This window comes from Arachis hypogaea, chromosome 19 (genome assembly GCF_003086295.3).
Source record: "Arachis hypogaea cultivar Tifrunner chromosome 19, arahy.Tifrunner.gnm2.J5K5, whole genome shotgun sequence".
NCBI classification, from domain to species: Eukaryota; Viridiplantae; Streptophyta; class Magnoliopsida; order Fabales; family Fabaceae; genus Arachis; species Arachis hypogaea.
The window spans coordinates 156,351,743-156,484,828 of NC_092054.1; the positions used below are offsets into that span (position 1 = coordinate 156,351,743).

The following is a 133,086-nucleotide window of genomic DNA, read 5'->3' on the forward strand; positions in this document are numbered from 1 at the left end:
ATGGTCCTAATAATTCAATTTTAATATTTAGAATGATTGGAGTAGAAATTTTATGCTATTCATCACAAAGACGCAAACACATATAAAATGAAGATATATTTAGTGGTCCACAATACCTTGAGCCTTGTCCTGTCCCTTTGATAATGGAAAGAGTAGTTAAATCGGGTCTTGAAACTCCACTGTGCCCTCCAAACCAAGAACCTGATGATCAGAGATTTGAACAATGTTGTTGCCTTAGAGAAGACATTGTTGAGGAAGCTAAGAAGCAACTATGGCTAGCAGGGCCTCTTATTGCAGTTAGTTTGCTTCAATTCAGCTTACAAATGATATCTATAATGTTTGTTGGCCATCTTGGCAACTTGTTTCTTTCTGGTGCTTCCTTGGGTTTCTCCTTTGCTTCTTGCACTGGTTACAGTGTTTTGGTATGTTTGTTCTCTCCATTTTTAACCTCTTTAACTTTGGATTGTATTACCTAGATTATTTTTTTATTAGTTTAATGTTAATTGTATTAACCAATTTTTTTAGTGTTTTCGTTCATATTTTAAATTTTTAAAATGAGAAGAACCAATTTTTCTCCCTTTCTCAACTTTCACTCTTTCTCCTAGTTCATCAAACTATTAACATTACAGCTTGAATAACTTAGGACATGAGATTTTCTTCAGATTGGTTGAATATTATCATATATTTAAGAAGGCCTATAGACTTGTCTTCAAATTTTGCAGACTTTCTTGATTGAACTTGTTTAGTAACTTTATCAACTGTGCCACTTTTATAACTTTAAAGTTAGGAATGGGGAGTGCATTGGAGACACTATGTGGGCAAGCATATGGAGCCAAGAAGTATCACATGCTAGGAATCCACACACAAAGGGCAATGGTTGTTCTTCTATCTCTGAGTATTCCATTATCACTAATCTGGTTTTACACAAGCAACCTTCTTATTGTAATGGGACAAGACCATGAGATATCGGCTGTGGCCGGAACATATAATCGCTGGATGATCCCTGGCCTTTTTGCTTATGCCATCCTTCAATGCCTCAACAGATTTCTGCAGACTCAAAACAATGTTTTCCCAATGCTTATAACCTCTGGAATCACAACTTTGGTGCATGCAGCATTTTGTTGGCTTTTTGTGTATGAATTTGACTTAGGTAGCAAAGGCGCAGCATTGGCCATCAGCTTGTCTTATTGGGTTAATGTGTTCCTATTGGTGATTTACATAAACTGTTCTAGAGCTTGTGCATCAACTTGGAATGGTGTTTCCAAAGAGGCCTTGAATGACATTCTCAGCTTTATAAAACTAGGAGTTGCTTCAGCAGTTATGATATGGTAATTTCATATATGCTTTTCCCAATATAACTATTAAGTCTTATCAAGTTCTAAGGAAAAAAAAAAAGATTGTTATAGAATATGTATCTTAGTACAAAGAACAATTCGCTAATTAGAAGGAACAATTTCAAGTATTTTCAATTGTGCTATGCAGAATAATTGAAGAGGATAAGAGATTGGTAAAGAGACAGCATAGTGATAGTGAGTGAACTTCAGTTCATGGCAAAAACTTGGCTCTTATATAGTTATATGACTTTAGGGTGCTTACTAACACACCCCATCTTCAGGTTATATGATTTTAGTTTCTGAATTTTCTTATTTCAATTCCCTATCTGTTTTTCCAACAGCTTCGAATACTGGTCGTTTGAGATGGTTGTGCTTCTCTCAGGTCTTCTGCCAAACCCACAACTAGAGACATCTGTTTTATCAATAAGGTAAATCCTTAACTAGCTTCTTTTACATATTATTTTTATGGGATATAATCCTTACTTTCTTTTTTTTTTTCTTTTGGCAGCCTTAATACATGTTGGATGGTTTATCAGATATCTGTTGGTCTTGGTGGTGCCATAAGGTTCTTAGTACTCCAATTTTGTTACTTTGTTCCATGGAATTGAATTATATTAACTTTGTTGTTTGTTATGACTTGAAGCACCCGTGTTTCAAATGAACTGGGTGCTGGGAATGCACGAGGCGCGCTCTTGGCTCTTCATGTCATGATTGCAACCGCCATATTAGAGGGTACAACAATAGCATTGATCACCATTTTGGTGAGGAATGTTTGGGGAAAGCTCTACAGCAATGAAGATCAAGTTATAAGATATGTTTCCAAGATGATGCCTCTACTTGCACTCTCTGACTTCCTGGATGGCTTCCAGTGTGTTCTTTCAGGTTTTAGTCAATTCTTCAATACTAGGAGTGTTTATGGGGCGGGTGAAACCAGGTTTGATGTGACCCATATCCGGCCCGAAATATATGCCGGGGTAAAAAACCGGGTGAAAATATCCAAATTTCCAAGACTCCAACCATTATTTGATATCGTAAAATTCACTTAGAAAAATATAACGAGAACCAGCACTTTCCTAAAATTAAAGCATAACCACAATCAATACTAATATTGTCTAATAACACCAAATATTTAAATCAATACAAATAATACAATATTATACATTAGTCTAAAGTCTTGTGCATTTTAAACATAAAACATTAATTTATAGTCTTATAATGACTAATAACACAAAATATTAAGGTTTACAATACTTAAATTCCACATAAGAATAGCCATCATCCATCACTAATAACACAAAATATTAATTGTATACGATGACTGAGACACCGGGCCGAGTTCGGGTGGCTCGAGCCATGGCCCGAACCCGACCCGAAATAATGACAGAATCTATTTTTGAGACCCTTATCCGGCCCTAAACCCAGTGAAATCACACCAAATTAGCCCCTAAAAGGTTCGGGGCCGAGCCGGGCCATGAACACCCCTATTCAATACAACGATACCAATAATATTACTCGTGGAAACTCATGTGCAGTTAATTTCATGTAAAGTTGATAGCTGAGAGCCAAACTTAATGACTCTCAGCTATGAGCTTCATATAAAGTTAACTGCAGTTACCAATATTGCTAGTTCCTTTGAATATAAAGTTTGATTTGGCTACTTCTTGTAGGAGCTGCTAGAGGGTGTGGTTGGCAAAATCTATGTGCATCTATAAACCTTGGTGCTTACTATGTTGTGGGAATTCCTTCTGCTATCTTATTTGCATTTGTGTTTCATATGGGAGGGATGGTGAGTCTCTTTCTCACAAAATTTTTCTAATGGTTAAAGGTTCTTTGTGGTGAGCGATGCAAACTGAAATTGGAAATTGGAATTGTCAGGGACTTTGGATAGGAATCATTTGTGGACTTTCTGTTCAGGGGATAGCACTAGTTACAGTAAATGTATGCACAGATTGGGATAGAGAGGTAACTATATGTTGTATGCTTCTTCAATCATTTCAATTGGTTCAAATAAATTGAATAATGCTTTGTTTGATGCATTTTGTATTCTTTAAAATTCTTGCAGGCAAGGAAAACAGTTCACATAACTCAGGAAACTACTAACATGGTTATAGAACCGTAGATTCATGACAATATGTTGTTTCAAGAATCAGACATGCATGCTGCAAATTAGTGATGATCAAATTCTACTACTCTTCTTTTGATTTTTTTGTACTACATATGATGTACAGTAATAATGAATGATCAACAAGAACTATATTCAAGTACTGGTACAAGGGGAAAAAAAGAGGGTATATATTTATATGATCGAGCCATTTTTTATTTCTCCTTATTTGGAAAGAAAAAGTATTTTAATTAATAAGTATACTATCAAAATCGTATTATACTTGGTTTGGTGAAACTTTACGAGGAGGTGCTCAAAAACATCTTATTTTATATTTGGTAAATTAAAAAGCTTGTATGTTTGTGCTTACAATTTTTAAAAGTTATGAGTACTTTTAAAAACATTTAAGAAAGCCTTTTAAAGTTAGCATGTACTTATTCAAAATTAAAAAGTCTAATGTAATCTTATACATTAACTATTATCTAAATTTTAAAAGCTATTATAGTATTTTTAAATTTGAAAAGCTATCTTAAAAGCATCTAGGCTGAGTATGTTTAAAAAGACAGGAACACAGAGACATAAAATCATGTTTGACAGAGGAGACATGGAGAGAGACATTGTGTCAGTGTATTTTGTGTGACAGAAGGACACAGAGACACTAACAAGGAATACAACTTATTTTTTATTTTTTCTTTTATTATTTTTGTTAATTTTTCATAATTATATTTTTCATTATTATTTTTTTCGTTTCAAATTTTTTGAATGAAAAAAAATGAGAATAAATTGGATTTTTATAATTTATTCTAGTTTATTTTCAAACTGAATACACGAACACAAAATTTTGTGTTTCTGTCCTTTATATCTTGTTTTCGGTATCTTGTCTTATCCTGTTCTCATAAACAAATGCAGTCCTAATATCTATTATAGTTACCAAACATACTTATTGTTGTTTGTGTTTAATAAAAGTCATTTTTAATTTAATTTACTAAATATATATTCTACAATTTTTAAAAAGCCAGCTTTTAGAAATTAATTTTCATAAACTACTTTAAAAAAAAAACTTTACCAAACTAAAACTTAATTCTTGAAGAAGCTAACAAAAATACTTTTTACTTTTGATAATGATAAAAATATTCTCAAAATATTATAAGACGCAACAAAAAAAATTAAAAAATAATATTTTTATTTTATAAGTGACAAATAATTTTTGTATTTAAAAAATTATTTATGCATTTGATTAAATTTAGTAGAAATATTTGAATAATTATTTAAAAATACATACAAGATCTCTAAAATTTTTTACTTTTAAAAATATTCTTGATCATTAATAAAAAAATTATAAAAAAATATACTTAGTGTAGATTAAGAAATTTTAAGTATAAAATATTTTTTTTCTAATCATATCAAGAAAAAAATAATATCAAAATTTAATATCTAACATATTTTTAAAAAGGAAAAAGTATAGATAGACAATGAGAATACTAAACATTGTGAACAATGAATATGTTGAATGTTCAATTTAATAGATATGTAGATTATTATGTTCATTATTTTTAATGAATGGTTATTCTTTTTGATTCGGTCATGCATAGTTAATAATAGGTGGATGTTCAATTCATTAGATATGCGGATGATTATCCTAATATTAGGGTTTAGAAAATAATTTGATAATGGAATGTTTTTTTACTGTATTAAGCCCATTTTTAGAGTCTATTCATTACAAAAATAATTGTCTACCTATCAAAATTCTTTTAAAAATATATATTTAATATTACATATTTTTATTGAGTTTTAAAATATTTTGAAAACCTATTTTTGTTAGCAGCGATTTTGATAGTTGATCTTTATTCTGTAATTAATGAATGAATTAATAAATAGATGGTTACAAATTGTCGTCCATTGGCCTTAGGAAAGTAAGAAAAACTTGCGGCCATTTTCGTGGAGAAAACGAGGATAGAAGAGTAAGAAAAAAGTGACACTGCCACGTCACTAAAACCATGTCAAAGTCAAAGTACAATGCTCGAACGACATATTCGCGTGGAGAAGAACGAACCACACCCACACAACCTAGTGAACCTACAGCTAGTAGAAACACCCAACGACGTCGTCGCTGTCCACGTGGCCATAGGGGCAAAATTGCAAAAAAGAAAAAACAAGTGCGGGGCAAAAGCGCAATATTCGGATTCTTCAGCGTAAGCTTAGCCTCAGTGACCGAATGTGCATATAGTGGCACTCCCTTGGCACTTCACAAACCCTAGCCCTCTTCATTCTCTCTCTTCTCTCTCTATCTTCTCTCTCTGAAGATGGCTTCACGAAGGATTGTTTCCTCTCTGATTCGATCTTCACTTCGCCGCGGATCTCAATCCAACCCTTCCATTGCCGCATCGGCTTCCAGGCTCGCCTCCCGAAGCCGCGGCGGTGCATCTCCCGCTGGATATATCCTCAACCGCGTTGCCGAGTATGCCACCTCGGCCGCCGCCGCCGCCGCTCCCTCACCACAGCCTCCCGCAAAGAAGGAATCCGGTGGTGGAGGTAAGATCACCGATGAGTTCACTGGTAAGGGTGCGATCGGTCAAGTGTGCCAGGTCATCGGTGCCGTCGTCGATGTGAGATTCGAGGAGGGTTTGCCTCCCATCCTGACTGCGCTCGAGGTGCTAGATCATTCTTCCAGACTGGTGCTGGAGGTGGCTCAGCATTTGGGTGAGGGTGTTGTCAGAACCATTGCTATGGATGGTACTGAAGGTGTTGTCAGAGGGTGGCGCGTGCTTAACACCGGATCCCCTATCACCGTAAATACTCAATCGCTTTAGACTTCCATTTGTTTGCGGTTGAAATTTTTGTTGCGCTTTTTGTTTAATTTGATTTGATTCGCTGAAATCTGAGCTGCTTGGTGTGTCGGTGTGCAGATTTGAATGTCTGATTTCGATAAATGATACCGTTTCTGTATAGGTTTTGTGGGTTGTGTATACTGTGGATCTGAGACTCTGATTCTGTGTGTAAAGATTTATTTCTGGCTGCTTAAAATTAGTGAATAGGCGGAACCAAAGTTTGTTTTTTAGGTTGATAGGTGTTGTGAAATTCATGAATTTGATTTGTCAAAATATACTTGTACAGTTATCTAATCTGATTATTAAGCCATATATGGGACATTGTTTGTTTCTCTTCTTTTTAGTTCAGCTGGTCCGGTCCCTTTCTATGCACCTTCTGATCTTTCATATTTGTTGATCTTTTCAATGACTTTTATTAATCCTATTTACTGACATCTTATACCGCCGCCTGCCTTTCAGGTTCCTGTTGGCAGGGCAACCCTTGGACGTATTATCAATGTCATTGGAGAGCCTATTGATGAGAAGGGTGATCTAAGTAAGAACATAATAAAGCCTTTCCACACCTTATTGGTAGAGAAAATCTTTTATCCATTGTTTCCTTGGGATGTTTACAACTGATGGTTCTTTTGTGAACAATTGTAGAAACTGAGCATTACTTGCCCATTCACAGAGAAGCTCCTGCTTTTGTTGAGCAAGCCACTGAGCAACAGATTCTTGTCACAGGAATCAAGGTATTCTTTTCATGCATTTCTTTCTTACCTTAGAGGAAGGACGCCATCACTGCATTTTTCTCTTTATTTGTGATTATGTGTAGTATCATTTCCATCACATCCTAGTATTCTCTACCAGCTACTGATTTTGCATGAAATTTTCCTTATAGGTTGTCGATCTGCTTGCACCATACCAAAGAGGAGGAAAGATTGGGTTGTTTGGTGGTGCTGGTGTGGGTAAAACTGTGCTCATTATGGAGCTCATTAACAACGTTGCCAAGGCTCATGGTGAGCATATACTTCATTGTTCGTAAGATATTGTTGTACATCTCTATACCATGTGCTGACTTTTTCCATTTGTTAGGTGGTTTCTCTGTGTTTGCCGGTGTTGGAGAAAGAACCCGTGAGGGTAATGACTTGTACAGAGAAATGATTGAGAGTGGTGTCATCAAGCTAGGTGACAAGCAGGTATGAGGATGTGTTTTGTGAATCATATTCGATATTCATCCTGATATATTCAAATTTTAAATTTGTTAACTATGGCTGTTTCATGAAAATTCAGAGTGAAAGCAAATGTGCTCTTGTGTACGGTCAAATGAATGAGCCCCCGGGTGCTCGTGCCCGTGTTGGTCTTACTGGGCTTACTGTTGCTGAGCACTTCCGTGATGCTGAAGGGCAAGATGTGCTCCTCTTTGTTGACAACATTTTCCGCTTTACTCAGGTACGGATCTCTGGACAGCATACGTAAAATATCTTTTTCTTATTTTAAGTTTGTAGTTTGTCTTGTTTATTTTCAACTTACATTGTGGTATATTATGCAGGCTAACTCAGAGGTGTCTGCTTTGCTTGGACGTATCCCATCTGCTGTGGGTTACCAACCAACCTTGGCCACTGATCTTGGAGGTCTTCAAGAGCGTATTACAACCACCAAGAAGGGTTCAATTACCTCTGTCCAAGCTATTTATGTGCCTGCTGATGACTTGACAGATCCTGCTCCTGCTACCACCTTTGCTCACTTGGATGCTACAACAGTGTTATCACGACAGGTTTGATGGATCACTTGAAGTAGTACCTATTGCACTGATGGCCTTTGTTATCATTAACTAATCATTGGATTTTGTTGATATATAGATCTCCGAGCTGGGTATCTATCCCGCCGTGGACCCCTTGGATTCCACATCTCGTATGCTTTCCCCACTTATCTTGGGTCAGGATCACTACGAAACTGCTCGTGGTGTCCAGAAGGTTCTTCAAAACTACAAGAATCTTCAAGATATTATTGCTATTTTGGGAATGGACGAGCTCAGTGAAGATGATAAATTGACTGTTGCCCGTGCCCGTAAGATTCAAAGATTCTTGAGCCAGCCTTTCCATGTTGCAGAAGTATTCACGGGTGCCCCAGGCAAATATGTTGAGTTGAAGGAGAGCATTAACAGCTTCCAGGTACTTATTTCTTTTCCTCCTCCCCCTTGTTTTACTGTTACATGAACTATTATCCTATTTTGCTGGCTGCATTTTCCTTATGGTCCAATAAGGCACTAACTTGTTTTTGATGTGTAATTTACAGGGTGTGTTGGATGGCAAATACGATGACCTGCCAGAGCAGTCATTTTACATGGTTGGCGGTATTGAAGAGGTCATTGCAAAGGCAGAGAAGATTGCTAAGGAATCAGCGTCTTAGTCACACATATCCCTTTTTCTAAATTGCCTAAATTTTAATAATTAGGAACTTCTCATTGGCGATGCCAAACGACAGTTTTCCATTTTTTTTGAGTATGAAAAGATGTGTCAGGTTATTCCTTCGTTCCATTTTGATGTTGTTGCCGAGTGTGGGATGAACCAAGGCCTCAGGCCAACTGCGCCCCCTTTCTTTTCACTTGTGTCATTTAAATAAGGGGAAGAGGCAAGAGGTGTACATTTTTTACTTTTCCTGGTTTAGAACGATGACGAATGCATCACTATTTAAACTTTAAACTTATTCCAGGTGCTTCCTATTTTTTAGTTCCTTGCAAAAATTTTTATGCGCATTGTCAACTTTCTGTATTCTTTTTGTCAACAAGATGAGAAGCTGTTGTAGTTGCTTCAAACAGTTTATTTTGTCGTTAATAACCTTTACTGGCCGTGTTCCTGGGTTTAGTTTGAATCCGCGTAGTTCAAAGGAAATTTTTGTTATCAACCAGTTATATTTATTGAATCAGCTAATGTAATTGATTTTCCTGCCATTATTCACGAATTCATATCATGGCGCTGGCCTTGTAATTTATGACGAATAATGCAAATGAAGTGAACTTGACAATATAAATATATAATGAAAGTGCATTTGTTTTAGTTATTTATTTGTATTTCCTATATGGTCAAGTTTTTGCGTGAAGTTATTGATAAAAAATAACAAGATACAATAACTGAAGAAAAGCTGCTGCTCTTTTTTTTTTTTTTTAAGTTAAAACTTAAAAGTTGATTTTCGTTAAAAATTAGGGAGGAATGCAGGTGGGATTCTGCTCTTTTTGGATCAGAAGTTGGATTAGACTCAGCCCCAAGATCTTTAAGCCTGCCTCGTACTGAAAGGAAAAAGTGGCCCTCAAAACTTGTGTCTTAAGCAACAGACGCTTGCAGCAAAGTTGATTGTTTCATGACTCGGTGCAGATTTTGACAACCATGTTGTTGCCCTAAGAACTAAGAAGGTTCTTAAGAATTGTTCGTGGACTCCAACATTACATTCCCACTCCTTATGATACTAAGAGTGCCCATCCAATATGAACCACAACTCCCTCTATCCCAACTCAATGTACAATCACTCTGTATTTACTATACGTGCATTAGAAATCTCAATCTTGTTGGTTAAACAGTCAATACAAGGTATGGAACTTCTAATGGAGGCGAGAGCTATTCCAATGAAAGTTGGATCTAGTGAACTAGTTGCATGATGCATTGGCTGGTCAAACTTGCTTATGAAAGAGTTGTGTGAAATTTTGATAAACAAGGAGTATTTTCTATGAACTCTTTTGTGCAGGTATTGCAGGCGGAAATTATTCCGAAGGATATAACAAGTTACAGTTTTACCAGGATAATTTGGAAATGTCTAGTTCTAGCAAGAGTTGAACTGTTTGTCTGGTTCGTATTGACTGGTAGGGTCAATACGAAAGAGAGACGGAGTCGGTTTGGGGTTATTAATCAGGAAGATGTTGTATGCGTGTTATGTAACAAAGGTGAATATGGTCACCACTTGTTTCTTGGTGGTGCTTTTGCTTGGCAGGTTTGGTGTGATTGGTTATCATTTGTTGGAAGGCAATGGTCGTGCTCAGGAACGTTGAAGGAACATTTTTTAAGTTGGCTGAGATATCAATAGCAATGAAAGGAGGAGTGCAAGAGGTGGATGGTGTGTTTTTGTGCGATTATTTGGAACACCTGGTTAGAAAGGAATAGAAGGATTTTTCAGAATAAAGAAAAAGAAATCGACGAGATTATCCATATATCCTATATGAACTATAAGGAGTGGTTAGGTATAGATCATTTTTATTGTTAATGGCAATGTCGGAGATGACAAGAGAATAAATATTAATGTTCTTTGCGTTGATTAGTTTTTTCTTTATTGTTTTATGATGGTCCTAATTGTTGTCTTCTTACGCTTCACTTGTTGTGTTAAGCTTCTTTCTTTCCCAAAAAAAAAAAAAAAGTTGTGTCAACTTTATTAATCCTACCATATGACCTTGACCAAGTACAACAGCTCATGCAGTTTATTACACCATAATAATCTACTTAATTAGTGACAGAACGGTACCATGCATATTGAATGGAACGTGGTTCTTGCTAAAAAGTGATGGAGATGAATAATTCTGTGTCTATTGTTTACCCTGTAATTCTAGCATGAGTTGTAGTGGTTTGGTGGAATAGGAGGAGAACCAAACAGCAAAAGCGTACAACCTCCCACACCACTTTCATTATTCTTCCACTTTCCTTAATTCTAAACTCTCTCTGTGTAAAGTAAATCGATGGAATAAGCCTACCCAAACCTTTTCTTTATACAATGTAGATGTTATCCGAAGAACTATATAATATTATATATTTCTTACACTCTCCGATTTGTCTATTTTTTGGATGCTTTCCAACCATGATCATTGATCAAGTCGTGCTCTCCATTTCTCGTTGACAACAGATATATTTATTCTTCATATCTTCATTTAAAATGATATCTGTTTTTATCATATAATTTTACGCTGACTAGGCCGCGTAATTATATTCTCAACATTTATACTTGGAAAATCTTAAACATAAAAGATATTACGTGAACAAGTTATTTTTATAAGAGTAAATGTCTTCCCTAACCATTTGTCTGATGGATTTTTCACCTCCTAAAAAATCTAAACACTCAAATCGGTCCTTATCTATTTTGATATATATATATACACACGTTCCAGTCCTTGGTTAAGGACCGAAAATGATATTTACTCAAACTAGATAGGAAATAGAACGTACATATATTAAAATAAATAGGGATCGATTTGGGTGTTTAGATTTCTTAAGACATTTACTTAAACTATTAAATCTGCTTGAATAGACTTGATTATCAAAATAATTTGACCACGTAATATTACCCTTACAAATAACTTGCTCTTCTAAGATAGGAGGTGATAACCGATAAAAGTTATAACACTCCAAATATATAGTTCTGTTGTGATAAGATTATTACGTGGATGGCCATTCATTGTGAACGGTTTACATTTTCTAAAGTGAATGGCATTAAAGAGGTTTTTGAAAAAGCATACATGAAACCTCTATAAATAGTGAAATGTAGTTTCACTTTTGTACACAGCAACAATCAATAAAACAATAAACAAATGCAATTCTCTCTCTCTTTACTTTTAATAATTCTTTCTATCTTTACATATATATACATATTACAACATATATATATATATATATATATATATATATATATATATATATATATCATTATTGAGCTAATTATATTAATGCTAGAGTCTTCTATTTACATATTTTTATATTTACATCTTCCTTATTTATTTAATTATTTTACAACACGTTATCAGTACGAGATTCTGATCAAATTTTTAGGAAGACTCCAGGTAACAAATTTTCATTATGTCGAAACTCTCTCATCTTGAATATAATGCTTTTGATATATCTGGAAATAATTATTTATCATGGATACTAGATGCTAGAATTCATTTTGATTTAATGGATCTTGAAGATACCATTAAGGTTGAAAATAATACATCCCAGAAGGATAAAGCCAAAGCCATATTTTTTTTTTCGTCGTCATCTTGACGAATTATTAAAAAATGAATATCCCACATTAAAAGATCTTGCAGATCTGTGGAAAGACTTTGAAGAAAGGTACAATCATGTGATACTTCCTCAAACCCGATATGTTAGGGAAAACTTTCTTGACCTTCCATGTCTCGAATGTGCTCCTGCAGCAGCAGTATCGAGAAAAAAAAAGAATTTAAAAATATTCTGAGTTAATTTCTTGCCTTCTTGTTGCTGAACGCAACAATGAGTTGCTTTTGAAAAATCATGAAGCGTGCCCAGCTGGCGCCGCCCCATTTTCTAAAGTAAATACGGCAAATTACCCCAGAAGAGGTAAATGGCAAGGTTTTAATAACAACAAAAATTATGGAAGGAAAAGGAATTATATTCAAAAGAAAGGATCTCACTAGAAGTGGGATAAAGAAAGAAATATCGGGTAGAATAAATCAACAGAGGATAAGTGTTTCCGTTGTGGTGGAAATGGCCATTGGTCATGTACCTGTCGTACTCCAAGGCACCTAGTCGATCTTTACCAAACATCTTTGAAAAAGGACGACAAGGGAAAAGAGTCGAATTTTGTTTCAAATGATGCTGAAAATTCTACCACTCATTATGATGTATCTGATTTCTTTGAGGATCGTGAAGGAAATATTGGTCATTTGATCAATGATGGAATAGTTTAATGTGTGAGATTGTTAAGCATTCATGTAAATAAATAATGTAAAGAACTTATTGTTAAGTTTTATGTATTTAAGTTTCAAATATAATGTATATAAATAATGAAATATTAATGTTTATGAATTTTGAAATCATTAAATATGTCATGTTTTAAAATAAAATTTTAGTATATGACATTATTTTTATGTACAGTATTTCTTAGAAAAATAATTCCGATCAAGTATTCAATTTAACTGTGCATACTACTCATTTTATTATTATTTGTCTTTGAAGAGAATGGCAAGGATATGTAACGAAGATGTATGCCTTGCGGATAGTGTAAGTTTGCACACTATTATCAAAAGTGATATATATTTTACCCATCTTGTGCCAAAAGAAGAATGTGTTAATACTATTATTGGCTCAGGCAATGTGATTGAAGGCTCCGGAAGAGCTATAATTTTGTTTCCCGGAGGAACAAAATTTATAATAAATAATGCACTGTTGTCTACCAAGTCTCGAAGAAACTTGTTGAGTTTTAAAGATATTCGCCGAAATGGATATCATATTGAGACTATGAATGAGGGAAGTCATGAGTACTTATGTATCACAACTCATGATTCAAATAAGAAAGTTATATTAGAAAAATTACCCTCACTTTCATCTGGGTTGTATTATACCAAGATTAGTGCAATTGAATCACATGCCACTGTAAACCAGAAGTTTACTAGCCCAAATGAATTCATAACTTGGCATGATAGATTGGGTCATCCGGAAACAACCATGATGAGGAGAATTATTGAAAACTCTCATGGACATTCACTAAAGAACCAGAAGATTCTTAAATCTAGTGAATTTTGTTGTGCTGCATGTTCTCAAGGGAAGTTAATTTTAAAGCCATCACCAGTAAAGATTGGATTTGAGTCCCCTCAATTCCTAGAAAGGATTCAATGTGATATATGTGGACCTGTTCATCCACCATGTGGATCTTTTAGATATTTTATGGTCCTGATAGACGCATCTTCGAGATGGTCACATGTGTGCTTATTATCTTCTCGCAACCTGGCGTTTGCGAGATTACTGGCTCAAATTATTCGATTAAAAGCACAATTTCCAGAAAATCCAATCAAAGCAATTCGTCTTGATAATGCTGGTGAATTTACTTCCAAAGCTTTTGATGCTTATTGTATGGCTAATGGAATAAGTGTTGAACATCCAGTAGCTTATGTTCACACACAAAATCAGTTAGCAGAATCACTTATTAAGCACCTCCAATTAATTGCTAGACCCTTGCTTATGAGAACAAATCTCCCAACCTCGGTTTGGGGGCATGCAGTTTTACATGCCGCAGCACTTATTCGTTTGAGGCCAACGAGTTACCATCAGTTCTCTCCTATGCAATTAGCTTTTGGCCATCAGCCAAATGTTTCCCATTTAAGAATATTTGGGTGTGTGATATATGTTCCTATTGCACCACCTAATCGCACCAAAATGGGACCCCAAAGAAAATTGGGGATATATGTTGGATATGATTCTCCCTCTATAGTGAGGTATCTTGAGATACAAACAGGACATGTATTTAAAGTCCGGTTTGCGGATTGTCACTTTGATGAATCAAAATTTCCAACATTAGGGGGAGAGAATAAGCTTCCTGAAAATGAACTTAATTGGAATGCATCATCGTTGATGCATTTAGATCCTCGGTCAGGGCAATGTGAACTAGAAGTTCAAAAGATTATACATTTGCAAAGAATACCAAATGAATTGCCTGATGCATTTTCTAATACAAAGAGGATAACCAAATCTTATATACCAGCGGAAAATGCCCCAATTCGAATTGATGTCCCAGTAGGACAAGTAGCCACTGAAGCAAATTCACGCCAGAAGCGTGGCAGGGCAGAAAATGCCCCAATTCGAATTGATGTCCCAGTAGGACAAATAGCCACGGAAGCAAATACACGCCAGAAGCGTGGCAGGCCTGTCGGTTCCAAAGATAAAAATCCTCGAAAGAGAAAAGAGGTAAATACGATTCCTATTGAAAAAGACATAGTAAAGACACCTGCAGTTGTCCAAAATTCTGACATAGTGTTAACGCCAGAAGACGTTCAGGTACCTGAAAATTGTGAAAATGATGAGATCTCAATAAATTATGTCTTTACAGGAGAGAAATGGGACCGAAATAAGACAATTGTCAATGAAATATTTGCATATAATGTGGCATTAAATATCATGCATGAGAGTAAGGATCTTGAGCCAAGATCAGTTGAAGAATGTCGACAAAAGAATGATTGGCTAAAATGGAAAGAAGCCATGAAGGCTGAATTAGACTCACTTGCAAAACGTGAAGTCTTTGGACCTGTAGTCCGTACACCTGAAGATGTAAAACCTGTTGGATACTGATGGGTATTTGTGAGAAAACGAAATGAGAAAAATGAAGTTGTGTGCTATAAAGCCCGACTTGTGGCACAAGGTTTCTCACAAAGGCCTGGTATAGATTATGAAGAAACGTATTCCCCTATAGTGGATGCGATAACATTGCGTTATTTGATCAGTTTATCTGCATATCATAAACTGCATATGCATTTAATGGATGTGGTAACAACCTATTTATACGGCTCATTAGATCGAGATATCTATATGAAAGTCCCTGAAGGACTAAAGATATCTAAACCATCCAGTGAATATTCGCAAGGGTTATACTCAGTCAAATTGCAAAGATCTTTATATGGTCTGAAACAATCTGGACGAATGTGGTATAATCGTACCACATTCGTCTTACTGAGTATCTGGTCAAAAACGGATTCAAGAATGATGATATCTGCCCATGTATTTTCATAAAGAAAACTACATCTGGGTTCATTATAATTGCTGTGTACGTTGATGATTTAAATATTATTGGGACTCCTGAAGAGATTCCAACAATTATAAAAACTCTAAAAGAAGAGTTTGAGATGAAAGATCTTGGAAAGACTAAGTTTTGTCTCGGCCTGCAGATCGAGCATATAAAAAGTAGGATCTTTATTCATCAAACAACATACACAGAAAAGATATTAAAAAGATTTTATATGGATAAGTCACATTCATTAAGTACCCAAATGATCGTAAGATCTTTGGATGTGGAAAATGATCAATTCCGTCCTAAAGAAGAGAATGAAGATATCCTTGGTCCTGAAGTACCATATCTTAGTGCCATTGGAGCGCTAATGTATCTTGCTAATAACACGCGGCCTGACATATCATTCGCGGTGAATTTACTAGCAAGATATAGTTCCTCTCCAACCAGAAGACATTGGAGTGGAATCAAGCAAATCTTTCGATATCTTCATGGAACGGTTGATATGAGATTGTTTTATCCCTATGGATCCAAGTCACAACTAGTTGGCTATGCAGATGTCGGATACTTGTCTGATCCACATAAAGGGAGATCTCAAACAGGATACTTGTTCACATATGGTGGAACAGCTATATCATGGAGGTCCACGAAACAGACGATTGCTGCAACATCCTCTAATCATGCCGAAATACTAGCAATTCATGAAGCAAGTCACGAGTGTTTTTGGCTAAGGAGTTTGATCCAATATATCATGTCATCATGTGGACTGATTGATCATAAGATAGCTCCAACTGTCTTGTTTGAAGATAATACAGCATGCATTGCTCAGCTTAAAGGCGGATATATCAAAGGTGATAGAACAAAGCATATTTCTCCCAAATTCTTCTTCATTCATGATCTCCAAAATCAAGGGACAATTGATATTCAACAGATCCGCTCAAGCGATAATCTGGCAGATTTATTCACAATGTCACTCCCAAAATCTTCCTTTGAAAGATTGGTACATGAGATTGGGATGCGCCGATTTCGAGACATTAAATGATGTCGACAAGAGGGGGAGACTGTACTCTTTTTCCCTTGGTCAAGTTTTTTCCCATTGGGTTTTTCTTGACAAGGTTTTTAATGAGGCAGTCTCTATCACAAAGGTTTTTGTACTCTTTTTCCTTCACTAAGGTTTTTTCCCACTGGGTTTTTCTTTAGTAAGGTTTTAACGAGGCATAATTCTGAATGGTCATCCAAGGGGGAGTTTTGTGATAAGATTATTACGTGGATGGCCATTCATTGTGGGCGGTTCACATTCTCAAAAGTGAATGGCATTAAAGAGGCTTTTGAAAAAGCATACATGAAACCTCTATAAATAGTGAAATGTAGTTTCACTTTCGTACACAGCAACAATCAATAAAACAATAAACAAATGCAATTCTCTCTCTCTTTACTTTTAATACTTCTTTCTATCTTTACATATATATACATATTACAACATATAATATTAATGTATATATATAAATCATTATTGAGCTAATTATATTAATGCTAGAGTCTTCTATTTACATATTTTTATATTTATATTTTTCTTATTTATTTAATTGTTTTACAACAAGTTCATGTTTTTACTTGTAAAGATATTTAATTTTTTTTAAGTAAATAAATAAAAATACACTTAAAAAATTCTGGGTTGGACAAAATTACATACCAAAAATTTATAAATATTAAAATACACTCAAAAAATAAATTTTAATGGACAAAAGTGTCATATCATTAGTAAGGATTTGATATTTACGAAATTTTTATGTATATTTTTTTTTCATTGAAAATAATTTTTTAGGTATACTTTGATAATTACAAAGTTTTATGTATATTTTTTTCATTCTAAAGTTTTTTATGTATATATTTTTTTTTCATACCATATGAACTTGACCAGTAAAACAGGTCATACTAATTATTACACGATAATAATCTACTTAATTAGTACTACTATTAAACTTATATCCTCTTTGAATATCCGATTAGAAATATTGAAATAACTTGTACTCTTGTAGGATAAGTGGTGATAAATCTCTAAATATATAGTTTATGAATACGGTTGTATATGATTTGGTTAATCCAAAAATCAAATTTATTATTTTTTGGTTAATAAAAAATTTAATCATAGTTAATTAATTAAATTAATTTTATATGATAAAATTAGTTATTAACTGGTTAAAAAATTTTAAAATTAGTTTTTAACCAATTATTAAAAAAAAATTGGTTTTTGAAAAAAAAAACGGTTTTAAAAGAAATACTGATTAAAAAAAAAGGATCATTTTTTTAAATTGAATTTTTAATCTAAAAAATTGAAATTAGAATTTTTTTTTAAATTTGATTTTAATTAACCGATTAAAAATTAAAAAAAATATGAATATAATTTTTAAAATTATTTTATTAAATTGATTAACCAAAATATGGTTATAATTTTTAACCGACTAACCACATTTTGATTTTTTAATATACACTCCTTTTCACGGGTGTAGGTAACACTCAAGTCTCGGATTATTTATTAAGCTACTATTCTTATTCAAACTATTGAATTCATTAACTCACTATGCTGCAAAGTGGGAAGAGTCAAAAGTAGAAATAACCGAGTCTTGTATACTGAAACTCTAATTCTTACCAAGGAAAGCCAAATGATATCAACATTGATAGTGTAATTAATGAAAACATATATATTTATATACTATGTTTTGTATACATTAAAATCAGTTACCAATATAAAATATATGTTGAAATACAAATACACATTGAAAATGAATTAAATCATCTATATATTTATACATAAATACAGTAATGACTAATTTTAATATACGAATAACATTTTGATATCAATACACGTACATCCTAAAATAGCATAAACAAAGCAAAGTACTAATTCTCTGCTCCAATATTACAGAAAGCTATATATAGTGAGGCTCTGAGTGATTATTATTGTCATGGATGATGGTTAGGGCCACCTTTTGGTGCTGGAGGTGGACTCTTTGGGATATCATGAAAGCGTCCAAGGGGTCTGTTAACACATTAAAAAGCATTTCTCTTTGTTAATTAGTATATGCTATATTATATATATGGTTCTGCATAGAAAATAACTAATTAATTAGATGGGTAAATTACATACACGGCTTGAGTGGCTTGGATGAAGAGAAAAATTTGAAAGCAAAGACATACAAGAATTCGCAACAGCTTCTTCACATCCATATCCCTCAGACCTCGATCAGTGAAGTGAAATGCAAGGAGATTATAGTTTCTTGCTGTCGAAGAATTATGTTATTTGCTGCCTAGAGATTAAGGCATGATGCATTCTTTATATATATTTTTGTTAATAACAAATTCAGTTATTCTTCATTTAAAATGCTATCTGTTTTTATCACAAGCTAAAGTCTTAGTCCGCATAAATTTGAAATGTTCAACGCAATATATTTGTTAAGACTGCTTCAATGGACCAAGAATTGTCGATTACTACTGAATTTCCTATTTATTAATTAAGCTATTAGTGATTATTAGTCTCCAAAAGTCAGAAATAATATAATATCCACAACTTAATTGGTCCTAAAATCACTCACTCATATAAAAGACACTATCATATTTTTATATCTCAAACTCACTAACACTCATAAAGCAAAGGAGAGAATTTCAAAACATACTCATTTCATTATGGAACACACAAAATACACAAGACATATGTGCCTTTACATAGGCAATGCTTCCTACTAAAATAATAATTTATGAATCACAAATCAATTTTGTAATGACCACTATTTTATGAGTTGGCTTCATGAATCTTCTTTCAACTTGCATTCGTGTTGTTTCTATAATCTTCTAATTTCAATTCAATTTGATTTTGAATTTCTTCAATGTTGTAGAATGTTGTAGTTGTGCTATTTTCTTGTATGTTCTTAGAAAATCTTCAAGCTTCCAATATTAGCTTCTAGCAATATCTAGCCAATTGATGATTATTATATTCAACTCAAATTTTGCTTCTTCAATTCTTTAACCATGCTTCATGAAAATTCTAATCCATGCAAGTTGATAGATAGCACAAGAAGTTTGTAGAATCTTGGTGATGAACCATGAACTTGTAACCACTTTGAATTCAAATTGAATTTTGCCTTTGACTTTTCTAAACTTTTGTTACTTCCATACCTCTTGATTTAATTTTCTAACAGTTGTGAGCATGAAAACTGCGGAAATCCACAAGATATTATTAAGATATTGGGTTAATACTCAAATTCGTCCCTTAAAGATCACGCGATTTTCATTTTTGTTCTCGAATGATTTTTTTAATTAAATTACTCCCTGAAAGATAAAATGTAAGTCAAATTAGTCCTTCTGTCAGAAAGTGCCACGTGGCACGCCACGTGGTAGGTCAGCAAAATGTAATAATATAAGAAAAATATTTTAGAATAGAAAAGAATAAGAGAGATTTTGAGAAGAATTAAAGGAGAGAGATAATTTTATAAAGAAAAAATCTAAGAAGAAAAGATACGATTACTAATGTTTTGTTTGTCAATTACATTTCTATTAAAATTAGTAGTATCAAAAAATATTTCAAAAATAATATTATGAAGAAAAAATAAAAAAAATTATATAAGGACTAGTTTGACTAATTTTTAAAATTTGAGGGATGAAAATGACTTACGTCTGGATTTTCAAGGACTATTGTGACTATTAAAATTTTTTTTACATGTCAAGTGCCACGTGGCACTTTCTAACAAAAGAACTAATTTAACTTACATTTTATCTTTCAGGGACTAATTTGATTAAAAAAATCATTCGAGGACGAAAATAAAGATCGCGTGATCTTTAAGGGACGAATTTAAGTATTAACCCCTTAAGATGTCTGGATATTTGTAAAACTTTGTTCATTTTTTTTTTGTAATATTTTTTATTTTGTATTTAATAAATAAAAATATATTTTTGTTTGTTACTTTTTAAAATTAGAGGTGATTTTATATTTAAATATGAGATTTTTAAAATTAGTTTTTTATAAAAATAAAAAAATTAATATAACATCATATATTAATAAATATCCAAATTTATCATTATATTTATATTTATTATAGTCTATTCAAATTTTAAAAATAATTTTACTAAACACAATTATTATTATGATTCACGCTTATTAAAAATTAATTTTAATTTTATTTATCAAATATATATACTATCATTTTTAAAATCTAACTTTAATAAACTATTTCAAAAATAAATTTTGATATAAAATTGGAAAGCTTGACACGTGGCAGTGATCTTAGCCTGAAGGATTGAAAGAAGAGAATGAAGAGCAAAAAGAGGAAGTAGGCGCAACTAAACATATGCACCTCCGGCGCCGCCTGATCCGAGACACCGAACACCACTTTCCCACTTATAACAAAAACACAAACACATGATGTCATTCTCTCTCTTACACTCCCCACATTCCCTAAACCTTAACCTACACCCCCATGCGCACTTTAGCCAACCCTCTCCCTTTCCTATGTCCATCTTACGCCGCCTCACCCTAACCCTACGCCCTCGCCTCCACCACAATCGCCATCGCCGCACCGCCACCACATGCGCCGCTGTCCGCCAGGACACCACCCTCTGGACCCCGGCTCCGCTCTCTGAGGTGGAACCCGCCGCCGAGTCCCTCTTCCACATCGCCGTTGACATCTCCGCCACGCCCGATCTCGTGGAGTCACACACACGCGCCGGTCAGTACCTTCAGCTACGTGTTCCCGACGCGCCCAAGCCCGTGTTCCTTGCCATCGCATCGCCGCCGAAGCTGGCATCTGCGCGTGGCGCGTTCGAGTTCTTGGTGAAGAGCGTGAAGGGGTCCACTGCGGAGGCGCTGTGCGCGTTGAAGAGAGGGGATGTGGTGGAGCTGAGCTCGGTCATGGGAAATGGGTTTGACATCAGCCGGATCGACCCGCCGGAGAAATTCGGCACTGTCATCGTCTTTGCCACCGGTTCCGGAATTAGGTCACCAATTTTGGCATTTTGATTTGCCACTGTTAAAGATGTTTTCTTCTTCTCTCAAATTATGTTGGTCTTCAGTTATTCCAATTTTTGATTTGGTGGTGGTGGTGGAATTTCACTTCATTGTTGTTTATTTCGACTAGAAATGGCTTGTGGAGGAGGAAAGAAAATGATAAATTGATAATCTTGTCCAATGAACTTAACTTGAAGATTGAGATCAATAAAGTGCATCTTCAAATCAATGAAGTGCAGTTCAATTGTAACTTGCTAAATTAGATTAATAAGTCTTGGAAGTTTTGCCTTCTAGAAAGGCAGGCGGTTTCGAAATTTGGTGCACCATGTTTGGTCTCAATGTGATTGATAGAACATAGTTCAGATTACTAGACTTGTAGGGTGATTGGAGAACTCACATGTTCTTTAGTCTGTTTTAACGTTTGCTTTGCTCTTCTTGTTTGAGAGTATTGTCCTAATATCCTTTTCTATTGTGTGATGAATATCTATTAACAACAAACCAATGTTCTATTAATCCTATATTTTTCCCTTACACTCTGATTATGTTTACTTCCTCGTGAACAGCCCAATTCGATCGCTTGTCGAGTCAGGATTTGGCGCTGCTCAAAGGTCTGATGTAAGGCTATATTATGGGGCAAGAAACCTTCAGAGAATGGCTTATCAGGTTACTTGAGTTGTTTGTTGGTTTAAAGAAGCAAACCTTGGACTTTCAGTTAGAACTTGTTATAATAACAATCATACTATTTTGTATTACAGGATAGATTTAAGGAATGGGAATCTTCTGGTGTGAAGATTGTGCCTGTGTTATCTCAACCAGATGATAGTTGGAGTGGGGAGAGAGGCTATGTACAGGTAAGTTGTGCTGGTATTAGATTAGATTTTCACATGATTGACCTTCACGGTAAAATTAAAAAGGATTATGTGTTTTTGTCTTTTTGACACATGATTCACCTTCACAGGAGGCATTTAAAAAAGTGAAGCAAATATCAAACCCTTTATCAACTGGTGCAGTACTTTGTGGCCAGAAAGAGATGACTGAGGTGCGTACTCTAGTAGTATTTGGGTTACTGGTTTCATTATTCATGATGTTAAGATCATTTTGTTGTTTCTTTTTTTTTTTCTCTCTGCAATACACTAATGCATGATTCTCTCAAAATTGATGTGTCTATTGCAGGAAGTGACATCTATTCTCGTTGCGGATGGAGTCTCAGGTGAGAAGATATTGAAGAACTTTTGAGCAAAAAAGAACTTAGGCATTGTTGTGTATCAAATTTTGAAAATATATACTGTCTGTATGATTATTTATTCATTGTTGTTGCTGAGGGTCAAGTAAATCTCAGCCCAGCTTAGACTGTAATTCTATAAAAGAATAAACAATTTTGGAATTGAGCCAATATGGAATTTCCAGCTCTTGATCGCTTCTTAAATAGTTAAGTTGGAACATAGGTGGTATAACCTTACCACAGTTATTCAAGTTTGACCACAAATTGTTTTTACACTTAGATTAAGCGTAAAAAATTAATTCATTTTACACAAGGCGTTTTCATTTTCCTTCAAACCCAAAATCAAAATTAACAGACTTCGGGATATCCTAAAAGGTAGAGTGCAAATGGGAAACAAACGCGAAGCTGTACTACATTTCATGAAGTTATGATACAACTTTAGATTAGTCTCCTGATTAGTTTACTAGTTCGATTAAATAAATATTAAAAGTTTATATTCTATTTTGTGCATGTAATAATTCATTGACTAATGATAAATTTTAAAATAGAGTTTATTTTTCAGTTAACAATCCTAAAATAAAATTTTAATCTTCAAATTGAAACATACTGTGAAGTAAAAAAAAGCCTGTTTTAATCAGATAATCAGTTAACAAACAGATTTCCTGTTTGATTGAGGATGGTATTTGACGGATTAACAAATAGATATTAGTCATAAATCAGGATTAGCAAGAGAAAGAGAACAATAAAAATCCCACCAAAGTGCCTTAGGGGATAACATTAAAATGTAAGCTGCTTCCAGGTGAATCAAATAAAAGATCAATGTAGTACAACAAACCAATATCCCTATGGAATTTCCATGTTCAGTTTTAGTCAACAATATAACATCAACCCATGATAATGAAATTGTTTTAACTCGAAATGGAATGATGGATAGTCACCGCCTAAAAAAATAACAACATCGATGCCTAAATCAAACAATTTGATCATCGTTATTCTCAATCATAGCTCCGCTTCCACGATCAGCACCATCCTTTTCATCAGTTTCAGTTTGCTCTAAACCCTCTTCATGGTCTCCATTTACTTTTGGCGAGCGCTGATGGGAATGATTTTTCTCCTCATCTGAGTAGTGCTGATGTTTGTCATGTGAGTGATGGGGTTGGTGGTTGGGCTTCTTGTGTCTTGATCTTTTTCTTTCTACTTCAGAATCTTCGTCTGAGTACTTCCCCAGTGACCTGCTTCTTCGCCCATGGCTGGGATCATCAGAATCGGATGATCTCAACTCCACATTATGCGATCGCTTGTGATGTTTATGGTTCCTTTTGTGGCTTCTCTTACGATGAGCATCATCACTTGATGAGTCAGATTCACCAGGTTCTGATCGTCGGTGTCGTCTGTGATGCTTTCCATGACCTCTTCTACGAACTGGACTGTCTTCTTCATCAGTAGAGAAGTCTGATTCACTATGTTTTGAATGGCGATGCCTTTTGTGATGCCTTTTCCTCTTGCTAATTTCATCAGCAGAAGAATCAGAATCACTTGAATCTGATTTTGATCGTTGACGTTTTAGCTTCTTGTGATTCTTCTTTCTTCTCCTCTCCTCGTCAGAGATGCTCTCAGATTCATCACTACTAAAATCACTAGATTCTGAGGACCGTCTCTTAGCCCTGCGCTTGGAGCTTTTGTCTTTCCTTTTCTCATGGTCAGAGTCATGATGAGAATGCTTCCTGTGCTTCCTATGAGATCTTTTACTGGTCTTCTTACCCTCATCATCAGTGTCATAATCACTGTCACTGTCGGATCCTGATCTTTTCTTATGTTTTGCAGCCTTCAGCCTCCTCTCTTTAGCTTCAGCTTCAGCCTTGGCCTTCGCAGCAGCTTCCAGCTTCTGCTCCCACTTCAAAGGAGCTTCCTTTCTCTCCATAATTTTCTTCTTCTTCTCCTCAACCAGCTGGATGAATCGCTTGGTGTCCATTTATATATAAAACCCAACTCAAAAACTGCATTTTGGTAAAATGATGACCGGAAGTGCATCTCACAGAAGAGAAAAATCAAAGTTAGTTATAGAACCAAATCAAGTCAATAATTTGAATAGAATGAAAAAGGACAAACACCCTATGATACAAAACATTACAATCCTCAGATTAGTATCCAGTCAAAATCTACTGAACATTTGTTCTGTTATAAAAAAAGATATGCAGAAATCGCAAGACCAACTCAACAAAGCAACAATAGCAACAGCGTGCCACATCTTTATACCTATCATATGGAAAAAATAAAATGGATGCCGAAAACTTTGGGAATAATAACAATAATAAAATCATCACATCTTACCTAGTATGCATTATTCTCCCTTACCCACTTAGAAACACGTACCCAGAAATACAGATGCTCATGGATGTGGGGCAAGGCTAAGATTCAATGGCGTAAACAAAATTACATAGGAAAAAGTTCGCTGGAGAAAACTATAAACTATTTTCTGCACTGGGAAGAATTACTGAGGAGATTCATAGAAATTGAAATGATATCAAATAGAGAATCTAAATCTTGTACATGTCTTTGCTCATATCCCTATCCCTATCATCAAACGAATCAAACAATTCAACAGTTCAAAGACAGTAACTCATTAATACTCTCCCTTTCCTTTTCTTACCTTATGTGTGGAAGAAGCAAAATCCAGCTAGCAACAATCAAACCCCAAATTCAGCAATAAGCAATTACGCTCTATCTGCATCAAATCAAAAGATATGCCTATCGTTGAAATGCAAATCCCAACAATTTAAAACCAGACACAACAAACCCTAAATAAAATTATACCAAGAGGAAAGAAAAGTACCAAGAGAACCCTAAATGATATGATGCCAATAAAGCCCTAATTAAACCGATCGCGAAAAAATACCCTATATAAATTGGTAGCAAGAAACCCTAATAGAGAGAGGATCGTAAAAGAAATGAAATGGAAGAGGAAAGGAATCAGTACCTAAGCAAAGAAGCGAATCGGGGAGGAGTGGTTAGGGTTGGGGTAGGAGTTGCCGCAGCGAAGAGGGTTGCTCCGCTCCTTCAAGAAAGAGGATCGACGAATAGATGGGATGCTATGCTGCGTGCCTTTGCCTGCACTCTATTTATACCCTACTGTAATACCTTAATACATTAATTAATTATTTAATAGTGATTATCCTTCTTTCTCTTTTCTTGAACCGAACCGGGTTCTCTCTACGCGTATTAGATTAGTTATTAATTATTAACCGTGTCCGTGTGTGCTAGTCGGAGTGAGTGACAAGGTTCCTATAATTTTGTGTCATGATGATTTTAGTTAAAATTTTTCAGATAATTTGTGAACACTAAAAATTAATTATTAAATTGGTTCATATATAATGGTATATATTTATACATATTAGTTCTAATATGTTTTAACTAAACAATTAGCTACAAGAGTAATTATACTTTTATACCAATTTTGTTAGTAAGTGAATTAGTTTGTCCTTTAAATATTTATCCTAAAAGTTTTCATATAAAAAAATTACAGCATTTAAATAAGAATCTTTATATCAAATTGATTATTTGATATCATACGCGTGACATATTGACGAAAAATTCGTGTTTAAAATATTTGTATTTAATCGATTTTTGCCTGTAGATTTATGTAATAGAAATAAATATAGAAAGTAATATATAAATTTATTTTACAAGAAAAATAAGAGAAAGAAAACTGAGCTCATAACATAACTTAACAACTAAGGACAGCAGAGATTTAACCAAACGGTAGAGAGAGAGAAACATCTACTCTACACCCAAATCCCAAACCCAAACCAGTCGCATTTCTCTCTTTCCCGATGGCCGCGACGCCGTCGTCCTCCGCCGCGGGAGCCACCAACATCATGCTCGCAATTTTCGAGAAGAAGACTAATTCCGTCGACCTGTACCGCCCTCTACGCAACTACATCGCATTCAACTACTCCGAGCGTGAGGCCCAGAACCTCGAAGACGATCTCCAAACCCTAAAGCAGCAACGCGCTGACATCGAGCGCCACTCCGATCCCTCCCTCCCTTCCCGCCGGGACCTTCTCCAGTCCTACTTCAGAGCCCTCTGCCTCGTTGAGACCCGATTCCCAATCTCCCCCGACCCGGCGCACGTCAACGCCCTCACCTTCGTCTGGTTCGACGCCTTCAAGCCCAAGCAGAAGTCTTCCCAGCAGAACATCCATCTCGAGAAGGCCTCCGTACTCTTCAATTTGGGAGCAGTGTACAGCCAAATTGGGCTTTCGTATGATCGCAACACCGTGGACGGCCGTCGCCAGGCCTCACATGCGTTTATAGCAGCCGCGGGGGCGTTTGCTTATTTGAGGGATAATGCGTCCATGAAAGCCTCCATTGGAGGATCCGCCACCGTGGACATCTCGGGGGAGTGCGCTGGGATGCTTGAGAAGCTGATGCTAGCTCAGGCTCAAGAGTGCGTCTTTGAGAACAGTATCGCCAAAGGAAGCACGCCAGGTGTTTGTTCCAAGATCTCTAGGCAGGTCGGTTCAGTTTTTGGTTTTGCTGTTTTTGCTTTGATTGAACTTCTGAAATTCTAATTGATTTTGTTTTAGGAATATAAGCTGATGAAGCTAATTAATTGAACTTGTAATTGGATGCTGTAGGTTGGGCTGTATTATGAGGAAGCTTTAGCTGCATTGAATGTTGCACCTTTAAACACACATTTTGATAAATCGTGGATAGCGCATGTCCAGCTGAAATCGGCTTTGTTCTATGCTGAAGCTTGCTTTAGGTATGGACTGGAGCTACATGAAAAAGAAGAAATAGCAGAGGAGATTGCACGACTCAGGAGTGCCATTAACGTGCTAACTGAGGCGAAGAGAAATTCAAAGGGTGCTGCAGCACAGATTCTCGATGCAATTGGCAAGTTAGAGGCCAATATTAACCGAAACTTGGAAAGGGCTGTCAAGGAGAACGACAGGGTTTACCTCATGAGAGTTCCTTCTCCCAGTTCCCTACCACCTCTTGCAGCATTTTCTATGGTGAAGCCAATGGCAATGAGTGAGGTGCTGGATGCAAGCAAAGAGAAGATGTTTGCTAGCCTTGTACCTGACAGTAGTACAAAGGCCCTCTCCAGGTATACTGAAATGGTAGATGACATTATAAGAATGCAGGCTGAGAAGCTACAGCAAGCTAGTGAGCTAACACGAGTTAGGCTCAAGGAAATGGAACTTCCGGATTCTATTCTTGCTTTGGAAGGAAATTTTACTCTTCCAACAAGTCTCAAAGAAGATGTGGAGGCTGTGCAGATCAGTGGGGGACCTGCTGGCTTGGAAGCAGAGTTACAGCAACTGAGGGACCTAAGGAGGGTGAATCAAGAATTATTGGTCCAGACTGAGGAGCTGTTGCAAAAGGAAGCAAGAGAAGATTCTCAATTTAGAAGCCAGTTTGGGACAAAATGGACTAGACCTCAATCAAGCACTTTGACAAAGAACTTGCAGGATAGGCTGAACAGGTTTGCAGGTAACTTGAAGCAAGCTGCTGAAAGTGATGGTCGAATTGAGCGTTCGGTTAGAGAAAATTCGGCATTCATGTCAATCCTTGATGCCCGCCCGGTAAATTGTTGTACTATTTGTTATGATTCATTTGGCTCTTGGTGTGGCTAGGACATGTTGCTCAGTCATTGAACTTCCTATGCACTTTACCAGATTGAATCCGCACTTCCAACCTTGGCAAGGCCGATTATGTCTTTAGATCAAAATGAAGATGCTATTGTGGGATCTCTCAAGCAGAGCCTGGTTAGTTGCTGTTTTTGGTCCTGTTATGGTTATTTTATGATTGTTATATTATGATTTTCAAAGAATAAGATTGACTACCAGTTCTTGAATCAATAATTTATATGACTGTTATTTTTCTCTTAGAATTTTCTGGTATATGTGACAGATTTTTTGCTATATTGGCAATTTCAGTAATATTTTTGTTTTACAGTTCTTCAGTTCATCCTATCTGTGTCATATCGTGGGAAAATGTACTGAGCACTGAATAGCTTTCTTCCAAGTACAGTCGTAATTAAGAAACCTTGCTAAAGCTAGAAAATTCAGGAGGAAAATTTGAGATGTGAAATTGAATGGAGTATTGATTAGAGTTAGCAGTAGGAAAAGGGATTTCAGTTTACAAAAGGAATATTAGTAATATATGTTCTAATTGTTTCATAGGGTTATAATTTTAAAAAATGACTACAACATTGGCATTAGATGTGTTTATAATTCTTATCAAATTTTGTGCTCGCTATTTCAGAGGCAACTAGAAACTCTTGGAGCCCAAAGGGCTGGTCTTGAAGACATGCTTAAAGAGATGAAAAGAAAGGTACACCTGATTAGGATGCTTCTTGTGGAATTTTTTCCATCCTATGTAATCCGTGATTCATGAATCTATAACATGTACTATTTATCTTTGCTTATATTTCTAAAAATATCTTCAGGATGATATATTACCAAAGTTGATGACATCCACTGGCTCTCATGAGGATCTCTTTAAGAAGGAAATAGCAAAATATGACCATATTTGTGAAGAAATAGCTCAAAATATTGAGGCACAGGAGCAACTGTTGATGCAGATCCAGGTATTGCATTATGTGCGCTCACTTAAAAAGAATTGATGCATATTAGAACTTTCTAAGAGAAATATTTCCCAAACTGTCTTGGTGGTTTTTTTTTTCTAAAACAAAATTTTCTGGGGTTCCTTTTTTACTTACTACATTGATTATTGTGAGCAAGCAACAATCTTCAATCATGTGATTCTAACAACCGTTTGCTTCTGTTTACAGGCTCAGAATGATGAATTCTCGGCTCTCTTCAATCTTGAAGACTATAAAGGTATATCGTATTTGGTTGTTCTCCTCAATATTAAATCTGATTTTAATGTGCACAAAACTGAATATTAACCAGCAACAGAAAATTGTTTAAACTGATGCATTAATTAATGGACCTTCTTTTCTATTTCAGTGGTAATAGTTGAAATGGCTCTTATTAGTTCATACAGAATGCTACCCTTTCTTTTTTTTTTTTTTTTTGGTGTAGTCACCCTACTTGTCTGATGGTTGATCTTTTCATGGTTTCCTTGTAATATCTCAGCTTCGCGTGAAAAATGCTATAAGCAGATTGAAGCTGCCATAGCCAAGTTTCGAGAGATAAAAGACAACATTAATGAAGGGTTAAAATTCTATGTTACTCTGCAGGTTAGAACTTATCAACTATGTGTTGATTGAATTCTATTATGCAAGAAATTATCTGAGTATGATTAAATATATGGTTGAAAACAAGTACTTGCTATTTATGCAAATTTCTGTTCGATAGGATGCGATCACAAATGTAAAGCAGCAGAGCAATGACTTCGTAATGACAAGGAACATCCAGTGCAGAGAAATGATTGAAGATGTTCAAAGACAAGTGGCTGGTCTGAGTTTCCAAGATAAAAGCTCAGGTGCTTTTAGTAGTAGCTACCCACCAGTTGGAAGCCAAAACCAAAGACCCAGTACACAACAAACAGATCCTCGTCCCCAAACACCTTATTATCAACCACCTGAGCAGCCTCCGGTTTCTTCCTACGGACAGCCCCTTCCCTCGTATGGTTCAGCAGCGCATCAGCCTCCACCTCCATACCACATTCCACCAACATCTGCCCCTCCATACCAACCCCATCAGGTTCATCAGCAGGCACCAGCAGAGTATGGCCAACCTGCATATCCTGGATGGCGTGGTCCATACTATAATGCGCCGGCTCAGCAACCTGGTTCTGTTCCCAGGCCTCCATATACTGTTCCATCTCCATACCCTCCACCTCATCAAGGTGGATACTATAAGCAGCAATAGTGTTAATCCAACCGTCTTCTATAATAAGAGAGATTATTCTTTCCGTCATCTCCTCAACAAATCGGATTTAGACATACCTGTTATCTTAAAGCTTTAGACCAGCGTGGAGCATCCGTATGTAATTTTTGGGTCGTTTCTGGATTTGTATTTTGATAGTTTGCATTGTCATTGGTTTGTGAATAGTTTATACAAAAAATGTTGTAAGTACAGTTGGTTTATTTCCAATTTTCTACTCTATGCAGAGGGGGGTTCCCCGATCTATACATGCCAACTCGTCCAAAAACATATACTTGTATCACTACATATTCAAAGATTTCTTACCCTCTTTTATGGTATGAGTAGTATCATGTTCGGGATTGTTTGTCTTTCAAAGAATGTACTATGTGGATTGTCCCTTGTGAACTATTATGTTGTAGATTTCTGCAAACTCAACAAAAGAATTAGTTGGATCATAACACGCACAAGAAATACAAGGGGATTAAAAAAGAAATTATTAAAAAAGAAATTATGTTGTTAAGGGGAACATCTTATTTGAACTCTGTTTAATAAAAAGTTCATCTGGTTCTTGGGCTTAAAGAAAACTTGTGCGCATCAAGCCATGAATATTTTGGTACTTGTGGATAGTCAAATATTAAAACATTCATTATCGCTGAAATATAAGATAACTATTTAACTATTTTATGTCATTTATTTTTCTACTACTAATAGAAGAGGTTAGCATAAAATAAAATAATTAATTTTATGTGTGATTGCTAAATTTTAATAATTTTTTTCATTAGCATATTTTTATTATTACTATTCGTAATATTTTATAACACAAAGAACGTGGATTGAACGACAAATAATCGCGTATTTGATCATCTAATCATGTATCATCTACGTTTTGTACATTTTATGACATATATTTAACGGCACCAGAGAATTTGAAGTTGAAAATTGCAAGTAAACATCATTAGCCACTTTGATCTGTTATTGACTTGATACAAATTTTGAACCTCTAATAAACCATTAGATATTTAAGCAAAATTCAAATATAGCATTAATATCCAGTTTAAGATAATTAGTAGTACAAGAATGGAACCAACTCTTTATTATATCCCCATTTACTAATTAAACCTGATGATGTTCACATTGAATAACACAGCCTATGGCCTTGGCTTGTTCTTTCTCCTGAGAAGAACAAACAGCACATCAAGTTTTAGTTTATCTTTGTCCATGATGTCTGGAAATTCCTTAACTTTCTCGGCAAAGCGTTCGAAAAGCTCATCAACTATTTCTGCTCCAAAGTGTTTCTCAATCATCCCTTGCAGCGCAGCTCTGAACCATGAAACAAATATTTGCACAGTTGGCAATGACACCATGTTCTTGAATTCCAATATTTCCATCCACTCAATGCTGAAACATTCATCACATCCTCTAAGAATTTCCTTCACAGCCTTGACAGAAGGGTATATCAAAGGCACATTGAATGAATCCACTTTTTCTTCACTAATCACTCCCTGCATTAATGATAATTAATCAATCAATTTGTTTTTCACTCTTCAAGATATGTAACAAAATAAAGGTTTACTAATTCTTCTTACCACTTTGGCCATATCCACAAGGCAAGTTCCAATGAGTTCAAAAACTTTAGCAGGGTCTACATCTGAATCAAGAACAACATTAGACACAGGAAACTGAAGTAGCATTAGCCCATTTCCCACAAGTTCTTGAGCTCTAGCATGGAGGAAATTCCCCATGTCTTTCCTATACTGAGTTGCATAAGCATCTGCCACTTCCTTAGGTGCATCAGTGTAATGAATCCTCCCTTTGTTACAAGCACTAGAATCTGAGTCTGTGATCTCATTGGGGAGCTTAGAGAGCCAGCAAAGTGCTGCAGAAGAGTGAACCAAATGAAGTGTTTGCTTTGGAAACAAGCGTCCACAGAAAGAGCCAGGAACAGCGGTTGCATAATAGATTCTTTGTTGGGGAAGGTTCTTGAAGAGTGTGTTGAAGTCATTTGAGACTTGATCATTGAAGAGGACTTGGATGTCTGGGATTTGAGAAGCAAGACCATGTGATTGGAATTGGAGTTGTATTGCTTCAGTTATGGTTTGCATTGCAAAGAATGTGTTTGGTCCTGTTGAGCATCCTAAGTCTGCTATGCAAATTGGTGTTGATGATTCATCATTTCCATGAATATGTTCTTTGGGATCAAAGCTTTGTGATATGGCTTCCTGGATCAGTCTTTTACTGCCATCAATCAAACCTTTCTGCAATCAAACAAACATACATTTCGGATTTATTTTGTAATTATAAATTGAATTCATTCAAAAAATAGTCAAAAAACTGTTAGCTGATTTAATATATTTAGTTAAATTGTTAAGTGTAAAGTATATTTTTTGTTCTTGAAGTTTGCCAAAAATTTCAAGAATACCCCTAAGTTTTATTTTGTTTTAATTTTGTCCCAAAAGTTTTCGATTTGCATCAAATATACCCTCGACGGCTAAATTTTAAAAAAATTTAAGACCAATCTAATAATATTGCATGAAAATTATGTTTGATTTACTTGTGTTGAGGGGTTGTTATTATGAAATTGTTGTTGAATCGGTCTTAAATTTTTTGAAAATTTAGTCGTCAAGGGTATATTTGATGCAAATCGAAAACTTTTGGGACAAAATTGAAACAAAATAAAACTTATGGGTATTTTTAAAACTTTTATCAAACTTTAGGGACAAAAAATATACTTTACCCAATTATTAAATATAATATGTGTGAGAAATATTTTATCTATCATCTTCAAATAAAATATTTTATGTATAATTTATTTATCTATAATAAAACTAATAATGATTATCCAATATCAATGATGTATATTTTCTAGATATAGAGTTTAATATAATAACTCTTAATTGGTATTATCTAGAGGAATAAAATAGAATTTGATAGGAGGTTTTATTAAAATGTGTAAAAAAATGAATTCTATGTTAAACACAAATATTAAGAGGTTATATTTTTTCTTTGTATGTTAGCCTCTTAATATTTGTGCTTAATCAAATGAGCTACACTAATCAATATGCTTTCTACTAAAAATGTTGATCCATTAACATTTTGAGATATGAAATTAGGAGCCCAACTACTAATAAAAATAGAGGTTATATTATTGTTATAAATAAATAAATGCATTTTATTATACATATAGTGTATGACAAGATTTAAAATGTCACGGGATATCTTTTTATATAATGTTTTATAGTTTTTTTTCTTTTTTTAGTCAAGATAATAATCTCATATAAAATATCATATAGTTTTGTTTTTTCATAATAATTTTATATTATATGCATTTATTGTTTTATATCTTACTCTATCCGTATCTAGATTTTTCTTTCCTTTGAACCTATCGTGTTCCCATATATATAATATATGGATGGTATATCATGTCTGATAATGTTAATATAGTATTATTATTGGTGCCATGCATTAAGTTATGAGAAATTATATTGGTCTTATCAATTATGAAAAAAATGCACGCAACACACACGCGCACGCATATATATATATATATATATATATATATATATATATATATATATAATCGTACGATTACAACCATTTTTTAAATAATCATTCATAGGATTAATATAAAAAATAATTATTTTTATTAATATAATATTATGTAATTGAATACATGTATAAAATAATTTTATGAAAAAAATACACACAATATATATATATATATATATATATATATATATATATATAATATCGTACAATCACAATCATTTTTTAAATAATCATTCATATGATCAATATAAAAAATAATTATTTTTATTAATATAATATTATCTAATTGAATACACGTGTAAAATAATTTTATGAAAAAAATGCATGCAACACACACATATATATATAAAATCTACAATCACAATCATTTTTTAAATAATCATTCGTATGATTAATATAAAAAATAATTATTTTTATTAATATAACATTATTTAATTGAATACACCTATAAAATAATTTTATGAAAAAATGCACGCAACACACACATACATATAATCGTACAATCACAACCATTTTTTAAATAATCATTCATATAATCAATATAAAAAATAATTATTTTTATTAATATAACATTATCTAATTGAATACACGTGTAAAATAATTTTATGAAAAAAATGCACGCAACACACACACATATATATATATATATATATATATATATATATATATATATTCGTACAATCACAACCATTTTTTAAATAATCATTCATATGATCAATATAAAAAATAATTATTTTTATTAATATAACATTATCTAATTGAATATACGTGTAAAATAATTTTACACTAAAAATGTATCAAAATTAAATTTATTAATTAATTAGCTTATTATTAATTACCTGAATAATGGAGTTTTTGGCATAACTGTGAGGACCCTCGCCTCCTTTCATTGCATATGATTCATCATCATCCACCACCACCATCTGCTGCCTCATTATCTCAAGATCACTTTTAATGGACTGATGATGATGGCCATCCAAAACAAAACACAAAATATCAAACACATATACATGCATCTTCGATCACCAAATTAAATAAAATAATGTAAACAATTTATGTTAATTATAAGAAAATCTATATATGTCGATGGCATAATTAACTCACCAAGGCATGCATCCTAGTAGGGCGTAACATTGGAAGTTGCATACGTTGTGATTGTGAGAGTGTCCTAATAACACTACTTGCCATGAAATTAATAGGGTGGTTTATCATGAGACTCGTCATTGTGTGGTGCAACAACTAACAATGATGTGTATAACAAGTAATGGATTTGAAGATGAAGTAGCTTCACCACAAGTGTCTCGTATATATAGACCCTAGCAGCAAATCAATAATAATCATTAATTAATTGCATTAAAATTAACACTGTACAAAATTGAATAACCATCAAGAAGTTAACAATTTATATTTTTTTTAAGGGTAAAAATGACGTGAAATTGACAACTAAAAATCGTTAGATGATTTAACAATGGTGGAAACTCAGGTGCAGTTGACTTTACATAAAGTTGATAACTGAGAGCGGTCAGATGATTTGACTGATTTGACTAAATTTTCATCTAACGGTCTTAACTATCAACTTCACGTAAAGTGAACTGCACCTCAATTGACTTCACATAAAATTGATAACTAAGAGCGGTTAAATGATTTGACTAATTTAAATAAATTTTCATCTAACGGTCTTAACTATCAACTTCACGTGAATTTTTATTTTACTCAATATTATTTAATTTGCCGGGGAATTTATTTACCATCTTCAAAATCTACCTGTACAGTTAAACTAAAAGCCATCTTAAGTCTTAACCACGTGCCAACTTGCATTGCATGTGTAGAAGGAGGGTAGGAGCAACATTTATTTGTCATCTTCTTCGTCAAAAATGTCGCACATATAATTTACTTATTATTTATACAATCATGTTATGAATATTATTAAAAAAATAGCTATCAAATTAATTATATGTATAAAATATAGGTTAAAATATATTAAAAATGAGTTGGATAATAAACATATTAAAACATGATTGCATTTTTTTAGGAGTTTAAGGAATTAATGAATGAAAATTCATATTAAAATGTAAAAACATACATTGCAATTTCAACCACGTTCAATAACCGCTAGGCTAGTTTGATGGTTTGCCATGAATTTCTCATCATAAAATATCATTTGTAAAATACTTACTACCTCGTTTTTCAATTCAACGGACGGTCAAATATTAAAGATCATACTAACAGGTCAACTTTTCAATGTCTTAATGTTCAAATCCGAACATTATTGGTTAGGAAAAAGAACGTTTATCAACACATTAATTTTAATTAATGTGAAACTACTGCATGCATGTATATGCTTTATTAATAAAAAAATTAACTAAAAACACGTATTAAAATTAGTAACTAAATAATTATATAAAAAATTATAAATTCTAAATTTAAAATATATTTATTAAGTATTTAATAACTTTTTTCTACTGATAACATTGTGTATCCTTAAATTAATGAGAGTGAAGAGCCATGGACGTTACTGGAAGTCAGACATGCTAGCAAGTAATTTCATTGTCAACAGCAGCCGGCTGCGGAAATTATAAAATGTTAAGTATTACGGTTTTTTAAGATAAACAATGACTTTTAATATAAATAATGAACTTTAAATTAATGTATTATTGAATGCATTATTGAATGCGTTACTATTTTGTTAAAGAGAAAATATCGAAAAACAATTGAACAATGCTTTTTTTAAATAATCTAAATAATAGATTAAAAAATTAATTTTAATTTTAAATTTTTTATTTTAAATTAATTAAATTTATTTATATTTAGTAAACCTAAAATATAATATATTATATTTATATTATTCATAATTTTTATTGTCTATCAGACTTATTTATTTTATCAATTTTTTGTTATTGACTGTTGTTATCCCTACCCCCATCAGGAATATGAGCATTATTTGGGGGAGTATGGTTCTCTGTTTCCATTATTTATTATATATATTAAATCTGTTATTTTTAAATTTAAAACTTCATTATTTTATTTGTATATACTGCAATTTTTTATTTTTACTAAGTTAATTTCTTAAAAATATACAAACTCTAATAAAGATATTAAAAATATTTTTCTACGAAAATATCAAAAACTTCTTAAGAATGTACCGTTTAATTATTATAAAAAATATCTTTATATAACGATAGTTATAAAATTTTTATCGAAGTATTTATCAAACTGTAAAATTTTCAATGTTTTGTGCTGTATTAATTTTTTTAAAAGGTTAAAAGTTTTACCATAACTGATTTCAAAACACTTATTATTGGTACAATTTCGTGATGCCTGCAGTATATTTTTTTTATGGTAAACGTTATTATTTTAATATTAGTGTTTTTGTTAACAACAATTAATTACTCTTCTAATTAAAAAAAAATCCAAATACATATTTTATATGAATATTAGGACATTTTTAAGGTACAGATGCAATTTTAAAGATTTGTCTATGTGGCAAAATCTTAACCACACATTCTAAAGCCACACTTTTCACCTAAAACCGTAACTCTTCACAAAGAAAAGCGTCACCTAATGGAAAAAAGTAAATTAGAAGACTTAAGAGAAGAAATAATTAAGTTATCAAAATTAATAGATCAAAAATTAATGATTTTAACTAATGTTAACTGTAATGACACCGAATTCTTAAAATCAATACAAAATGATTTCTCTCAAAATCTTTATTTTACTATAAGTTTTATTGAAGGACTTCAAAAACCTGAAAAAACTTATTCTTCACACGGAATTTCTAAAAAATGTTATCATGGAAATGATTCACCACATCTCTATCATACCTTTAACCCACAATTAAATTCTATAGTAGACATGCTTGAAGAAATTTTAGTATCCATAAATTTTCAGAGAAATAAGGAAAAAGAGAATCCCAAAGAAGAAAAATTTCAAAATATAATCAACATAACAGATTTAAAAGTAAAACCACCACTAAAATTATGAATATTGAAGAAAAATTAGAAGAAGTTACAATGCTTTTTAAACAATTAAAAATGGCTCAAGAAAATAATATTATGGAACAGGGATTTCAAATAGAAGAAGAATTAAATCCTGAAAATATAGAAAATGAAGAACACATCCTAGATTATTCAAGTGACGAAGAACCAGCAATTCCAATACAAGTAAAAAATGAAGCTGGAACATCTAAGGATAATCAATCTCAATTTAAATGGGAAACAGGTTTTGATAATTATGCTTTTAAAAAAGGATTTATAAATAAAGATTCAAAATATACAAAAATACCATCAAAATATGTTCCTAAAATCCAGGAAATGGAAGGAGATAGAATGCTCGATTTAGACTGTAAAAAGAATGAAAAAGAAATTTTCGAAAACTGGTTAAATTCCTTTTTATTAGAAGCCTTTACCAACCCAAAACTTAGTGAATTGTCTGGAAGAGACATTTGGAATTACATAGGGTTTCATACTAAAGGAACTATAAGAGATTATATGACATCAATAGAAAACCAAATAATAGAAGAATTAGCAACAAAAACAACAGCTTATGATAAGATATTATATATAATGATGATTCTATATAAAGAATTTTTTGGAAAAAATATTATATATCATAAACAAGAAGTCTATAATAAAGAATATCAAGAAGCAAAAAACCATTTAGCTAATATTCAGATATATGATTTATGTAATGTGGAGTCTTATATATGTGAATATAGAATACATTATTACAAATTAAAAGAAGAAGATAAAAATCATTATCTTAGTATGTATATAACAAAATTGCCATATCCTGCTAATGAGTTTATAATGGGAAGATTTATAAGAGAAATAAATAGAGGAACAATTGGAAATAATTTTGGTGGGGCAACATCTGCAATAAGAGAGGAAATAAAAGAACGGTGTATGCAAGAAGCAACTCAAAAAAGATTTGCAAATATAATTAGAATTTGCTGTCAGGATAATGAAGAGATACCTCAAAAATATGGTCTTAATAAAAATTTTCAAAGAAAAAGAAAATATCAATTTAGAAAAAGAAAATACTATCCAAACTGGAGAAAAAAGAGGTATTTTAGAAGGAGAGATAACAATAAAAACAAAAGACAAAAAAGTAACTATTGCCCAAATAAAAAAGAAAATTGTAAGTGTTGGTATTGCCAAGAAGAAGGTCACTATGCAAATGAGTGCCCGAAAAAGAAGGATAAAAAAGATCTTACTAAACAAATAGAAATTGCTAAGTCCTGTTTCATGGAACCATTAGAGGAATCTGATGATAACTTAGACTATATTTTTGAATATGTCTCGGAAACAGACTCAGAGACTGAGTAATAATGCCACATTTATTACTATAAAAATAACAGAAAAGTTTATAAATGCTTTCATAGATTCTGGAGCAACACAATGCTTTGCTAGTTCGAATATAAAACTTGATTGGAAAAAATTAAAGAAACCATTAAGAGTTAGAATAGCTGACAAATCAATACATAAAATTGACCAAAAAGCAGAGATGGTTGAAATTTTTATTCAAAATTATAGGTTCATTGTTCCATCTATATATATGTTAGATTCTGGAATGGATTTTATCATAGGAAATAATTTTTTAAAGTTATATCATCCATTCATTCAAGAATTAACATATATAGTTTTAAAAGCTCCACACGATTCTTCAATAAATCAAAAATCAAAACGTATAAAAATACCAACTACTACTATAGATAAAATCTTAAAATTTAAGATATTTTCTATATTAGAAACATGTTATTTAAATTTATACTTTCAGATAAATATCCCAAAAAATAATCTTGAAATAAAGATAGAAGAACTTTTAGATGAAATTTGTGCTGAAAATCCTTTAGATATTAAAAATACAAATAACGAATTAGTAAGTATTAAATTAAAAGATCCTACAAAAGAGATAAATGTTCCAAATAAAATCCCTTATTCCGCAAGAGATAGAGAAGAGTTTTCATTAGAATGTAGAGATCTTTTGGAAAAAGGAATTATAAGATTAAGTAAAAGTCCTCATGCGGCTCCAGCCTTTTATGTCGAAAACAATAATGAAATTAAAAGGGGAAAACGAAGAATGGTTATTAACTATAAGAAGATGAATGAAGCAACTATTGGTGATGCTCATAAACTTCCAAGAAAAGATTCTATTTTAGAAAAAATCAAAGGTGCAACTTGGTTTTCATCTCTTGATGCAAAATCAGGATATTGGCAACTTCGTTTAGACGAAGAAACAAAAAAATTAACTGCTTTTACTTGTCCAACAAAAGAATCAACAAGTGTGTTACTCTATGAATGGAATGTATTGCCATTTGGATTAAAACAAGCTCCAGGTATTTATCAAAGATTTATGGAAGAAAATCTAAAAGAGTTAAATGAATTTGTTTTAGTGTACATTGATGATATACTAATTTTTACAAAACAGGATAGAGAAGATCATCTTCAAAAATTATTAATAGTTCTAGAAAGATGTAAAGAAAAAGGATTAGTTCTTAGCAAAAAGAAAGCAAGAATAGCAAAACAAGAAATAGAGTTTCTTGGATTAATTCTATCCACTCAAGGAAAGCTAAAACTTCAGCCAAATGTCCTAGAAAAGGTAAATTTATTTCCTAATAAAATAGAAGATAGAAAACAATTACAAAGATTTTTAGGGTGTATAAATTATATTTCTGATCAAGGATTCTTAAAGAATATAACAGAATACACTAAAAGCTTATTTCCAAAAATAAGTACTAAAAAAGAATGGAAATGGGATGAAAAAGATAGTATGCAAATTCAAAAGATTAAAGAATTATGTGAAAAACTTCCAGAACTTTATATTCCAGAAGAAAATGACTACTTAATAGTAGAAACAGATGCTTCAGACATAACCTGGTCAGGATGTCTAAAAGCTAAGAAAGCTATAAAAAGTTTGGAGCAAAGAAAAGAATCACTAGATTCTAAAAATTCCCCAAAGGAATTACTTTGCAGGTATATTTCAGGGACTTTTACTCCAACAGAACAGAGATATACCACTCATGAAAAGGAAACTCTAGCAGCAATTAAATCTCTTAAGAAATGAAAAATTGATTTATTACCCAGAGAATTTACATTAAGGACAGATTCAAGCTACCTAACAGGTTTCATACGATATAATTTAAAAGTTGATTATAATCATGGACGATTGGTAAGATGGCAATTATTTTTGTTACAATATCCAATAAAAATTGAATATATTAAGGGTGACAAAAATGTTATTGCAGATACATTAACAAGAGAATGGAGTTCGTCTACAACGCATTAGATCAAGAAATTCAGAAATATGAACAAGAACTCGAAAAATGCAAGCATTGTCAGCAAATAAGGACACAGATCCAATCCCTCAAGAAGGCCATCGAAGCAATGAAATCAACACAACAACCAAAACCATCAGAGCTCAGTCAGCTAAGCGTGGTGGATAAATCAGGTGAAGAAAATATTCCAGAAAATAAAACAATTGCTGAAATTATCAAAAAATCCACCCAAGATAAAAAATATTATGTAATTTATAATGGCCCCATGAAAGGAGTATATGATGCCTGGGAAAAAGCAGCACCATTTACACATCAATCAAGGATAATTCATAAAGGAGGGTTTTTAACACTGGAAGAAGCAAAGGAATCTTTCAGGGAATATGAAGCTCTTCATCCAGAGCAAACCCTAAAAAGAGCAGATAAAGCTCCAATTCAAACCCAGAGAACAGGGATAATAAGAAACATTCCTACAAGGGCTGAAATCAAAGAAAAGAAAAGGGTCTGTAGATCAAATCTCAGAGAAACCCTTAATATAGTCCTGAACTGGACTGAAGAAAAAAGAGCAATTTTGGGATATTATCCTATTGCCAAAGAACAGCTAACAAAGCTGGTTATATTTCCAGATGCATCCTCATCGGACACCTATCAGTTTTTCCAGTATGGATTAATTGATACAATTTTAATTTTTAATGATCTAAAAATTATTAGTGAGTTTCCTGCAGGATTCGTTGATGCAGTGAAGAGATTTAAAAATATGATTGACAACGTAAATCCAAGGGATATATCCCTAAAATTTACGAACAGTCAACCTATTTTTAATGAAGAAGAAGAATGCTTGGTTCCAGCACACCAAGTAATATTCATGTCCGTCTTCCCAGGAAATTTTCAACCAATTGATCAAGTTCAAGATTTAACAATCTACAGTCATGAAGGAAGGCTAGCCAGCACACTAGCAAGGGTCTTCGAAAGAACTCAAAAGATAACAAGGGAATCTCACACAAGAATTAATTATAAAAGCAGAAATACTTTGCTTGTGTCTAGTAAAAGGAATGAAATTGAAGAAAGAGAGATGAGACTCTTAGTGGAATTTGAATCAGCATTCTACAACTTATCTGGACTCTTAGAAAAGCTCCCTGAAGGGATAAAGAGGAATCTCTGCTATTTGATAAAAGACAGAGAAGACCACAAGTGCCAGCTATGCGTCTCAGAGTTATCTGAAGAAAGCAATAATAAAACGGAATCAACCCACATGATAAAGGAAGAAGACAACGCATCTGAAGGTCACATAATGAAAGAGGAAGACAGCACATCTGAAGCATCTCTCAACATTATTGCATAGTGACGTAAGCACTTAGGTCATAGAGCACCAACAATGTATCTGGTGCAAGATAATAAACAATGACGTAAGCAATGACGTCATAAGAAGGGTAAGGATGGGAATTGTCCATCAGACCCAACCATTATAAATAGGTTGCTTAGGCAATTGTAGAATTATCAGAAAATAGAAAGCAGGAGGCAAAGAGTACTCACATGCTAGGAGAGCAAGGAGGAAGCTGCCAAGGCGATTCTATGGTCTGAGGAAGAATTCCCTTAGGAAAAATAGTTCTAAACTCCCCTCTGGAGTTAGTATTTACAATCTCCCCTCTGGAGATAAGAACACCTTATGTAAAATATACTAAATAAAGGAAGTTTTTCTCCAGAAAGGTACATCTTCATCCTAGTCTTTCAATTATGAATTATTTAGAAAGTTTAGAATTAACAGAAGAATCAGATTATTATAGATTAACTGCTTTATTAGATAATGAAAAACAGGCTGTTCTAAAAACAGAATTAAATCTCAAATCAAATGAAAATTTTAATAAACAGAACCTTTTAAAAGAAGTTTTTAATAGGAAAAATATAATATACTATGGAAAAATTCAACTTGAAGCCCCTATAAAGATAAAATCCGCCAATGGAGAACTTGAAATAGCTTTGATAAATGATGAAGAAATAAGTAAACAGATCGAGAAAATTAAGGATCAACAAAAAAGATCTAAAATTGGATGGATTCATATTAGTACTATACAAGTCTTAATCAAATCTACATATATGAAAGGAATTAATTCACCAATAAGCCTAGCAATCTGTGACAAAAGAATTACTGATGACCCAATAGACCAAATAATTGGAATTGTTCATGGAAACTTGGCAAATGTAAATGTTAAATTCAACGCCCATCTTGGATATGCTATACCTTTATCAACTGAAAATCTTGGAAGATCTATAAGTTTGGCTTATAAATTTCACAGAAAGAATCTAATGGAACAAGATGATGAACCATTTTCAATTACATATGCAATAAATTATGCTTTAACAAATAGCCATCATAGTATAATATTTAAAAACAGAGAAAGAATTTATGTCGATGAATTATTTCAGAAAATTGTAAAAACAGAAATACCAAAATATAAAGCTATTGAAAACCAGTTCTATTATTAAAAGAACCATCAGGAAAATTATTTTCATCGAATTTTCAAATAAGAGAATCTAAAATTAATAGCCCTTTAAGTTTATCTAAGTTAAAAATTAAGGAAGAAAATTCTGAAATAAAAGAATTAACAAAAAAGGTCGAAAAATTAAATGAAACTCTAAACACTAAATTATGACAATAAATAGAGAAGAAATATATGTAACTTATCAAGACAAGAAACAAGAGCTCTTTGAAAGAGAAAATCGTTTGAATTATTTACAGTTTTCTGAAATAAATCAAAGAGCATTCGAAGCTCTAAAAATAATTTATGACAAGTTAAAAAGAGAAGTTGAAGAACTAGAGAAATTAATAGAATCTCTGGAAAAAAGTGATGAATCGATGATAGAGTTTGCAGAAATTCTAAAATAAATAATGAAGTATAAAAAGATTGAAAAACCAGAAAATAAAATAAAAAGAAAAAGGGCGGAAAAATTAAAAAGTAAAATAAAGGAACATAAAAGAGAATTAAATAATATTCAGATCGAAATTAATGACCTTATAATAAAAAGGATAGAAATAAGAATAAACATAAACAAGTTGGAAAGAAACTTAAAAAATTTATAAATGCCTGGAAAACCATATTATGACTTAAAAGAATTAAAACTATTGAAAGAAAAAATGGAGTATGAAGTTGAAAAATTAAAAAGATATTTAGAAACAACAGAAAGTGTAGAAATAAAAGAAGTTTTTGAGGATTTGAAAAATTATATTAAAGAAAAAGACAAACAGATAAAAGATTTTATATACAATAATCCATGCAAAAAAGAATATTATAAACTAAAACAAGATTGAAAAAATCAGAATTATAAATCAAGGACTAATAATAAATAATCACACAAGAAAAATAATGGTCAATACTTTAGATTATAATTTTGCACCACAAATTGAATCTATACAAATTATAATCTTATTTGAGAAATCAATTTCGAAAAAGAAAGAAAAGTCGAATGTTAAAATTGAAAAGTCAAATGTTAAAATTGGTATCAGAGCCAAGTTAACGATTAAGGGTAACACTTTCTCTTTAAGTAACACTTTTAGTGACACGCTTTTCAGCCACAAAAAGACAAAAATCTGTACACCCACATCTGTATACTATAAGGTCCCTGAATATTAATATTAGATGTGTGAATAGTTAGTAATTATTACCATCAATAAGGCTTTTTGTATGTGTTGTCTGTATCTCTCATAATTACTTGGTATCAAATCTGAAACTCCAATTGAGTCCGATGCATGAATCTTGCCACGTCACGGGTGCCACGGCGCCAGTGTCGGTGGCGCCGTGGCGGTGCTATAAATCTTGAATAGCGTGCTGTTTTGGTATCCAATATTTAGGTGAATTCTATTTTAATTCTTAATATTTTAATTCTTAATATTTTAATTCTCTTATTTTTATCTCAAAATATTTAAAATAGTATTAATATTATTTAATCATTAAATCATTCACTATCATTTAACAAAATTAATATACTGTAAATAATATTTTTTTTTAAAGTTATATTTGTTCAATTTTTTTTACATATTTATTCTCTTAACAATGCTAAATTTTATTCTCTTATTTTCTTTTTCTTCTTTTTTAAATTTCTGTTAAAAAATTAATAGTGTGAAAATAAATTTGATAGTAGAATAACATCGATGCTATTTTAAATATTTTTAGATAAAAATATAATAATTAAAATATTATGGACTAAAACAAAATTTATTTTAAACATTAGAACCAAAATTTATTCTAAAAATATAATGGGAGTGATTGTATTTATGGATAGGATTATTTATTTTGAATTGGGTAGTTGGATTTATGGATTTGGATAGTTTTTGTTTTAGGCCTTAAAGAAAAAACAAGATAGTGGACTCATTGGCCAACAGCAAACCTATAAATGGAGTTCAAATTCTCGATGGATTAATCTTTGACCTGTAGGGTTAATAATATTATTAAACATAAACTGTATGAATTGGTAAAATACATGCAATATTATATACGAATGAAGGTTGATTCAGAAGGTAAAAAATTCATATGACACAAGTTTGAGAAGTCCATGTCCTATTTGATCAAGCAGCTTGCGCTTAAGAAGAACAAAGAGTGCTACTATCTTTTGCTTTTGCATATCCATTACATCAGGAAACTACTTCACTGCTTAGTGAAACGATCATACAGCTCATCAATTATTCCAACTCCCAAGTGGCTCTGAATCAGTCCTTCCATTTGCTCAACCATTGCTCTCTAGAATTTTCTTCAGCTCCTTGACGGGTGGGCAAATTCAAAGAGTCCACTTTTTCTTCTTGACTTTTCCCTGCCTTGACAAAAAGCTAGGCATCAGAAACTTTGTAAATGAATTAATAATCTATACGACCACTAACCTCAACAGATTCTTTCTCCATCAAGCTATATCTGCAAGCTCTAGATAAGTTTATGAAACAATGAAGCAAAAAGTTCAAAAGAAAAGTATAGGAAGAGAAATGAAAAGAAACCAACACTTTACTTTGAGTAAACTTAGTTTGTCTGTCCAATAATAGCATACTGCATGCATGTCACATATGTTTATATGCATTTTGGAGATGATGTTTAGTGCCAAAAAAAACTTATGAATACTATTTAGATTTAATGAATATTGAAAGAAGTGGCATGATATATTTGCGAAGACGAAGTTAATAAATCATGCGCATGTCTATAAAATAACATGACAATTCGTCCAATTTCTGTAGACGGTGCAATGCATAGCAATTATTTATCATTTATAATTGTCACGGGGAGTCAAATGAATGAATGATAGTATTGAGTTCAATTTTAACCATCAACATCGTTATTAGGTGCTTTTCAATGAACTTTTATCCATTTCCCCCCTCTATTTTACAAAACCAGGAATACAAAACAAAGCATCTGCAAGATTATATTATTTTTTACATGTAAACAAGATAATCAATGACCTCTTGAGTCTTGAAGCACCAAAAATATAAGAGAATCTTAAAACTGGCACATTCAACAAATACAAAACTCGATGACCTATTTAATGCAAAACTATCTTGTTCCTCTCAGAGTAACCTTTTTCTATTTTCAAATCAACCCATGACTTGGGTAAGAATTCACCTGTATACATGTATCCACTAATCTATTTACTAAATGAATACAAAATCCAAAACCCGCCAAAGCAGCAGAAGCAATTCAAACGTCATCATCTCTATGCAGCGCTGGTCTATTCAGTTCAGGGTTTATGTTGCGCATATATTGATGTACGGACAGCATGTTGAGGAGTCAGAGCTTTTCCATTTACAAGCATTTGTTCATAGAAATCCAGGCGTATAGATTTGAACTGGTAATGCTATGTTTAGACAAGCATGAGAATACAAGGAAAACTATCAGAAATTATCATTGCATCAAATCAAGATATGAAAACCAAAAATTGAAAAGTTACCTTTTCCTTCCAGGACACGTCCACATCACGGAAGAAAGGGTCAAGCAGTGTCAGCTGATCTCCTTCTTTAATCTGGATAACATATCAATTAACTCCATAATAGTTGTTCAATTGCAATAAGAATGAGGAAAATAACTGACTTGACCAAAATTTATCCAGCAAACATGCGTGCACGTTTTGAATGGAGAAAAAAGATGAGCAAAGTACACATTTATGTACTATACCAAGAAGATCAGCAAGACCAAAACTCTTATTCAGCACTACTTTTATCCTTAATGTGTCTAACTGTGTATAGTTGTCAATAATCAATATACATGACGATTTTATGGCCATATTTAATTGCGTGAAGGTCCATATTTTTCTATTTATTTTCTATAAATTACAAGAAGAAATAGTACTCCAGATGGAAAATATGGAACCATGCAATTGGTTTGTCAGCTTGACTTTTATCAAGGAAAGAAAAATGAAATTTAGCGTTTGAGGAAAATGATTAGAGACAATAAGAGAAGAGGATGACATAAAACTTTGGCAGCAGTCCTTACCACATCGTTCCGTAAACCATAAACTGTGAGAACAAAGCAAATTTGATTCGAATCACAAAGCAAATAGTATCTGCAAAATGGCATGATTAGGATTATCTCAGCCAAATCTTCTTATACATTGCAACAATGCTTTACGATAAATTAATGCACAACAAAAGACAGTAAAACCAGTAACATTTTCTAGTAACACAAATGGAAGTTATTATTAATATAATGAGTCACCATAGCAAGGGAGTGATTGCAGTGAAAAATACTTTTCAGTAACAGAGGACTTACAGGGGAGCAACACACTCACTCCTAAGAAAGAAAAGCACCTTCCCATCTACTGCTACGTTTCTATTTAGACCCTCTGACATGAGGTCTATGGTAACTCTCTTCTGTGATGAGTTCACTTGCAGCAGAAGGTAGACACAAATCTAGTCAGTTATTAGTAAACATAACAAAACTTTAAAGGCAAATGCTCAACGAAATTTTCAGTGAGTTATGTATTGAGGTATAGGTAAGAAAGGCTCTCACAATTAACAGCAGCCAATGATGATGCCAAAGAAGCCACTCTCTTAGCTCGTAAATTTCCCTGTCCATAATAACTATAATTAAAATTATCATATAAATCAACTGCTGCTTTTATCAAATGATGTTTTATTACAAGTCAATTTGGGGTCAAGATTGACTTTATATTAATTGAAATATCAACATCAGAAATGAAAAGTATCCTCTATGGTCAAACACTAAGCTAAGAAAAATCCTTCAACTAATTAGTAGGTTTAAGTTACAAATACAGAGCCACAGGACAATATCATTACCCTCAAAAGATTGTCCACCTTGTCAAGTAAATTGACAATCTTCTGAACTTCCTCTGAAGCATTGAGTCCTGGATCCTTTAGAGCAGCAGCCTCAAATCCGCTAAGAGCCCTATCGTAGTTCTCTAGATATCTGTTAACCTGTAACAAACTATTTAGACTAGCAGGCAAATTTATATTTATGTGTAATAAATATTAGCATGACCCATTATGATTTTTGAGAATGGAACATTGCTGTGTTCTCTAGTTTCAGGGAAGTTGGGAACTAATAGACTGAGACATATACATAAAAAAATACAGGGTAAAAAAAGGCTTAAATTTGCACTCCAACCTCATATTAAATGGAGACTTGAGCATTAAGAGAAACAATTATAGGATGAAGATGCAACTTACGGTAGCACTGTTAAAATATAAATCTGGATTGGACTTCATTCTTTCATCTTTCTCCTGGTACATATTAACTAAACGTTAGGTCTTCCACCAGATACAAAAATTAGCCTCCATGTAGAGATGTGTATAACTTTTTTTTTTAAGATAAAAAGAGATGTGTATATAATAAAACAAAAGTAACAAAAATAAAAATATAATTCTTTCACATGCACATTATTAAAGCTAAATTATAAATCCTTCCTCTTCATACTCACGGCATTTTGATATGCTTTTAAGGAATGTAAAAGTTTGCTATGATCCCAAGCTCCAGTGACAAAAAAGCTTGTAAGGCATGCATTTCCAAGATTATCTGCCAAAATCAATGGAAGGGCTAATCACTAACAGATAAAAAACAATCATCATAATTGAAGTTGACCATATACAAAGTATTATTGAATAGCAAAGCAATATCTATTTGTTGAATATATTGCAGTAGTAATTTATTTAAAAACATACACCAAGAGTTCCCATCCTTGACATCCAAAGTGATTGCTTGCTTGGCATGTTGAATGCTTTCCTCAACAAGTTCAGCTTGATTCTCCGCACCTGGGTTCATAGCAAGCACAGTAATGCACCTCCACTATTAGGAACATTTTGGTATTCTCAAGAATAAAGAAAAGAAAAACAAAAGAAACAAGCAGTTGTCATGCTATGCTTATTTGAAACAATTCTATCTTCCTGACTACCATAACTGCAGTTCTATACCACTTTTCCGCTATCATCCCTCACCCCGTGGACTGTAGTTCACTTCTAAATTCCAAAAAGGACATCAAGTACATTTCTGTAATGATTTTATCGCTACTACATATAATGCACGCACTAAAATTAGGCACTCTTGAACACCACCCATCTGAGCAATTGGTATTAAACAGAAAGAGCAAGAGTGTAAAAGCGAGGCTCCTTCAGGTATGTCAAACACTCAAACCAAGTTAAAATGACTACAGAAATCAGAGACAACTATAAAACAATAGGCAACCTCAAGCAATAAGAAAGTACAAAGAAATCCCTTACCTTGAGACATTTTTCTTTTAAGCATTGATAATTGACAAAGAATATTTTTGTCAGGACCCTGCTTAAACAACCAGCATCTATCATCATCTCACTAAACATAATATCTTCCAATTCAGAGAGAAACTGAAACTGAGTAAAGAAAGGTCACAGCCTCCAGGTAGAGGTTTATTCTTGGAAAAACAGCATATTCAAATTCAAAGTTCCCAGTTCATAAAAAAAATTCCATTGTTATAAGAACCAAAATGACCCTTGGCTCTACAACTAATGGCAAGTTTCAAAAGTATTAGTTTACTGCAGCATGACTCGTGTAAAGCAAGTAGTAAATCACCTTGTTTAATGCAAGACTAAGGCAGTTCTTTGCAGCAGATAAATCCCCTTTCTTCCAAATGCAGTTACCTAAACATAGCCAAGCATCTGCAAGAGACGGGTTTAACTTAACCTGGTCCAACGAAGATTCAATTGTTGAATCAACCACACAAACATTCACATTCACATCACTATAATGAATGAATCCCTAACAATAGTGCATCTGTACTTACAGCTTTAGAGAGATGATCCTCAGCTTCTTTCCTATAGTCAGGGAACACATCCAATATCTTGCCTCTAAGATACTCAAATGTTGCACGCTGCAGAGACGATTTTCTTTGTTCTGGAAAAAAAAAATTGCAAGAAATTAATTGAAATGAATCAACTGAATAATAATAATTGTTACTAGTATTAGAAGAGGGTAAAGAGGAAGGACCTGGGGGAATGGAATCGAGGAGGGAGAGGGCGAGATCGGAATGGTGGTGGAGCTTGGAGGTTCTGTCGTTAGGGTCAAGTGGAAAATAAGTGTCTCGGAGGTGGTAAAGATCTTCAGCAGCTCTTGCAGCTTTCGATAGTGGTTCTTCTTCTTCTTCTTCTCCGTCTGGAGGGTTCATCTTCTTGCTGCTGCTCATTTCTCTGAGTCAACTCACTCACTCGCTCATCCGAATTTTGCGACCAACATCATACATAACGCAAAGATGCAAAAGGAACCTGTGGTCCCCACTAGCTACATCCCAAACGCAATTTATCCAAAAAAAAAAATATCCATATATATATATATATATATGGTGAATTCTATGGTGTAGAATTTGTTTAAGTTCCTCATGTGTAGAATTGACGTAGATCTCTCTTTATAAAGACATGTGTCCATCTAAAAGCTATAATTTTTGTCCGACAATGACAGAGTGAGCAGATAATGATCACTTTTATAAATTTTTTGAAACTCATTATAATAGGTTAATTATACTTTGAGATAATTACTGTATAAAATTATGTTGATGTACATATTCTTTTTAAAAGAAAAAAAATAAACATAAAATAATATTAACCTTTTTAAAATGAAACGATTAAAAAACTTCAAGAACAGGGCAGAGAGTAAGTAGATCTAACTTTAAAATATTTAACACACATTTTAATGGATTCATTCACATTTTAACAACACAACATCAATGAGTTAAAATTCAAGAACCAGAGAAAATAAATTTTTAATGCTAAATATTTGTGCATCGTCTCAACTCTCAACCATTGGCCTCGTTTAAAAACGCCACACAAAAAGTTGCCAAACATTTTGCAGAGAGTAGTCGACCACCACCACCATACGACTACTGCCACCTTGCACCATTGTCACCAACACCCATAAAATAGAAAGAAAGTAGAGAGGGGAGCCAACCCCAGTAGCCCACCATGGCGGCGGCCTTCTCCATGGCCCCTTATCTTCATCGGAACTACCAGTATCGCTAACGCCGGACAGCACGCTAAAGCCGGATGCTACCTCTGTCGTCTTCACCTCTATCTTGCTCACAACTGCTGCATCCATCTTCGTAACCACCTTTATCGCTGACAGGTCGCGGTGCTCAACCTTTGCATTCTCTGTCAAACCCCAGCTTATATCAATCGTGGTGATTGACTCTCGGCGAGCCTCCCTTCTCCCCTGTCGCCATCTAGAAGAACAATAAAAATACATGCACAAAAAAAAAAAATTTCACCCCAAATTATTGCAATTGAGGACATCCCTCAAATCACCACCTTCGATTTTGCCATTATCAAGCACACTGGGTTGGGAGAAACCAAACGCCGTTCTCGTTATAGAACGTCTTTCACATGAATATATTTACTTTTTCTTTTTTGGAAAAAGCATAATATTTTCCTTTCACATGAATATATTTACTTTTTCTTTTTTGGAAAAAGCATAATATTTTCCAAAACTAAAAGAAATAATATTTTTACTTTCTAAATTTATTTATTAAAAAATGCCTTCATTAATTATATAATTGTTGTACATAGCATCTGTTAATCACTTGACTAGCACTCTTTTCTAAGAGTTCTGAATTGTTGCAGTGATGTTCAGAAGGATATGTGTCTTTGTAACGGCCTACCCACGTCAGTTCTACACATGAGGAACTTAAAGGGATTCTACACCATAGACTCCACCTATATATATATATATACACGTGGATCGTACTTTTTTACTAAGTTAAATTGAGGGAATTAAGAGGTTGCGGGTTCGAATCTCTTATCTTTGCTAAAAAAAAAAAAAAAATTTGAGGGAATTAGATTATGAGTGAGTGAGTTTTGTTTGATTTTTTGAAAATATCTTTTAATTTTTTACTACAAAAACAGTTTTATATTTTTATAAGAAAATTTAATAAAATCTTCTTAAAATTTTATATTTTAGAAAACAAGATATTACTTATTTAAAAAATATCCTTTTAAAACTTTATTCAACACTTTATAATTATAAAAATATACTTTTTAAATTAAAAAAAAAGAAAGCATTTCTTTCTTAAACAAAACAAATTCAAATGGACACTATTTCGTATATCATCGTCATTCGTCAAAATTTCAAAAGGTGTGGAGCATATTGCCATATTGGTTTGATTCAAGAAATATAAGCTCTTAGAAGAATAGCTTGAAACAAAATAGCGCAATATCCGCAGTAGCACTTTGGAAAATTCTTGAGTTGAATTGAATTTCCAGGTTCGAATCCTGGCTGCGGAATTCATTTTTTTTTTTATCTAATATAAGAATTGTTTCTTACTAAATTTGTAAAAATTATGTGTTATATATTATTCGTTATTGTAATTTTTTCATGTTGAGGTTAAGAATGAATTTTTATAGAAAATATAAAAAAAATTAAATTTTTAATGTATTTATTTTACATTTTGTAAACTAAAACATTCAAAAAAGTTTACTTATTAGTTAAACCATTATTTCTATTTAAAAAAAAAAAACAATGTTTACTCTTTATTAAAATGTAGCATTAGTCAAATATTATTTCTCATTGGTGAAAATGAAGCAACTGTGATACTCATTTGGAATAACAGAACCAAACAACTTCCTCTAAAGAAATATGAATCTATCCTATGCCATCTTCAAATTTGAGTTTTCGTCATTGTCTTCTCTGATCAATCCATTATCCTCGGAAAAGTGCCTTTCAAATAGCCTCTTTCTTGCATTGATTACCTGCATTAAAAATCAATGAATTATTTCACCTTAAGCCCAAAAGAGAAGAATCAAGTGAGACTAACTTAAGATAAGAAGACATTATATCCAACTTAAAATCTTAAAATATTAAATTAATGAATCTCTCATCTTATAAACTTCTCATTCTTCTTTGTTTTCTTTGATGTGAGACTAAATTCATGCACTCCTCACACTTGCAACATTAACAGGTAGAGTGCCCCTCTTTGAGACTGCACAAGAAAAATCTCACATCAGACTTAACAAGAAAAGTTATGCCATGTTACACAACTTACCAAACTGAAAGAACTTATGTTTCAAGTTCTGGATCTGGTAAAAGGCCAGAGAGCAAGATAAACAACTCAAATGACCACCATTCAAGGCTGCAACACATAATATATAATTATTATCGTCATTAAAGATTAATATTACAGATTAAACAAGAATATAAACATGATTGCAGAAGGGAAAGCAAAGCGAAGGAACTCTCCAATTCCCTTGAATAGCTTCATGGAGATGGGAACACGGGTTTTGGAACAAGCAGAAGAGAATCTTATGTATAACCCAATGAAAGCAGTGTTTAGCGAGATTGAAATACTAAGTGCTATGGCTGCACCTATGTTACCAAATCCAGTGTTGTATACCAAAGCCCAACACAGAGGTATATGGATACAGAAAGTGAGAGAGGAAGTGATGAGCATGTGAATCTCCCTGCTTCCTGTGAAATCAAAGCATCTTGAACCAAATGAGTGCAAGTGGAACATACATCAACACTAAAGTGAATATAGCAGTGTGGATTTTGCATTCCAAATTTGTGATATTGTTTAGCTCCATATGCTTGTCCACAAAGAGTTTCCAATCCACTAGCCATTCCCAACTGTTAATTATTAATTAGGATAATTAATCAACAATATAATCTACCAGTTCTTTTTTGCATATATATGTAACAATAAGAAAACTGAAACCAGTGACAGTACAGATGGAGATCAGATGGCCAAGGCAGCGCTGGCAAGAGAGACCAACAATCATGGTTGAAACAATCTGCAACGGAAACTGGGACGAATGAAGCATATGGTCTTCACTTCCGCTGTGAATGAAGCATGGCCTACTCTTTGCTCCGTTAATAGACTTGTATCCATGCTTCCTCTCTTTTCAGTCTTGATCACTCAATTCACTCATATGATATGATCTTAGTGTATGTGTAATTCTATTTGATCAGTTAAGTGAAATAATTCTGGTTAACTTCAACATCAATCAAATCATCAAAGTAAAGTTAAAATCTGTCTACATAGTAGTCAATAAAGATTCAGCAGAAAAGTAATTAAACATCATCCACCAAAATCGTTCACATGCACTTGTTAAGTAGTTCAATAAATTGAGATGCGCAAGTTCACAGAATAAATGAGAAGAAAGTGATGACTGTATATTGCAGTGGCTTAACATAGTGCATGCAATTACCACGTGACACATAGTCACATACCACAACTCACAAGTCTCTTGGAACCTTTGACAAACCACCTTTTTAATTTCTTGTCAAGGATTATCTTTACTTTATCTTTAAAGAACCTTATTAAAAGCATTATATTATTTGTTAATTAACCAAATTTTAATTATTTATTTATTATATTTTCTATCAATTATTCACATTTAAAAGAATAATATGCGTTGAGTATCCTTGGAAAGATTATGAAAAACCTACTAATTTATTTGTTGCCTCTAATAATAGATTATTGAGTAAATACTCTTTTTGATCCTAACCAAAGACTGAAATGTACATATATCAAAGTAGATAAGGACCGACTTGAATTTTTAGATTTTTTAGGGGGTGAAAAGTCTATCGGACAAATAATTAGAAATCGTAAAGGACATTTAATCTAGATTATTTTCCAGAGAATATTGCAATTCTTAATTTCTTAGAAGTGCATTATCATTTTCCGTAGTTCTTAGAAATATTTCATTAATAGTATCAACTAACATATAAACTAGAAAAAGTAATAGAGCACAAGAAAAATAAGCATGGAGTCTCAGGCTGAGGGCAAGGGGTCCCACTCCCACACGGCAAATACTAAGTGCAGCTATATCCCCCTCAAAAGTTTGCAACTGGCAACTGCAGCTTCTTCCCATTTTCATTTCCACCCAACTTTCAAAACCAACGCGCACTCACAAACTCTCATCACAGCCACAACAACACGGGTCAACTTTTCTCACTAACACTCTCGCATCAACACGCACATTCTACTATTCACACATCACAATCCTTCTCGTTGACCCTTCCCCTATATATACACACACAAAACAAATTTATAACCATAACCGAATTGAATCGTATCATATTTTTCTCTTGCAAACAAAAAATCAGTTAATTAAGGTAATAAAGAGAAGCAGTAATGGGAAATTACATATCATCATGCAGCTTCGTGCCTCCTTTGGCGAAGAACGCCGGCAAGGTAACCACGGTGATCTTCCCGGCCGGCGAAGTGAAGCAGTTCAGGGATGTTGTGAAGGCGGCGGAGCTCATGATGGACCACCCTAACTTCTTCTTGACCAATTCCCGCTCTCTCCACGTCAACCGCAGGTTCTCCGCTCTCTCTGCCGATCACGATCTGGATTTAGGGAACCTCTACATCTTCTTTCCCATGAGGAGGCTTAATTCTATCGTCACGCCGGCTGACGTCGCCGCTCTCTTCCTCGCCGCCAACTCTCCCGCCAGGCGCATATCCGCCGCACCAACTGCGCGCGTCCAGCCGGTAGTTCCAAGACTGAGTTTGGAAGGGGTGGATCTATTGTCGTCGTCAGGGTTGAGTTACAGTAGGTCGAGGAAGCCTGTGTTGGAGACTATAACTGAAGAACCCGCCATTAATGGAGCTAAAAGCATTTGGACACACCTCACATTCAGACACAGAACTCTCATCCTACAAAGAAAATAAAAATTCAAAATTAGGTTATTACTTATTAGATAGGGATACATTATTCTTTATTCATTACTACGCTTATCAACTACTAATTGAAAATCTGTACAAAATTTCATTATTTCTAGAATAAATGCAATTTTGCAAGTCATATATCTATTTATTGTGTGTTTCAAATCTTATTTTTTGCTGCTGAATTACTTGCTTAAAATGACAAATGAGTTATTCACTTAACTTATTCAAATTGGTTCAAATTTTATCATTTTTTTATTCTAGTCAATTTTTTTTTTCAATTAAAAATATATGTAAAGTGAGAACAAATGGTTTTGAACAAGTTGGGAAAGTTGTGAGTCAATAAAGGGTGTTATGTTGGCCGGCCTGAAAATGGATGTGTGTTGGGTGGAAAACGCCAAACTATGTGGACGGTTGTCACACAATTTAAGGAGAAAGGATTACCGTCAACGTCATTGTTATTTAAAATTTAATTTCTAGTGTAATACAAAGTCATATTAAAATTAGAGTGCCACTTAGATAACTTAGATAAAGATGTTAAAATTTTTTTTTTTAAAGATGTTTTTTAAAAATTAACACATATAATCAATTAAATTATATTATTTTTATTAAAATTAGATTGGACAAATCAGTTTAGCAAAAAAGTTAATAAATTAAATTTTTAAACCAGTATAAATTAATATTTTTTATAAAAAATTATTACAATATCCCTATTATAAAGCACAACTAAAATATTTCTATCATATATATATATATATATATATATATATATATATATATTTTAAAAACTTTAAATTCTAACTCTATAACGATAGAGAAGAAAATGGCTAGAATTTAGAATTCTCAAAATTAATATATATAATAAGAGTATTTTAGTCATTTTATATAATAGAGGTATTGTAATCATTTTTTATAAAAAATAATATTAATTTAGACGAATTCAAAATTTAATTCACTATTTTTCGGTCAAATTAATTTGTCTAATATAATTTTGACAAAAATAACATAATTTAAGTGATTATATGTGCTAAATTTTAATTATTAAAAATTATCTTTAAAAAATACGTTTTCTGCGTCTTTATGGGAGTATCCCCTTAAAATTAATGTACGCCTAAATTTCTTTACACTTATTATACATTGAAATTAAACTTTAATTATCTAGCTAATTGTGATTTATTGTATTATCGTGTTAGTATAAATGTTTAGTGCAGAACTAGATAGTTGATAGACATGCATGCCACATTATATTAATAATAATCAACGAACAATGCATGATATTCATATTCAGACATGCAAAACTGTGACAATATAATTAATGATTTAATATTTAGTTTAGCCTCTAAATGTACACAAAAGTCATTAACTATAAAGTGCATTATGAAATGTAATTTTAAGAAAAAATTGGTGAACAAGTGTCCTTAAAAATTTATATTATTCAGATTTTTATATTTTTTTCTCTTTTATATATGTGCTGAGACAGTTCCAACATGCATGAATCATGTAGTCATCAAATGCAGGTTTATCTTAACCGGCCATTAAGCTCCGTTTAATCCTTTGGAAAGTTGGCATTATTTATGATCAAACTTCCTGTTCGTATTATCCAGTTATTAATTGCATTTGAAAGTTTTCATGGTTATCTGCATGAATTCTAGAATTCTTTGGGAAAATGGTGAATTACTATGAGATATAGTAGAAAGAAATAGCTAATGTTGAACACAGACTCCAAGCATTTAAATTGTATTCATCTCCTTTATCATTTTGGAAATTTCAGAACTCATTAATAAAAATATGGATTTATATATCTATTTTGTGCTGTAAGGGCACATGTTAAGTTTACACATTAACATGTTAAATTTATGCATTACAAAATTTTTTATTAAAAATATAAAAAATTTTAAATTTTTAATACATTAATTTTTTATTAATAATAAATTTATTATATATCTTTATATAGTACATGTTAACTAAATTCTAAAAGTATAACCATAATAATATAATACTTTTAAGTTTTAGCCAAATTCTAAATTAACCTATAAAATTCTTTTATAATTAAGAATAAAGTATATCTTTTATTTTTAAAATTTATCAAAAATTAAAAAAAAAATCTTAAATTTTATTTTATTTTAATTTTATTTCAAAACTTTTTATTTGTATCAATTATATTTTTAACAGCTAAATTTTTTAAAAAATTAAAATTAATTCAATAATAATATATGATAAATATATCTTATTTGCTTATATTAAAAGTTACTTTTATAAATTATTGCTGAATTAGTTTTAAATTTTTAAAAATTTAACTATTAAAATTATATTTGATGTAAATAACAAAAATTAAAACAAAATAAAATTTTTAAAAATATTTTTAAATTCTTTAAAAAACTTCAAGTATATTTTATCCTATAATTAATAAGGACATCGATCGCATTAATTACCATTAGTATATAAATAGCTAGTGAGCCTTGTTCTTCACATATCCCCACAATATATAGCGATCAAGCTTTGATTTGTCTGTTGTGATCATCTGAAAATAATGGGTGGCAAAGGAGGCGGTGGTGGCAAAGGAGGCGGTGGCAGCGGCGGTGCAAAAGGCGGCGGTGGTGGTGGTGCAAAAGGCGGTGGTGGTGGTGGTGCAAAAGGGGGTGGTGGCGGTGCAAAAGGGGGTGGTGGTGGTGGCGCAAAAGGTGGCAGTGGTGGTGGTGGTGGCGGCGGCGGCGGGGGAAGCATGAAGGCCCCTGGCAGAGGTGGAGCCTATATTTCAAGGGAAACTTTTGAGGCCAATCCTCAAGGTTACTTCAGTAATTTACATGCTGCCCAAAAGGATAACTAGTGTATAATATGCATCTTATGTAATGCTTTATTTACTTTAATTTGGAGCGTTACATAATATAAATAAATAAATAATGCTCCATAGTATATATGTTTGTATCAAACTATCAACTGCTCTACTGGAGTACTGGTTACTTACTATCATTATAAATATATAAAAAAGCAGCAGACCTTTATGATATCTACATACACTTGGTGTAATTAATAATTATATTAATTTTTTGTCTTTCTGTTTGGCTATCATAATTAACTTCTCAATTAATGCATAATTTTTATATGGTAGAAATCCGTAACTAGTGAGTTACTGATCTTCTACCAGCTTCATAATATAAACCTGGCTTCTATATATTCTACTATTTCAATTCCCTTGCCATGTAACAAAAGTAATGTTTAAATTATAAATAGTAGTAAATGATTAATCAATGAAGATGTTGACATTAAATACTTCAAATTTGTATATTTTCTTCTTATTAGGGTATAAAAGATAAACTTTTTATCGTTTCTTGCTTTTTTATCTACCACTTTTAATATTGGAGACAAAAAATATATAAAAATAATGCTTATAACTTGGTTTGATTTGATATCCCGGTGGAATTTGGATAACCAAAGAGGGTAAAGCCAATCACGTGTATAAAAGTGTGCTGCTAAGTGCTAATCCTATGCTTTTCCGAAATTAAGAAAAACAAATGATGAATTATAATAATTAAATAATTAAATAAAATATTGGTAAAAGTAAGGAGATGTAATGTAATGGCGAAACCAGATTGGTTCTGGCCTGTGCACTAGATAAGGTAGGTAGTGCAGGTCATTTTTGACTTATAACATATTCACAATTTGCCATCTTGCATATCTGAATCCATAACCCATAAATATAATTACCTGTCTTCATCTTTTTTTGCCTTCATAACATTCTTCTCACTCATCAATGATACTTGCCTAATTCGGAAATGGAATCCATTACATGATTTTCATCATTCTTACCGTAGATGTTAGATGCCTACATGTGGTCTTAATATATATATATATATAGGTGAATGCTATGGTGCCTAAAATGCAGTGTCTATTTACTAAAAAGAGTTAAAAATTAATATTTAATTTAAAAAATATAAAAATAAATAATTTTTAAAAATTTAAAATTTACTACAAAAAAAATTAGACAAAATTTAGACACCAAGTCATAGACACTATAGAATTGGCCATATATATATAACGTTACACATAGATGTGGCAGATAATTATTGCTCCAAGATAAGATTGTTTATAAATTTTACCCAAATGATATTATACATGTCGTGGTAATAAAAAATGTTTTATAAATATAAAAAAAATTACTAAATTAGATATTATAAATTTGTATATATTTATATATATTCTTTTAATAAAATAATTTTTTTATAAATATTAAAAACTTATAATATTTAATATTTATTATTCATATCTTAGTCCAAAATAAAGACGGACTCATTAAGGATAAATGCCCATTAAAAGTGGCATCTTCCACTTATCCTATCTCATAAAAGGTTAGATGCGATAAAGGAGATTCAGCTCCACTTATCTAAATAAGTAATTGTTTTTTCAAATTTTTTCTACTATCTCAATATCATCTAAAAGATAGATCTCAACAAACTCCTAAGATAAAAGAAATGATTATCCACCAATAAAGATAGAATTATTCCAAAAAGTAGTTATCTACTCTATTATAAAAATATGCTTTAAAACTCTTTTTAACTTAAGCATCGAAGTCTCTTACATATACCATCTCTCACTTCCTCACCAGAAACTCAGAACGGCGGAATTTCAAATCTAGAGATTAAATGTAGAGTGTGTTTTTTTTGTGATAGTAAAAAAATTGACAAATAAGTCACCTTTACTGCCACTCTATAGAACCGTACATGAGATTTTCACCCCTCATACGACTTCTCGTTCAATTTTTTTTTAAATCATTAGATCATTTTCATGGTTCGAGAATCTTCTCCCTTTCTTTTTTTATTTTTTGAAGAGTAATTAGAACCAATTTAATCACGTTTTTTATGTTCCAATTAATTTTTTTTTATAATTATTGTCCAAAGTCAAATTTTTTTGATTAATAAAATTAAAAAAATTTATCGATCCTAAAAATGCATGATATCAAAAATATTAATTTCAGAAAATGAAATATCTAATATTTTTTCACCCTACAATTAATTGAATTGTTTCAAGTTGAACGAATCGCTGCCACTACAAAAGTTTAGACTTCAAGTTAAAGGCCAAATCATTAACCCTCAGAACACTTATATTTAGCGTTATTTCTAAAAAGTAAAAACATTATATTAGATCTAAAAATGTTGCTCAAAGACAACTCTTTTTAATTTTTAGATAATATTTTTTTAAATATTGTTTCAGATGAAAAATGCTGCAGTGGTGGTAATTGATCTTTCTTAAACTTATCTGTAAATTAGTAACATAATGTCAAGAAAGAATTGTTTCATTACACTCAAGGACATGGATCCAACGAATTTATCTGTTTTTAGTTTTTTTTTTTTTTTTTTTCTTGTGACAACAAGTTTATCATTAATCTAGCAAATGTTGCAAGCATTTCTCCAGTATTATTTAACCTCGTTACATTGGATCTCGATTATTTCGTAAAAATAATATCTTATTTTATATATATGGTGAAAATAAGTGTGATATGATAAATAAATAGATAAGAATTTAAATTAAATAAAAAATACATTAAAATTAAAATAAAAAAATAAATTAAAATTGAATATAAAAAATTTTATTTATTTTAATTTTTACTAAATTTTTTAATACAACAAGAAAAAAGCTCTTTAACTTAACTACTTAACTTGTACACGCCATAGTTTAGAAATTGAATCGAAAGAATTCATTAACTTTCTATTTAATTTCTCAATACAATAAGAAAAAAACTTACTCAATTTCACTTATTCACATCGTAAGACACAAAAAAAATTCAAATTTCTAACCACAGAATACTATAATTACAATAACTAAAAAAATATTTATAATCTTTTATTAGATTAAAACAAAAAAAATTCTAAAACTCACAAACATAAAGTCCAATATAATAACAAAATAAATAAAAATAAAAATACATCAAAATAAATTAATAATTTTTAAATAATATTTAATTTTTTTATATCACGAATATTTAAATCACGTATTAAAATAAGATTCGACTCTACAATTGTTTTTTTTATTATTTAATAATATTTTATTCTTCTGGGATCTTGGAGAATTGCAGTTATTGATGATCATCACCACCTGAGAAACACGCTTGTTTGGGAGTACTATTAGTTTCTTCAACTTATGCATGGGGAAGGGAAAACACTTACTTAGATATATATACACATTCAAATTTCAATTCGAAACAAAGACATCCATGTAGAAAAAGACAAATTAAAGATGATACATGATATATTTGAGGTTTGGTAGGTAGAAGAAGAAATAAGTGATTCATTTTGATATATAAACAAGGAGGGACACAAGGTAGATGCTAATAGAACCAATGAGAAAGACGAGTCCAATTGCACCACATGCCATACCCAACATCTCTACATATTCATTTACCATTCTTGAATCTCTCTTATACCTTGAAACCTCGTAATCATTATTATTCCGCTTGTTATAGTTCCACCCACCATCCCTCTTCCTCAATTCTTCAATTCTTACTTTCAAAACACTCAAATTTGCATCAACAATGTCTGCTGGCTTACCTGCCAAAACAATCACAGAATAAAACATGTTTTTTTTTTAAAATAAACTCTGATATCATATCATAAAATAAAAAATATATAATTGATAATCATAAACTTTTGTTAACAGGAACACAAATAAATTAGTATATAATATAAAATTATTTTTTTTTATCAGTTGTGAACAACTCGACCTTTTTAAGGAGTACAGAGTACTAATATCAAGTGATTAAATTTAATTCCTTTCGATATTATCATCAAGAATCAAAATCAATCACAAAAAAGCAAATTAAACGATAAACATAAACTAATAAACAAGTAAACAATACATAAATCAAAATATTTTTCAAATATAATATAAAATCGTTTTGCTGTGTTTGCTAGTGATCATGATCGATCTTGAACCTTTAATTTGTTTTTCCGCCTTGAATTAATTTGCTTTTATCAAGGATGAATAATTTTAACTCACGAACACATCTTGTTAAGGATTGATAGATCGAGTAGCTAGTACAAGAATATATGTATTAATTACCATTGTCCTTAAAGCACATCTTGGGGTATGGTTGGGAGAGCTTTATTTGCCAGCGGTTTGAAGTTGCACTTGCACTAAAGAAACATGATACGGAACAAGAAGCCATGATATATAATAATGATGATGTAGGTTTTGATTTCCTTGATTCCTACCTCATGTATTTATAAAGGAGGATTAATTATTATCTATGATTGAGTACTTTATTTTGACACTATATAGAATATTCTATATAGTGAAAGTAGCTAGGCACACAAAATAATAATAATAATATTATAGTTCAAAGTGTATGAGATCCACCTTAGCTACCTTTGATTTAAGATTAGAATAAAAAAAGATGAAAGAAAGTAGGAGTCCAAGTGTATTGTTCCATGGGATTACACATGGCACCGCTTGACTTAATCGAGATCCTTGTACAGAAACAAAATCACCATACTCTCAGATTTGAGAATTTTGAGAGTATCACATGATCAAGAATATGATCATAGATAATGATTACCCCATGCGATTGGATGCTGGCAACATGCCAAATTATTAATTCCCATTGCCAGGCCACCGTTATTACTTTCTTCAATACACAATAAAATAAAATGACGATTTATATGAAATGTTTTCAACGTCAAAATAATAAATAATAAATAAAAAATATTAAATAATTTAATACAATTGACTGTTAATTTGTATACATAGATCTTTGTGATATTTATTATTTATTCATAAAATTTAAAAAAAAAAATTATTTTATTCTTTTTTTATTTTTAGGTAAATTACGTAAAAATTTCGTAAGTACAAAAAGAATATAAAAAATAAAAGAAGATATATATATATTTTGATTGTTAACAAATAAAAAAGATAAAAAAAAAATTAATGATATTACATGTACAATTTTTTTTAATTAAATCTAATTAAATTGACATAAATAAAAAATATGTCTATACGTGACTTTTTTTTTTATTGGCATTTTTTAGCATAGAAACTTTTTTTTTTTTACAAAATACAAAATTTATTGATACAATATAAAAAATTTTGCACATAATATAAAATTTTTATTTACAGCACAAAATTTATTTATTAACATAAATTTTGTTAAGAATGTAATTTGTTGGTTAGGTGAGTCAATATTTTGGATATGTGATTTTAAAAAATTTCTGTTAGGTGTGTCAACAATTTTTGTGTATTAGAATTTCTGTGCTGTTAGTTAGATGTGAATGTTTTGGACATGTAGCTTTTTAAAAAATTTTGTATTGTGCACTAAAATTTATATATCGAATACTGAAATTTTTTATTGTGTGTATTTTATTGGTTGAGTGTTAATACTCTAAACATGTAATCTTTTAAAAAATTTTGTATTATACATAAAAATTTCTATGCTGTGAATCAAATTTTTTGTACTTTTATTTGCTGAAAGAAGATGACAACTATGATGGTGATGATAATGATGGAGGACAATGAAAAAAAAATCAAACAGGCATTGAAGAAGAACAAGAGAAGAAGATAATGATAACGACAGTGATGACGATGATGATGTCATTGTTGAAGAAGACGACATTGATAAACGGATAAACGATTAAACGATAATGAAAAGGAGGAAGAAGAGGAGGAAAAAAAAAGCAATTACAACGTATGATACATACGTTCAAAAAAAAGCATGCTGTAACTTAATTAAATACTTAATTTTAAAATATTTAGACACCTAAAGAAATGTGTACTAAAAATGTATAAAAAAGTTTTATATATATATATATATATATATTATTTAAAATAATGACCATGATGATGATAATGATAGAGGAGGAACAGGCAACTTAATTTTAAAATAGTTGGACACTTTTTTGTTTAATTTTTTTTATATTATAAAGAAATGTGTACTAAAAGTGTATAAAAAAGTAATATATATATATATATATATATATATATATATATATATATATATATATAAAGAATGTTAGAAGGTCATTAAAATTTATTATTTTTGGTCATTATTTAGTTATTTATATTTAAAAATATGGGATAAAATATGTTATTGAATTATTAAACTAAATGAATTGAGTTTTAATGATTAAATGATGGCAAAAAATAATAAATTTTGATAAATCTCTAACATTCTTTATATATATAATTAAAAAAAAAACTCTCCCATTTTGGTATTCCAGTCCGCTATTTCCTGAAGATGTCTGTTTCCTCTACTATAAACATATTCTTTTATTTATTTATTTATTTATTTTATCATTCTGGGTAATATTCAAAGTATGAGTAAATACTAAATAGTCAAATTGGTTCTGAAAGATAGCCCAATCTTCAAACAAGTCCCCGTAAAAAAAAGATAATAAAATTTGTCCCCGAAAAATTTAAAATTGGTAACGTTAGTCCTTCCGTCAGTTGGATGATGACGTGTCACGTTAAGTACCACGTGGCATATGATGACGTGGAGGGCTAATGCCACGTGTCACAAGATGATTGGTTGACATGTTAGATCGGTGATACGTGGCATGCCACGTGTCAGGTCAGTGACATGTGGCATGCCACGTGGCACTTGACATGTAAAAAAGTTATTTATAGTCAAAATAGTCCTTGAAAGTTCAGACGTAAGTCATATTCATCCCTAAAATTTTAAAAATTAATCAAATTAGTCCTTATATAATTTTTTTATTTTTTCTTGATAATATTAAATTTAAAATATTTTTTGATACTACTAATTTTAATAGAAATGTAATTGACAATAAAAAAATTAGTAATTGTATCTTTTCTTCTTAAAAATTTGTTCAATAAAATTATCTCTCTCCTCTAATTCTTGTTAAAATCTCTCTTATTCTTTTCTATTCTAAAACATTTTTCTTACATTATTACATTTTGCTGGAATATATATATACTCAAAATTAAAATGTATGTATTTGTTACCCTAAATAAAGTTATATGCTCAAAATAAAAATTTATGTATGTTAACCTAAACAAATTTAATAAAAATTTATAAATCTTTTTTTTCATTACGTTATTACTTTCATTTAGATTAACATACATAAATTTTGATTTTGAGCATATAACTTTGTTTAGGTTAACAAATACCTACATTTCAATTTTGAGTATATATATATATATATTCCAACAAAATGTAATAATGTAAGAAAAATGTTTTAGAATAAAAAAGAATAAGAGAGATTTTGACAAGAATTAGAGGAGAGAGATAATTTTATTTAACAAATTTTTAAGAAGAAAAGATACAATTACTAATTTTTTTATTGTCAATTACATTTCTATTAAAATTAGTAGTATCAAAAAATATTTTAAATTTAATATTATCAACAAAAAATAAAAAAAATTATATAATGACTAATTTGATTAATTTTTAAAATTTTAGGGATGAATATGACTTACGTCTGAACTTTCAAGGACTATTTCGATTATAAATAACTTTTTTATATGTCAAGTGCCACGTGGCATGCCACGTGTCACTGACCTGACACGTGGCCGATCTGACATATCAACCAATCATCTTGTGACACGTGGCATTAGCCCTCCACGTCATCATATGCCACGTGACACTTAACGTGACACGTCATCATCCAACTGACGGAAGGACTAACGTTACTAATTTTAAATTTTTCGAGGACAAATTTTATTATCTTTTTTTTACGGGGACTCGTTTGAAGATCGGGCTATCTTTCGGGACCAATTTGACTATTTACTCTTCAAAGTATCTTATTAAAATCTTGCTAGTATTCTATATTTACTTAACAATATATATCACTACCACAAAAATGGGGTTTAGCCACCAAATTTTAACTACGAACACTAAATCGTGATAAAAATAAATGACCGTATCTTCTATTTATCACGAAACATTGTTACGTGGCTAAAATTTAACCTTTTGCCACACACAATATTTTTCGTAGCTGTACGCATGTACTTTCTGCTTACATTAACGTGTCATGACTATCCTGTTTTGAATAAATTAATTTCTTAAATAAGTTTATTAATGTATAGTATCATTTTTTTAAATATTATGGCATTAATATATATTTATGAAATTAAATTTAAAAATATAAAAAATGAATTTAGATAAAACAAAAAATTATAAAAATAAAGATAATATTCTAATATTTGAGTTAATTATAAAGATAAAATTTATTTAGCTAAAATAATATAATTTTTTTTGGTGACTACTAAAATAATATAATTTGAATAGATAATAAAAATTTCAATAATTTTTAAGTATAACAAAAAAATTTAGTTTTTTTTTTAAAAATAAATTATTTTATTATTTTTTAAAATTAAAAAAAATGAGGATAAATAAAAAAAATTAGTTTTTATTTACATGGTTTAGTACTCACTATATATTTTTGTGAGTACTGTACTCTTATTATATGCATAATTATCTTTTTAAAAATTATTTTGTGAAATTATGAATTAAATTTTTTATTTATACTATTATTTAATTGGTATATTTCATTAATTAATTATTTTATAATGATTTTTCGTTATACAAAAATTAATACTAATTAATTTATGAGTCACTTATATAAAAGTTTGTAATTTTATTAAGTAACAAAGAAATTGATTTGTAAAATTTCTTATAACAATTTTATGTGATAATTAGTTTGTCTAATGTAATAAAATTTTAGTAACTAATTTAGTAATTAAAATTTATTAAATATTAAATTTTTTAGGTAAAAATATTTGCAAAACTTAGTTAATGTATAATTCTTATTATATTGTTTCGTGTATAATAGGTAAATAATTAAATAATAGTGCATTGTTTAAATCGTCAACTATCAACGGCATGAAATGAGAGATTGTGAGAGTCATATATTTATTAAAGTAGTTTGTTGGTTATTTATTGTTATTATAATAAAAATTAAAGATAAAAATATTACAGACTCAAAATTTAAATTTAAATTTAAATTTTTAATCATTTTTAACCATTAAAAAATAAATAAATAAATAACTATTGTATTAAAAATAAAATAATTTAAAGTATATTTAATAGATAATAAACAGTAGAATGAAAGAAATATTCTTAAGATTAAAAAAAGTTAAAAGACGATCTAAATAACAATAACCAAAGTGAATTTTTAAGATTTAAAATTTTAATGTGCGCTTAACCTGAAGTAGTTTTTGGCGGAAAGTTAAAGTAATCACTAATCACGGACAAATTCCAATATAACTTCCCATCATTCACGTTGTCTTTTAACTCCTACTTTTGTGCAGCACCTGAAAACACTTTCTTTAACCACACTATATGAACCCTATCATATGATAAGATATCCTCCAAACTCAAAATACCGATTTTTTTCTTTCTTAATTTTTAGTGTTATTTGTTGGTTTTTTTAGCAGATTTTTTCGTGGAGCGAAAACCTAATAACTTAGGAGAGACCCTTTTAGCAGAACTACGATAACCACATGTCAACAACAATGAAGAATTTGCAGAAGATTTGGACGAAATAAGTTTCAAGCAACTGTACCTACCAGAAAAGATTATAATGACCCTTTAGTCGTGAATGTCAAAGGTATATGAAATTTTAATTTTTTTTACGTAATTTTTTGAGTTCTAATATTTAATTTATTTATTTTATTCAATTTTGTATTCGGTTGTAGATACTTCTACGGGAGAAATCACAACTGGCAAAAGGACAACAATTCAAGTTTGGCATTTGAAGAATAAGGACAACAATTCAAGTTTGGCATTTGAAGAATGATGAAAAAGACATTATGGAACTTGATGGGCATGGACAAAGTCGAGATAATGATGCAAATTTATTGGTAGGTTTCTGGGTGTAATGGCCCGTGGAGCAATGTTGTAAATTGGAAAAAAAGTCTTTGGTGCTGAAAATGTAGACGTGTGATAAATTTAGAGAAGCTGGTTGAAACTTCAGAGAAAAAGCTATGGATATGAAGAAACCAATGCAAGATTCAGTTGGCAGCTCTGTATAAATTTTTGTTATCAAAATACAGTGATAAAGTATCGAATTTATCCAGTGATATGCCAGACATTTAATTTGTGTATTTAATAAGTAATAGTTGAAATTTTAAATATATTTATTTTAGAAGGGATTAGAATTTATTTTATTTATGTTAAAAAAATTTATTTCTTATTATATATAAGTTTAGACTTGTATTATTATTATTATTATTATTATTATTATTATTATTATTATTATTATTATTATTATTATTATTATTATTATTATTATTATTATTATTATTATTATGAAAAATGTTAGATATAATATATTTAAAAAGTTTGATTTTTGTTATTAATGTTATATATATATAAATATAATTTTAATTTAATAAAATTGTTCAATTAGAGTAAATTAGCACAAATTAGCCACATTGTATGTGAAAAACAGAGTGAGTTAGCCACGAAAATAGTGTGATTAAATAATCCAATGTTAGCCACAAAAAAATTGTGGCTGAAAAACCCGGCCTGCACAAATTATTTAGCCACGGCATTATACGTGGACAATGATATATAAATTGTGGCTCTTTGAAGGTCTCCACGGTGTTTAAAACTGTGGCTAATAACGTTAAAATCGTGGCAAATTGAAAATGCAACCCCCCGATTAGTCACAAATATTCTTTTGTGGCCAATGTATGGTTGCTACGCTTATCTTAGAGTTTAGCTACGATTTTTTTCGTGGCTAAACCCCTTATTTCTTGTAGTGTTTGTTTTTATTGACGTTGAAACTCATCAACGCCGCATCATGCGAAGAAGACCCTTAAAGAAGAAAGTAGATATTTATATCTTGATATAAAATGACGTCAATATTAAAAACTCTTGAGAAGCAGTTGGCTTTGTGTAATTACATCTCATTTATTTGTCACGATAATGTGAAAGTAATATATAATTTATTCGGCTTTTCCACTTTCTAATGAAAGCTTTAGTCTCCACGCTATGAAGAACAAGTTTACTAGCCAGCTAGTAGAACTCACATGCAGAGTTACTAACATACATATATAAAAGCGAACAAAATTATTTCAATATTGATTAAATTACTTTTAGATAATGAATGCACATATTCTATATGCCATTTGAACATGTAATCGCAGCCAGCACTCGAGGCGATTGGGGTGTGAGCCAATTACATCAAATCTAAACTTGGGATAATTGCAACAAGTGGCGCAAATTAAATCACTAATCTTTGTCAATGCCATATATATAGAGATCAAGTAGGCACAATCCTCCTATAAGACTTTAAGTATATGATTAGTTGTCATAAGAATACCAAATGTCATCCAAAAACTTAACCTCAGCCAAGATTATTGGACTCATACGCAATCGTATCTTTTTCATTTAATGCATAGAGGGTAGTGCTACGCTAAGGACATAAATCGTGAAAAGAGACGACAAAAGAAAAAAGGTGACAAGAAATACATTTTAGTTATATTTGATTTACCTTTAATTTGTTTATTCTTCTCCACTTGGTTAACTATGCTGAAAGGACACGTATACTATCGGCTATATACTTTTCTTAACGAAATAACGTAGCCGAATGTATATGAGAGGTTTCTATTAAACGAAATAATTTTACATCAACAGTTCAAAACCACCCTAACAAATGAAAATTGCACCACTGCCACAATGTGCAATAAATGTTGTCTTGCTTTTACTTGTGCATGAAACATGCTTGAAATGGATACAAGTTATCAGAATATAAACAAATATCCAAGACGAACAAAGAAAGCATCCCTTTCAGAAGATAAACATATATCCAACGATCGTTGCTCCACTTCCAACCAAGGAAGTGTCTGTTATTTACACACCAGAGATGTGCTAACTAGGATTAGTTATCTACAAACAACTCGATTCAGATTCAGAATCTAACTATGTGCATATAAGAGAACGACACACATACTAACTCTACAATATGCACATAAGATGATACAAATGCTAGATCTACCACTCAAGCTTCACATAGATTTGCTTTATTTTACAGAACTAAACACCAGAATTGGAAACTGATCAGATAAACACATGGGACGTCAAGGGGGTCTTGACAAACTAGCATAATATATGCAGTGTTGACTCATATATCCATGTCAGCAAATATTTCATCATCACCCTCGTTGAGTACTCCATCCATAAGAAATCCATCAGCAACCAAGTTACTGCCAGAAACAGCATTATTGTAAGGCTGAATAAGATGCAAACAAAAAGTAAAAAGTAGTTCCAGACAATTGAAAGAGAATATGAATTCCCACCTAAAACAACTGAAACGGAAAGTCACAATCCGTTTTAGCTTTCTATTGTAAAAGAGGAAATTAAAGGACCATCTACAGAAAATAGATAAGAATATCAGAATAATCTATAACAGGTAAAACAAATGTGGTTACAGTTTTAATTTTTAGCTTGTGATGATAATTTACATTGCTCCTTTTTCCACTAACGGATCAGCTTCGGAGTCAGGAACATAACCATAAATTTCGCAATCCCCTAACTTCACAACCTGCAAGACAAGGTATCAAGAAAATGCCTTTTGGTATCACCAACATTCATGTTCAAAAACAAGAGTAATTCACCTCATCAAGAGCCATGTACAATGTGTCCAGGAGAGAAACATCCCCAACAGTTTCATCCCATTCCTGCAGTTTTGACAAGTTAATCAAAACCAATGAAAGGAAACCACTATACCAAAAGTAATCACTATTGCTAACAACAACAACAATAGCTAAGATGTGCATTGTGTGCATTAATATGTTTAGCCGTTTCTAACCCCTGAGATCCTAAGATGCCAAAAAAAACTTGACAATATTTATGACTTTCCAATTTCGGCCTTAGTTTTTACATTTTCAAAATTGATAGAAGAAATGATATATAGAACAATAAAAAATATTACTATGTACCAATGTGTTAAATTATTGATCAACTGTTTTGTTGATTAGTTCATCTTTAAAATCTAGGAATTAATAGTGTGTTAGTTGTGATATATAAATAAACATAATTAGGAAAGAATATATTTCAAAATTTAAAGTTGCACAATTAAGATCATTAGGTGCATCTAGACAAGACCATCAAACACGCTCTGGGGTCTAAAATGTCATACAAAAATGAAATATTGAGTTTGTAGATACCATATATTTTACAACCTACCCAAACATCACAATCCCAGACATTAAAGATGTGGGGAAACCAAACACCATGGCTGCAAGTAATACAAAAGTAAAAAGTAACACTTAAAACAAGAAATAGACAGTATCAATCATAGTACCTTTGAGGCTTCAATCATGTAGGTGTCAAAGATAAGCTTAAAATTGTCCCATGATTCCTCTGTGAAAAACTGGTGAGCTTTGACTGCACTAAAAACCATTACAGGCGTATGGTATTATAGGAAAAATTAAAGAATGCAACAACGGAGACACTCAATTTAGAAGTTTAACAAGGGTAAAAAAACCAAAGAAAAGACCGGAAAAAAGACTTGGGAAATGGAGAGACTTGAACTCTCAGCTCCAAGAGCAACAGTTTTATGAACTGTCTGTCAAGCCTTTTGACAACACTCCCAAAAAGAAAAAATGACAAAAGGATTATATAGTGGGTTGCCATGTCGCCAACTAAGCTGACAATAGCATTACCCATAACCCCTTTATCATAGTTTTATACGTCACAAGATACTGAGATACCTGAAGTCATAGTCCGGATACATGTGATACAAGGTAAGAATAAGGTAAATCAATGTCCTTCGGCTGGAAAGGAAACATAATTAGAACATGTAAAAAGGAAGCACTTAAGTGGTATTTGCAATTTATGAAACCTCTCCACACAGTAAAGGCCACCTGGATCGGGTTAATAACATGTCGTCCGGCGGGGGAGAATCAGGGCTAGATGATTTCTCAATAAGTTCAAGCATCTGAAATTGAAGTAGTTTTTTTAAAAAATATTCTACGAACAAATTGTAAAAAAAGATCCTATTACCACAACTCAACTTTATTAGAGTCATCTACCTCATTCTCCAAACTGATCGAGAGTTTTTTATCTGTTCCAGCATGTTTGCCTACGGAATTTTTAAAAGAAAATAGTTCGTTAATTACTATTACTAAACCCAAACCCGGTGAGCAAATCCAAATCCAAAATCAATTCTGTTGAAACTAAAAAGTCACTAATTAGTCCTTACAAGTATAAGCTTCAAGGCATCCTCTGATAGTACGTTCTCCCAAATTCAAATCACCAAAGAAATCGTTAAGCCTGGACAAGTTTCACGAGACTCTTACAATATACCAAAATTATGTAATAAAATCCCATAATTCAACTCAAATTCGTTTGAAACTACAATTACCGATCCAAGGAAGGACACTCGAGGAACTTCATCGTGAATTATCTTCAAATGATGAGAACTACAGCTACAAACCCTAGTTTCCGTCTTTGCCTAGTGGCTTTGGAAGCAGAGATAAGCAAAATCATAAATCACAAGCAAATTCGAAACAATTCATGACAGAAAACAAATGCATGAAAAGTGCAGTAAGATCTCTTACAAACAAGTCAACAACCAGAATGTTGAAGCGAAAACAAGAGAGAAAGCGAAGCAGGAATGCAGAAAACGAGAGAGAAAGAAGGAATTGAAGTGTACCAGAGAAATGAAGAAGACGAAGATTGCTTGGTTTTGTGATGAAGACTTATGAGAGATTACTTGAGAACAGAGAACGAAGATTATTTGGATTTCAAAAATTTGGGGATAAAAGGAAGGGTTTCGAAGCGGTGAAATTCGAATATTCTGATTTTAGATTTGAAATAGATGCAGTCAATACAGATAGATGGATTGGTGGATGAGAGAGAATCTGCGATTCAAATATTGACAGAAAACGACATCTACCCGAAATTGAAAAAAAAATCCATGGGTCAAAGTAATGAAAAGCCCAGCCCAATTTAGTATTTCACATGAAGTCCAATTGCATGGATTCCAATTGGGTTTTGTTTTGATATCCTTTTCGAAAGCCCATCTCGTGGTAGGGGAAAACCAACGTTTTGTCGCATAATTAGTTTCATTTGGTGTAAAATTTTAAAAGAAAATAATATTAACAAAAATTAAATATTATCTAATTTTTTATGATGTCATTTCACATATAATTCTTTTATTGTATATTTACATAAATTTATAAAAAAAAGTAACATTATCAAAATAAAAATAATAATATTCATTCTTTTATAAAATTCTTGTAGCATTAAATATTAACATTTTTTGTTTTTTATATATATTTATAAATTACCAAACGATAACAACAGAGATAATATTTAATTTTGTCCATAAATTTATCCAAAAATTTTAATTAAATTTAAATTTTTATTTAATCTCCAAACTTTATAAATATAATTCATGTTAGTCTTTAAAAAAAAATCTTAACATATAAAAATATTAACAAAATGTTAACGTAGATAATCGAATGTCACACTGAATTGTGTAAAATAATATTATTTTAATTTTGGAATTAAAATAGTTCAAAATCGCTGTAAATGGTATTTATTAAAAAAAAATTTTCAAAAATAAGTAATATGAAATTATTTATGGACTATTTAAATGCTAAAGTGAATTATTTTAAAAATTTTAACATGTCATTTATTTATCCATGTTAATACTCTATTAATATTTGTGTGACAGAAATTATTCTGATACATAATTTTTTGTAATAATACATTTAATCACATTTAACATTATAATAAGAATAATAATACTCCATTAATCACGTTTAATATTTGTACCATCTCTTTAAAAAAAATAAAAAATTACTATACCAAAGTTAAATATCATGAGCTACAATATCGTCACACAAGAGGACAAAGACAAAGGCAGGCTTGCTCACATAATAATAATAATAATAATAATGATAATAATACATTTAATTTGTATTATTGTGTCATTAATTTCTCTGTTGACCATTTGATGTAGAAAAGATAAGGATAAGGACTATTGAAGAGAATTAATTAATGAAAGGCCAAATTATGTTAAAGATATTTTTAAAATTTAATAAAATACTATTAAAAATAAAAATCACATAAATCTTATAAATAACGAATGATATATGTTATTTTTTTTCTTATTAATCCTTCATTTTATTTCCCTTTCTTCAACCATATATAACTTCTCATTCTCAAAAAGAGCCAAGTGTCTCTTTCTTCAACTAATTACTCACAGTAGGGACTAGGGACTAGGGACTAGGGACTATGCAGTGGCGGAACTTGAAACAAAATTTTGGGGGGGCCACATAGAAGATAATTCTCAAAATACTTTTGATATGGACCCATTTAAGATAAGCTCGTCTAATCTCATCTCTCTGGTTTAGGTGATATTGCCAAATTTAAAGCCATTTTTCAGGGTCTCGTTCTAAAAAATTAAGGTCAAACTCATCAGATGTAACTATTTGAACTTTTGAAGGTTGTATCTCACTTTTTTCGTGATTCATTAAAGTATAAGAACTATCTATAGGTATTGATATTGTAAAAATTATATGTTCTCCTTCTTAAATATTAGGCTTCCTCTTAAAAAATGCATCAATTCTTTGATTTTTTTTATTATTATTTTATATAAAAATTTGAATATATATCATGTAGAATATGTAAAAAAGAAGTTAGAAGGATAAATATTAAAATTTATAATATTTATTAAATTTTTTTGTATCAATTTATACAAATACAATAATATTAATACTTAAAAAATTAAATTAAATATTATAAAAATTAAATTTTTTTGTATCAATTTATACAAATACAATTTATAATATTCTATTATTTTTTATCATATAAAAAATTAAATTAAATAAATAGTAAAATATAAAATAATATTAAATTAAATAAATAAAAATATCTAATTTTTTATATTTGAACTTAAAGGTAGAGAGAGGGTTGCTTATTGAACTTGTTCCTTGCGAGATAAAGCTTTCGAAGTGTGATCGGCTACAAGCTCCGTCAGGGGCTCGGAAGTATTCTCCTCGGAACTGAAGACCTCGGCGTGGAACCTGCAAAAAGGACTCCGACACTCAAGTTAGTGCTCGGTAATATAAACTTCAACAAGCAAAAGTAAAAATAAGGAATTTGTAGGGTTTGGTGCTATGAAGTCGTTTTTCCTAGTAGCTTATGATCACTGTTTTTCACTTGCCCCAGACGAGGTTTGCTCGTCTGTTTAAATAGACCGCGTAGTAAAGGAAGGTGGACGTTTGAGTAGTGTTTGGCTTTTTAGGGTTTGTTACCGGAAATCGATGTATGAGTTTGTTGATGTGAGATTCTTGGCACTTGCGACGTGTTTGACCTGTTCTCGATTGTGAGTTTTGTTAGCCGAGGATATCAGTAAGGTACAGAATTTATTGGGTACTTTAAGTCATAGTAAAGTATTTAAACCAATTGAATTATTTTTTATCTTTTGAAAAAGTACTACTAATTTTTTTATAAAAAGTTTGGGGGGGCCATGGCCCCCCCTTGTCTGAACTAAGCTCCGCCACTGGGACTATGGACTACGGAATGAACATTATATTATAATGGCAATTTAAACTTTAACAGAGATTTCAAAATATACCCATATATTGATATTTTTATAATTTTTATTATTAAAATTAATAGTTAAAAATTATTGAAATATCAATATATTAATATATTTTAAAATTTTCTAATTCTTTACACTTTCTTATGGTTTATATTTGTTCAATTTTTTTTTTTTGCTTTTGGTGTCTTTTTTATTAATTTGTTTATTAAAATTAATTTAACTTTTAATCTCAGAAAAATAACATTTAAATAGATTTAGTATCAAGCCAACGAGTTATAGTTCAAATGATATATTTTCTAGGGGTATTCAAATTCAAACCGATCCAAATTAAACCGCTCATCCAATTCAATCCAAACCGAAAATCGATTAAAACCGAACTAATTCGGATTTGATTGGATTTTATTTTTTGCAAACTGTTGAATTGGATCGGATTTCGGATCTATTTTTCATAACTGATCCAATCCAATCCAAACCACACAATATACTATAATATTATTATTTTATTATCATATTTACAATTATACTTATAACATGTTCAATTTGTTATACATTTTTCTATTATTCATGTATTATTATTATTATTTAATAAATATTTTATGTTCAAAATATTATTTACTTATTTATTTTAACTAACCTATAATTTTATTTTTATTGTTATGTTATCGTTGGCTTTTTAAGATATTGTTAAAACTTGTTATGTCATTGTTGGTTATTTAAAATTTGATATTGAGACTTGTTATATGTATTTAATTTTTTTTATTTAAAAAAACCACAAATTCAAACTGATCCAAACCGCTTGTAATTGGATCGTATCGGATCGAATTTCCAAAAAAAAGTTCATCCAATCCAAATCGCACCGCACATAAATTGACTGTTCGAATCGGATGACTTTTTTTCTTAAAATCGAACAAACTGTACCGCAAACACCCCAAATATTCTCTCCATACTCAGTTTAAAAGATCGGGAGGTCGAATCTCCCTATTTTTGATAAAAAAAAAAAAAAGGTTTGGTATCAAGAAAGAGAGGGTCCCGTTTCGTGGTTCGCCATCTTCAAAAGCAAAACAAAACGTAATTTGTACCCTTTTCTGTTTCGTCTTTTCCTTCCGAACAACACCTTCACCATCTTCATCATCAACATAGTCACCACCACCATTAACATAACCCCATAAAACTATTATTTTTCTTCAAAAATAAAAATAAAAGACTGTTCCAGAGAGAGAACTGAAAAACACTAGCAGATCCATTCATCTTCTCCACCCCACCTTCAAAAACCTCTCCTTTCTCCATTTTTTGTTAATAATCCTCAAAACCCTAGTCCTCGCGCAATTCATACGTTGTGATCTACCTTTTTTTTTGTCTCTCTTATGTCTGGGATGTATTCGTATCTGGGTCTATTCCTGTGCTTGCTTTCTGTGTGCTCCGTCGCAACCTCGTTTTCTTCACGGCGTGTGATCCTTCGAGAGGTCAACGACAATGGTGGTGATCATGCTGATTACGCTGTTGAGCTGAATGTTACCAATTTCGATGCTGTTCTGAAGGATACCCCTGCTACTTACGCTATCGTTGAGTTCTTTGCCCATTGGTTAGTCATTGATCATTTCTATCAAGTTTTCGTGTTTATTGTTTCTTATTTGTTTGGTTGATGAATTCTCTAGTTAGTAATAGTATCGAAAAGTGTGGACTTTTATTGATTCTATTTGTAATTAGATGGTGGCATTTTTTTATTAGTTACCTGGAAATTGGAATTAGGGTAATACAGCAATAAATAGTGAGGGAGATCATACTTCTGAATTCATAATATTACAAGGTAATTGTTACTGTAATAACAGAGAAAAGAACAGAAGAAGGGAGAACAAAAAAAAAGAGGAAATGGACTTTTTTGAATTTGATTAAATTTGGGAAAATTGTGTTATTGCAAGCTGCTCTCTGAAAGCTTTTGTGCAAAAGTTGAATCTAACATAGAATACGTATATATCCCTTTTCTATTCTTGACAAGCATATAATTTAGTCTGGCTTCCCATATTGCCAGTTAGTTAATATGCCAATACAGGAACAGAACATAAAAGGGAGAGTAAAAAACATATTTTCTGTAAACTTTTGCATTGCATTTTTTTTATTTAAACGGTTTACATATTTTTTTCCCTGCAATTTATAAACACAAAATACTTACCTGTGTCTCTTTCTTTTCTATCAGGTGCCCTGCTTGCAGGAATTATAAGGTATTATCTGCTAAAAATGTTAAAAATTATTGAGATCTTTTCCAATCAACATTTCAGCTCACCATTATTATCTCACTGTACTTCAAATGTAGCCTTACTATGAAAAGGTCGCAAGGTTATTTAATGGCCCTGATGCAGTGCATCCAGGAATCATACTACTGACAAGGGTAGATTGTGCATTAAAGGTACATGCTGCCTGCTTCTATTATTTTCTTCACAGGATGTGATTTAATAGTTATATACAAAACATGACTCGATGATCGGTTTCTCACTCCTCACGTTTTTGGCAGCACAGATAAATACTAAACTATGTGATAAGTTTTCTGTTGGTCATTATCCCATGCTTTTCTGGGGACCTCCTACTAAGTTTGTTGGTGGTGGTTGGGAACCAAAACAAGAGAAAAGCAGTATACGTGTGATTGATGATGGACGCACTGCTGATCGGTTGCTTAATTGGATCAACAAACAACTAGGCAGGTATATACTAATATTAATAATTTTACATTTTTTCTGTTTATGCTGGTATGATATGGGGGACAAACATTCTGTTTAAGCTAGATGTTGTGTTGGAATTTAGAACATAAATCATGTGGACTAGTAATGTACAACAAACCAAGCAATGTTAGAAAATCGAAATGCTGAATGCAAGAGTTTAGAAGTATAAGGAAACATTTAAGAAGTTGTCATGGTGTATTATGCTTTAATCCGATTTAACCTTAGCTTGACATTATTTTATTTTTCGTAAATATCATTCTTTATATTTTACAGTACATACGGCCTGGATGATCAGAAGTTTGAAAATGAGCATCTTCCATCCAATATATCAGACTCTGAACAGGTCTTTTTCTTTACATTTACCGCATATTGAGATTTGCTTTTATATTTGAAAATATTGACATAGATAATATGGATAACTTGGAAAGGTTGCAAGAGCTATCTATGATGTGGAAGAGGCAACTTCTACAGCATTTGACATCATTCTAGAGCACAAGGTAGATTATCAATGGTTTGTGATTAGTCCATAAATTCTTTGTTAATTGATCTTTTGTTTTGTGCCCATTCATTATGATGATTAAATAAATTCTCTCTGTTTGCCAGATGATAAAACCAGGAACTCGGGCTTCATTAATAAAATTTCTTCAGCTTCTGACAGCTCATCATCCTTCTAGGAGGTAAGATGAACCTTGCACTGCTTCTTTGTTCTCTGTCAATCCAGTGTTTAGTCTCACCTTTTTGTTTTGGCTTCTGGATTTTGTGTTTAGATGCCGGAAGGGTACTTCAGAATTACTTGTGAGCTTTGATGACTTGTACCCAGCAGATTTTGAAACACCTAATAGGCTGGATGATGATAAGGGTTCCGTTAAGAACATAAAGATATGTGGAAAAGATGTGCCTCGTGGATACTGGGTAGGATCTCAATACTTGTATTTGAACTTTTAAGCATTTCCGTCATACATTTATGCTTGGTATTGTATGAGGTGTATGAAATTGATGTGCGTGCTGCTTCTTGTGGCAAGCTTTCACCTTCTGCTAGATTCCATGGTGAAGTCCTCATTTGAAGTCAATCTGAATTGATTGATTATAGTGAGAACAAAGAATTGAAAAATTCTAGTTGAGCAATAATCCCTACAATTTTTTTTAGAAAAAGAAAAAAAAAATCATATTCTGTGCAAAGTTGGTGTATTCTTCAATATTATTGTGCTCTTAGATTTGACGATGCAGCTCAATACCATTGTTGCTATTTCCGACCTGTGGTGAAAAAGTAGCTCGTTGCAGTACAGTGAATGTTATTGTATTGAGTATAATTATTTCATTATAAATGTTAACTTTTTATTCATATGTGGACTATTGAAGTTTTTAGCATGAAAAGGTTGTTGCTTATTTATTTATTTTTGACTTTTGTTTCGTAGATGTTCTGCCGTGGCAGTAAGAATGAGACCAGAGGTTTTAGGTATTGCTTCCCCTTGTTCTTATTATCATGCAAATATGTGTATATACCAAAGGTGGACCTTAACAATCTAAGTGACATTGGATTCTGCATTGACTGCTCTCTTTGGGCTTTTTACAGTTGTGGTTTATGGGTTCTTCTGCATTCACTCTCTGTAAGGATAGAGGATGGAGAGAGTCAGTTTACATTTAGTGCAACATGTGATTTTGTTCATGACTTCTTTATATGCGAGGAATGCCGACAACATTTTTACAAGATGTGTTCAAGGTAAATGAGTTTACGAATGCTAATGTTAATATCATTCAAGTGCATTTTTTTATTTTTCCTGCTTCTAATGTTTAATTCAATCTTCAGTGTTTCTAGTCCTTTCAACAAAGCCCGCGATTATGCTCTCTGGTTGTGGAGCACCCATAATAAGGTCAACGAAAGGTTGATGAAAGAAGAAGCTTCTCTTGGCACTGGTGACCCGAAATTCCCAAAGAAAATTTGGCCTCCAAAGCAACTCTGCCCTTCCTGTTATCTAGGCATTGACCAGAAGAACAATAAAATCGAATGGAACCAGGATGAGGTCTTCAGGTTTTTGACTAATTATTACAGAAACACACTTACTGCTCTATACAAGGACAAGAGCATTGTTGGAAATGATGAGGCTGAGGTAGCCGTTGAAGATCTGATCGTCGCAAATAACGCAATCGTGGTGCCTCTGGGAGCTGCATTGGCAATAGCTTTCGCCAGCTGTGCTTTTGGCGCACTTGCTTGCTACTGGCGTTCGCGGCAAAAGAGTCGGAAGTATTTCCACCGCCTATACTCTTTAAAGACAATATGATAATTAGGAGGGTAATAAACCTTTTTAAGATTAACTAGGAATAATAACTGTATAGCCAGAAGACATTAAACGGCGGTATAAGGAGAGAAAAATTTCTAAATTGATGGGGCGTTGAGATTCTCAGTTATTTGATGTGTTGTTTGGTTTGCTTAATATTTCAGGCCAAGGAGAACATGGAAATAGGTATAGAAGACATGTACACAGAAGAGATTGGGTGCATATCAGCTCCTCCTGAGAGCCTTGACAAAGTGTCCATTTTGAATCCATACTTGCTTGATTGATGTACAGAACACAATTCTTGCTTTTTTAGATCATTATTGATCTATGCTACCTTCTTTCACTTTCTTTTTGGGTTGAGCTCACATCTTGTCTAATTAATTTGTGGAAGCTGGGAGAAAGTAGCAAATGACTTGTAACATTTTTGCTGTGTAATTTTGAGTTATTTTGTACTATCAAAGTAACTATATAAGCTATAAGCCAGAATTGCATCATATATGATTCACTTTTTAGCAAACATTTGAATGAAATCACAGGATCTCATGGAATGGATAGGCCGTATTACTTTTAAGAGAAACTAACTGGTTTTTTAAGAGAAACTTGTAGTGTTTTAGTATGAAAATCCGGATAATGGAAATTTCATACTTGCCATGTCATTCCTGTTGTGTGTGTACAACGTATTTTCGAGTAATATGAAAAATAACAATTCCCTTAAATCTTGTACTTATTCTTTTCTTGCTGAATTATGGGTTCAGATTATGGGTAAATAACAAATAACAAAGATACTTATTAATTTGTAGTATTTGGAAATTGTAAGAACCAACTCACCAAGTATAAAATAACATTACCTCAAAAAATAAAAAATGCTTGCACGTACTAAATTTTAAAGTGAATTTATGAAAGATCAGATGTATATAACCAAACTTTTCGTCAAAAATGACACAATTAACGTATAAAAATCTGAAAATAAGCCTGTTTTCATTGCGATATGTACAAGAAATCCATCTTTGATATTCATATCTACTCGAGCAAATTTCTCTACATAAATTTTCTATCTATCTATACACTGAAAGATATTGTTGCGATATTAAGAATCTCGATATATATATAAGCAGAAACTTGTGCATATGTAGAACTTGCTTTCGCCAAGTCTTCCCAATAGATATGAAAACTTTTGAGCCTTAGAATTTCAATATATTTCTCAGAAAACTCAATCAAAGAACTTCTCTCCATCCAACATTTCATGCAACATTTGCTTCAACCGGCTAAAGCATCTTCACAGTACACGTATAACATGAGGCTGAGGCTGCAAAACCGTGTGCTCATTTTCATCATCAGATAGTGTGACCAAGCCATTGGGATGATCCTAATAAGCAACACAAGGCAAGCAAAAGACATAAATTAATGAGACATTTCCTGTAATATTATAGTTAATCATGGGAAAGAGACAAGCCTGCGTAGAAACTTACTCGATGTTGTCGCCGATGTCTCTGGATCAATGTCACTGCTCTGACCATGAAGTATATCGGCAGGACGATTCCAGCAATCCGAAACAATAGCAGCTGTCAATATTCCATTAAATTGAATAAACCTTAGTAAGTAAGAGTATGATTGATGTGGCTAACCAAATTATATTCGAGTTATCCATACGTACCATAAAGAGGGGGAAAGAATAATCCTTATTCTCACTGATTAGGAGGGGAAGAGTGTGTCTTAAAATTAGTAGAACCATGAACTATACATGAAAAGCAACAAAGAATGTGACATGTTATATAGAGTAACAATAGGTGTACAAGTTACTAGAGTGAGAGAGGAAGAGAGATTAGATTATACAATGACAGCGACCGAACAGCAGCATATCAAACTTCCAGTAGGGGAAGCTGAATACTGGTCATAGTTGGAATTGGTAAGATTCTGATCGGTAGAAACCATGCTGACCAAGTGAGTACTATTTAAGTCTCTTCTTGAAATCTCCCAATTTCCCCTGAAACAAACAGCATGAAAGGATATTAGATGGAAAGGACAGAACCAGGTTTAAAGCTTAATTAATGGTGAGGAGACAAATATTATATCGAAGGTTACCTGAAACTCATTGGAATACGTCCAAATTGAAACAGTGGAGGAGGAGCTGTATAACCAGGCTTGAATTGCTAACATTTACAAAATAAGAAAAGATCACAATCAAAAGATGAGATCACAACTCACAAGTACAATGACTCTCGAAACCCAAATAATCTAGGTAGTACCATTTCCTCACATGAATTATCGAAAACGATAAGAATGTCGAAGAAAAAGAGGAGGAACAAGGGCGATTTTAAATTACCTGATGACATATCTCACAGGTGGTGTCACCCTTCTCATTACACCATCGTTGTATGCATCTCCGGTGGGCATACTGCAAAAGTAATATCAATGTAGCTTAAGGCATCAAACTGAGGCAAATAAATAAATAAAATCAAGGCAAGATATCCAGCAATCACCCCTAACGATCAGGCTAAATATCAGCAGAGTTCGTTAAATATCGTAAGATGGTACTTGGTAGCAAGTGCCAAATATATCACTGGGCCAACAACACATGTCAAACACTGGGAGTCTAAAATTAATTGCATGTATTCTGATGTTTTAGCCGTGCACACTATGCAACGCATGCAGTTAAGACCTTCATCTTCCATAAATCATCTTATATGTGACCACAGACTAGATTGCAGCAACTGCGCCAGCCTTGACCAACACAATGCATGTTAGAAAGAAATATTTCCAAAATCCTTACCAATGTTGAAAGAGATTCGTACTGTAAAACTAATGATAAGATGCCAGACTAATAGTTGGCTAGTGTAATTTGTAGGTAATTCATATCTTCAAAATTTATGCTAAATGGGGATATTAAATCATGAAGGAAGATCTTTCTAGTTGATCTAAATCGCCCTGTGAATTCTTAAGCCAATGCTATCAGGGAGAAAACAGAGAAAAAGACACATGTACCTTACTAGACACACTCTTACCAAACACCTTGTTCACTGAAGATTTTCCAAAATGTTCCAAAACCCTTATCATTGACATTTCACAATAAAACTTGTCCTTAACTCTCCCAGCAATTGTGTGTGTCTCTCACATTCAGATTGATTTGCCATTAAATTTTAAAGCTCAAACTCCATGGATTCAAATTATAGGCCAACAATACAGATGTTCAAATTCACATATCAAAACATGAGTGGAGCATACACACTAGTTAAGAGCTAACCTTCAAACTACCACAACAGAAGCAGGGTGACTCCATATTAGAATCTTCATCTTCATCATGACATATCCTGCATTCTACAAGTTTCCTTGGAGATTTTATATCACCTAGACCCGTCTTCATCAAAGAGAGATCAACCTGTGCATCATTCACGGCTGAGGATGCAGCCTGCATCCAACGATTTTGGCTTTCAAGAGCAGCTTCCAATGTGGATTCAGTAAGCAACCGATCAACCAGCAACACAAAGTGATCCCCCATAGTTGAGCACCTTATGCTCCAATGCAGTTTAAATCCTCTTGTTCTCTTTCACAACTTCTGGAAATGAAGGACACACATGCAAGGAAAGAAAAAAAGAAAAACGACACATGTCAGTAATAACATCTAGAAGCATATTGGGAAAAAAAGTTAATTTTCTTTTCTGGATGCTTATAAAAATTGATGGAATCTAATCTTCATTCAGAAATTGCTAGCCAGGTTCCATAACACAAGCTGGACCCCACAGTAAAGCGTGTAGAGAAAAAACGGCAGAAAGAGGTGTCAATTCATAAAAAGAAAGTTCCAAATTTTGAAGCAACAGCACCCAATCCATCACATTTTATTTCAAGACAAAACATAAAGTCACAAACTGATGCAACCATCAACGAAACTGGTTTAATTTGAGAAACTGATCTGGAAAAAGGTGAGAAATTTTAGTTTTCAGCACAGCATTAATTGATAATTAAGAAAAAGGGATATAGCCCAATAAGTTCAAACAGTGAATTAAACATTGCAAACATGAAAAAAACGAAAAAAAAAAAAAAAGAGAGAAGATACTCGAGAAAATTTAAGAGGGGAAAAGGGGAAGATCAACGGACCGACCCAGCTGGGAAAAATGGAAGAAAGGAACAAAAAGTGAAAAACTTTACTCACAGAAAGAGTTAAAAGAGAGAAGAAGAACAAAATGGGGGAATCTTAAAAGAAGGGGATCGCATTTTTGTGGAAGCTAAGAAAGGGTTAAGCTTTTGAGCGCAGAATTGATGAGAGAAAAAGGAAAGGAGCTTTGAAGCTGAGAGGAATCTGAAGTTTGGGAAGGAAGCAAGAGATTGAGTGTGGTTAATGTCGAAATCGAAATCCAAAAGGAGAGATGCGATTTTTGCTGAGAGTATGTTTTTTTTTCTATATAGAAAATGATTGAAATAGAAAGGAAGAAAAAGTGGAGAAGGAGAAGGAGAAAGAGTCTGTAAAAGTGCATGGTGTGGCCATGACCGCCACGATTGGAGACTTGTTTTCATTTCGTTTCATGGTTTGTCTAACTACCATCGCCATGCTCTGCCCATCCACGTGTCCCAACTATATCATACACATAATAATAATAATAATAATAATAATAATAATAATAATAATAATAATAATAATAATAATAATAATAATAATTTAATTTTGATATATTGAAAATGATAAAAAAAAATCGTTAAATCATTGGATAAATTTGACTAAATTATCGTCTATAATTTTTTATTACTATCTTCATGTGAAGTCAATTGCATATAAAAAGTAATTATTTTTAGCCTTATATAATTCATACTAAGGCTAAAAATTTTTATTATGAAAAATAAATGTGTGCAATTTAATTCTGTTGGTGTGTGCATGTGTTTTATTTTAATATGGGAATCAGTAATCGGATCTACTGATTACTTTGTAATTTGATTTTTAATTTTCTTTTAAATATCAAATCGGAGAGTCTGACTTTTTGTTCTTTATAATCGGATGGTTAGATTTTTATTTCCAAACAAATCGGAGGGTCGATTTCCACATTTTAAATAAAAAAAAATCCACATTTAAGAATAACACCCTTATTATCCATAATCCTAACAAACACCATTTCCACCCCAATATCAAAAATAATTTGCGTCATACTAACACCATTTAACAAAATGATATTTCATTTAAAAGATAATTTTAATAGAATTTTTTTAAGTGGCAAATAATTTTTTGGCTAATATATATGTAGCTAACATTAATTAATAGAAAGAAGGTAGAATATGAGGGGTGATGTATGCATGTTTTCTATCAATACAAGTGTTTAAATTTTGTGTGATGTATATATAAATTAAAGTAATTATTTATGTGTATATATGTGTGTATATAGAAGTTGACAAAATATCAAAAGTTTAATGTTTTAGTTAGCTATTTAAAATTTTTTATATTACACCTAGAGTCATTCATAAAGTTTTTGTGATTACTTTGATGTAAAGTTTTGCTATTGAATTAGTATATGTATAGTTATGTAGTGTTAATAAGAAAAATTGTATAAAAAAGCATGACTTTTTTCAACAAAAATAAAAAAGCCAAAAGTGCAATTTGATTAAAAAATCATAACAAAAAATATCAGCATAAAGCAATATATTCAATTTGATAAAATTGTCGAAGAATAAGAAAAGAAGAAAAATATTATACTTTGTATTGTTTGATTGATTGTTGATTAATTGAATTGTAAATTATAAAAATAAAATTAAATATATATAGAACATTAATCTATGAAAAATAAAAGTAAATAAAATAAGATAAAAATAAATAAAAATAAAATAAAATAAAATAAGATAATAAAAACGAAAATTACAACTAAATTGATGTATTTTGTTGAGAGGTATTTGTGGATTATAAATTTTTTTTTATTGTTATTAAGATGAAAGAGTGATGATTTAATCTTAAGGGGGAAAAAGAAAGATAGCTTCTAGTTTAATCTTGAGGACTTGGAGAATGAAGTAAAAGTTTCGTTGAAAGAACTATTACAAGGCATTTAATCGTGCACGTGAGGCATGCTGTGCATGCACCCAATCAAAGACTTTGAGTATTCATCTTTATTTAAACCAAATCAAAACGTCACGCTGTTGTGTTATCGATTTTTAAGTAAGTAATGAATTAAATTTTGGTCATAATCCACAAACACTTCCACAAAATTTGAAAGACCGAATTCTAATTGGTCCAACCAAGAACCAACCTTCATATATACTACGTATCTTGAAATAATAGCAAGAGAATAATTAAATAGATGACGTAATAAAAAGATATATTATTTATTTATTTTGGACACGTTTGGTATTACAAATATAAGTAAACAAATCAAATTTCAAATTTGGCCTCATGCAATACATACCTGAAGTTCCGAACTATATTAAGACCCAGTCAAGTTCACGTGTTTATTTCCCCTGGCTTGGTATACAATTTCTGTTATTTTCATTTTCATGATATATATTTCCATTTTGAATTGGTTGCGACATAAGATAAGTATGAGATATATATGAAGGCATCGTTTATTTGTTAACCCTTAGGAACAACATGGTGCAGCAATTTGCATGCTACAATCCAAATTAAGTAAAATAGTTTTTTAAAGAAAATTTGAAGTGACATTGAGTCATTGACTCTTAAATAGTTAAATTTCAATATCACAATTATTATCATAGATTGACCCCACAATTTGTTATGAGATTTATTTGGACCGTGGTTTGGTTGAGCAAAGTCTAATGATATGGACTTTCTATGCATGCATGCGTAACATTGTCAACGTACATATTAATAAATAAAGAAATAAAGTAGTCCTGGTTCCTACTCCATTCTAATTATGGATGAACATACAAACTTTATGGGTTCAAGAAATAAATCACATTCGAATTATTAGTGTGTAGGTGAACGACTGGAAGCGCACAATAGAATAATATCAGAGATAACTGATTTGGGATTCACCAAGGATTGAACTCTCGACCTTTCGGGGATCTAGAATTCTAATACCATGTCATGAAACCATTCATTCCAAAAGCGTAACCTAATAAGCAAATGTAACACTAATGGTCATATCTATAATACTTTCTAAATTTCTATTGTACACATTATACGCTTAGGTCATTGAGTCTCTATACTTTCTCAAATTAAAAACCCGTGATTCCTGAATCAAAATGACAAGGTCAACGTACCAAAAGCTATACGTGCATGTCGTCATGTTAGAGTAGTTGATATTATACTTTATTTCAAGTAATAATAACCAAAAAATTTCCTTAGTTCTGTATTTTTTTTTTGTAGATCTTATTTATAAATTTAATGTTTATAGTACCAAACTTTTGGGTTATGTATCTTAATGCGTTTACCGTTTGAAAAAGTTTTTACCGTTATTCTTAGGCGAACTTAAAATAGATTATTGGTGATTTGAATCTTGAAAAATAGGTTAAAAATGGAGCGAGACTACTATTAAGTGACTTTACATCAGTTTCGAATGATGGTGGGATACATGTAAAGAATTTTGATATTTAAGTTAGTAAAAATTTAAATAAATTAAAATTTAAAATAAATTAAAATTAATAGGATATTTATAGAAAAGAATAATCATTTGATCATCACTGTAGAATCTTTTTCTTTATAATAATGAATGGTTACTCTTCTAATATTGAGAAAGTTACTCCATAAAAGATAATTGCTGAGTTTGTAAATATTTCAAAAGTAGTGGAATGACAATTCTTTGCTTGCTGTGGAAGTCGATCCGATACGAGTATCAAGATCTCTGTCTAATTGGATATAAGGAATAATTCGTCGCGATACTAAATTCTATTTAAGAATTTGTTATTAGTCAATGTATTACTACATGTACCGAAATTCAAATTTTCAATACTTATTTAAGCAGGTTAATGAACTAACCACTAGACGAACGAACGCACAATTTGAACAAATTAACCCATAGTTATTTAGTTGGACCTTATTGAGTCTGGATAGTTGTTATAAGGCCTTCCGGGAATAGTCAAATTCTTTTTTGGGCCATGGCTTTAATTTATCATGGGCCAATGTATGAATAACGGTTATCTAATTATGTGTTTATATGATTTTTTAATGAAGTAGTGAGTTTGAAAATTAATTAGTTTTACTATGATAAAATACGATTGAATGATCTATCAATACATGATAATTAATTTTTTTTATTATCCTTATTTAAAAAAAAATTAATATATAGGAGGAACACATACATCATACACAATAACAAAAGGTCACTATTCGAAGGGAAAAAAATCGGTTATTTATATTTTTAGATTCTTTATTATATCATTATTGACAGAACATGCATTCTCACAAAGCAGAGGTGATAGAGCATAGGCAAGGAGCACGATGAATGAAGAACTAGAGGAGTACGATGGAGAAGAAGGTCAGGAGAAGGGGAGAATCAAAAAGGAATAGCAAAGGGTGCTGGAAGTATTTGTGTTTATGTAGACTCACTTGTACTAAACCCTTATTTAGGGTTACCAACAAAAAATTATAAGAGAAAATTTATGTATAATTATTTTTATATAAAATTGATAATTAAAAATTATTAAATATTTTAATATGTTTCACTAAATTATAATTTTTAATTATTAATTTTATATGAAGATAACTATTACATGTGATTTTTTTTTTTATCAAAATCTAACGATGCGAAAAAAACATTTCTAAAACTGTTTTATTAACAGGTCATTGACGAATTTTTCATTTGTATAAAGTTCCCACAAAAACTATAAAAGGACAATTTTTTTCTACAGATTGTTGGGTTGGGTCTATCAAATTTTTTTATGAAAAATACATCACGTTTGTTATTACTAAAAAGTTTGTCATCACAAATCTCGTCACTAATTCTATCAAACCAATTCCATCGCTAAAATATAACAGCAATTGATAATGATCAAATGCAATATATAATGGTAATTTTTTTTTTCAAAGGCAATATATAATGGGCTGATAATGATCAAATGCGTTACCACCAATGTTTTCCCTGTCGATCTCACTAGGGAACCAATTAGGGTGTAGTTAATTTAGCGTTAATTAATTAAAAAATAGATTCATTAAAAAAAATAATTCTCTATTATTTTAATTTTTTGGATTTTAAAATTAAAAATAAAAATTATTTTTTAACTAGTTAATGGGCCTAATTCATGTGGGACTATTAGACATATAGGTTGATCAAATTCCCAATACTTATTAAGCACATCTAAATTTAGTTGCTTAGGATGCATCATTTGGCAAGCTTAGATTTCACTATTTAAAAGATGCAGTTCCACCAGTTTTGTACTAAGTGGTAGGTGTAGTTATTACTGACTAGTTACTAGTGAACTAGGGATGACTGAGATTCAAAATTACTGATACGGGGGCGTTTCTGTCTTTTCATACGAAACGACTAACGAACCACATAACTGCTTATTTTTCTTCGCCAATAGAAGACCGCCACGTTTCAATCACTTTTTCCCCGCCAAATCTCCTTCATTTTCGGAGACTCTCAAGCTCCATCAATGGCTTCCTCACTCTCCTTCCTCCTAATCTTCAGTCTCTCCGTCATCTCCCTCTCCACCGCCCTTCCAACCGAAGCTATCTCCGATGCCGCCGACATCCTCGCCGACTCCAGCTTCGTCTCCATGGCCCTCACCCTTCAGGTTGTGGCGGAATCCCTCTTAGAGCAGTCCCCTTCCGTCACCATCTTCGCCCCCACCGACTCCGCCTTCAAGAAGTCCGGTCAGCCCTCTTTCGACCTCCTCCGCTTCCACCTTGCTCCTCTTCCCTTACCGGCGCAGAGCCTCCGCCTCCTCCCAGCCGGCGCCAAGATCCCCACCATGCTCCCCGGCCAGTCCCTCGTCGTCACCACCTCTCCCTCCGACCGCATTACCTCCCTCAACAACGTCCGAATCACCGGATCTCCGATCTACGACGATGGCGTCCTCCTCATCTACGGCGTAGATCGCTTCTTCGATCCAAATTTCCAGGACAACAGCGGATCCAACCAGAAACCTAATTCCAACGCCTCTTGCATAGCAAGGAACCTAACCGCGAACAATTCCTCTGACTCCTTCTTCCCAGCCATCGAAACCTTGAAATCCGGTGGGTACACCGCCATGGCGTCGTTCCTGGCGATGCAGCTTGTCGGCTTATCGGAGCAGAACCCGGTAACGATATTGGCTCCGCCGGACGAGATGGTGATGAATCGAATCGGAGAGTTCGAGGAGTATCCATCGTTCTTTCTCCGGCACGCCGTGCCGTGCAGGCTTCTTTGGAACGATCTGGTGAATTTCAAGGGTGATACGGAGCTTCCTACGTTCGTGGAAGGGTTCGGGATCAACATCACGAGATCCAATGGCGTATTGAATCTGAACGGAGTGACGGTTTTCTTCCCTGACATGTTCTTCAACGATAAGGTGGTTGTTCACGGCGTCAGTGACGTTGTGGCTTTGCAGGACAGTAGCAAGACGAGTAACAACAAAGCTGTGGAGTCTTCTCTTTTTCACTATGATGGATTCAACAGCACCGATGACGAAATTATGTTTGATCCCGGTGAATTCTGAGGGTTCTCTCTACTTTTTGTGATTCATGTAGATTCGGATTTCCATTTTCATTTTCATTTTCCACGCATGCTTGCTTGCTAGTCACGCCAAAACCTCCATCTGGTTTATAAAGTCAACTTTTTAAGAATGAATATCAGTCATATCCAAGTCAACCACTTCATTCTCATTTTCTATTGCTTTAACAGGTGATCATGTTCTTATTCTAGATTTCGTTTTTTATGATTCAGTTGGAAAACTGGTAGGTAGATAAAAATACGAATTAATTTGATCGAATATTCTAGAAACATGGATTCACGAGTAGTTTCTTAATTCTTTTTGCTCTTGCTTTTATCTAAATATTCCTTTTCCTCCATTAATTCTGCACCGCTATTTTTGAAGAAGGGAGAAAAATCTATCAATTATCAAACATATTTTCAACTTGGTTCGTAATTCAATCAAAAAAGAAGGGAGAAGGTCCAAAGCTGAAAAATCTTGTAAAATAGCTTATTCTTTACAAAGGCAAAATGTATATGTATATGGTATACACTACTTTGGTTACTATTCTCCAACTAAAGATGTTGCTTCGCTCCACCTTTGTTTCTTCCCGCTATATGTGGCACAGTAAAATAATATATAAGCCTATATTTATACTAAAAACTATTTTACAATCTATACTTCACTACCAGCATTTGACAATGACGAATTCGTACTATTGCGGTTCTTGCTAAATCTGCTCTTTAGTTTTTCTGATAAGGATAGCTTCCCAAACACATCCCCTTTTCCGGGGCGGTTGGCATATAGTAACCAGAGAACAAGGCAGAGCAAGACGCCAACTGAAATGAGTCCCAGTCCTGCATTGACAATCTTGAGATAATGGGTTAATGGAGGACAGTAACTTGTGGTGATTCCTGCAAATGCATCCCTGACAAAATTGCAATTCTGAAGGTTAAGCAAAAGCGGTGTGTAATGTTCTAATGCATAGCTTTCATTAACTGCAGCAACTAATTGCGAGTAAATCGCCGGGGTCACCCTCCCAACTGTTGTGCAAATACCAGATTCAGATACCTCACATTCGTAGTTCTTCCAAACCTGCAAAAGTTTTAAACAAGTTCAGTGAGATTCTTATATTTCATTCAGCAGAAATAGACACTATAGCCTAATGCTAAAAAATACTGGATCCAAATCAAGAGATCCAGCTATCCAAGCTAAAATAACTAGCATTCTTCTCCCACACAAACACAGCCGAATTTATTAGGTTCGAGCAGAGAGGTGCACAGAGCCACAGACGATTGAAACAAGAATAATGCTACATAAACCCAGCCGACCGAAAATCTCAGTAATTAAGTCAAGTAATGTTTTTAAACAAAAAATTACCATTGAAGCATTGGCAGAAGAAACTTCTTGAGCTGTACACTGCCGCTCTTGATACTGAGGGTCAAAGGGATAGCACAAAGATGGCATTCCAGGCCCAGACTGGTTGTAGTAACCCAGACTACCTTTTGTTGCATTTATGTTCGCGGTGTTGTAAATGAACTGATTGACAACATTCGCAATGTTGTTGACTACTTGCTTACTTTGAAAAAGTGTTTTGTTTGTGGTTCTCTGATCAACACATGGAAGAATATCACTAAGTGCGGATTCTGTATGTGGATTCTCCACCCATTCTCCCATAGCCATACAGGTATCAGAAATTGCACTGTGATAAAAAAAATTGTATTACAGTTTAATGAATGAAAAGAAAGGGGATCGCTCTTGCTGAATATGGTAAACAAGGATTGTTTTATAATGGCTTACTTATTAATGATCATGAACATTCCACAAAGAATGAATGTGGTTGCAACCAGTAACCAACCACTGATAACAAATCTGCAATAACATTCTGAAATCAGATATAGAAGAATGTGGAAAACACCAACACTTCAGGCAGACAGAGCCACAGAGGCATGATAAGCCAAGGTAATATCAAGAGGCACAAACAGAGGAAACTCACATGAGGATTGCATGTCGATGTCCGAGGATAGATAGCACTGCAACAAACACAACATAGCCATAAGCAAGAGTTCTAGAGCATGAGTATAAAAGTAGCTAGATTGATTTAAAATACATACACAATCCAATTACTGCCAGCAGAAGCATCACTGCTGCCACGACTATCAAAGCTAGATGCCTACAAAAAAAGTCCACATTTTAGGATCATATATGATGGAATATTTATATTTCAAAATGACAAGTCCTCGGTTTTATGATTCATACACAGCATCGAATACTCTTCGAACTTTAACAGAATTTTCTTCCGTCTTCTCCGAAAGTGTATTTGCTGCAGTATTTAGATCCACATTCAACTTGTCAATATCATCCATGACATCAGATGGAAGAGGGATCTGATTGACATTGATAGTTTTTGCAAGGGAGAGATACTCGGTGACATTTCTTAGAGTCTGCACTGTATAATCTGACTGATTAACAACATATTGTAGGGTACCCAAGGCCTCGCCATGAAACTTATCTTGCCCAACAGAAAGAAGGATACATCCCGTTCTGCGAAGATTAAAGAGAATTGGATGTCAGTAATCAGGACAGGTTGGATTCGTCTCCAAGTAAATATGAACAAACAATGAAGCAATGGTAAATAATAGATTTCATAGAACTTCAAATACTTTTGTGGGCAAATAATGGTGAAAGTTTTCAGAGAACAAAAAACTACACTAAACATTTGTAATATGTAACATGTAACATGTAAATACCAAGGAATATCTGGCAACTACTAATGGAAAGCAAAGATGATTAAAGAACCCATTTTCCCCATGTAAGATGCAAAGAACAAGGCCAGGGGGATTGTGAGGAAATAAAACATCCTATCAAGAAGTTAACAAAAAAAAAGCATTAAAGTAAGTAAAGAGAATTACACTACTGCAAAGGTGAATGATATCAGCAGTATAAGACAAATCCTTTGTGAACGATTTGATTCTTTGTGTTTGATACTAATTCCCCATCCACAGCATAGATGAATCCCAAGTGCTAAGCCAAACGAGATGAACCATAGCACAGCAAGAATGAAACCAGCCGCACCCGTGAATCCAACTGACTGCAAATATTTGGTGACAAATGGTTAGCTGAAAATCTTTGGAAAGCAAAGTAACATCAAAGAAACATGGACAAAAATGCAAAATACAATACAGGGAATGCAATGAGGATGTGAAAGAATAGCACTCTCCGTTTCAATGCTAAATGAACAAAGCACCAAGTGATTACTGAATAAACTCATTCAAGAACACCATGAAAAGTAGGAATGACAAATAGCACTTACAGCCCAATAATGGCGATCTGTAATATCCCAACCACCTCGGTATCGTCGAAATCCTCTAAGAATGTCGGGTCTTTTGGTCCTGTTTGCCGCCAAGACAAGAGTATCCTCACCATTAGGCCCTGGTGCTGGACCCATGTGTGTCATCTGACTCATTTCATACTTCCATGGACCCAAATTCTCTTCTCCTCCTGAAAACAAAGAAGGAACAGACCAGTCACAACCATAACAGATAAATCCAATCCCATCAAAACAACAAAACTTGCACATTTTGAGCTTCAATTAGTTATGTGGGATCAATCCAAATGAATTAAAACTTGGCACAAAGTTTTGATCTTTCATCCCAAATCCTCAGCTTAGCAAGATCTGCACCTAATCCTAACTCCTAACCCATCACCATAACAAAAGAAGAGAGGGAGGCACACGATTAGACGAACCTATGATAAACTTCACCGGAGGCAGGTCGGAGCCACTTTGAGACAGAGCTGAAATCGAGCTCAGAGACATGAAGAGAGTGAAGAAGAAGAGCAAGAATAAGGAAAACCCATTGAAGGAAACTCCTTTCATTACGGGTCCACCGTAAGAAACAGTGTCACTCAGAATCACACACACTTGAGTGCAGTGGCTGCACCATTTGGGGTTCAGAGTGAGGGAGGAAGCATGAGCGCCAGAATGTGTTCTGTTACGGGTTTAGCGCTTTATTGAAGGCTAATTCCGAGTAAAGTACGGAACTTGGAAGATTTTATGGGAAGAAAGAGAGAGAAGATCGCAATCGCAATCACAATCACATGCCATGCCATGCGGATGGGTGCTAACGGTGGAGATTGACGTCACGAATACCAAAATGGAAAAAAGGCGGGTTCAGCTTCCACCGTGTCACTGTGTTGTTATTGCGGTGCCCACTTAACCTAATCTTTAATTAAATGTTACTTAAGTCGTGTTAATTACTACTCACTCCCAAGTTTCCTCATTCTCATTGCACCGCACCTGCTTACTTGTTCTTTTGTCGTTTTTGCTTTCCTTTTATGTATTTATTAGGTTAGATATATTTTTAGTCTTCAATTCTTTTACCTGTCCTTTTCTACCCACATATAATATAAGTACAATTAACTGCTACATGTAATCTTTATTAAATTTCTATCTACTTACTGTAGATCTTGCCAAAGATTTTTCCAAAGGGTTGATTTTCCGTGTGTATGTAAAATTGTGAAAGCGAAAGCAGAATATATTATTAGCTTTGGAAAGGAGTATAAGAATAGTGGTGGAGTCTGGACTGGCATCCAATTGCATGGAAACAACCAACCACATGAATTTCTTACAGTAAGGGCAACATGGTAGGAACATCATGTGACGCTTCAAGGATAAAGGATGCATCATACTTGTACTTCTTAACACCAAAAATCATTAAAAAAAAAAAGATGAATAGTTTTTAGTAAAAAAAAAAGATAATTGACCAATATTAATTGAAATATAGAACAAAAATACAAATATTGATTATTTAACATTTTTTATAACAAACATCATGGGTCATGATAAGAAACATATAAGAATAATCCCATATATATGTTCTGGTAAGAATATTCTTTTCTACATTATACGTCAGATTCTGGACGTTGACGACAAGAGATGACCTTATTCGTCGCTTAAAGTATCCTCTTCGAACACAAATCCAAACGTGGTACTTGCAAAAAGGATTCCGACGCTCAAGTCAGTAAAATATCTCTCAAAACTTGCGTGTATAATCGAGTTATTACTGTATGACTTGTGTGTTTAGACTACTCATGTTGCTGCCGTTTTATAAGTCTTTAGGGCTTGAACTATTCAAGGGCTTGTTGAGCGGATCTCGGCTTTAGCCGAGATTCTTAGGGAGTATCGTTTACGTGATAAGTTCCCGTTTATCTGCAATTTTGAATTTGATTGACGTGGCCGAGATATAAGTCGTTACTTCCGAGTTTATAGGGTACGATACATAGCCCCCAAACTTGACTTGCCTATCCATTTATTAGCAAGTTGAGCTTTTATACAACTTATATCTCAGTTTGCCTTGCTGGACCTAGTAGCCCCCAAGTTCAACGATGCGTTTTCAAGCTTGCTCTGCTTAAAAATTTAAATTTAACATTAAAAAATAAGTGATGATTAATTTTTAATTTCGAAAAAATCTTTTCCTGTCCTAGGAAAACGTGCTACAATTAATTCCTTATTGACCGCATTTGAACAGTTTTGTCTTAGGGCATATCAACGGTTAATTTGTTGGTCCTCCCACTTAGTTAGTGGGTTGTAATAGCATTTGGTTACTGCTTTGTTCCTTTGGAAATCTCCCAAAAGCCCTTTTTTACTCTTATCTGGATTGACGATCGAAATGACTTCCAAAGGTTAGATTTTTCCTACTTTTGTTTCTTCCTCTTCGTTGTTTTTCTGTCATAGTTAGGAAAGGAATAATGGAAAAAGAAAAGGAAAAAGAGAAATAGAAAGTGGTTGAGGTTAAGAAAGATAATCCTTATCACTGGATGCACGATGATGTCAAGACGCGTGCTTCTTCGTATTCTAGTTCTGAGTCACTTCACGAGCTTCTTAGCTTGAAATTGACTAAGGACGATTTTGGTATTGCTGTTGAACTCCTTCCCTGTACTAGTGAGGATAGGATTTGTGAGCGGAGAGGAGACTGGGGGTAATTTTATATGTACACCCCTTGTTTTTCTGAGCTGCATGTGAAATTGTCTTTTTCGTTTTTTGAGTGTGATGTGCTAACTCAACTAAACTGTGCTCCTTCTCAGTTATACCCAAATTCTTGGGCGTTTTTTAGGGCTTTCCAGTGTTTGATGAATTTCATTGAGTATCCTCCTTCTTTGGGTGTTTTCTTTTCTCTGTTCCAATCCAAGGGGGTTCGAAAGGGTTTATGGGTATTCCTAAGTAGTTTTCCTGGTCGTTCCATCTTCTTACTTTATAAATCATCTTTCAAAAATTTCAAATTTCTGTTTGTAAAAAAGTCCGGTCTATAGAGACCGAGTATCCTTTCTATCTTGATGACGAATTAATAGAGAAGTATCCGTTGTATTGTTATTCGGAGCCAATGCAATACTTGCGGTTTATATAGGAGTGAGGAGGAGGATTTGGTTATGAATTTTTTGATTGAAAACTTTGCTGTTGGCGAGTGCTTGTCCATTCCTGAGATGTTGCATTTCGAAAAGGAAAATGATAAAGATGGATTAAGGACTTATATAGGTAATATAAGTGCTGTTAATTTATTTCTGATTTTTTATGTTCTTCATTTTTTGTTTGTAGGAGGGCGAGTACCGCATCTGAGATCGTTTAGGTTACAATTGTTTCTGGACAAGAAAAAGGAGAAGGGTGTTAGTGCTTCTGGGTTTCCAAAGGTGGGTGAGGGGGATGCGGCTTTTTCAACTGCGCAATCGGCCTCCTCAAAGAGGAAGAGGGATGGTTCTGAAAATTCTTTAGAAGTGTTGTTTGAGGGAGGTAAGGTTGCTACTGAAAGTTCAAGGTCGGTTTTTTATCGTTAGCGGAGACTCCACGGGTTTATCCCTGGGACGAGCTCGCATTCTCTTTGGAGTGATCAGTTTCCTTTGGCCGAGCTTTCTGATAGGGTTTCTCAGTACCCTGGGCTGCGTTTGTTTACAGAGATAGGACACTGAGACACAAAATCATGTTTGACAGAGGAGACATGGACAGAGACAGTGTATCCAGAGACACTGAATTAGTGTATTTTGTGTCCATCCTAACAGGAAGGACACGGGGATACTAACAAGGGACACAACTTATTTTTCATTCTTTTTTTTCATTATTTTTGTTAATTTTTCATAATTATATTTTTTATTATTATATTTTTCATCTCAAAATTTTTGAATGAAAAAAATGAGAATAAATTAGATTTTCATAATTTGTTATAGTTTATCACCAAACAGAGTACAAGAACACAAAATTTTATGTCTCTGTCCATCGGTGTCTTGTCCTGTCCTATTCTCAGTGTCTTGTCCTGTCCTGTTCTCAAAAACAAACGCAGCCCTGAAGACATGTTGCTTACTCGCCGGGCTGGGGTGGATGCCCTGGGGAAATATATTCAGGTTGGCAATCGTTTTCTTCTTCTTCTTTTTTTTTTTTGCCTTTTGTACTGGTCTATTTTCGACTTATTCTACTTACCTTGTTGTCTTAGGTTGTTGCTTCTCGGCTTTTATGCGTTGGTCGTACTACGGAATTGCTTGGAGTCGAACAACAAGTTGCTGTTGAGAAGCTTGTCGCTTTAGAACGTATGGTGAAAAAGAAAGAAGAGATTATTATTGACGTCACTTCCATAATGAAGGACAGGGAAGATGAAATTGCCCGGCTTCAGGATCAGATTCGTCTCCTCCAGAGTGAGATCAAAGACAATGATAAGATAAAGGGCGAGATGATTGCCCGTATCCACGAGTTGGAGGATGAAGGTATAGAGATGTTTACTTCTGGGTTCGACCGAGCTGTTTCTCAGGTTTCGCTTTTTGCGCCCGAGTTTGATGTTCGTCAACTTGACGTGACAAAAATTGTTATTGATGGGAAATTGGTCTAGGATGAAGCGAGTGAAGACCATGATGAAAATGTCCCCCCTCTTGTTTGAATTTCGAGAATTTGTATATTTTGTTTGAAGGTCGATATTTTGGTACTCTTAAACTGTTGGGGCCGGCTTTGTTCCGGTTTTATTGACTGCTTATCCGACCTATGGTGTCGGAATTGACTCTTAAACTGTTTTGACGTTTTTGAATGTTTCATCTCTTGTGATTCCAACTTTGTTTCTGTTGGTTCGATATTTGTTTGAATATGATAGAGTAGTATAGAGATGTACAATTTGTTTTATTCATATGAAAAAGGTCCTCATGTTTGAGGTATGTGGGATGGTCGGCCTCGTTAAAACCTACCCGAGTAAAACCCTCCTTAGGGAAAAACCTCGTGGTTAGGAAAAAGAGTACATGGCCATCCTACAGGTTACAATGACTTGATTAACTATAATAGGACTTGAGTGACAAAATGTTCCATGTATTTGGCATGGCTATTCCATCTAATGTTTCTAAACAGTAAGCTCCCCTTCCGATGACTTTAGCGATTTAGAAGGGTCCCTCCCAGGTTGCCGCCAACTTCCCGTGACCTGGAGGTTTCCGAACATCTTCAAGTTGTCTCAGCACTAGATCTCCTTCTTTTAGAGTCCTCGACCGGGCTTTCTTATTGTATTGTCTTTTCATAGCCATCTGCATTGACCTTTGCCTCAATTCTGTGATATAGTGTCCTTCGTGAATGACGTCGAGCTCGTACGTCTGGCTTCCGTGTTGACGTTCTCATCAAAGTGTTCGGTCCTAGTTGAGCCTTGCCTGAGCTCTAGGGGAATCATGCATTCAGATCCGTATACTAGTCGAAGGGACTTTCTTTCGTTGTGGACTGGGGAGTTGTGTTATAACTCCACAGTATTTCGGGTATAAGTTCTGCCCATCGACCCTTAGCTTCTGTTAGTTTTTTCTTTAGGGCCTACAAAATCACCTTGTTAGCCGCCTCTGCGAGCCCATTGCTTTGTGGGTGTTCGACAGAGGCAAAATGATGTTTAACATGTAAATTGGTTAAAAATGAAGTAATTTTTTATCGGTGAATTGCCTACCGTTATCAGAGATAATTTCTCTGGGTAAACCATATCTACAAATAATGAATTTCCAAATAAACTTTTGTACCTTGATCGAGGTTATCTTCGCCAATGGTTGTGCTTCTATCCATTTTGTAAAGCAATCAATGGCTACCAAAAAGAATTTTACCTGCCCTGGTGATACCGGAAATGGTCCGAGGATATCCATGCCCCATTTGTGGAACGGCCAGCAAATGTCGGACGTGTGCAATGTTTTCGGCTGGACTGTGTGTTAGTGGTGAGCACTTTTGGCATGCATCGCATTTTAACACCTTGTTTGTGCAATCCGATCTTAAGGTCGGCCAATAGTAACCTGCCCGCAGGATTTTTGTTGCTAAACTTCTTCCTCCTACATGATGGCCGCAGATGCCTTCATGGATTTCGGCAACTGCCGCTTTGGCATCATCCTCTCCAAGGCACTTAAGTAATGGTCGGGAGAAGCCGCGTCTGTACAAGTCGTTCCCGATAAGGGTGTAATTACTTGCTTTATTTTTAAAAGACCTCGGCTCTCCCTCTAGTACTGTTCTAGTCTTCAGATAATGGATTAGAGGATTTCGCCAATCTCTTTCCTGTGTCACACTTAAAACAGATTGCATATCTAAACTAGGTTTCATTAGTGTAAGATGAACCAAATTTTTTTAGTGATGAGCATCACTATATCTAGCTAGCTTAGACAAGATATCTGCTCTACAATTTTGTTCTCGGGGCATGTGTGTTATTTCAAATATTTGGAAACTCATTATCATGCTTTTAGTAATGTTTAAGTATTTTTCTAGGAGGGGATCTTTAGTTTAAAAATTACCAGTTACCTGTTGTACTACGAGTAAGGAATCGCAGTACACTCGCAGCTTTGGCACCTCTATTTCCTTTGCAAGTCTTAGTCCTGCTAGTAACGCCTCGTATTCGGCTTGATTATTTGTTACTTGGAACAGGAATTTGATTGACTGTTCTGCGTATACCCCTGCATTGTCTTTTAGCAGTATTCCTGCTCCGCATCCGTTGTCGTTCGATGCTCCGTCCATATATAGCTCCCATGGCTCGGCCTCCTGTACGTCACTGGTGAATTCGGAAATGAAATCAGCGAGGGCCTGAGCCTTGGAAGAACCTATGGACTGGTAGGTAATGTCGAATTCTGAGAGTTTGATGAACCATTTTGTTAGCCTTCCTGCTAGGTCGGGCTTTGATAAAACTTGGCGAAAGGGCTGACTAGTCCGAACTATTATTCGGTGTCCTTGGAAGTAATGCCGTAGTCGCCGAGCTGTGATTATCAGTCCGAATGCCAGTTTTTCTATCATCGGATACCTTGTTTCGGCGCTTTGTAATACTTTGCTTACAAAGTATACCGGGTGTTGTTCCTTTCCATTGTCTGTTAGACTGTTACAAGCACAGAGCTGACTGTGTTAGTTGAAATTGAAAGGAATAGGTGTAGTGGTTTACCTTGTTCGGGTTTCTGTAATATGGGCGGCGATCCTAGGATATTTTTGAACTTGGTGAATGCTTCTTCACATTCCTTTGTCTAGATGAATTTGTCTACCTTTCTTAGGGTATTGAAGAAGTGATAAGATTTGGCTACTGCTGCCGGCAAGAATCGGGATAAAGCTGCTAACCGGCCTGTGAGTTGTTGAACTTCCTTCACCGACCGAGGAGATTGCATGTTGATTACTGCTTGACATTTGTCGGGATTAGCTTCTATTCCTCTATTAGTCAATAGAAATCTGAGGAATTTTCCTCCCTGCACGCCGAATGCGCATTTCTCCGTATTTAACCTCATGTTGTGTTTTTTGAGCTGCTCGAAGATTTCATTGAGGTCGCGCTTATGTTGCTTTTCTGAGCTTGACTTGACTACCATGTCGTCTACGTATATTTCAATATTCCTTCCGATCTGTTCTTTAAAGACTTTGTCCATCAATCTTTGATAGGTTGCCTCTGTATTTTGCCCAAAGGGCATTACCTTGTAACAAAAGTTGCCTTGATCGGTCACGAATGCTATTTTCTCCTCGTCGTCTGGGTGCATGAGTATCTGATTGTACCCTGAATAGGCGTCCATGAAGCTAAGTACCTAGAATCCCGAGGTGTCGTCCACCAATCTATCTATGTTCGGAAGTGGGTAGCAATCTTTGGGATACGCTTTATTTAGGTCGGTGAAATCCACACACATGCGTCATTTTCCCGAACTCTTTCTTACCATCACTACATTGGCTAACCATGAGGAGAACCGTAGTTTCCGAATGAATCCTGCATCTAGTAGTTTCTGGGTTTCTGCTTCTGCTGCTTTTTTCCTTTTCTGAACCCAATTTTATTTTCTTTTGTCTTATAGGTCGGACATTAGGATTGACTGCCAGTCTGTGGCATATTAAATTCGAATCGATTCCTGGTATATCTGCTAATGTCCATGCAAAAAGGTCGGCGTTGGCCTTCAATATTTCGATAAGACCTTCTTTGTTTCCTGTAGGAAAAGCAGATCCGATGTTAGTAAATTGCTCGTCTCGCCCTAATTGTACCTTTTCTAGGTCGTCCACATTTGCAGGACAACTGTTGTCACTTTGGGGGTCCAGTTCGGCCAAAGTAGGAATGCTTTCTAAATTGTACACCGAATGAATCCGAGGTATGTTCTCCTTTGTGGTTGCCTTTAGGCCCGGGTTGTAGCATTGCATAGCCTCTTTATGATCAGCGTACACTGTTCCTACCATGTTGTCCTGCAAAGAAAATTTTACACAAAGATGGACCGTCGAAACGATGGCCCCAAAGGTATTAAGTAATGGTCGTCCTAGAATAATGTTATAAGGACTAGCACAATTAACTACTAGAAATTAAATGTCTAAAGTTTTGGAGTTCAGAGGCTCCCCCAGTGTTGTTCTTAGCCAAATATATCCTGATACCGATACCCTTTCTCCGGAGAACCCTACCAATTCCCCGGGTGAGGGTTGCAATGCGTTGTCACTGAAGTGCATCTTTTTGAATGTTGAGTAGAACAGGACGTCGGCGCTGCTCCCTCGATCGAGCAGGACCTTTTTTACTGTCAATTCTCCCATATGGACTGAAATTACGACCGGGTCATCTAAGTTCGGACAAGATTATTTGAAGTCGGCCGTGCTAAAGGTGATGCGGAAAGTTGGGGCCGAAGTGTGTAGACCTGGACGAGATCCTTCCATCGTCATCATTGCTCGGTAATTTTTTTTCCTAGCCGAGGTAGTTGTTTCGCCACCTGCGAAGCCACCTGAAATGTAATTTATTATTCCCTTAGAGGGAGGTGTCTCCACCGGCTTATGCCATGGTTCTTTTTCCTTGTCTGCATCCCTCGTTGCTTCCTTTTGTTTCCTAGAGGTAATGTACTTGTCTAGGAGGCCTTGCCTTGCCAATCTTTCTAACAAGTCTTTGGCCACTACGCACTCGTCTGTAGTATGGTCGAATTTCTAGTGGAAAGCGCAGTGTTTGGTTCTATCTACATATTTCTTATCCTGGTATGAACCTACTCTACTCGGCGGCTTTATCAGCTTGTTATGCAGAATTTCTTTAATTATGTCTTCTCTTTTTGTGTTGAATTTGGTGTATGAATCGAACTTTGGTGCCAGCTTAAATGGTGTCTTGAAATCTTTGTTTTGGGATCGGTGAGACTTTTCTTCTTCTCTTCTAGTTGGATTTTTGCTCTTACGAGCTTCTCTTAATTCTTCGATTTCTATCTGCCATGTTGCTTTTTCTCGGAACTTTTCCAGTGTTTTTGGTTTTGCTACTACTATCGCTTCTTGGAATTTCTCGGGCCGAAGTCCACTCTTTATGGCATGTAGCTGTACCTCTGGGTTAAGGTCAGGGATCTCCATGGCTGTCTCCGTAAAACGTGTCATGTACTCCTTTAAGCTTTCATGCTGTCCCTGCTTAATTGTGCTGAGATAGTCGAAATTTCTTACGTAGATTTTGGAAGCTGCAAAATGATTAATAAATAGCTTTGCAAATTCGTTAAAGCTCGAAATGGAACCTGCAGGTAAATTAGAGAACCATATTAACACGGCACCGTCTAAATAGGTGGGGAATGACCGGCATAAGATAGGATCGGAGTCACTGTTAAGAAACATCATATACTCAAATTTTGTAACGTGAATTTTAGGGTCTCTGATCCCCTTTTACGGTATGTCATTGGGAGAGTAAAATTCTTAGACATTTCAAAATCCATAATTTCTTTAGAAAAAGGGCTTAACCGTCGCCTTTCCCCTTTCGGAGGCGTTTCCCCTATTTTCGCATTTGACTCTGCTTGGTGGTCTCCATGGGGATTGCTGTTGGCCTTCTTTTTGTCCTTCTCCTCCTCACCGTCGTTTTGCCTTGCCGCCAATAACTCGGCCATACGTTGATTATCTGCTAACAAGGCTGCGTTAGCTGCCAAGAGTTCGGCGTTAGAAAGGTTGTGCTGCGGGGTCACCAAGTGATCTGTCATGATTCGGTTGTGTTCCTGCGAAGAGAAAGAAAAAGAAAAAGGTACAAGAAAAAGTAAATACTCGTCAAGCCAATACTTAAAAAGTGAGGCTGGGCCCCATGGTAGGCGCCAAATGTTCTGGTAAGGATATTCTTCTCCGTGCTATATGTCGAATTCTGGACGTTGACGGCAAGTAGGGGTGGAAACAGGTCAGGCCAGGCCAGGCTTTACTCTTAACAGGCCAGGCCTGTAATAGAGTATATTGGCCTTAGCCTGGCCTGTAGTCTGGTATAGGCTTTTTAATGAGTATTGAGCCTGGCCTGTTGTTAAATCTGGCCTGGCCTGAAGCCTGTCAATAGGCCTGTTTTTTTTTTAATAATAATTAAATTTAAGATATAATTTAATTTTTAAAATTATAAAATATAAAATAATAAATTTATGAATAATATTGATACAAAATACACATATATAATTAAAGAGACAAATGGCTGAGTGGATAAAGGTATTTTCATAAGATAGGAGACCCAAGTTCAAATTCTTCCAATAACATTTTTACTAGTATAATAAAACTATATATATTTGCAGTTTCAAGCCGGCCTGACAGGCCCAACAGGCTATTTCAAAAGCTTAGGCCTGGCCTTTTAAAGAATATAGGCTTTTTTAATAGCCTGAGCCTGGACCTATTTTCTATCAGGCCAGGCCAGGCTAGGCCGAACACAGGCCAGGCTGCAGGCCCCTGGGAGGACGCCTGGCCTATTTCCACCCCTAACGGCAAGAGATGACCTTGTTCGTCGCTTGAAGTATCCTCCTCGAACACGGACCCGAGCGTGGTACTTGGAAAAAGGACTCCGACGCTCAAGTCAGTAGAATATCTCTCAAAACTTGCGTGTATAATCGAGTTGTTACTGTATGACTTATGTGTTTAGACTACTCATGTTGCTGCCGTTTTATAGGCTTTTAGGGCTTGAACTATTCAGGGGCTTGTTGAGCGGATCTCGGCTTTAGCCGAGATTCTTGGGGAGTATCGTTTACGTGATAAGTTTCCGTTTATCTGCAATTTTGAATTTGCTTAACGTGGTCGAGATATAAGTCGTTACTTCTGAGTTTATAGGGTACGATACAATATAATTGTTTTTTGTATAATATAGTTTTTTTTTTTAATTAGTAACGCGGCTTGAAGCCTAAAGAATTGTACAATATAGTATAGAGAAGCGGTTCACATATTTCGCGGTACTTGACATGAATATGATGTTCCGTTCATGTCCACCATTAGGATATAACATAAACAATATTAACGGTCAAGATGTTGGTAGTTGTGTTTGAGTGAGCATTAAGATAATGGTGTCATGGTGGAATTGAGACTGGTTACGCAGTTAGAAGTATTAATGTCCGTTCAATTTTTTCTCTGACCATGTACAGTAAAAGGTTGTTGTGTACTGTGAAGGTGATGTTAAGCTAAGTCGTCGTATTAGCTTTAGCTGAGTTGTAAACTTTTTGGGCTTACTCTACTTTATCCAAGTGTGTTTGTTCGGTTTAGATATTTTTTTTTTATATTATGGAAGAAAGCTTTTTTGGGTAATGATGGACTGAATTGGGATGGAGTCATGGTAAAAATGAAATGAGTGTACTTTTTAAGATATTTAAAACTTAAACTAGAGTGAGACCCGCGCAATGTGCAGATGGATAGATTATTTATACTATATAGTATATTTTAATAAATGTTATATTAAAAATATTTTAGAGAACATATTATAAATAGATTTTGAATTTATTTATTTTTAAAAAAGACATAGGTTATTTATATTAGAATTATACAAAACTGCATTTTTATTTTTTTTTTATTTTTCGATTTGCATTAATGGCTACACTTTGTCTTTTTTTGCGGTTTTTTTGTTTGTAAATAATTAAAAAAATAAATAAATGAGAATAAAAAATATATAAAAATATTATATTAAATTTAAGAAATTTTTGACAATTAGTATGAGAGATTAAGAAATGAAGAGTAATAAGAGTCTTAATATGTATAAGTTGTAGAATTTGAATATTTGTAATTGAAATTTTTTATAATTATTATTATTATGACACTTTTAATGTATGTTTATTGCATTTAATTAGTACTTGATGTTTCAATTGAATAATAATAGATAAGAGTTTTTTGTTTTAATTTTTTTAAAATATTTTACTAAATAGTGATTGGTTGATTTTCATCTTTTGCCAAGTCATTAGAATTGCTGATGTGGCATCATTGGCAAAGAAAAGATGACTTAAACTCATTGTGGAGAGAGTTGGTATCAACTTTTATATATCGTTCAATTTTTCCTCTGACCATGTACAGTAAAAGGTCGTTGTGTACTGTGAAGGTGATGTTAAGCCAAGCCGTCGTGTTAGCTTTAGCTAAGTTGTAAATTTTTTGGGCTTACTCTACTTTATCCAAGTGTGTTTGTTCGGTTTAGGTATGTTTTTGGTTATTATGGAAGAAAGTTTTTTTGGGTAATGATGGACTGAAATGGAGTCATGGTGAAATGGAATGAGTGTACTTTTTAAGATATTTAAAACTTAAATTAAATGAATAAATGAATGAAATATTGAGTTATTAAGTATTACAAAACACACACCAATGAGCTATAACTTAAATAGTATAATCTTCCCATATTTATTTAGAAATTGTGAGTTCGAGTCTTCTTATTTTTGGAGAAAAAAAAAGTATTACAAAACACACAATTAATTTCTTTCTTATCACATTAATGAATCATTAAATTATTTTTTATATATATCAAAAATAAGGAGACTCGAATCCGCGACCTCTTAAATGAGTATGGAAAGATTATGCCATTTGAGTTATAACTCATTAATAATATGAAAGTAGTTTATATTAATGTGGTTTCGGAAATGGTATAAATAAAATTTTGGAGAAATGGAGATTTGAATAAAACAAAAATAATTTGAGACCAAACAGGTTCTTAAATTATATGGAAGTTATGTTTAAAGTAAAAATGAAATTTAAAATTTGAAAACCCTTTTTATGAGGAAAAATCAGTTAGTTTTGAATTAAAAATTTGAAATTGAGAAGGATAAGTTTGATAGAGTTAGCAAAATATTTAAAATTAAATAGTTTTGCATGTTGTTAATTTTATTTGCAAAGAAAACATAATAAGAAATCGAAGATAGTTTAATTGCTGTTAATGTTTCCACGTTGTTTTTCTTTTGCATTGCTAATTTAATAATTTTTTAGTAATATTTTATGTGTCAGAATATTTTTAACGAATAATGTGTTTAAGAAGTACAGTGTATTTAAGGTTTGTGTTTGGTAACCAACAAATTATAATTCAAATAACATAATTTTTTTTATCTTTACTTAGAGATTTTTGATTTTTTTAAAAGTACTTAAAAAGAGTTTTTAAAAGTTAGTTTATACTTATCAAAATTAAAAAGTCTAATATAATCTCGTCTATTAATTAATATCTAAATTTAATTTTTATATTAATATTTATTATAATACTTTTAAAATTTAAAAATTATTTTATCGAATATATTTATTATTATTTATGTTTATTAAAATTATTTTTAATTTAATTTATCAAATATAAATATTACCACTTTTCAATATGATTAAAATAAAGTTAATTCCTCACCCAAAAAAGCCAAGTGAAGTTAATCTAGTAGAGTTTGCACAGTAAATAGTAGCATTGATATTTTCAATAATCATGTAACTAAGTAGCAGTAGCATTGGACTTTAAAAAGATTCTAATGGCCCAATATCTTTAAGATTCATTTGTTTTATATCAATTAGCTACAAACTGATTACCTGCTTTTAAAGTTATCTTTTTTTTTTACATTTTTTCTCTTTAAATATGGTTAATTTAGTCCTTTTCCATTCAATAAAAAATAAATCCCTACTAAATAACTTTTCATATACATAAACTTTATGTTCCATTTTTTGTCAGAGTACATGTGATAATTTTCCTACAGTATTTCTATAAGAAAAACAAATATAGTGCGATAGGTTCATCATTCTGTTAATTACTTAATTTCACCATCTAACAGGTGACAAAATAATTAAATCAGTTGAAGACTTAAAAAGTAGTGGGTTCCTTTTCCTTTTGGACAGGAAAAAGTAGTGGGTCCCTGAACCTGAACAACAGAAAGCTATGAATTGGGCTTTGAAAGACCAGGCACGCCACCACCGGAAAAGCGTGTGGGCCTAGTCTGCTTTTCATTTACCGACACAAGAGCGGGCCTCAGGCCATACCTTTTTGCTACAAAAAAATATTATTTATATATATAGAATTAACTATATTAAATATTTGTGTATAAATTATAAATACATGTATTAAATTATTTTTAATATATATTTTATACTAATAACTGATTTAGTGACAAATTCTTGTACGTCCACATATTATTGATATAGTATGATTGAAAAAGAAAAAGACTGTTAACTCAAAATTTTGTTTGTATTTTCATTCATGATGCACAGCTAACTCTAAATTTAAGATGCCAATTCTTAGTATAAATTTTCTATCAATTCAACTATGTATTATTTAAAAATAGTATAATATTCAGTCTTTTATTATAAAAATTTAAAAGAAAATTAAAATAAACACATCTAAAAATTATGAATAAATTTATTATTTTTTTAAAATTAAATACATATTCAAAATACAAACTAAATAAAATTGAAATTTAAAATTTAAATTTTAAATTTCTGTTTCATATTTAATATATTTAATTATTAATATATTATAATTTAAATACATATCTAAAAATAAAATTATTCAAAATTTAAAATTTTGATTTTAAAATTATAAAATAAACTTTAAATCATCTAATTATTAACTAAATCGGTACAAAACACTCAAAGAAGTCATCCTTGGTGCACATGAAAAATCTCAAAAGCACACATCGAGAAGTCATCGTTTGCCGTCATTCATCTGCACCACTTTCTTCTTCCGCGCTGGTCCTCGACTCTGCATATACAAATTAAAATATTGTAGCAGAATAAAAGAAAGAAGAAAATCGTGTTACAAAGAGAAGAAACGTAAAAGAAGAAAATAATAACTAACTATAAAGTAGGTAGGAAATTAAAAAAATTTTAATTTTTAAAATTTAAATTAATTTTAATTATAAATATATATCCTACATGTTAGAATATAATTAGGATCAATTAGGATCAATTAGTATGATTTAGTATATCTGAATATTTATTATAGAAGATTACGTCTTTATTATTACGATTCTCTTAGCCCCTATAAATACACTTCTATATTGTATCATTTCACACAACTTGAATAGACACACAAATCATTTCTCCAGTCTAGTCTCTTATTTCTAACATGGTATCAGAGCCATGTATCCTCCTTGAAGATGATAGGTTGTTTTCCTTGCGGTGAAATCACCTAGTTTTTGCACTTTTTGTTTCTATGCCCTTTTTCTTTACCTTTTGTCACTCCTTTGATACTTTTTCACCTCACCGAGTAGTCTATTCTCTCCGTCTTGTGTCTTTTCGAGTCGAATGATCAAACACCAATATCATCTGTTGTTTTCCTATTCTCATAAAGAAATCATATAGTTTTTGCTCTCTAGTGGCAGTTTCGTCTGCGTTTTCTCGTGGCAGTTCCGTCTGCGTTTCGTCTATGTTTCCTTGTGGCAGTTCCGTCTGCGTTTCTTTCCGTCAGTTCCGTCTGCACTTCCTTCCGACAAGCGGCAGTTCCATCTGCGCTTCCTTCAGACAAGCGGCAGTTCCATCTGCGCTTCCTTCAGACTAGCAGCAGTTCCATCTGCGCTTCCTTCCGGCAGTTCCATCTGCGCTTCCTTCAGACAAGCGGCAGTTCCATCAGCGCTTCCTTCCGACAGTTTCGTCTGCACCCGTTTTATCAGTTTATGCAGTTTTTTATTTCGTTGTTTTAAATATGTTTCAAACTCAAGTTGTCCCTTGAGTTTGAGGGGGATGTTAGAATATAATTAAGATCAATTAGGATTAATTAGTATGATTTAGTATATCTGAATATTTATTATAGAAGATTACGTCTTTATTATTACGATTCTCTTAGCCCCTATAAATACACTTCTATATTGTATCATTCCACACAACTTGAATAGACACACAAATCATTTCTCTAGTCTAGTCTTTTATTTCTAACACTACAAAAATAAGAATATATTTTAATTAAAAGATAATTAAATAATATTAAAAATTGACAAAAACCTAAATTTTATTGTACAGTCCATTTTCTATTTGAGATGCAAATATAATAACGAGTCATCATCCATCATCATCATCATCATGTGGGTATGCTGGACACAGAGACGAAAAGCGACAGTAGGCACATTTCCATTGGTCTTCCACAGCAACGAAACTAGCTTCTCTCTGTTGAAGCCAAAACTGAAGGCATTTCGAAATCTCACCCTTTAACCATCCACAATTGTATGCAAACTTGTCTTCATCAAGCACCACTGACTTATCTCTCTGAGACTCATATCTAAGCACTAACTCATCATCATGTGCACGTGGCATCATCTTACACGCTGTTTGGTAACACAACACCACTTCATTAAGCGTCACTGCATTGAAACCAGAACAACAACATGCCTTCTTCAGATCTTCACACAATGCTCGTTGCGGTTCTAAATCGAAGTAATGATAGAACTCTCTCAAAGGGAATGGATTGGAAACTAGATTGTCCAATAAATACTTGTAACACATCAACTGAATCCTACCGTTTCTTTTCTGTGATTCTGAAGGAACTGTGTCGCTGATTCGAGTCTTCGTCTCAACGAGTATTGCCTTGTGATCAGTGCTATGCATTCGAACCTCGTCGATGCGTCCCACCATCCATATCCCTTGTTCGAAAGCAAAGCTTACTATTGGAAGCTCGCGGGTGAGTCCTTCAAACAACAACTGATTCACGCCATTTATGAAGTTAACAAGTTTCACTGCCATGCAATCTTCTCTTGACTTCACCTCCACTCTCACCGGTTTCAGAACCTCGTTTCGCAGTTCAACATGGCGATCGATGCCAGCTTTCATAGCCTGATAATGGTTATTGTTCTTCCCTGTTCCTTCATAAACGAAGCTGAAGCATTCCTTGTCATCACTGTTGTTGTTATTGCATTCTTCATCATCAAAGAAGAGAGAAAACTCCATTTGCTTTTGGCACCATTCTGTCTTGCTAACATCGGTGACAAACAAGCCCCTCTTGTTCCTATACTTCTCCAGCAACGTGTCAGCTACCTTCTTCTTCTTTGAAGCAAAGAAATGGCCATAATCCTCTATGTCAGGTTCAGGAGAGGTGAATAGACTTCGCTTGGCTTTAGCTGAAACTGAGTCAATGGATTTGGTTTTAAAGAAACGAGGGGTTTTGGAGGATGATCCGGCCATGATGTATTATGAAGCTTGAAGCAAGTTATTATAAATGATTGCAGAGAGCAGTGTATAAAATACTTTTACTAAGTTTTCTTGGTGGGTAAGCAAATTGTTAACTATGTTTCACATCAATAATAATAGTCTTTGCATGATAATGCAGCACAAAGGAGCATAGATAAAGTGAAAGATGTTGTGAACTTTCCTTTCTTTCCTTTCACTCACTATTCAGTATTCACTCCTTTTTCCTTTACTTACTCTCTCCTTTTCCTACTTTCTCATTTGCCCAATAGCTTTCATAGGGATGTCAAAAGTTCAGATAAGATAATATGAGATGCTTGATAATTATATGGAATGTAGGAACAGAGCTAGAACTTTTGTTTGAAGGAAGCTAGCATAAAAGATATAACTAAATAAAAGGCCAAAAAATAAAATTAAGAGGAGAAAAACCATAAAAATAAAGAATTTTACATGTAAAAATATAATTGAGAGGGTCGAAATTAGAAGCGGCAATCGGATCGAAACTCGATGAGTCAGCTTGCATAATTCGTCAAAAAAGATAACTTTGACTAGAAATTTGAGATCACTACAATAAAAAACTCGTATAACCTGCACCGCTAATCCATGAGTTTTGGTGAGGTGGGATGGAATTTTGACTTTAAAATGATAATTGAATTTGGAACGTTACTTCTGTCCCTGTATTTACTATCTAGAATATTTGTTCGGTTTACTTGAAGTTATAATTTGAACTATATTTGATTGATTAAAGTCTTAAACAATGTTTAATTATATGTTTTGGATAATATTGGTTTCATTATTTTGTTTAAAAGAATTTAGTTGATAATTATGTTTATTAGTTATTTAGAATTAAAGACTTTAATGTTTGTAAATTTAAAAATTATAATTTTTCTTGTCTTTAAAAATTATAAGTTTATTAAAATATTTGTGAAATTATATATTTTTTAATATTTAATGGTTCAATAATTTTTTCAAAACAACAAAAAAGAATTAGCGGGCTTAGGCCACCTCGACCCGCCAATTTATCGTTAGGCAGAGCAGGTAGAAATTTGGGACCGTTTTAGTAGATATCGAGGCGAACTAACCCACCAAATGATGGACTTTTGGCGGAGTGGGCTAGTCCGTTTGCCACCCTTAACTATGTTCCACCCTTAAAGAAATGTTTTTTTATATCCCCGAATCCTAGTTGCGCTCTTAATGGAATGTTTGATCATGTATTTAAGGAACTAAAAACATGATTTTTTTTTTTTCCCCTAGTAGCTTGTTTTTATGGTGTGATTTTACACTTTTGAGAAGAGTTTGCACATTCTATTTGGATTTGTGCCACGTTTTGGGCAACGACGCTCATGCACAGATTGTTTCTTTCAAAATTGGGCTTCAGCCCATTAAATAGCCCAATTGAGAGGCGCATCCAATTCCTACCATATTGTGTTACCTTAACACTGGCGTACTCAATGAGGAAAATGATGGCGGATAAAGCTTTGGTGAGGAGGCTTTCCGCTTGTGAGACAATGGGCTATGCAACAACCATTTGCAGTGATAAGACTGGCACGTTGACCATGAATCAGATGACTGTGGTGGAGGCTTATGCTGGTGGGAAGAAGAATGATCCTCCTGGTAACAAGTCAGAGCTCTCTCCCAAGCTCCACTCTTTGCTCATTGAAGGTGTTGCACAGAACACTAATGGCAGTGTTAACGATGTTGAGGTTTCCGGATCACCAACAGAAAAGGCAATTTTACATTGGGGATTAGAGATTGGGATGAACTTCGACTCTACTAGATAGGAATCATCAATTATTCACGTTTTCCCTTTCAATTCTGAGAAAAAACGAGCCGGAGTTGCAGTACAAACGGCTGACTCTGAAGTTCACATACACTGGAAAGGTGCTGCTGAGATTGTCCTAGCCTGCTGTACACGGTACATTGATGCAAATGACCAGTTGGTAGACATGGATGAGGAAAAGATGGTATCTTTCAGAAAAGCTATTGAAGAGTATACGTTGTGTTGCCATTGCATATAGAACATTTGAAAAGGAGAATGTTCCAGCCACTGAAGAAGAACGGGTTCACTGGTCTTTACCAGAAGATACTCTTGTTTTGTTAGCTATTGTTGGTCTGAAGGATCCTTGTCGACCTGGAGTCAAAGATTCAGTGGAGCTTTGCCAAAAATCTGGGGTTAAGGTAAAAATGGTCACTGGTGACAATGTCAAAACTGCAAAAGCAATTGCTGTGGAGTGGAATACTTAATTCCCTTGCTGAAGCTACAGAGCCAATCATCATTGAAGGAAAAATTTTTCGTGCCATGACAGATGCACAGAGAGATGAAATAGCTGAAGCAATCAGTTATGGGACGGTCATCTCCTAATGACAAATTATTGCTTGTGCAAGCATTGAGGAGGAAGGGACATGTTGTGGCTGTAACTGGGGATGGAACAAATGATGCTCCTGCACTACATGAGGCTGATATAGGTCTTGCAATGGGTATTCAAGGAACTGAAGTTGCAAAAGAAAGCTCTGATATTATTATTTTGGATGACAATTTTGCTTCAGTTGTAAAGGTTGTGGATGGGGACGTTCTGTGTATGCAAATATTCAGAAATTTATCCAGTTTCAGCTTACAGTAAATGTAGCAGCTCTTGTTATAAATGTTGTTGCTGCTGTTTCCTCTGGTGATGTCCCACTGAATGCAGTGCAGCTTTTGTGGGTAAATCTTATCATGGATACTTTGGGAGCACTAGCATTGGCAACTGAACCACCAACTGATCACCTTATGGTTGGCCTCCAGTGGGCCGAAGAGAACCTCTCATAACAAATATTATGTGGAGAAATTTGCTGATACAGGCAATGTACCAAGTATCTGTGTTGCTTGTTCTGAATTTCCGAGGTAGGAGCATACTGGGTCTGACACATGACAAAAATGATCATGCAATTAAAGTGAAAAACACTCTGATCTTCAATGCATTTGTTCTGTCTCAAATCCGCGAGTTCACTTCAACAGTCAGGCTTAATTGGAAGCAGTGGCTGATCTCTGTCATCATTGGGTTCATAAGTTGGCCTCTTGCTGTGGTTGGTAAATTGATACCAGTTCCAAATACTCCCATCAACAATGTATTTTCAAGATTTCGGGGTTGAAGAAAGGAACCTGAGGCCTCACAATAGCAACATATAGGCGTGCTGTTTTAAAGACGGATCGTTCTCTTATTGGACGATGTACATGCTTGGTTTTTTTTTTTTTAAGAAAAAAAATAGCATACTGTTTTAGCCAAAAAAAAAACATGTCGCAACAAAATAATAATGGGAATGGGAAGCAGGGGTGGTGATATCTTCTTCAAATCTTTTCTTCTTGTTTGGTGTCTAAGGCAGTAGACACACCTTTAGTCAACACACAATTGCTCTATTTTATCCATGCAGTTCCGGGATTAAAGGGATTTTATGCCGCCCCAGTTCTTCATTCAAATGGATAAGATAAACTATAGTACCTAATTTAATCACCACATTAAATTCGACTCAAGATAAAACAAAGAAATTTTAGAATTGTGTTCTAAAGCAATCTCCTATACCGGACATGTTTCTGACCTTTGATTTCAAGAAAGAAAGCAATGGTCAATTACAAAAGTTGAAATGGTCTAGATCAGTGATGATAGAACCGAAACTCACCTAGCAATTGGGGTCAGCATATTCCAAAGAACACTAGTCACGGCATTGTTAATTAAAGAATTCTAAGATAACCAAGAATATTACCAGTATGTAACTTGTTTACTTGGTCGCTACAAACAACTGCAAGCATCATACCCATAACTTTGGCATCTTCTATGCTAAAGCTTATTAATTTTCAAAGAACTCAAGTATGGGCATGATTAAATATACTCACAACCCAATGTCAAATAAATTAGTATTGCAGCCTAGTTATGACTTATCAATGAAGCAGTTATAGTGAACGTTTGATCTCATCTAAAATATCTAATGTTAAATCCAACATGTAAGAAAAGTATATCAGATTATTGATCCAACATTAAATTGCAGTAAACCAAAAAAGTAGATAATATTGAAGGTAGTAAGAAGAGAATTAGGAATCGGTCTCAATGATAAAATACTATAAATGATCACAAAGATGATCATAACTCTGATAAAATATTAAACAATCATGGAAAACTTAACATACTTCACCAATTTTACATGAATAAAGTTATCATGACTTAATCATTATGTATTAATCACAGAATACTATTACTGACAAGAAGCGTTTCCTAGCTCAAATAATCTGATAGCTAGAAATACAACACAACTGATATGAAATAATACCAGCAATTGCGAGAGCTGCCACATCTTTCCAAATCTAAAGGCAAAATAACAAGCTTCAACGGTTTCTAATGAGGAAGAATTCGTGGTGAAAACAAGACAATATTCCATTATGTTAATGCTCATCCGTAAAATCAATATAGACACGTTAATAGAAGCATCAACCACTTAAGAACACAACTTGATCACACGACATGTGTGAAGTTAGGTAGGCAGCTGAAGTCTCCTTTTCATAGAGTACAAGCAAATGCAGAGGACAATATAATTGCTCGAGCATTCACACTATTGAATAATCATGGCAATATAATTGAAAGATTTTAATGCATGAATGACGACAATTTTATAGCCTTTTGCAATGCCATAAGACAGTTAGACAGAGAAGTACAGAACAACTAATCTTTTTTCAAGTCAATGGATGGGGATAGTTATGATCTACCTACCACAAAGTGTTTCCACGTTTGCAAAAATTTACAAACCCTGTTAACAAGTGTACTTACAATCACAAATTATTGGACCCCAAATAGCAATTAAATGGATGCAACAACACACTACAGGTGATTTATGAACAGCAGCTACATCTTGATTTTAAAGGAAAAGTACTTCAGAACCAGACAAAGGCTAAGCACCAAAATATAAAATCCCCAAATCAAAGAGGGGAAAAGGAGCAAAATTTGAATTGGATTAATTCAATAAGTTAAACAATATCAGTTCAATAACAAGTTGTGTACAAAACACATTACATGAACTGAAAATCCCAATTCCCAGCAAGTCTATAAAATTCTCTTATGCTTGCTTGCTCAAACCAGGTCAAAAATAACAAAATTGGCGGAGAAATTAAGATACTTTCTCCAGCAATTGCAACTACACCAGGTATCGTATGTTAGAACCCCCCAAGGGCCACCCCAAATGTCAAAGCATCAACCGTTACAAATTAAACTACCTCCCTGACTATTCCAATTTTACCTACATTATTGTTCATGTCATTTAATGGTGTTTGAATTAAGCTACTACTTATTCTTGACAGTTAGGCCAAGTTCACCTGCAACAATAACAGTGGTAGCCATGTCAATGAACATTCCATGCTCCACAACACCGGCGATTTGCAGAATGGAATCGCTGGCAGCCTTCAAATCCCCAATACTCTGCTTGAAATACAAATCAATTATATAGTTGCCATTATCAGTGACATAAGGCTCAGCCTTTTCGCCCAAAGTTCTGAGCTTTGCAACGCAACCAGATTCCTGAAAGAGATTCTGAAGCCTGGAAGCGGTGAACTTCCAACAAAATTGAATAACTTCAACGGGCATAGCCAAACCGCTACCACCAATATAGTTAACGAGCTTGGACTCATCGACGATTACAACGAACTTCTTGCAAGCACCTTCAACCATCTTCTCCCTCAAGAGGGAGCCACCGCGTCCCTTGACGAGGTTAAGGTAAGGATCAACCTCGTCGGCGCCGTCAATGGCGAGATCAACGACGGGGTGAGAGTCCAGATCCGACAAGGGGATCCCGAGAGAGAGGGCTTGCTCGTGCGTCTTCTTGGAAGTGGGTATTCCGACGATGTCCTTGAGCTTGCCTTGATGGAGAAGCTCGCCGATTCGGTCGACAGCGTGTTTGGCAGTGGAGCCGGTTCCGAGGCCGAGAACCATACCGGATTCGACGTACTCGACGGCTTTGTAGGCTGCGATTTTCTTCAAATCGTCTTGGGTGAGAATGAGCTGAGAGAGAGAGGAAGAGGGGAGAAGAAGGCCAGCTTCCATGGCTGCTTTCTCGGAGGCAATGAAATGGGGGCAGGGAATTGCCATTGAATTGGGTTTGGGGGGAAATGAATGAATGTGAATGTGTGGTGATGAGTTAATGTGTGGAGATAGGGTTCCTGCGGAAGAGAAATGAGAAGAGAAGAGAGGGGGCGGAGATATGAGAGGGCGTGTTTGGTTGTGGGGGTTTATATATGGAGAGAAAGCAACAGAGGAAGGGGATGCAAGTGGTAGTGTGTCTCAAATCTCAATTCTGCTTTCTTGCAATTGTGGGCAATTTATGTGTTTCACTGTTTCTTTCGCGCGGCGAAGCAACAAAGAAACACAACACACCCCTCCTAATCCTCCGGAATCAAAGCTATGCATCTTAATTACCTAATTTATTATTAATTTACTTTTAATATAATTTCATACATACATTTAATTTCATAATATAAAAAAATTATTTTTTATATTAATTACGTAAAAAAATATATAATTGAACAATTGTATAAAATATTCTATATATAAAAATATTTTACAAAAGATAATAATTTTAAATATTGATATATATTATATTAAAAAATTTGGTCAATTTATATAACAATTTTAAATTTATGTTTCACATAAATAAATAACATTTTAATTAATTAATTATTTAAAATTTATATCATAAAATATTTTAATTTCCAAAATACTTCGCAAATGTTAGAAATTAGATCAAATATAAAGTAATTTAATAAAAAATGAGAGTACATAAGAGTACAAAATTTTTTTAAAAAAAATTGATCTATGAACCAATAAAATAAAAATAGTATTAAAATAATAAAATTAAGAATAAACAAAATAACGTTAAGTAAAAGAATAAATTAAACTTTTTTGAGTAAAAATACAACAAAAAAAACGTCAAAATGGTCTTATTTTAATACATATTTTTTTTATATTAACTGCGTAAAAATACATACGATTGAATAATTGTATAAAATATTTTACATATAAAAATATCTTTATCGAAGATAATAACTTAAAATATTGATACATATTATATTAAGAAATTTGGTCAATTTAGCTAGAGATTTTAAATTAATATTTTCACTCAAATAAATAACATTTTAATTAACTAATTATTTGAGATTTATATCATAAAATATTTTAATTTAAAAAATACTTCCCAAATGTTAAAAATTATGCATGATTTATTTGTATATGTTAGATGTATACAAAAAAAATAGATTAATCATATGTATAAAATATACGTTAGAAATTAGTTAATATTATATATATTTATACACAAATATAAAGTTATTAATTTTTTATATGCATTATCATTTTTTAATAAAATAATTAATAACAAATAGTTAAACTTGTTATTAAACTTATAACTCTGTGTTTATATCTATGAAGTTGATTGATAATATATTGATACATTTTTCTTCTAAAAATGATACATAGCTATTAAAATTGAATTACTAAACTAAAAAAAAAATTGAATTAATAACTAAAAATAATAGTTAAAATAATAAATTTTTATATTTTTATAATAATATGTCATATTATGAGCTCCATTCCATTTAAAATTAAAACTTGAAAGGTATGAGAATTCTTTTAAGGTTAGGAGAGTTCAACCAAACAAGTAAAGAAAAAGAAGGTGCAATTCATGTCCAATCTCTAATACATATTCTATTAACAAACCCTCAAGTTTGACACAATCCACAGTAAACATTCAACTTTCAATTTCATAGTCTTTACTCTTTAGGAGACTCCCTATAACGTGAAAATACAAATTTATTGGACAGAAATTATTCGCAAAATTCCCGGTAAGCTAAACAAAAAACTCATGTAAACTGATTGTTATTTTACATTTTAATTTTATTTATTTATTATACTTTAAAGAAGTGTGAATGGAATAATCCAAACAGTCGGATGCATTGGGAAACTAGGCGTGAGGCTTGCTTTTATTACGAATCTCCGCATATTCCTTTTCAATGGATATTATCTATGATCTCTTATTACTTTTGTGCACAGAAAACAATTTTTTTATAATCACTTATTTTCAGATTTCAAATTTACTTAATTATTGCCCTTTTATTATTTCATAGTATGATGTACAATCCATACTACTTTATAAATTTTACGTCTTATATATATGATATTAATTATAACAAAATTGTTTAATATAAAAAAATTGAATGTGATTCTTGATGTTATTAGTTTATTACTATTATATTATTCTTCTTTTTCATAAAAGCCTTATTCGTTGCTCTTTCTCTGTCACTTCTCTTTTGATAAGATTCTTTTTCTTCTCTCAAGTCTGAAGGATATGGTGATTGGTGGGTATGCGGTTAGACAATACCACTTGACTTCTTCGATAAAGACACATGGTGCGTGTGAGCCATAATTTTTGTATTATATTTTTAGATTCCTTTTGTAAGAAATATATACACAAAAATAATATATAGGATTAATGTTGTTCTATATAATTTGTTACCATCTAAAAAGACTTTATTATATTTTTATTTATGATACTTTAACTTATTTATGAATGATTATGCTGCGCAGCTTCGGTCTCATCCATTGGCTAATAATGGATTATCTTTCTTTTGTCTGCATTTTGTAAGGTGCACAAACAACCGACGCGAATTTGAATATATTTTTGAAACTTGCATGTCAATGCAACTTGCCATTTTTTATATACATAAATAGTCTATAATATATGGTCTATGAAAGGGAACAATTTTTGTTTTATGGAGCAATTCTTTTTTACCTTCTTATTTTACAGAAAATGAAAAGCAAATAATTAAGCTAATGGAGTTATATGAGTCCTTTAGTTCAAGAGATATAAATTTGAAGAGTTTAAATATTAATAATATTAAAGTTAAAGATAATATAAAATATGGCGATTCATGCGTTCAAAATATATCACGAGATTTGGTTCATGAATCAAAAGCCCGAGTAATAACATACATCAATTGAAATTGAATTGTAGTAGTAGAGATTCAGAGAGATTACTCTGACTTCACACGTAAGCATTGAAATGACCCATGTTTTCCACGTGGAAATTACGCCAAAATGAAAAACACTAGTATTAGGTTCCAATTAAATGCTGGCATTATTAGTCATGGTCTTGGTCAAAATTTTGGTTAGGAACATTCAACATGCTTGAAAGCTTGATACCTGGCTTTCCAATTCCACAATCTATGTGCTTATAATTACGGGTCTGGTAAGTTTTAAAAGTTTTTTTTTTTTAATTTTTAATTTATAAAAGTTAGTAGTATTAATATTTGGTGTAATTTTTAAAATTAAATTATAATTTTTTAAAAAATTATTTAAATATTTATAAAAAATAAAAAAATGATTTCTCTCATAATAATATATTTTTTTTAGGGGAGTGCTAGGTACAGGGACGGACATACGGGGGCGAATGGAGGCCTTGGCCCCAGCTCTTTTGAAAAAAGATTAATAGTAATAAGTTATTAAGTATGATTTAATTTTTTAAAAAATTTATTTAGTATTTAGTTAAATATAAATAAAAGTCTAATCTAACTTAAATATTAATGATTTCTAATATCTAAAAAGTAAGTAACAATATTAAAAAAATTTGAAAAGATATTATTACTAATATTTTTAAATTAAATAAAATTTTTCAAATCTCATAAAGTGGATTTTTTTTCTTCTTGTGAGCGTCCTTCTTTATTCATTTGGTATTAATTCTCTATGTTTCAACTACTACAACTGAGAGATCTTTTTCATCTATGAATATTGTGAAGAATAATTCAGAAACAAAATGAAATATGAATTTCTTGCTAATTGTCTTTTAATTATATTAAAAAAAATTGCTGAAAAATTTGACAAAGATTCTATTATCGATGAATTTTATGATACGAAAAATCGACCACTTCGTTAATAAAAAATACATACATATTTTTTGTATTTTAAAATATATTCTCTATCGGTATATTTTTGTAATACTGATGAGTTTGAAAAACTCCAAGTTAATTTTGATGATGAACAAACATTATTGAAATATTTAATCACAATATTATTAATTTGATTTTTATTTAACATATGTTAATTAATAATTTTGTGATGCAGATTTTAATTGGGTCGAAAATAAAATTCTGGTGCAAGCCCAATTATACTCAGTCTTGATTTAATGCAAGAATACATGATGAGTATGGCTGAATTGATTTTGGGCCGAAACAAAAGAAAATTAACAAGCCCAAGTGTTTTACTATTAGCTTAGCTTTGAATGTCCAAATTAGTTTGTGGCGGAAGCTAGTTGTTATAATGGGCCAAATTGATTTTATTATTACAATCCCAAGATCTATGTTAAGTGATCCAATGTTTGATCCAAAATCCATCAGGAAAGCAAATGTTATCATTTGCCTTATGCTCTCCAACGGATTCCAACTTTTATTAAGGATGGATTTCAAATTTCATTTTGGTAGCATTAGAAACATAAATGAGAGAGAGAAAATGAGTGACATGATTGATGTATTTAAGCTACACGCCACTCTAAAGGGAAGTAAAAGCATCTTTTGAATTAAATTGATTAACTCATTTAATTGCTTTCCTTTCAAGTTGTTTATTCTCTCTTATCTCTTTCCTTCTTCGTTTCGGTCATTACCCAGGAAACCATGAAAGCAAAAATTAGCTACCAAAGTGAAGGAAGAACACTCTACAACCATCTCAATGATGGCAAGAAAACATAACAAAATAAAAGTATGCTGTGGCTAAGATATTCACCAAAAATGATAAGATTTGGTGAGGTAATCTCGAGCTCTTCATACTCAAAAAGAAAAAAGAAGATTCGGCCAGCAAGGTAGAGATTCTTGGAGGCATGGCTTGTCTTTGATTCTGCTCAACCACCACAGGAAGTAGCTAGAGTGGCGAAGTGATGGAAGAGGCAGAGATTGGAGCAGATGAAGTCATCATCATCATGAAGCATCAAGGGCCAGAAGTCCATCTTGGAGAGCAAGCCAAGGATGGAGCGCTCGGATTGATGAAGAGTGATGACCAAGGAAGGACTAGAGGTAATTGCATGTTGGGTTTTACATGGTTATCTCTTCTCTCTCTGTGTGGCCGAACCAGATCTGTTTCTTGGAGAAGAAGAAGTTGGCTTGGTTTTTGGCTTCAAAAGTGGAGGCTTCCCTCTTCTATAAAAAGAGAGAACAGCCACTGTTTGGAGCAAGGAGAAAGTGTGAGAGTGCAAGGCACAGAATTCTCAGAGCTACCTGAGCTAACAGTTTTCTCTTCTCCTTCAATGTATTATGTTTAGTATTTTTCTGTTTAATTTTGTCATGTCTTGAGTCTCATGGAAAAAGGCAAACTGTGAGGTTTGTATGAAAAAGCCATAGAGCGGAAAAAGGCAGAGAATGCAAAATTAAAAGAAAAAGCCATAGATGTCCTTAGAGTTCCTTTGTACGTCTATGTTGTGTTTCATGATTCTGTGGGAATCCCCTTGTAAGTTGGGTTAGCACTTTACAGTTTGTAATCAAGTTGATTATAGTGAAATTCCATCATTGTTGTGATGGAGACTGGATGTAGGCTGCATTGCACTTAGCAGCTGAACCATGATATATCTGGGTGTAATCTTCTTTCTCTACTACTCCATTTCTGTTTCTACTGTACAGGAGCTAAAACCAAAAATATCTCGTGCCAAGTGACGAGATAAAACTAAAAAGTCTCGTGGCTAGGGATGAGATAAAAACAGAAAAGTCTCCTGAAGTTATTTCAAAGGCCAGCAAGTGTTACTAAGCAAAAAGGGGGCTAAGATTCAACCCCCCTTCTCTTAGCCACTGAAACCATCAATTGGTATCAGAGCCTGGTCTCAAAGAGATCAAGCTTTGCAGCTTGGAGAAAAGATTCAGATGGCAGAAAGCAGTGGCTCTAATATGGTGTCCTACAACCTTACTGAAGGACAGTAAAGTAACAGACCGCCTCTTTTCAATGGGAAAAACTATACCTATTGGAAAGAGAGAATGAAGATTTTTGTGCAAGCAGTAGACTACAGACTCTGGAAGATCATTCTGGATGGTCCTCAATTTCCAACTATCACCAGTGCTGAAGGAATAGTCTCTCTTAAGCTAGAAGCAAGGTGGACCGAGGAAGATAGGAAGAAGGTGGAGCTAAATGCCAAGACTGTTAACTTGCTCAACTGTGCTATCAGCTTCAAAGAATACCGGCGGGTATCACGATGCACAACGGCAAAGGAAATCTGGGACAAATTGCAAATTACTCATGAAGGAACCACCATTGTAAAGAAGACTCGGACAGATATGTTGAACAGAGAATATGAAATGTTTGCAATGAAGGAAGAAGAGTCCATTGATGAATTGTTTGAACGATTCAACATCATCATTGTTGGCTTAGATGCTCTGGAAATTATATATCCTGATTCTGTGCTTGTGAGAAGAGTGCTGAAATGTTTCACAAAAGAGTGGGAAACAAATGCTTTAATTATTTCTGAGAGCAGTAGTTTAGATTCCATGACATGTGATGATTTGAGAGGAAACATTCTTGCTTTTGAAAATACTTATTTAAAAAGGGATCCAAAAAAGAAAGGAATTGCTTTTTCTTCTGTGACTAACCTTCTGGATGATGAATCCAGTGATAACTCTTCTGAAAATGAGTTTGTGTTGTTTGCCAAAAATTCAGGAAAATGGTAAAGCTCAAAGGCAAAGGCAGCAGCTCAAGGAAAATGAAGAAAGACCTCAGCAAAGTAACTTGTTACAACTGCAAGAAATTGGGGCATTTCAAATCTGATTGTCCCAAGTTAAAGAAGGAAGAGAAGCCGAAAAGAGGAAAGAAGAAGGGACTGATGGCTTCATGGGAAGATTTGAAAAATGACTCAAATGATGATGAGGAATCCGAGACCAAGTCACAACCATGTCTCATGGCAGATCACATAGATCAGGTAGTCTTTCATAACCCTAACACTGAAGATCTTCATCTTATGATAGACCACCTTTCTGAAAAAATAAGATGTTTTCTGCTGGAAAATCAAGAACTTGAACAACAAATCATCATTCTTAGAGCTGAAAACAGTTTTCTTAAAGATAAAGTAAGGGAGGCCAAAACTGCTTGTGATCTTGTTGAAGAAAATAAGCAGTTAAAAGCCCAACTTAGAAGTTGTGAAAGTAACCATTCTATTGTTGCCTATGTAAATTGTTTTAAGGAGAATGAAGAGTTGCTGAAAAAGATTAGAAATCTTGAAAATGATTTAGCCAAGTTTACTCAAAGTTCAGAAAATTTAAATCAAATATTGGCTAATTAAAAACCACTCTTTGATAAAGCTGGTTTGGGGTATTACAAATCTGATGAGAAACCTTCTTTTGAAAATAGAGCTTCATCTTCTAATGACACAAGGTTTCAAGATCCCACCTATTTTAACAAAACAGCAAAGTTTTGTAGGCTATGCAACCGAAACGGTCATTTTCCTATTCAATGTTTTTTTGGTGAAAGAATGATTGGTGATAAAGTTTACAAAGTTGTTTTTTATTACAATGGTTTGGGACATAGGAGATGGTTTAACGTGAAAGGATCCAAGAAGATTTGGATACCTAAGGTCACTTGAGCTTGTTTTGTAGGTGTGCCTAGCATCCAAACGGAAAGAGAATATGTGGTATATGGATAGCGGATGCTCTAGGCATATGACCGGAAAGACAACCTTCTTCATAAAGCTTGATGAATATGATGGAGGACTTGTCACTTTTGGTGATGATGCAAAAGGAAAATAGTGGCTGTTGGGAAAGTTGGTAAAATTTTTTCATCTTGTATAAATGATGTTCTTCTTGTACATGGCTTGAAACATAATTTACTTAGTGTTAGTCAATTGTGTGATTTGGGTTTTGAAGTTATTTTTAAGAAATTTGTATGTTTGGTTGTTTGTGAGAAAACTGGGGATATTTTATTTAAAGCTAAAAGATGCAATAATGTGTATGGATTAACTCTTGAGGACTTAAAAGAACAAAATGTAACATGCTTTACATCTCTTGAATCTGAAAAATGGCTATGGCATAGAAAGTTGGGTCATGCTAGCATGTACCAAATTTCTAAGCTAGTTAAGAAAAATTTGGTTAGAGGAATTCCAAATATCAAATTTGATAAGGATCTTACTTGTGATGCTTGTCAATTAGGCAAACAAGTAAAATCTTCTTTTAAAACAAAGGATGGAATTTCTACTAAAAGGCCATTAGAGATGTTACACATTGATCTTTTTGGTCCAACAAGAACACAAAGCTTAGGAGGTAAACACTATGGTCTTGTGGTGGTAGATGATTACTCTAGATTTGGTTGGGTACTTTTCCTTGCTCATAAAAATGATGCCTTTCATGCTTTTTCAATCCTTTGCAAGAAAATTCAAAATGAAAAAGATTTAAAAATTGCTCATTTGAGAAGTGATCACGGAAGAGAATTTGAAAATCAATATTTTGAAAAATTCTGTGATGACTTAAAAATTTCTCATAACTTTTCATGCCCTAGAATACCTCAACAAAATGGGGTAGTTGAGAGAAGGAATAGAAGCCTTCAAGAGATGACTAGGGCCATGCTTTGTGAGAATGAGATTCCTAAATTTTTATGGGCTGCAGCTGTGAATACAGCTTGTTACATTTTGAATAGGACAATCATTAGAAAATGGTTGAAAAAAATCCCTTATGAGCTATAGAAAGGAACCCCTCCAAATCTTAAGTACTTTCATGTTTTTGGATGCAAATGCTTTGTACTTAACAATAAAGAAAACCTTGGAAAGTTTGATCCAAAATCCTATGAAGGAATGTTTGTTGGATATTCCACCACAAGCAAGGCTTATAGAATTTATCTCAAAGAGCATAGAACCATAGAGGAATCCATACATGTTACTTTTTGTGATTCTAATTTAATTCCCAATGTTGTGATAGATAATGATTCAGATGGTGAAGAGGCTGGAACAAGTAAAGAAAATCCTAAATCTGCTCAAAATGAAGAATCTTCCAGTCCATTTTTGTCTCGTTAGATTGGAGGAGACATTTCCATTTTATCTCCTGAGCAGACACGAAAAACTAAAACAGTGAGACCACCAGAAACTCATCAAAGCTCAACATCACTTCGGAAGCCTAGAGAATGGAAGTCTATGAGGGGTTATCCTCATGACTTCATAATTGGTGATCCCTCTCAAGGAGTAACAACAAGATCCTCCACCAAAAGGCAACCCGAACCAAGCAATTTTGCCCTCTTGTCACAAATGGAGCCCAACAATGTCAAAGAAGCTCTTGAGGATCCATCATGGGTTAAGGCAATGCAAGAAGAGCTTGCTCAATTTGACAAGAATGAGGTTTGGACACTAGTACCCCATCCGGATGGTAAGAAAGTTACGGGTACTAAGTGGGTATTTAAAAATAAACTTGGTGAGGATGGACAAGTTGTTCGTAACAAGGCTAGATTAGTGGCTCAAGGTTACGATCAAGAAGAGGGTATAGATTTTGATGAGTCTTTTGTTCCAGTAGCTAGAATGGAAGCAATTAGGTTGCTTATTGCCTATGCTACCCATAAAGGTTTTAAAATGTTTCAAATGGATGTTAAATGTGTTTTCCTTAATGGCTTTATTGATAGAGAAGTGTATGTGACACAACTCCCCGATTTTGAAGATAAAAAATTTCCAAATCATGTTTATAAACTATCTAAGGCTCTTTATGGTCTTAGACAAGCTCCAAGAGCTTGGTATGAAAGGCTTAGTGCCTTCTTATTGGAAAATCAATTTCAAATGGGTACCACCGACACCACTTTATTTATTAAAGCATCTAATGATGATATACTCCTTATTCAAGTTTATGTTGATGACATTGTATTTGGATCGGCCAATGTATCCTTGTGTGAAGAGTTTAGAAAACTCATGACTAGCGAGTTTAAGATGAGTTTAATGGGAGAGCTAACTTTCTTTCTTGGCCTCCAAATTAAACAAACTCCTAGTGGTACCTTTATTCACCAAGGAAAGTATGCAAAAGAACTTATCAAAAAGTTTGGCCTAGAAAACTCCAAACCAATGGGTACACCAATGCATCCTAACACAAAACTTGAAAAGGATGATGATGGTCAAGATGTAGATGAAACAAGGTATAGAGGAATGATAGGTTCACTTATGTACCTTACCTCCTCTAGACCGGATATTGTCCAAAGTGTGGGTGTATGCTCAAGGTTTCAATCTCACCCAAAAGAATCCCATCTTACGGCCGTTAAGCGCATCATTAGATACATTAAGGGAACTAGTGATTATGGATTGTGCTATCCTAAATCTGATGACTTTTGTGCAGTAGGGTTTTGTGATGCAGATTATGCGGGAGATAGAGTGGATTGACGGAGCACATCTGTCATGTGTTGCTTCCTTGGAAGTTCACTCAACATGTGGTCAAGCAAGAAGCAAGCCACAATGGCTTTATCCACAGCTGAAGCTGAATACATTTTCGCATCTGCATGTTGCTCTCAATTAATTTGGTTGAAAACACAATTGGAAGATTACAAATTAAAAATCAATAGTATACCCTTATTTTGTGATAATATGAGTGCTATAAACATATCAAAAAATCCTGTTCTGCACTCAAGAACTAAGCACATTGAGATAAAATATCATTTCATTAGAGAACATGTGCAAAAGGGTACTATTGATATTCAATTTGTAAAATCTGAAGACCAAATTGCTGATATTTTTACAAAACCCCTCTATGAAGACAGATTTTGTACATTGAGAAAAAGTTTGGGAATGTTTGATTTAAGTTCTTTTGATAATTTGTGAATATTTGATTCTGTTCAGTTTTGTCTCGCAGGTATGGACGAGATAAAAATGAGGGCATGATGGAAGGACTATGATCAAGGGGGAGGCAATGCAGAATTTAATTTCATGGGCCCCATCAAATATCTTTGACCCCGCCATGACAGTTTTGTTAGTTCCTCATTTTATTTGAAAAATAAAATCACAAAATCTCTTGGTTGTCATCAAATCTTTTTGGAAGTGGTTATTTTCAAATCAAATCTTTTCCATTCCCTCATCCCTTGATTCTAGGAGTTAACCTTTCAGTTTTAATTTTAAAATCTTTCCTTGTTGATCACCGTGCATAACCCTCTCTCTCCACTCAACTTAATGGTCATTAACCACCTAATCTTCTCTCTCCATTCAGCATTTAATACTCCCTGTTGCTGCTACTGCTGCTGAATACTCTGTTATTTTGCTCTTTGTATATTTGATGCTTTGTTATGTTTCATTGATTTGTTGCCATGTTTTGCTTTGCTATGTTTCATTGATTTATTGTCCTGTTTTGTTTTGCTTTGATCTGGCTCTGTTTTTGAGCACTTTATGGATTAATTTTGACTTGAGCTTTGATTATCATTGATAAATTTATTTGCTCAAATGCATGTGTGATATGGAATTTTATTAAGATGTTTGAAAAATATTTCCTTGTGAAAATATGATTCAATCTTAAAGGATCCAAATCCTTGAAATTTTCATCTTTTAGGAATCCTTTGGAGCTTGTACACAGTTTTTGGTGGAAAATAAATATTCTGCTGTTTAGTATGTTGTTTTCATTTATTTTGCAGGACCCCATTGATGACAAAAAGGGGAAAAAAACTGAAAATTGAAATCTGAAAAACAGAGGCAAAAAACAGGGGATGAAATTTTCAGTTTGAAAATTCATGATCACCCTTGTTAAAAGGATGAGGATGCATGTTGTTATTGCATTTGTTTCACTGTGATTACTACTGCTGGAAATGCATTTGGCATTTGGTTTATGATGATGTTTGACAATGCATTTGTTTTGATTATATGAATGACTGGTTGTTGATTTATCTTGATGAACATGCCTTTATTGAAATAGGAATATTCCGATTCATCTTGGTAAACATGCTGGCTTGATAACTTATTTTTGGTAGTTCCTTTAAACTTTGATATGTATATGCTGCCGTGTTTTGATGTGATCATGTGTGTTTCAAAATATTTTCATTAACATAATAATACTGCTCTGATATCTTGAATGGAAAATATTTGAAAATCTTTTGAACAACATTTTCTTTGTACTCAATTAATGAGTTTGAGGAGAAAATCAATTTATTGATAACAAAAGAGTTTTGATTATCATACAACTCTGCTCATAAATCAAGCATTTAGCATCATATAATGAATATGCTAAATAACATTGTTACTTGAAACTTGATTAAAATGTTACAGGTTAGTGCTTCCCTTGGTAAAAATGGTATATATTAAGGGGGAGCCATGTGACAACTTGAAAGGGGGAGAAATTCAAATTCAAAGGGAGTATTCTTTACTCAATCTTTAAATTTCTTTCCATTTCAATTTTAATAATGTTTGTCATCAAGGGGGAGATTGATGAGTTTGAAAAACTTCAAGTTAATTTTGATGATGAACAAACATTATTGAAATATTTAATCACAATATTATTAATTTGATTTTTATTTAACATATGTTAATTAATAATTTTGTGATGCAGATTTTAATTGGGTCGAAAATAAAATTTTGGTGCAAGCCCAATTATACTCAGTCTTGATTTAATGCAAGAATACATGATGAGTATGGCTGAATTGATTTTGGGCCGAAAAAAAAGAAAATTAACAAGCCCAAGTGTTTTACTATTAGCTTAGCTTTGAATGTCCAAATTAATTTGTGGCTGAAGCTAGTTGTTATAATGGGCCAAATTGATTTTATTATTACAAACCCAAGATCTATGTTAAGTGATCCAATGTTTGATCCAAAATCCATCAGGAAAGTAAATGTTATTATTTGCTTTATGCTCTTCAACGGATTCCAACTTTCATTAAGGATGGATTTCAAATTTCATTTTGGTAGCATTGGAAACATAAATGAGAGAGAGAAAATGAGTGACATGATTGATGTGTTTAAGCTACACACCACTCTAAAGGGAAGTAAAAACATCTTTTGAATTAAATTGAGTAACTCATTTAATTGCTTTCCTTCCAAGTTGTTTATTCTCTCTCATCTCTTTCCTTCTCCGTTTCGGTCATTACCCAGAAAACCATGAAAGCAAAAATTAGCTACCAAAGTGAAGGAAGAACACTCTACAAGACCATCTCAATGATGGCAAGAAAACATAACAAAATAAAAGTATGCTGTGGCTAAGATATTCACGAAAAATGGTAAGATTTGGTGAGGTAATCTCGAGCTCTTCATACTCAAAAAGAAAGAAAAATATTCGGCCAGCAAGGTAGAGATTCTTGGAGGCATGACTTGTCTTTGATTCTGCTCAACCACCACAGGAAGTAGCTAGAGTGGCGAAGTGATGGAAGACAGGAAGAGGCAGAGATTGGAGCAGATGAAGTCATCATCATCATGAAACATCAAGGGCCAGAAATCCATCTTGGAGAGCAAGCCAAGGATGGAGCGCTCGGATTGATGAAGAGTGATGACCTAGAAAGGACTAGAGGTAATTGCATGTTGGGTTTTACATGGTTATCTCTTCTCTTTCTGTGTGGCCGAACCGGATCTGTTTCTTGGAGAAGAAGAAATTGGCTTGGTTTTTGGCTTCAAAAGTGGAGGCTTCCCT

At 33.1% G+C, this 133,086-nt stretch overlaps 16 protein-coding genes, 2 long non-coding RNA genes and 1 pseudogene across 24 annotated transcripts in view; 9 read left to right on the forward strand and 10 right to left on the reverse strand.

The window, feature by feature from the left end:
• The window catches only part of LOC112779213 (protein DETOXIFICATION 16), a 3,659-nt gene extending 26 nt beyond the window's left edge, over positions 1 to 3,633 (forward strand). The window contains exons 1-8 of the mRNA XM_025823457.2: positions 1 to 422; positions 784 to 1,328; positions 1,676 to 1,762; positions 1,843 to 1,899; positions 1,978 to 2,216; positions 3,002 to 3,120; positions 3,210 to 3,296; positions 3,397 to 3,633. The exon at positions 1 to 422 is cut by the window's left edge and continues 26 nt beyond it. Of these exons, the coding sequence (XP_025679242.1) occupies positions 144 to 422; positions 784 to 1,328; positions 1,676 to 1,762; positions 1,843 to 1,899; positions 1,978 to 2,216; positions 3,002 to 3,120; positions 3,210 to 3,296; positions 3,397 to 3,453 (1,470 nt within the window). The 5' untranslated portion in view covers positions 1 to 143 and the 3' untranslated portion in view covers positions 3,454 to 3,633. The remainder of the gene's footprint in view (positions 423 to 783; positions 1,329 to 1,675; positions 1,763 to 1,842; positions 1,900 to 1,977; positions 2,217 to 3,001; positions 3,121 to 3,209; positions 3,297 to 3,396) is intronic.
• A 1,895-nt stretch (positions 3,634 to 5,528) lies between these two features.
• LOC112777199 (ATP synthase subunit beta, mitochondrial) lies at positions 5,529 to 8,951 on the forward strand. Its single transcript, XM_025821503.3, has 9 exons — positions 5,529 to 6,224; positions 6,723 to 6,798; positions 6,906 to 6,994; positions 7,144 to 7,261; positions 7,338 to 7,441; positions 7,536 to 7,694; positions 7,795 to 8,019; positions 8,105 to 8,416; positions 8,541 to 8,951. Exons 1-9 carry the CDS (start codon positions 5,739 to 5,741, stop codon positions 8,652 to 8,654), a joined length of 1,683 nt encoding a protein of 560 aa, XP_025677288.1. The 5' UTR covers positions 5,529 to 5,738; the 3' UTR covers positions 8,655 to 8,951.
• Positions 8,952 to 18,395: 9,444 nt separating this feature from the next.
• Positions 18,396 to 19,446, reverse strand: LOC112777434 (uncharacterized). The gene is made up of 2 exons (XR_003190421.3): positions 18,880 to 19,446; positions 18,396 to 18,771 (listed from the first exon to the last, which is right to left on the reverse strand). It is a non-coding gene; the product is annotated as an uncharacterized lncRNA (long non-coding RNA).
• A 1,557-nt stretch (positions 19,447 to 21,003) lies between these two features.
• Positions 21,004 to 23,122, forward strand: LOC112776473 (fruit protein pKIWI502). Its single transcript, XM_025820640.3, has 5 exons — positions 21,004 to 21,719; positions 22,293 to 22,392; positions 22,485 to 22,580; positions 22,688 to 22,768; positions 22,903 to 23,122. The coding sequence occupies exons 1-5, from the start codon at positions 21,145 to 21,147 to the stop codon at positions 22,963 to 22,965; spliced, it is 915 nt and encodes a 304-aa protein (XP_025676425.1). The 5' UTR covers positions 21,004 to 21,144; the 3' UTR covers positions 22,966 to 23,122.
• A 566-nt stretch (positions 23,123 to 23,688) lies between these two features.
• On the reverse strand, positions 23,689 to 26,087 carry LOC112775512 (uncharacterized). Of its 4 annotated transcripts, none has more exons than XM_025819167.3 (3): positions 25,929 to 26,087; positions 25,602 to 25,676; positions 23,689 to 24,948 (listed from the first exon to the last, which is right to left on the reverse strand). In XM_025819167.3, the coding sequence occupies exon 3, from the start codon at positions 24,921 to 24,923 to the stop codon at positions 23,922 to 23,924; it is 1,002 nt and encodes a 333-aa protein (XP_025674952.1). In that variant the 5' UTR covers positions 24,924 to 24,948; positions 25,602 to 25,676; positions 25,929 to 26,087; the 3' UTR covers positions 23,689 to 23,921. The 4 variants fall into 4 exon arrangements, with proteins under 4 accessions (XP_025674952.1, XP_025674951.1, XP_025674953.1 ...); XM_025819166.3 differs by having other exon boundaries at positions 23,689 to 24,982; XM_025819168.3 differs by lacking the exon at positions 25,602 to 25,676 and having other exon boundaries at positions 23,689 to 24,982.
• A 436-nt stretch (positions 26,088 to 26,523) lies between these two features.
• LOC112777192 (vacuolar-sorting protein BRO1) lies at positions 26,524 to 31,130 on the forward strand. The gene is made up of 8 exons (XM_025821496.3): positions 26,524 to 27,465; positions 27,589 to 28,539; positions 28,633 to 28,722; positions 29,222 to 29,290; positions 29,406 to 29,546; positions 29,751 to 29,799; positions 30,058 to 30,161; positions 30,280 to 31,130. The coding sequence occupies exons 1-8, from the start codon at positions 26,782 to 26,784 to the stop codon at positions 30,793 to 30,795; spliced, it is 2,604 nt and encodes an 867-aa protein (XP_025677281.1). The 5' UTR covers positions 26,524 to 26,781; the 3' UTR covers positions 30,796 to 31,130.
• Positions 31,131 to 31,717: 587 nt separating this feature from the next.
• Positions 31,718 to 35,616, reverse strand: LOC112779932 (loganic acid O-methyltransferase). The gene is made up of 4 exons (XM_025824281.3): positions 35,443 to 35,616; positions 35,178 to 35,297; positions 32,379 to 33,047; positions 31,718 to 32,294 (listed from the first exon to the last, which is right to left on the reverse strand). The coding sequence occupies exons 1-4, from the start codon at positions 35,560 to 35,562 to the stop codon at positions 31,941 to 31,943; spliced, it is 1,263 nt and encodes a 420-aa protein (XP_025680066.1). The 5' UTR covers positions 35,563 to 35,616; the 3' UTR covers positions 31,718 to 31,940.
• Positions 35,617 to 46,983: 11,367 nt separating this feature from the next.
• On the reverse strand, positions 46,984 to 51,444 carry LOC112776505 (uncharacterized). The gene is made up of 13 exons (XM_025820689.3): positions 51,055 to 51,444; positions 50,852 to 50,961; positions 50,641 to 50,751; positions 50,313 to 50,370; positions 49,758 to 49,847; positions 49,517 to 49,611; positions 49,266 to 49,319; positions 48,876 to 49,013; positions 48,589 to 48,646; positions 48,349 to 48,463; positions 48,073 to 48,142; positions 47,531 to 47,602; positions 46,984 to 47,437 (listed from the first exon to the last, which is right to left on the reverse strand). The coding sequence occupies exons 1-13, from the start codon at positions 51,248 to 51,250 to the stop codon at positions 47,321 to 47,323; spliced, it is 1,284 nt and encodes a 427-aa protein (XP_025676474.1). The 5' UTR covers positions 51,251 to 51,444; the 3' UTR covers positions 46,984 to 47,320.
• A 4,175-nt stretch (positions 51,445 to 55,619) lies between these two features.
• On the forward strand, positions 55,620 to 56,866 carry LOC112777665 (uncharacterized). Its single transcript, XM_025822063.3, has one exon. The coding sequence runs from the start codon at positions 56,186 to 56,188 to the stop codon at positions 56,723 to 56,725; it is 540 nt and encodes a 179-aa protein (XP_025677848.1). The 5' UTR covers positions 55,620 to 56,185; the 3' UTR covers positions 56,726 to 56,866.
• A 2,345-nt stretch (positions 56,867 to 59,211) lies between these two features.
• Positions 59,212 to 59,768, forward strand: LOC112777155 (uncharacterized). The gene has a single exon (XM_025821451.3). The coding sequence runs from the start codon at positions 59,250 to 59,252 to the stop codon at positions 59,544 to 59,546; it is 297 nt and encodes a 98-aa protein (XP_025677236.1). The 5' UTR covers positions 59,212 to 59,249; the 3' UTR covers positions 59,547 to 59,768.
• Positions 59,769 to 62,863: 3,095 nt separating this feature from the next.
• On the reverse strand, positions 62,864 to 64,053 carry LOC112776946 (uncharacterized). Its single transcript, XR_011877406.1, has 2 exons — positions 63,773 to 64,053; positions 62,864 to 63,261 (listed from the first exon to the last, which is right to left on the reverse strand). It is a non-coding gene; the product is annotated as an uncharacterized lncRNA (long non-coding RNA).
• A 7,378-nt stretch (positions 64,054 to 71,431) lies between these two features.
• On the reverse strand, positions 71,432 to 74,520 carry LOC112777202 (uncharacterized). Its single transcript, XM_025821506.3, has 11 exons — positions 74,329 to 74,520; positions 74,038 to 74,134; positions 73,876 to 73,946; positions 73,706 to 73,755; positions 73,538 to 73,611; positions 73,385 to 73,447; positions 72,976 to 73,063; positions 72,287 to 72,349; positions 72,134 to 72,213; positions 71,969 to 72,040; positions 71,432 to 71,875 (listed from the first exon to the last, which is right to left on the reverse strand). Exons 2-11 carry the CDS (start codon positions 74,067 to 74,069, stop codon positions 71,794 to 71,796), a joined length of 675 nt encoding a protein of 224 aa, XP_025677291.1. The 5' UTR covers positions 74,070 to 74,134; positions 74,329 to 74,520; the 3' UTR covers positions 71,432 to 71,793.
• A 3,698-nt stretch (positions 74,521 to 78,218) lies between these two features.
• Positions 78,219 to 82,713, forward strand: LOC112776005 (sulfhydryl oxidase 2). 2 transcript variants are annotated; one of them, XM_025819949.3, is made up of 12 exons: positions 78,219 to 78,811; positions 79,424 to 79,448; positions 79,541 to 79,633; positions 79,744 to 79,925; positions 80,217 to 80,286; positions 80,372 to 80,440; positions 80,547 to 80,620; positions 80,711 to 80,855; positions 81,359 to 81,399; positions 81,517 to 81,663; positions 81,751 to 82,233; positions 82,384 to 82,713. In XM_025819949.3, exons 1-11 carry the CDS (start codon positions 78,594 to 78,596, stop codon positions 82,220 to 82,222), a joined length of 1,536 nt encoding a protein of 511 aa, XP_025675734.1. In that variant the 5' UTR covers positions 78,219 to 78,593; the 3' UTR covers positions 82,223 to 82,233; positions 82,384 to 82,713. The 2 variants fall into 2 exon arrangements, with proteins under 2 accessions (XP_025675734.1, XP_025675735.1); XM_025819950.3 differs by having other exon boundaries at positions 81,751 to 82,185.
• Positions 82,714 to 83,112: 399 nt separating this feature from the next.
• On the reverse strand, positions 83,113 to 86,776 carry LOC112776931 (uncharacterized). 3 transcript variants are annotated; one of them, XM_025821203.3, is made up of 8 exons: positions 86,367 to 86,776; positions 85,461 to 85,772; positions 84,543 to 84,614; positions 84,302 to 84,369; positions 84,053 to 84,203; positions 83,874 to 83,954; positions 83,689 to 83,781; positions 83,113 to 83,585 (listed from the first exon to the last, which is right to left on the reverse strand). In XM_025821203.3, exons 2-8 carry the CDS (start codon positions 85,713 to 85,715, stop codon positions 83,496 to 83,498), a joined length of 810 nt encoding a protein of 269 aa, XP_025676988.1. In that variant the 5' UTR covers positions 85,716 to 85,772; positions 86,367 to 86,776; the 3' UTR covers positions 83,113 to 83,495. The 3 variants fall into 3 exon arrangements, with proteins under 3 accessions (XP_025676988.1, XP_025676990.1, XP_072083560.1); XM_025821205.3 differs by having other exon boundaries at positions 85,461 to 85,769; positions 86,367 to 86,762; XM_072227459.1 differs by having other exon boundaries at positions 86,271 to 86,708.
• Positions 86,777 to 91,738: 4,962 nt separating this feature from the next.
• LOC112776063 (putative fasciclin-like arabinogalactan protein 20) lies at positions 91,739 to 92,782 on the forward strand. The gene has a single exon (XM_025820030.2). It carries the CDS (start codon positions 91,739 to 91,741, stop codon positions 92,780 to 92,782), a length of 1,044 nt encoding a protein of 347 aa, XP_025675815.1.
• A 452-nt stretch (positions 92,783 to 93,234) lies between these two features.
• Positions 93,235 to 96,926, reverse strand: LOC112776062 (uncharacterized). Its single transcript, XM_025820029.3, has 9 exons — positions 96,503 to 96,926; positions 96,069 to 96,256; positions 95,668 to 95,846; positions 95,015 to 95,299; positions 94,870 to 94,928; positions 94,752 to 94,788; positions 94,556 to 94,627; positions 94,136 to 94,457; positions 93,235 to 93,850 (listed from the first exon to the last, which is right to left on the reverse strand). The coding sequence occupies exons 1-9, from the start codon at positions 96,630 to 96,632 to the stop codon at positions 93,431 to 93,433; spliced, it is 1,692 nt and encodes a 563-aa protein (XP_025675814.1). The 5' UTR covers positions 96,633 to 96,926; the 3' UTR covers positions 93,235 to 93,430.
• A 15,459-nt stretch (positions 96,927 to 112,385) lies between these two features.
• LOC112779865 (exonuclease V, chloroplastic) lies at positions 112,386 to 113,501 on the reverse strand. Its single transcript, XM_025824219.2, has one exon. It carries the CDS (start codon positions 113,499 to 113,501, stop codon positions 112,386 to 112,388), a length of 1,116 nt encoding a protein of 371 aa, XP_025680004.1.
• Positions 113,502 to 114,702: 1,201 nt separating this feature from the next.
• On the forward strand, positions 114,703 to 116,834 carry LOC112775528 (calcium-transporting ATPase 8, plasma membrane-type-like; annotated as a pseudogene).
• Positions 116,835 to 118,433: 1,599 nt separating this feature from the next.
• On the reverse strand, positions 118,434 to 119,925 carry LOC112775529 (probable ribose-5-phosphate isomerase 2). The gene has a single exon (XM_025819201.3). The coding sequence runs from the start codon at positions 119,606 to 119,608 to the stop codon at positions 118,808 to 118,810; it is 801 nt and encodes a 266-aa protein (XP_025674986.1). The 5' UTR covers positions 119,609 to 119,925; the 3' UTR covers positions 118,434 to 118,807.
• Between the last annotated feature and the right edge of the window lie 13,161 nt (positions 119,926 to 133,086).

Excerpts from the sequence above, each read along its gene's own strand:
- LOC112776005 (XM_025819949.3), top strand. The coding sequence starts at position 78,594 with ATGTCTGGGATGTATTCGTATCTGGGTCTATTCCTGTGCTTGCTTTCT. Across the intron at positions 79,634-79,743 it reads GGGTAGATTGTGCATTAAAG|ATAAATACTAAACTATGTGA; the intron begins GTACATGCTGCC and ends TTGGCAGCACAG. Across the intron at positions 81,400-81,516 it reads AATGAGACCAGAGGTTTTAG|TTGTGGTTTATGGGTTCTTC; the intron begins GTATTGCTTCCC and ends GGCTTTTTACAG.
- LOC112779932 (XM_025824281.3), bottom strand. The coding sequence starts at position 35,562 with ATGACGAGTCTCATGATAAACCACCCTATTAATTTCATGGCAAGTAGT. Across the intron at positions 35,298-35,442 it reads CTACTAGGATGCATGCCTTG|TCCATTAAAAGTGATCTTGA; the intron begins GTGAGTTAATTA and ends CATCATCATCAG. Across the intron at positions 33,048-35,177 it reads CCAAAAACTCCATTATTCAG|AAAGGTTTGATTGATGGCAG; the intron begins GTAATTAATAAT and ends GTTTGATTGCAG.
- LOC112775529 (XM_025819201.3), bottom strand. The coding sequence starts at position 119,608 with ATGGCAATTCCCTGCCCCCATTTCATTGCCTCCGAGAAAGCAGCCATG.
- LOC112779865 (XM_025824219.2), bottom strand. The coding sequence starts at position 113,501 with ATGGCCGGATCATCCTCCAAAACCCCTCGTTTCTTTAAAACCAAATCC.
- LOC112777199 (XM_025821503.3), top strand. The coding sequence starts at position 5,739 with ATGGCTTCACGAAGGATTGTTTCCTCTCTGATTCGATCTTCACTTCGC. Across the intron at positions 6,799-6,905 it reads TGATGAGAAGGGTGATCTAA|AAACTGAGCATTACTTGCCC; the intron begins GTAAGAACATAA and ends GAACAATTGTAG. Across the intron at positions 8,417-8,540 it reads AGAGCATTAACAGCTTCCAG|GGTGTGTTGGATGGCAAATA; the intron begins GTACTTATTTCT and ends TGTAATTTACAG.
- LOC112776062 (XM_025820029.3), bottom strand. The coding sequence starts at position 96,632 with ATGAAAGGAGTTTCCTTCAATGGGTTTTCCTTATTCTTGCTCTTCTTC. Across the intron at positions 95,847-96,068 it reads CAGATCGCCATTATTGGGCT|TCAGTTGGATTCACGGGTGC; the intron begins GTAAGTGCTATT and ends AAATATTTGCAG. Across the intron at positions 94,929-95,014 it reads CGAAGAGTATTCGATGCTGT|GCATCTAGCTTTGATAGTCG; the intron begins GTATGAATCATA and ends CTTTTTTTGTAG.
- LOC112776931 (XM_025821203.3), bottom strand. The coding sequence starts at position 85,715 with ATGGGGGATCACTTTGTGTTGCTGGTTGATCGGTTGCTTACTGAATCC. Across the intron at positions 84,615-85,460 it reads TCTGTTGTGGTAGTTTGAAG|TATGCCCACCGGAGATGCAT; the intron begins GTTAGCTCTTAA and ends TTACTTTTGCAG. Across the intron at positions 83,955-84,052 it reads GCTGTTCGGTCGCTGTCATT|TTCATGGTTCTACTAATTTT; the intron begins GTATAATCTAAT and ends TTTCATGTATAG.
- LOC112777155 (XM_025821451.3), top strand. The coding sequence starts at position 59,250 with ATGGGTGGCAAAGGAGGCGGTGGTGGCAAAGGAGGCGGTGGCAGCGGC.
- LOC112775512 (XM_025819168.3), bottom strand. The coding sequence starts at position 24,923 with ATGGACACCAAGCGATTCATCCAGCTGGTTGAGGAGAAGAAGAAGAAA.
- LOC112776505 (XM_025820689.3), bottom strand. The coding sequence starts at position 51,250 with ATGAGCAGCAGCAAGAAGATGAACCCTCCAGACGGAGAAGAAGAAGAA. Across the intron at positions 50,752-50,851 it reads AGGATCATCTCTCTAAAGCT|GTTAAGTTAAACCCGTCTCT; the intron begins GTAAGTACAGAT and ends TCGTTGGACCAG. Across the intron at positions 49,848-50,312 it reads TAAAAGAAAAATGTCTCAAG|GTGCGGAGAATCAAGCTGAA; the intron begins GTAAGGGATTTC and ends CTATGAACCCAG.
- LOC112776473 (XM_025820640.3), top strand. The coding sequence starts at position 21,145 with ATGATGTCATTCTCTCTCTTACACTCCCCACATTCCCTAAACCTTAAC. Across the intron at positions 22,581-22,687 it reads GGGAGAGAGGCTATGTACAG|GAGGCATTTAAAAAAGTGAA; the intron begins GTAAGTTGTGCT and ends TCACCTTCACAG. Across the intron at positions 22,769-22,902 it reads GCCAGAAAGAGATGACTGAG|GAAGTGACATCTATTCTCGT; the intron begins GTGCGTACTCTA and ends TGTCTATTGCAG.
- LOC112777665 (XM_025822063.3), top strand. The coding sequence starts at position 56,186 with ATGGGAAATTACATATCATCATGCAGCTTCGTGCCTCCTTTGGCGAAG.
- LOC112777192 (XM_025821496.3), top strand. The coding sequence starts at position 26,782 with ATGGCCGCGACGCCGTCGTCCTCCGCCGCGGGAGCCACCAACATCATG. Across the intron at positions 27,466-27,588 it reads GTTCCAAGATCTCTAGGCAG|GTTGGGCTGTATTATGAGGA; the intron begins GTCGGTTCAGTT and ends TGGATGCTGTAG. Across the intron at positions 30,162-30,279 it reads AATTCTATGTTACTCTGCAG|GATGCGATCACAAATGTAAA; the intron begins GTTAGAACTTAT and ends TCTGTTCGATAG.
- LOC112777202 (XM_025821506.3), bottom strand. The coding sequence starts at position 74,069 with ATGAAGTTCCTCGAGTGTCCTTCCTTGGATCG. Across the intron at positions 73,756-73,875 it reads ATGCCTTGAAGCTTATACTT|GCAAACATGCTGGAACAGAT; the intron begins GTAAGGACTAAT and ends AAAATTCCGTAG. Across the intron at positions 71,876-71,968 it reads TTCCGTTTCAGTTGTTTTAG|TAACTTGGTTGCTGATGGAT; the intron begins GTGGGAATTCAT and ends TGTTTCTGGCAG.
- LOC112776063 (XM_025820030.2), top strand. The coding sequence starts at position 91,739 with ATGGCTTCCTCACTCTCCTTCCTCCTAATCTTCAGTCTCTCCGTCATC.